Source organism: Bacillus rossius (assembly GCF_032445375.1).
Source record: "Bacillus rossius redtenbacheri isolate Brsri chromosome 4 unlocalized genomic scaffold, Brsri_v3 Brsri_v3_scf4_2, whole genome shotgun sequence".
NCBI lineage: Eukaryota > Metazoa > Arthropoda > Insecta > Phasmatodea > Bacillidae > Bacillus > Bacillus rossius.
Genome location: NW_026962011.1, coordinates 27,840,012 through 27,949,164, shown reverse-complemented (window position 1 = coordinate 27,949,164; position 109,153 = coordinate 27,840,012). Strand labels below are relative to the sequence as shown.

At 40.7% G+C, this 109,153-nt stretch overlaps 6 protein-coding genes across 6 annotated transcripts; 4 read left to right on the top strand and 2 right to left on the bottom strand.

Annotated features, from left to right (window-relative positions):
* Nucleotides 1-4,080: 4,080 nt before the first annotated feature.
* Nucleotides 4,081-12,823, top strand: LOC134542416 (chitinase-like protein Idgf4). The gene is made up of 6 exons (XM_063386630.1): nt 4,081-4,194; nt 7,283-7,533; nt 8,568-8,700; nt 9,148-9,320; nt 10,531-10,720; nt 12,248-12,823. The coding sequence occupies exons 1-6, from the start codon at nt 4,089-4,091 to the stop codon at nt 12,679-12,681; spliced, it is 1,287 nt and encodes a 428-aa protein (XP_063242700.1). The 5' UTR covers nt 4,081-4,088; the 3' UTR covers nt 12,682-12,823.
* A 3,546-nt stretch (nt 12,824-16,369) lies between these two features.
* On the bottom strand, nt 16,370-20,208 carry LOC134542417 (uncharacterized). The gene is made up of 2 exons (XM_063386631.1): nt 19,910-20,208; nt 16,370-18,231 (listed from the first exon to the last, which is right to left on the bottom strand). The coding sequence occupies exons 1-2, from the start codon at nt 20,206-20,208 to the stop codon at nt 17,316-17,318; spliced, it is 1,215 nt and encodes a 404-aa protein (XP_063242701.1). The 3' UTR covers nt 16,370-17,315.
* Nucleotides 20,209-22,448: 2,240 nt separating this feature from the next.
* LOC134541808 (uncharacterized) lies at nt 22,449-65,794 on the top strand. The gene is made up of 11 exons (XM_063385500.1): nt 22,449-22,534; nt 26,413-26,535; nt 27,718-27,841; nt 29,393-29,530; nt 30,152-30,227; nt 31,231-31,355; nt 54,939-55,048; nt 57,539-57,662; nt 60,011-60,148; nt 60,683-60,758; nt 65,548-65,794. The coding sequence occupies exons 2-11, from the start codon at nt 26,476-26,478 to the stop codon at nt 65,687-65,689; spliced, it is 1,113 nt and encodes a 370-aa protein (XP_063241570.1). The 5' UTR covers nt 22,449-22,534; nt 26,413-26,475; the 3' UTR covers nt 65,690-65,794.
* Nucleotides 65,795-66,466: 672 nt separating this feature from the next.
* On the bottom strand, nt 66,467-68,392 carry LOC134541807 (tigger transposable element-derived protein 6-like). The gene is made up of 2 exons (XM_063385499.1): nt 67,189-68,392; nt 66,467-66,525 (listed from the first exon to the last, which is right to left on the bottom strand). Exons 1-2 carry the CDS (start codon nt 68,390-68,392, stop codon nt 66,467-66,469), a joined length of 1,263 nt encoding a protein of 420 aa, XP_063241569.1.
* Nucleotides 68,393-82,326: 13,934 nt separating this feature from the next.
* Nucleotides 82,327-90,159, top strand: LOC134541946 (lysosomal acid phosphatase-like). The gene is made up of 7 exons (XM_063385701.1): nt 82,327-82,630; nt 85,711-85,812; nt 86,684-86,923; nt 87,324-87,506; nt 89,044-89,167; nt 89,544-89,749; nt 89,844-90,159. The coding sequence occupies exons 1-7, from the start codon at nt 82,541-82,543 to the stop codon at nt 90,003-90,005; spliced, it is 1,107 nt and encodes a 368-aa protein (XP_063241771.1). The 5' UTR covers nt 82,327-82,540; the 3' UTR covers nt 90,006-90,159.
* An 8,810-nt stretch (nt 90,160-98,969) lies between these two features.
* LOC134542372 (procathepsin L-like) lies at nt 98,970-108,496 on the top strand. The gene is made up of 7 exons (XM_063386554.1): nt 98,970-99,051; nt 99,843-99,937; nt 100,911-101,063; nt 102,660-102,845; nt 105,375-105,560; nt 107,359-107,527; nt 108,227-108,496. The coding sequence occupies exons 1-7, from the start codon at nt 99,018-99,020 to the stop codon at nt 108,430-108,432; spliced, it is 1,029 nt and encodes a 342-aa protein (XP_063242624.1). The 5' UTR covers nt 98,970-99,017; the 3' UTR covers nt 108,433-108,496.
* Nucleotides 108,497-109,153: the final 657 nt, after the last annotated feature.

Sequence of the window (109,153 nt, the reverse complement as noted above, 5' to 3'; positions counted from 1 at the left end):
ATTGCAACTCACCTTGAAGGGAAGACACAAGGGAAGAGGACAGTGCAGCTGAAGGGTATTCGAAAACTGTACAGTTGCACGTCATTCGGCGATGTCGCTACATGGACCGCCCATCTCAGTTAATAGAAGACACCTTAAGAAGAAAATTATATTTTTTTTTACTAAACCTTATTAAGATATTTATGAACTACTATGTGTAATAGGCCAGTGATCGAAGACTATTGAACAAACCAATCTAACAGTATCACACTAACAGTTCAACTCGATGTTAATTCAGTTGTTACAACCAGGGGCGCAACAACAAGGGGGGGGGGGGGGGCAAGGGTATTTTGCCCCCCCTCTGAAACCTTGAAGTGGGGGCAAACGGGGGCAAAGAAAGTGCTGTGTAATCAATTTTTAGATAATAAAACTGCTTAAATAGCACCATTTTCCACCTTGAAATACAAATTTTCCCGGGGGAGGACCCCCGGCCCCCCGCTTCAATAGGGGGATCGATGATTCTTTATAAAAAGTTATATTGCCCACTCCCTTTGGAAATTTAGTTGTTGCGCCCCTGGTTACAACAAACCCATTCCTATAAGGTTTAATCAACTGTTTGGTATTAAAGTTGGGTGCCGTAAATAAATAAAGTATTGAAAAGAATATCCAGACAAACTCTTTAAACTGTACGTATACCTATTGTCTATAATATTTGGACACATGAACATCGTACCTTGGTATTAAAGTTTAGCTAGTATCTTCCAATGCAATTTGTAGAGTGTTTTAGTAGAATTTACATGTGATTCACTTCACAGGAATAGTTTTCGAATGAATTCGGTGATTACGGACAATGACTTCAAATATAATCAACTTATATCAGTTTAATAAAGTTTAAACATATTTTTTTTTTTTAAATACGGAGCTGGTGTCGTGCTGCGATCCACCCTGATGAATCCAGGAACTCCGTCTCCGAGTTATTCAAAGCTAAGCTGCGCACTCATTTACGAGGTATAAAAATAAGGAACAAAAAAAATTCGAAAAAAGCTTATCTTGGCTGTCTTTATTACTGCGCTTTGGTGAATAGTAGATCCCAGGGTCGGTGCAAGGTAAATTGGCGCCCTAGGCGAAAAACCTTAATGCCCCCTCCCCCGCCGGACACCCCAAAAAAAAATTTCCTTGCCTCAAAATACATCACGTAAGCCTAAGATTTTGTCAATAAACAAATGTAAGCAGGCTTGTGTTTTTTTTTTTTTACTTTTTTACTTATTACAAATCATAAACAGGTCACCGTGGACTTTAAATAATTACTTATATCAATATAAACATTCCAAACTGTTACAAAAATCCATTTTCATCTAGTTTTAATAATCGTTAAACATATTATATGAGCTGTTATGTGTCGTGCTGCGCCGCCCCCAGCTACTTGGCGCCCTAGGCGGTTGCCTAGTTCGCCTATATGGACGCGCCGGCCCTGGTAGATTCTGACAGCGCAGTTGTGGACCGACCGTAGGCAGCTCGCCCCCCCTGCGTGGTGGCTGGGGCGAGGGCAGAGTTGCCGCGGGCCGACGCTAGGCGCCAGCGGCCAGTCAGCAGTCGAGTCAGCTGCGCGCTGACCCGCCGCCCTGGCAGAGCAGAGCTGACGGCGCAGCGACCCGCTGACCCAACACCAGCGCAGCTCGTGTCCCTCGCAAACACGTGTTCGGCCTGGAGGCGTCTCGGCTGCCACGTTCGCATGAGCGCCCCGTCAAGTTACAACTTTACATCCGATAATCTCACCAAGAGCATGGCTTTCCGTTGTAAAACTGAACACAAACATATCAGTGTCCCGTTTTTTACATCACATGATAACGACTTTATTGGCTGGAGGTAAGCCAAGTATGTGGGCGGAAACCAGTAGTACCTAGGTCACGTGTCGACTCCTCTCCCGTGTCGCCGTGGTCTCGCTCGGCTCTTATGCGGATAAGAAATAAAACATTTACAGCACTGAATTATTTTATTATTGAGAAAATAATTACGATTTCTTACCCAGCCTTTTGGCCCACTGAAATGGGCACAGGTCACATACTTGCGCGCTTACAACTGTGGCGGACAGGGCTTCGAGTCTCGGCGAGGGAGAATGAACCCACACAGTTCCAGGTGGAACCTGAATACGCAATACCCCCTAATAAATGGAGAGTTCAACATTAAAAAAAAAAATAAACATCCTTTAAGCGGCTATTTTAATCGCATTTCTGACACTTTGAAAATATATCAAAATTTGTTTTTATCTGTGTTGTAATAGTATAAAGTTTAAAATATATATATTTCCGAATTGTATAAATGAAAATGTCACAACATAGCATTCCACGAAGAAAAAAAAATTGAACCGACTTGAAAGGTCGAAAGTTTAGGTGTGGACTGTGTGAGCTCGGGGGACCTCGGGGGACCTCGGGAGAGTTTGGGGTAGCTCGGGACCCCCTTATTTCGTAACGAAATGCCTAGTTTGTAAGTCATTTATCTTTTTTCTGTTTTAGTTTCTTAGTTTTTTAGGTGCTGACTGGCGGCGGAGTGAGTGGTCAGTGCAACCACTCACCACCAGGGGCGCTTGCGTCCCTGGTCACTAAATCCAGTCCTGGATAAAAAGCAAAGCGGACCACGAGTTCAAGTGCCCAACCCCCGCATGGTAGACTCTTTTCTACTCTGTCCAACACTTCATCCAGACCATCCTCTGTCTCCTGTAAACTCCTACACGTAATGCATGCCAATTTGCATCCCGCATGAATGTGCCCAGGGTTTTCCCTGTGTCTATGCAGGTTTTACCTGGGCCCAACCTATCTCTAGTAATAGTCTAGATTTAAGAGTGAGGGGAGTTAGTCATGGCGCCAATCGCTGCCATGGCTGGCCAATCCCCTCCTAGCACATGATGCATGCGACCCTCTCCTTGCATGGCTAATCCCAGCATGACTAGGCGTATAGGCTTCGGCCTGAGACGCACCTAGGTCCCTCCCTAACCCGGACCCCTCCAAAATACACTTAGTTTTAGTTAGGTTAGGAAAAAAAAAAAAAAAAAAATCGGGACCCCTTCCCTGTGTCTATGCAGGTTTTACCTGGGCCCAACCTATCTCTAGTTATAGTCTAGATTTAAGAGTGAGGGGAGTTATTCATGGCGCCAATCGCTGCCATGGCTGGCCAATCCCCTCCTAGCACATGATGCATGCGACCCTCTCCTTGCATGGCTAATCCCAGCATGACTGGGCGTATAGGCTTCGGCCTGAGACGCACCTAGGTCCCTCCCTAACCCGGACCCCTCCAAAATACACTTAGTTTTAGTTAGGTTAGGGAAAAAAATAAATAAATCGGGACCCCTACCCCCACCCTGGCTTGAAAGGTCGTTGGCTGTTGACTGGAAGAAGGAAGATGAAGATGGTGCAATGTCAGGCTGCCTTTCGCTCCGAAAGCCAGCAGTTCGAGCCGGTTTACTGGCTCGTCTGCTCACTTCTGTTTTAACTGTGGCTGCCTGGGCAGCTGTGGCTGGGCTGACGCGTGAAGTCGCCCGCCCCTGGGGGCGCATGCGCCCCTGGTTAATAATAACCCAGGAGTTCCCAACCTTTAAATGCGGGCCGCAAGGCCCAAGCACCCAACTCCAGCATGGTTGATTTTTCAGCCCCTCCAACTGTTCTTACCTGTACCCTTCTTCCCTCTTGTCCAGTAGTTACCTGCTTGCTTAATGCATGATATTTGATCCCCGCATGAACCGGCCCAGGGTTTTCCCTGTGTCTATGCAGGTTTTACCTGGGTCACATTAGCTAGCTTTTAAGCGAGGCGACCAATGGGGCGTCAGTCATGGCGCAAATCGCAGCCATGGCTGGCCAGTAAACCGCAATAAGCACACGATGCACGCGCCCTTGTCCTGCATGGTTAAAAACCCGCATGGTAGAGTGTATAGGCTTCGGCCTGAGACACACTTAGGTCCTCCCCTAACCTGGAACCTCCCCTACACACTTAGAATTAACTTAGGCTAGGGGGAAAAAAATCGGGTCGCGCTCGGGGGAGCTCGGGTCGCGCTCGGGGGAGCTCGGGTCGCGCTCGGGGCCGCAGCGCGCAGCCGCCGCGGGCACACAGTCCCCGACATGGCGCCGTGGCTACTGCTCCTGGCTGCCGCATGCTGCCCGCTGGGCCTCGCCACCCAGCCACAGCTCTACTGCTACCACGACAGCCAGGCCTACTGGAGGAGAGGTCAGTGCCCGTCCCGCCTTAGCGGCTCGATGTTCTCCTCGGACACGGCTCAGCAGCAGGGCCGGCGCGTCCGTACAGGCGAACTAGGCAACCGCCTAGGGCGCCAAGTAGCTGGGGGCGGTGCAGCACGACACATAACAGCTCATATAATATGTTCAACGATTATTGAAACTAGATGAAAATGGAACTTTTGTAACAGTTTGGAAAGTTTATATTGATATTAGTAATTATTTAAAGTCCACGGTGACCTGTTTATGATTTGTAATAAGTAAAACAGTAAAAAAAAAAAAAAAAAAAAAAAACAAGCCTGCTTAAATTTGATTGTTGACAGAATCTTAGGCTTACGTGATGTATTTTGAGGCAAGGCAATTTTTTTTTGGGGTGTCCGGCGGGAGAGGGGGGGGGGGAGGGGGCATGAAGTTTTTTCGCCTAGGGCGCCAATTTACCTTGCACCGTCCATGCTCAGCAGAGCAGGTTCCCTGTTAATGTACGGACAATGAGAAGTGGTAATTTGAACAAGACTTTCTCCTTCGTGCTTGTGCGCCAGAGCACATCAGGGTGCGGTCATATACTTGACGTACATTATTCTTTGAAGTGTCCGTGGATTTTCAACAATACATACTTGCCACCAGGTCAATCCGCTCAATTTTCCAGCTAAACAAAAGAAAAAAGCTTCACTGCTGCGGGTCCGACATAGACAAGAGATCCACTTCACTGGCTGCACCTGTAAATTGTAAACATTCTGGAAAATCAGGGAAAGTCAGGTAATTTACTTTAAAAACTGGAAAAGCCATTGAAATTCCCCAGAGATAGTAATTTGAGGTGGTAACATCACGCCCCGTGGTTTGCCACCACCCAGATTTACTTACACATGCTTATTCCAGACGGAGTTTTAGTGCATAGTCACACATTCTGTACAGAGACATATGAAAGGTTCTGTTTAAACTACTGCAGCTATACAGATGGCGGAGGGTAGATTGTCTTTTTTCTTCCAGAAAATTGCAAAACAGGTGAATTATTTAAAAAAATAAATCGTTCAGGATATTTATAATTTTGGTCACGGATATTCACGTAAACGTATGGGATTTTTTCCCCCCATATTTGTGTAGGCACCCTGATTATGCACATTGAAAAAGAAAACTTATGTCGCCGTCGCCTATTTTGTTTATAAATGGATCCATCGGGAATTTAACTGAAAACCTCCACCTTGAAAGTGCTTTTTAGCACTTTTTAAAAATAATTTTTATGAAATATATGATTTTTTTTGTACTGGTAACTCTGAAGCTTATGACAAATTTGTGTTTTTACCTAAACATTTTTGATACTTTTACTATCTGTTTATACATTTTTAATAACATTTAATGCACTCCAAGATTGCGGTAGAGTCAAGGTGAAGTTTAAAGGGGAAAGTCAGAAAGTCAGCCAGCATTTCACAAACCGAAGATAAGATGGCCATGACGTCACAAGGACAAGGTCGCAGCTGGCTCCTAGCTCCCTCCTCGGTCCAGCACAAATCCAGGAGCCCCTTCCCCTTTCGATGTACTACAACAGTAAAATATGTCCTCGATAAATCACCACTTCTGTTGATTATCATTAAAAAAAGAAGACCCCCTTCAACAATTTAAGAGTTTTTCAAATAATATCAGACTACATTCAGTGGCGTAGCGTGCCATCTCGGCGCCTGGGGCGGGAAACCCATTTTGCCGCCCCCATTCTATAGGTGCTTAATTAAAATTAAATTTCACACGCAATGAGGTACCTTTTATTGAAGTTAAAATAGGATGAGCGGTTTTACAAGCGGATTCTACGGGCCTTATGAGCAGCGAAGTCAGAAATAACTTTGTCAAAATCAATATTAGCAGCCAATTCTTGTTCAATCGACAATATAGTCAAGTTTGATAGTCTATCGGAGTTATGTTCTTATATATTTTTAACGCCTTTTTGGTAATTATATTTAATTTTCGGAGCTCCGAAGTATATGATCAAATTATAATTTTTCGGGGGAATTGTTAAAGTATTTTTTTAGTATTATTATATAGCTATTTTTTATAAGTAGTAATAGGGTATGTATTTTATGATGGATGCACCGATTTGTGATGAAACGATTTTATGATATATATATATATATTAAATGTTGTCATATAAATTTTGTGTCTTTTTAACTTGCTGCCTCCTCTCACTGTTCGCAACCTTATTAGTATTTTTTAAGCCTGCTATTAGTTTGGGTTTTAATATTTTTTTGGGTTTACCTGCGCTCGCGGTACGGGGCAATATATGAGTTTTACTGTGTCCCGGTTTGCGGAAGTTGTTTGGTTTGCCCTGGGTTAAGGTCAAACTTTACAGTACAATGCGTAGTACTAAATTCAATGAGTGCGAAAGAGAGGCATCGACACGGGCCGACGCGTGAAACATAAGATTTTGTATGAGTAATGAACATAATAAGGAGTGCCGCTCAACTCGGCTCGCGCGCGCCGGGCGGCGCGGCGCGATGCGATGTTACCGTTCCTATGTAAACAAACAAACGTTATAAAGAGCTCTGTCAGTGATTTCGCAGTTTTTCTTTTAAATAAATATTAAAAAATAGTTGGTGCGCAAAATTTTAGATAAAAATGGAACATTATAGTGTGTCTGACACATGTAATGAATGAATCATAGATCAGATCTCAACCCGCTTCACCGGCGACCCGCCCCCGCGGGCTGCCGCCCGGGGCGGGCCGCCCCCTCCGCCCCACCCACGCTACGCCACTGACTACATTACTTTTCTTAATATTAGATCCAAAAATTCTACGAATTCACTAAAAATGTCAAAGTCCAAACACATGTTATTGGTTATGTAACTTATGCAGTTACTTCAAGATTTATTGCTAAGCTAGCAGCAATTCAATAACAACAGCATTAGTAAATAAGTCTATATTGGAAAAGGTTTTTCACGAATGCTGTTACTAATGCCCAAGACTCGAGTCACTCACTTGGCCTGTGCAGTGAGTGCATGCAACTGTACCAGAATGTGAGCGAGTACCTCTCGAGGAATAGTGGGATATCCACCAGAAGGTCCACTGGTTAGACCTCTGGGAGCGCATTGTTCCAGGGAGCGCGCAGTTCAGGATCCGTGACCTGGAGGAGAGCCTGGAGTACTGCGACAAGCTGGTGTATGGCTTCGCTGTCGTCGATCCCACCAGCTTCCAGGTGAAGCCCCTGGACAGCTTCCTGGACTCTGACGAGGGTCGGCAACACTATCGCCACGTGACCAACCTCAAGAGGCCCTTCCCGGAGCTACAGGTGCTGCTGTCTATCGGCGGGAGGGCGGACACGCAGCAGAGCAGCAAGTACCTCACCCTGGTCAGTAGTACCTCCACCCAGACATCACAGTCCGTCAGCAGATAGTTCTCTTACTAGACACTGTCCTTACCTCCACCCAGACATCGCAGTCCATTGGTCACTAGTTTTCTTACTAGCCACTGATCATATCGAACTGGTAGAGTTCATGGGTCCGATGGCCTGTTATATCAATTAAGGATGATTCCGCTTGGTGACTAGCCACTGCCTTCATTATAAACCTACTAGCTACTAGCTGGGAAGGTCACTAATTGTTCATTTTATGTCTGATTGATGGCTGACAGTATGAGCATGATAATGTATGGTATTTAAGTCTTTGTTGTTACAATTAGTTCCATTACTATGCTGACTTTATCACAATTATGATATACTATGCTGAATTTACCACATTAATTGTGTTACTCAATCGTAAATATTTATCACTGGTTCCAACGTATCACATCATCAACATCATTAGAGAGAGAGAGAGAGAGAGAGAGAGAGAGAGAGAGACCTAGACCGAGACCGAGACCGAGACCGAGACCGAGACCGAGATCGAGATTAATCGCCAGAAAATTTTAATAACCTTTGCTCATTTATAATGCATTTATTTGGTTTCTGGCTATGATTGGTGGAAGGGGCTGGTCACATAATCTACCAGGTTTTTTTTCAAACACACCTATTGTGTTACCTGTAACAGAAATGTACAGGAAAAGTAAGCAAAATCATTTCTCGATAGCCTAAAATACAAGTCCTTGTACATTTCTGCTGTTTTTGTCGGTTCATGGATTATTATCTATAAAACCTCAACCAAAGCTACCCAGTTAAACATCTCAAGTCAGCAGCCAATGATCAGTTGGAATTGGTCCAAGTATGCAGAGGATTGTAGAGTTTATTCAATGTCACTTAATATACACAAATTATTCAGGCCCTAGTTGCAGAATATGCTACATATACTTGCTAGCTATCTTGTCACAATGAAGGCTCACAATGAAGCACTATCTGACATGACGGTGACCAGGCGCGGCATTACACTGACCTTGACCTTGTTGCTGCAGCTGGAGAGCGCCGAGAACAGGACAGCGTTCATCAGCTCGGCGCGTGCCATGGTCAGAAGGTACGGCTTCGATGGCGTGGAGCTGGCCTGGCCGTTCCCTGAGCTGCCGCCCTCACGTCGGGCGGGCTTCCTGGGTGCGTGTCCCTGCAGCTCCCACCGCACACGCCAGGACTGACGGCAACTGCTCAGTGTTTGTGGTTCGCTCCTGTTAAACCTAATCCACCAACTGAATGAGTACGAGAGCTTCATTGCATTCAGACTTACCTTGGTGCAGCACGAAGAAATCTTTGGATTAATTACACAATCGGCTGAAGTCAAAATACTCGTACATTTGTGTAGCTTCTTCGCTTGGCTCACTGTTTATCTAGATGACTGCCGGCTAGTGAGAGACTCCTCAATCAAAAAGTACAAAATCACTAGTTTCTTAGCTGAAATGTCTCCCAGACAGCAGCCAGTTTAAAGGAGACACTAGCTCGAACACTGAGTCCAACCAATAAGTCACCGAACATGTAAATTCTTTGTCACTATATGTAAGTACACAAAGAGCATGGACTCAGCTATGGGGTGATGCATGAGCGCAGGTCGCTTCTGGGAGTCGCTGAAGGACTACCTGAGCGGGCGCTCCAAGGCTCGCCGCCAGAAGGAACTCCAGCACAGGAATGGCTTCTCTGCGCTCGTCAGAGACTTGAAGGCGGTGTTGCAGCAAGACGACATGCTCCTCACCGCCGTCGCCTATCCTCTCGTCAACAACACCGTGAGTCGCTCCTCCACCTTTGCGGCTCCTCGATGGCGTAATCTCCGGTAGCGCTCATGTGTCGAGGGTCACGTGACCGACCCAAACAACTCAGCAGCACCTGAACCCATTAGAGGTTTAATCATCTAAGTCTCCGTGTAAATACATACCATCCCCCCACATGCTCTCCGACATTTTGAAGACATTAACACCACTGCCTTATGTCAGTAGGCTTAGTGGGACACAGTTTACAAACTGGTTCTAAACACATCCATGCTCGAAGTGAAACTCGAAATTCATGACTTGGGGGTTACAAGTCATATACTCTGATCCCTAGACCACTGAGCCTAGAATTTTTGTTGAAAAAAAAGTAAATTCTTCATTTTTTCTTGAAGAACTATTTCAGCAATGCTAGATTAACTTAATTAAGAATCCATTTAGTTCAGTCAGCCCAATAGAAAAACTGTTAAAGATACATGAACAAAACTCTGATGATGTGATTGTATTTTACACATGCTAATGTGATGAGATGATGATAATAGGGTGATTGCCTCGAGTCTGGTCTGGATCACTACCAGCACCACAGGTAGATGGTCCTGATGTGACTGTGGCAGGTTGGGCAACATGGCTATACAAACGTTCCCCATTGTCTTCAGCAACATAGTGGTGATAGAGGAACAACAGCTAGTCCCAGGGGCGGTTCTAAAAAAAACTAAAACTACCAAATTAGAGTGATGACAAAACATATCTCCAGGCAGCACCTGACCTTGAAGTCGGGCCATTGTAAAACTGTATTATTTTATTTTTAATTACTACTGGTTTATTTAATTGAAATTAACCTGACATCAGAAATACTTGGAAACATCATATTAAGGGACTAATTTTTTTAAATTGTAACTTTCCATTTATCAGAGAGGTGTTCATTGGCTTCTAAAACCCTCCGATCATCTGTCCCACCGAAAACTCTAAGCTGGGTCTAGTAATGCACCAGTCTTGAACCTGCAAAGATACTTCCCACAAGTGAAGATCCCCGACCTGCTGGGATTCAAATCCAGGCCCTTTGACACTCCAGCCAGAAGTCCGATACTAGACCATATAGCAGAATGTAAAACAAATGTATTGTCTCTCCAAACAACATGACTAGTGCAACTCTGCAGTGTTACCGTGACTGTGAGTGCTCGGAGATGTAGTGGAGGTGTCGTGAGAGAGATAGTGATGGTGCATGTCGCAGGCATACTTCGACATTGGCGAGGTGATGCGGCACCTGGACGCTGTGGTGCTCAGGGCCTTCGACTTCACGACGCCCGACAGGAACCATACGGCGGCCGACCTGACAGCGCCGCTGAACGCCACGGAGCACCCCGGCGTGCCGATGTCTGTCGTGGGCATGGTGCAGGAGTGGCTGAAGCACGGCGCCCCAGGTAGGCTCCATGGCCATCCTGAGCTGCAGAGCGAGCCTTTCTCTCTTTCATTAGCCGAGTGGTGATGCAAGTCAGTACGCTCACTCTCTGCTGTCTTGCAGAGCAAAGTTAGAGACAATGTGGCTAATACTTGCACCACAACCAGATTTTAACTTCTGTAGTAATGGATGGAATGTATGGAATGTATGGTATTAGAGGAAGCGTAAGCATTCTGACACTGTGCGAGGGTGAATTGAGAAAGATCAGAGAGGAAAATTTAGTGAGGAGACAAGAAAGGAAGAGTGCAGGTTGGGTGCAAAACTATCAGATATGAGTACTTGTTAGTGATGACATAATCGCCATATTAAATTATGTCACTGCAGCCATCTTATTTTCGTCTAATGGTGGTCGCAATCTTGTTTTCGTCTGTAGATGTTTAATTTTTGGTGTTTGTTTTTAGAGTTCACTTGTGTCGCTGTGGATGGTGTTATATTTCCTACACATGTTGTTATGTTTTATAAGCATATTGTATTTTTGGATTTATTACCAGATTGAGAAACTCTCAGAGGTTTTATTGGACTACGATACTATTTTGATGCAACATTTTTATTATGTAATAATTTACACATTAAAATTTTTTTTTATCTTGATGCTAAGATGATACCACACTTCCAACGAATTGAGCAGCCCCATTTGTCCTAAATGAACACATACAAGTTACAAATAAACCCTAAGACCACTTATACTTTTCTCGCAATATGTTACATCTCTAATTATGTGCAAAATTATTCTTTGGATGATTGACTAGGTGCCGAGAGCCAAGCACATCTCTCAGCCAAAAATTAATAATTATTCCTTATCCAGTCTTTATGCCACACCAACTGCACAGGCAGAGTAGCTGTTGTCTAATCTCCTTATTGGTCGTACTGGTTGACCGCCTATGTGTGAGCCACAGCTACGGACTCGCTGCCCATGGCTTGATCTGCTTCTGATCTTATCTGAAAACCGAACTCGCTGCTCCCTGGCAACTCGCTGCTCGGCTCCCGAATGATGGTGCTGGCGAGTGTGCACTCGCTCTGGTATCTTGTCGAATTGGCGTGGCATGCTCGCTACCCTCCCATGCAGGCATGTCCTCACCCGGACACGAGCTGATGCAAGGTTGATGTACCCAGATGGTCATCCGTTATTTCACTCGCTGGTGTGGTACAAGTCGAAACTCTCCCTTTGTCCCCCCATGTACCTCGTTCACAGCCAGGGGTGGCGAGTACCCGCTCTCTGGTGAAACTGCTGCTCCATGACTGAAAACCTTCCTGAGCTTAGTCCCATCGGTCAACGGTGCTCTTGCTTCCTGGATTGATGCGTCATGGGGTGGGCAGCCCTCCTGCTGAGCTGCTTTCCCACCCAATTAGAAGTTTTATTAAGGCAGAAAGTCATATGGTAAAAATACAGACAGCAACTAGAATTCTGGTGATCAAGCACCAGCTGTGTATAGCTGTAGACAACGCCAGTGCACCTCGCACTCGACACAGGTGCATGGTGGTGTTGCAGCCAGCAAGCTGGTGCTGGGAGTGCCGAGCTACGGCCGCACATGGCAGGTGCTGGAGGCACCCGGGAACAAGTCGTTGCCGCTGGCCGCAGACGGTCCGGGCGAGGCCGGGCCCCTCACCAGGACACCAGGGCTGCTCGCATTCACCGAGGTGTGCGGGAACCTGACCGACGGCTCGTGCCGCATGACGCCCGTAATGTCCCAGACGCAACGCGACACTCAGGTCGGCCTGCGTGCCTACTGCCGGGCCACCCGTACCTGGGTGGCGCTGGACGACCCCGAGATGGCCGCTGCCAAGGCGCGGTACGCGCGTGACGCGTGCTTGGGCGGGCTGCAGCTCGTCGACCTGTCACTGGACGACTTCGCGGGCCGCTGCGGCCTGGGCGCCTACCCGGTGCTGAGCGAGGCTCGCTGTGCCCTGCGTGGCGACTGCTGACCTCCTGACTTGGGGTGGTCAAGACTACAACAGCTGTCTGCCTTGTGCTGCAACCATGTGTTTATACTCTTCTCTTGTTATAGACTCTATATTACCTCATGTCTATTCCATTCATTGTTATTATAACATCCTTTTCACAAAACGATCTTCATTTAAGCCTGTCTCTGTGACCAAACATCGATTGTTCAGGCAATGCATTGCATTGGGCAAGAACCACAGCAGAATTATGTCAGAATGATTTACTCTGGTAACACTACGAAACACGCAGCTCCATGGTTTGCAAGAAGAGTGTCGTTCACTTTACAATAGAAAAAGAATTTTCATGTATTTGCAACTGGAACTTAAAATTAGATTGTAACAGGTCTGTTGTAGGTGGCATGTTTATTTCTACACTGAAACCATGACTATCTGAAACTATGAACAAAATTTTAAGGCTCGCAATAAGACATCAGTAATGTCGAAGGACAGGTTTAACACACACAAATACTAACAAACTTATAAAACTTAGACCCAACATTTTACTTCTACTATAAATATACAGTAAAAAGAAAAATACATTAAGTACATATGTACATACATACATTCTGGGCATATAATGGGACATAAAGTAATTTAATCAAAACAGGCTTTTGCATCATTCATGCAGTATAAACATATTGTCATTAAATATTGAGCAGTTTCACTAAAAACTATTCTCGATCTAAATGTGAAAAAGGCTTGAGAAAATATGAAACCCCCGGTTGCACCTCATTTTATACAAGTAAGTTTATAGCACTGCCCATCTTGTTAAAATTTATTGGACAGTTAATAGATACTGTAAATTTACATTTGCATTTGTGAACTTTGGTTTGCAACATCCACCACAAATGACAGCACCTTTCATGTTATTAATAACTTTATTATAACTGTTTTTGACGTGACAACGTCTAATAAATTGATGAAAAAGTGTCCCGTTACGCACATTGTTCCGTTACGCTGTGTCCCGTTACGCTCATTGTACGCTTGCGCCGCATCTATCTCTCTTCCACTCGACTGTTTATAAAGTGTGAAAAGTTAATGTGGTTTTCATTGCCTATTGAGGCGTTTGCCACGCCTCCTTTTAATTTGGTAATTAATTATATCATATGTTTGGCACTTGGTTCATTTTCGTCCTGAAGATTGATTAAAACATAAGCATTACGGACATTCACGGCGCTGCGCTTGTGTGTGTTTCCGCGAGCCAACACCGCGCGGCGCGCGAAGCCTTATGACGTCATGGTGACGCGTTAACCTGCGACGGTCTGCGGCTGGCGAGCGTGGAGACGGTGCTGGCGGCTGGTGGAGTCGACTTCGGCTCGTCGGGTGCAGGCGTGTTGCGCCGCTGCTAAAATGGAAAAGGCTGTTCAATTCACCTACGCATCGACCAGTGCCCAGCCCGGGTTATCGTCCACCATGCTGCGCAACTACAAGTAAGCCTCGACGCAACCGCTATTAACAGCCGGACACCGGGTTGGTTTTTCAAGGAAAAACTATGAGCAGAGAGACTTGACTGATCATAAACTCAAATTCATTATCTTGCTAGTTTCTTGAATCGTAATTGGGCGAAATAAACTCTACTTCTCTTTTTTACGCTACGTGAGAATTTACGTAAACTGCAAGCCAGACTTATCACGTTGCTGTGGTGCGGGATGTGAGACTCGCATAATTACGTCGAAACGAGAGTCCGGTTAGACCAGAATATTCGGAATTGTGCCTAAATAACATTTATAGACAATTACGTCATCCAGGAGTGTAATCAACGGACCTGTTAGGGAAAAACTTATCCTTTATAAATATTTGTAAAATTACCCGTAATATAGTGTTTATAATATGTGATTACATTAGATGTCCTTTTCTTTAATGCGAGATCTAGATCTTCGGTAGATTTGTGTAAATGGTTCTGTATTTTAATGTACCAAGCCGATGCCAAGCAGGAATATTAAATAGTAAACAGGCAGTGATGTTTTCAATTATTATCCAGGTCATTCTTTTTTGCCTAGGGACCGTACTTCTCACTGCATTTAGTTGGTACACCCTTCTGCGGCTCCCGACTTTAAACTCGAGCGCCTTAAGTAAGGCCTCAAAACTGCGCAACTCTGCTAGTCAGAGTCGCAGACGCGGTAGTTTTCGGTGTTTAAGATACTTATTGTTATTTTATATCACCAGTATGGCATTGGCTTGGATATATAAATTACATAAAGAGGAGATAATGACTAATTTAAAAGCTGCGTCAGTCGAGCACAGTGCGGACGAAAGCATAGATGTTTTAAGACAAAAGTTTGTGGCGCATTTGAAAGGAGAAAGAGTTTCGTGGCAAACGGAACAGGCAGAAGCGAGTGGGTGTGGCTCGCTTAGTACAAATTTTCTAAAAAATAAGTTTGCCTTGCGATCACTAGAAAACGTTCCGAAACTGCAGTCAGCAAATGTAGAGGATATATTAGAGTTTTGCATGGCCGTAGACAAGCTAGCTAACGCAAATTATTTTTCCAAGGAGAGCGATTTAATTTTAGCTGTTGCTTCGCGTTGCACAGGCTTAGCTTACGATATAGTCATTGCGGGTTATAAGAGTCATATGTCATGGGTTGATTGTAAGGAGGCGCTGTGGAATAAGCTTTGTCCTCGGCGGGTTCGTGAGCAATTAATTATGAGTAAAGTTTATAGATTTCAGGAGCTAAATGAAACCGTCTTGCATTTTGTGCAGGAGATTTTGGATTATGCGAAGGCACTAGGAGTGAGTAAGACTGAGGAGGAATGGGTTAGTCTTGTTCTCGAAAATGTTTGTCCACAGGTGCGTCATGAGTCGTGTTACGTGAACAAGCCACATAAGTTGTCAGATTTATTAGAGTGGGCAGTGGCGGTGGAAAACGTTTGTTTTACCAGTTTCCAGTTCAGAAAGCAATTAATGCAAGGCGCGGTGGGCAAAAGTAGTGAAAGTTCGCGAGGGCCAAATAAAGTTAAGAAGGGAGGTACGTGTTTTAGGTGTGGGCGTTTAGGGCATTTCGCTCGTGACTGTGGGGTTTGACTTGAGGTCTAAAAGTTTTTTTTATCGTCGTATTGGTTAGTTTTTTTTGGGGTTTTAAATTTTTTGTTTTCTTTTTGGGTGGCTGCTCGACTTAAGTATAGGGCTAATGCTGCTGAGTAGGTTTCTTATTGCGCCTTACGTGTCTCAGAGGTGGATTACGGTTACTACCCCCTAGTAAGGAATTATGTTGCTGTTTGTTAACGAGTAAACGGGAAAGTGGCACAAAGCATTGTTTGGTCTTAATCATAGTTTTTTTTTGTCTCTCTCATGTGTTTTTCTTCGCGTGTTTTTTCTCACTGTGTGCTTTTTTCTTCTTGCTTTTCTTTGAGGTCGTTTGTTTGAATGGCGTGTTTTGAGTGCTTCCCCGTTTTCTCGCCTTATAGTGGCTCGAAGCTACCTAAATTTCTTTGGTTTTTGGCGTTAATTTAGTTTTTTTTTAAGGGGGGGATATTGAGGCGTTTGCCACGCCTCCTTTTAATTTGGTAATTAATTATATCATATGTTTGGCACTTGGTTCATTTTCGTCCTGAAGATTGATTAAAACATAAGCATTACGGACATTCACGGCGCTGCGCTTGTGTGTGTTTCCGCGAGCCAACACCGCGCGGCGCGCGAAGCCTTATGACGTCATGGTGACGCGTTAAGCTACGTTTTCCAAGGACCACGCATGCGCGATGCGCGATGCGTGATGCGTCACTGCGTGACCACGCAGCACTTGAACCTGTGTGTTGAAACGGGGATGATTTCCAAGGCCGCGCAAGCGGGGGTTTCCCGCTCGCCGCGGCTGCGTGTCGCGGATGGGCATCGCGCAGCAGTTGCCTGGCCCCCGACTTCAGCGTGATCACGCATGCGATTTATCTGGAGTCAAAGAGTTTTACTGCAGAACAGGACGAGAAATTGATTGATTTAGTAAGGGAGCATCGTGTGTTATATGATTTGCATCACTGCAAGTACAAAGACAGTATTGTTCGAGAAAATGTGTGGAAGGAAATTGCAGCTTCTTTAAACAAAGGTGGTAAGTAGAGAGTTTAATATCTGTGTTAATAATAAAATAAATACTATGGCTCATAAAACGTGGTCTTAAAAAATGTTCTTACTGCATTAAAAAAACATCTTACGGTTCTATATAGTTGTTACTTATTTAAAAATAGGCCAAGTTTAAAAAATATTTTATGCAGTGTTTAAACTAAACCAAAAATAATTTACGTCGGTGTGCACCAGGAAATGTGGAAATAAAATATGTTCCATTTTGAAGTAGTAGGTGAGCCTAGGGCAAGTTATCACAATAAATTGTTTTCTATCTTTTTTTAAGTTTGATAATATTATGTCTTATTCTTCTAAATGCACAACAAAAATTATGTTTTTTGAAGTTTATAATCATATGTTTTCCTATTTATAGTTACTTAATTTTATGTCAATACTAAGGATAATGGCACATTTGCTAATAAATTATCTATTTTGACATATTATATTTACAAATTTTACACTCAAATACAAAAATACACAGCATTACTATAGCACAAAGAGAATATATTTTTTTTTAAAGAAAAGAATAACATTTGCATTTACCCTTTCTTCACGTGAAAAATACTTTTTAACTTGTTTTCCTCACATGATATAATTGCCAGCTTACTTGTCCTTCTTGGCTGCAAAAGTAATTTTTAAATTTGTCTCGTATGCTATACGCAAGATGAGTAGAATTACGTCCTTGTCTTGCCATGGGTATCATATTTTCAGTAGGGAGACACACATTTCGGTCCTCTTCTTCACCCGGGCATGGAATTCTTGCAGATCTTAGATGATTATGTATTATGCATGATGCGATGACCAGAAGATCCACTGTGTCAGGCTTGATGGCGATGGCAGTGAAAAATACTCTAAAATATTGGCAAAGTATTCCAAAAGCGTTTTCACACGTACGTCTAGCTCTACAATGGCGATAATTATATATTGCTTTTTCTTCATCACATTTAGATTGTGCCCTTGGGTAAGGACGCATTACTGAGGAAGTCAGCTGAAAAGCTTCATCACCCAAAATAACGTGTGGCATTAGAGTGTCAGTTCCAGGAAGTATAGCTGGTTCAGGAAATCTGAATGTTCCTTCTGAAAGTCTTTGTCCTAAGACAGATTTAGCAAATATGCCTGCATCACCTTCTTTTCCATAGGAACCAACATCTATTGCTAAAAACTTGTAGTTGTCGTCTACAAGCGCAAGTAACACAACTGAGAAATAGTCTTTGTAATTATAAAACAGAGATCCAGAATGTTCAGGTTTGATTATTCGGATATGTTTTCCATCTATCGACCCACAGCAGTTGGGATAGTTCCATTTGCGATGAAAACCAATGGAAGAACGTTTTAAAACATCTTGGTCAGGTGATGGTATTGAAGAATTCAACATTTTTGAACAAATAGATTGCAATGTCTCTTTTATAATAATACTTACCCAGCTAGGGCATATTCTGAATTGAAACGCCAGTGAACGAAAACTCTCTCCCGTGGCCATAAACCTAAAAGAGAAAAAAATATATGTAGTTATTTATTTTAACTGCTTCAGGCTATCTTGGCACCGAGTCGGTACCCAGAAAGTTCGAGGCCACTATTAACTTAGTGATCCCGTCACCTTAGACTAGAAGAGTAAATCTGTGAGATGTATATCTGTGTGTAAAAACATTAGCTATTTAAACATATTTTATTTTATTTTGGAGGCCTTTTTGGGGAATCGTAAAAACCCAATAAACCTAAGGACGTGAACAATACCAGTACCCTAACTCACGACTCTTATAGCACTTAGGTTGACGTTTTTTAATTTTTTGCTGCTCATAAAAACCTCACGAAATATGTTTAAGAAAAAGTTTGATCATTTATTTACACAGATTTTTGAATTTTACAGCAGAAGACTGCAAAACGAGATGGAGAACCATTCGCGACTCCTACAGAAAAAGCAACAAGAAACTGAAAACTGGGTCGAAGACAGGTTCACCGGCATTTTCAAAATCGAAATACAACACAGAAAGCCTGAAATTCCTTGATGAAACCTACAAAGAAAGAGCGTAAGTACTCTTTACCTTATGTATTAAATAAAATTTGTATAAACAATATAATAATTGTTGAATGTTTATTAAAAATTATATATTCTTTATTGAAATTATTGGAGCTGTTGCAATTTTTTTGGTAGGTTTCAAATGAAATATATATTTATTAGTTGAAAGAACTTCTTATGAATTTATCAAAAAAAAGTTTGTGTAAACCCAAATACACCAGATCAAACTACTCACGCACGCGTGTGTGTCAACATAGCATAGCTGATGGCACTGTTGATTTAATTTTTTTTTTTCAGATCAAAATCAAGCATCAACATAAATGAAATAATTGAAAATAATCAAGAAACACAAGAAATGGTGGATGACTGTCCCTCTGAAGAGTGCAACCAATTTCAAGAAGAAGAAAGCGCTCAAGAATCTACAAATTGGCCTAGCGAGCAAACAAGTTCTTCAGAATTGTTAAACAGCTCCATTAAAAAAAGAAAAATTACAGTAAAAGAAAAAATGTTAGATGAAATAAGAAAAGGTCGTGAAGAAAGAGGGAAAATATTAAAAGATCTACTTGAAAACCGCGGCCAAGATCGTTCGCAACATCCGATAGACATATTCTTCCAGAGCATGTCTGAAACTGTTAAGCAATTCCCCCCACACCTCATTGCGGAAACTAGATTAAAAGTGTGCCAAGTTGTGTCTCAGATGGAACTGAGATCGTTGATGGAGCATCAGAACCAGACTAATCCTAATCACCAACAATGTTATCAACATGTGGATATTGGCAGCGGTTTTCCTGTCTCTGTCATAGATCCCACCCAAATTTGTGAATCTACTGGCAGTAATAGCTTGATTCATTCAACAGATAGCTGTAATTCTAGTGGTAACGATGCTAATGTGGAAGAAAGTGACTTCGTGAGACTAATTTAGAAAATAACCAGTATTAGTTCTGTGAGTAGATGAATGCATAGTCAGAGACATTTTAGGAAATTCATCAGTACATGGACATTTAAATTTTTATTAAACCTATAATTTCAATATAATTAAGTAAATATTTTTATATTTTGTTTTCGTTTAAGTACTTTGTGTATATAAATATGAAACATTAAAAAGAAAAACATTACATTAAAGAGGATTAGTTAAATTTGTTTACCTGAGAGTAAGACATAACTTCTGTTCAGCAGATATTGGCCTTTTGACTCTGTTGCACTGCGATCTCGTGATGTCTTCTTTAACAAAGCCTAATATTGTATCAAATATCTCAGTCGACACTCTGAAATATTCTCTAAATTTAGTTTCGTTATCAATTAAGTGACGTAATATCAACACACTATAACATCCCTCGTCTTCTCTCCTTCTAAATATATCGCTGTCATCTTCTAGGAAGCATGAGAGCAATAAATCATCATCAGCATCTTCCTCCAACAAGACGGCAGAGATCGCTGCTTCCATCGCGCAGACTTGTTTCCCGCGTTCTAACAAAACAGACCCAGGTCAGTGATCACGCATGCGGCGATCACGCATCACGCATGACGCATCGCGCATCGCGCATGCGTGGTCCTTGGAAAACGTAGCTTTAACCTGCGACGGTCTGCGGCTGGCGAGCGTGGAGACGGTGCTGGCGGCTGGTGGAGTCGACTTCGGCTCGTCGGGTGCAGGCGTGTTGCGCCGCTGCTAAAATGGAAAAGGCTGTTCCATTCACCTACGCATCGACCAGTGCCCAGCCCGGGTTATCGTCCACCATGCTGCGCAACTACAAGTAAGCCTCGACGCAACCGCTATTAACAACCGGGCACCGGGTTGGTTTTTTAAGGAAAAACTATGAGCAGAGAGACTTGACTGATCATAAACTCAAATTCATTATCTTGCTAGTTTCTTGAATCGTAATTGGGCGAAATAAACTCTACCTCTCTTTTTTACGCTACGTGAGAATTTACGTAAACTGCAAGCCAGACTTATCACGTTGCTGTGGTGTGGGATGTGAGACTCGCATAATTACGTCGAAACGAGAGTCCGGTTAGACCAGAATATTCGGAATTGTGCCTAAATAACATTTATAGACAATTACGTCATCCAGGAGTGTAATCAACGGACCTGTTAGGGAAAAACTTATCCTTTATAAATATTTGTAAAATTACCCGTAATATAGTGTTTATAATATGTGATTACATTAGATGTCCTTTTCTTTAATGCGAGATCTAGATCTTCGGTAGATTTGTGTAAATGGTTCTGTATTTTAATGTACCAAGCCGATGCCAAGCAGGAATATTAAATAGTAAACAGGCAGTGATGTTTTCAATTATTATCCAGGTCATTCTTTTTTGCCTAGGGACCGTACTTCTCACTGCATTTAGTTGGTACACCCTTCTGCGGCTCCCGACTTTAAACTCGAGCGCCTTAAGTAAGGCCTCACTATTACAACAATTGCGGCAATAAAGGTTAATTATTCTTGCATTTTAAAAATCTGATTACTAGTAAAATTTCAAGTATTTATTCTTTTATTAATAAAATTAAAGTGATTCAATTTTATTCATAAAGTATGCAATCATTTTATCAATGTTTTGTTATGACGTTGTCACGTTAAACTATCGTCCGTAAACCGACTTTACAGACAACCAATTTTTTTACTTGTTTGTACGATATCTTCCTACAATTAACTTAAAACAAAAGATTAAAACAATTTCCCACGAACCTGACTACAAAATGTACATATTCAATTTATCAAGCGAAATAAATACTTAAATTTCTATGTGTGAACATTCTCATTATAAAAACCTAGTATTCCGTTAGAATTACGGATGAAAAACAAACTTTATTTAAAATCAAGTCATAAAAACTTAAGTACTAATTAAAATTTTTATAAAAGGTTATACTACGCACTTCCTTCACAAATTCCTGACTACGGCCCTGCAAGTGCTGCTTCCAGTCGCCATTAAGTGTCACCACAGAGAGCCAAGCATCACATGAAGAAATGTACCGCATAGATGAAGTATCACACTGAGAAAATCTAGTGCTCCCCGGACATCTCAGCATTCCTGGGGGGACTAGGTGAGGGCTAGAAAATTACGAGAGATCCTAGCCTCAACGCTGATCACCACAGCCTGCTTGGGGGGACTAGGTGAGGGCTAGAGCATTAGTAGGGAACCTAGCCTCAACACTGCTCACAGCCTGCCTGGCGGGACTTGGTGAGGGCTGAAGAACTAGAAGGGAACCTAGCCCCAACACTGCTCACCTCAGCCTGCCTGGGGGTACTAGGTAAGGGCTAAAGCACTAGGAGGGAACCTAGCCCCAACACTGCTCACCTCAGTCTGCCTGGGGAGACTAAGTGACCGCTGGAGCACTCGGAGGGAACCCTGCACTATGGTACTCACTTAGAACGTGTGCGTGCCTGACCCATCGTATCGGAATCTTCATGCACCAATCATCGTTTTTTCCAATCTTTTTCTGTTAGAACATTTTTGACTGGTGGTAAATTTTATGAAAGTTAAAACTAAATATTAATCAGACTAGATTTATTTATAAAATTTTCGCGGTGCCAACAGAATGGGATGATAAATTTTACGTTCCCATGACTTCGTTACGTTTTTTGTTCTATAGCTAATGACAAACCTTAGATGTTGGCAGCACTGGCTGGATAAAAAACGAGCGGTGACGTAACGGCCATGTGAAAGTCGTGGCTTGATTATCTGCCGCGCGCAGCTGGTGCTCCACCTAGCATCAAGACTTGTGTTGGAGCCACAGAACAGTAATAAGTTGGAGCAGTGGTCTTCCTGCTGAGGTATGTGGTTGCATGTATACTGCAGGCAGTCAGCTCACGTGACTGGAGCACACACACGGCATGGGGTAACATCATGTTAGTCTTGCAACCAGAACCCCTTCACGCCTGATAAACTACAATATAACGTACCTGTCAACATCACTTACAATGATGCATGAGTTTGTTTCAGTTCAGCACACTAATAGTGAGGCACTTTTTTTAAATCTCTATTTCCAAACTTTAACATCATTGTGCGATTTGAAGGACTGTTTATTTTACATGTTAGATTTATTAAATGCAAATAGCGACTCAAATTTTTATCAATTTGATGGCTACAATTATTAGCATATAAAAAAATTCGCATCAAATATCGTACGGAGTGGCGGAGGCAAATGATTCCCCCCCCCCCCCCCATTTATGAAAATATTTGTAAGATACCAGTGACGACAGTCAGGGGCGCAACAACTAAATTTCCAAAAAGGGGGGGGGGGGGGGGGGGCAATATTCCTTTTTATAAAGAATCATCGATCCGCCCTATTGAAGCGGGGGGTCCAGGGGTCCTCCCCCGGGAAAATTTGTATTTCAAGGTGGAAAATGGTGCTATTTAAGCAGTTTTATTATATAAAAATTGATTACACAGCACTTTCTTTGCCCCCGTTTGCCCCCACTTCAAGGTTTCAGGGGGGGGGGGATACCCTTCCCCCCTTGTTGTTGCGCCCCTGACGACAGTAAGTTACTGTGTGAGAAGCCTGTACTACTGTAGTCCGATGTTATTTTTTTTTAATGAGGCACCTACTGCTCGAAGCCCAAGGCCATAGGTAATTTTTTGTCGTATTTAATCTCAATATTTTGTTAGCAATCAAATATTCGCATATAAATTATGCACACATGCCTTACCCTGGACTCGAACCCAGTACTCCTCGCAAGTAAGCCAGTGTGCACCCAACTACGCTATGGAGGTCTGCGCTCACATGTCAGGGTGATAGTGTCGACAATAATGTTAGTTATTTTTTATACAAGTGTTCAATTTTTCTTTTCCAATTTTTGTTAACCCCCCGCCGCCTTTCCCCCGAAAGAATTCCTGTTTCCGTTACGGATCGCACATACGAAGCACAGTACTACTGCAATAATGCTCTGTATCATATATAACTGTCAATATTGTGTTATATATACCATGTTTTTTTTAACTGTTCTGTTGAAACAACATTGTTTTCGGTTGATATCAAAAACTTTCCCGCAGTTACTATTCACACTCTCTCTACCATATACACAACAGAAACTCCTCACTGTACGATGCAGGTTTATGTGTTCAAGAACTACAGTTGGCGGCCCTGAAATTGACTCTCTCCCCACCCCCCTCTCTAGCTCTGATGCACACGGCGGAGCCACACTCAGTAGCGCGTGTGGACAGTCTTGGGAAGGGTTGGTTGAATGCAGGGGCGCAACAACTAAATTTCCAAAAAGGGGGGGGGGGGCAATATACCTATTTATAAAGAAACATCAATCCCCCTTATTGAAGCGGGGGTCCGAAAATTTGTATTTCAAGGTGGAACATGGTGTTATTTAAGCAGTTTTATTATCTAAAAATTGATTACACAGCACTTTATTTGCCCCCGTTTGCCCCCACTTCTAGGTTTCAGAGGGGGGGCAAAATACCCTTGCCCCCCCCTTGTTGCGCCCCTGGTTGAATATGTAATGTTTCACCTTTCATTGTCGTTCTTGTAGCGACCTGATTCCGTCGCAGAGCAGACTTGAGAGGTCACAGAGGTCACCCTGCCCAGAGGCCAGACATTCGCTTCTCCCCGGCGCGGCGGGCGTATCTGCGTGTTCCCTCGCGGTGCTCCCGTTTCCCGCCCGTTCATTCGTCCAGTGCTCCTGCCCAATATCACCCCGTCTCAACTGACCTAGAGTCCGCCTACCTGGACTCACACACGGTGTGCAGAGCTTCAGGAAAAACAAAGCGATTTGAAAACTTCTCAACATGAATTCTGTTTACGAAAATAGTGCGTGGAGTCCCTCCGGGCGGAAGAAGTGAAACTTCGTAATGTGGAAATGAAAATATGAAGGGGTAGAAATTGATTTTTAGTGAAATCATATTGTATCAAATCAAACTAAAATAAATCATTTAATCATTCAACTATAAAAGTTGTTTATTTAATCAAGCGGACGGGTTCGCCCCAAGGAAAAAATTGACGCGGCGAGACCTCGTGGACACAGAGAAATGACACACACTCGCTCTGTCTCTTTCTATTCCTCCTTCCCAGGAGCGTTAAACGTTTAACGCAACCTTGTTGGAAGTCGCATTAGAAGTTTCACTTCATAAAGCATTTAAGAATTCTCTGAGGGCTGATAAAGTAGAATTGTTTCCTGATTAAGGTTTTTAAGCTGTATTTTTAGAAAAGTTAAAATGGCTAACGGTGTGTTTTCAGAGTAATTTTTAGGCTTAAAACTACCGGTACAGATTCTTGAAAAGTATTTAAGGGACTTGCATTACATATTACACCTTTATCTTCATTTCCCCGCCATATAATGCCACGGCCACCGCTCAGATTACAACGACCAGAAGACTGCGCACCAGTTCAGAGCCTTTGCTCAGAGGCTATTCCGCGCTAGCAGCATCAGTGAGCGCCGCACTTATCATCTCGCCTCACGGACACACATAACCCCTCTGAAGAGGCGGGCCCCTAAACGCAATTAATTAATTCAGGGCTACCCACAAGCAGGGGCGCAACAACTAAATTTCCAAAGGGGGGGGGGGGGGCAATATACCTTTTTATAAAGAATCATTGAAGCGGGGGGTCCGGGGGTCCTCCCCCGGGAAAATTTTGAATTTCAAGGTGGAAAATGGTGCTATTGAAGCAGTTTTATTATCTAAAAATTTATTACACAGCACTTTCTTTGCCCCCGTTTGCCCCCACTTCAAGGTTTTAGAGGGGGGGCAAAATACCTTTGCCCCCCCCTGTTGTTGCACCCCTGCCCACAAGTAAACCCACCAGTATAAAAACAAATAAGGGCATAGTGCGCTCCAAAGGATAAATTAACCTGTAGGAATGTTCTCCTCATTAAACAATGAACTCATGATATCTAATCACGGCAACTGATAAAAGACGAGAGTAAATTTGCAGACTTGTCAAGGAAAGGGTAAGATAAAATTCTGAGGCCATGTTAGTGTTTTATCTTGTGTGACCAGAGCAACAAACTTGCGCAAAATTCATTTTCGACATAAAAATAAATTACTAAATGAACATCCAAAATATGCACACAATAGCTGTACGAGTAAAAAACATACAAGTTATGTTTAAGAAGTGTGTGTCAGTTACCTGCACGCTGCTGCACTGCACTCACTGCACTTCAGCACTTCGTTGAGTGTTGAGCTCCGTAGAGAATATACGAGGCACGAACGTCTCTGACCCGTGGGGGGGGGGGGGGGGAGGGACAAACCCCCCCCCCCTCCAATATTTTTAAGTACATCAAGTAGTTTTATTTATACTATTTTCATGTTTATAAAATACATGTATTTACAGTGATAGCATATAGTAATAGATCAGGTGTCAAATAAAATTACATACAACGCATAGTTTGAAAATAAACATACTAGATGTTATACTTAACACGACGGAAGTACTAGCATTTAAATAAAAAATATTTCTTTTTATTTCTTTTATGTTCCCCCCCCCCCCGGCAACTTTATGTTCCAGAGACGCCCATGACACAAGGACACGGACTTTGCAGATCTGTATTATTATTTTCATATAATATTTAGCTATATAAGTGTCATTTATTTGTGCATTCAAATAAGGATACGTACTTGATGCAAGGAAAATGGGTTGTAGCCCGGGGCAGACATGCCTGCCTGAGGCAGCATATACCCAGTGCTTCTCGACTGTCTCTGTTCTTAGGGCTGTGACGCAACATTCAGCTGTGTAGCGGCAACACAGAGGCGACTCCCTGGCTGTGTCGGCATGGAGACACACGCGGTGGCTCCAGACATACTGGACTCGGCTCCAACAGGACTTCTCCAGGTGGGCTAAACCTCCGCCTGTGGCATGCTCAACTGCCGGCTCGTTCTTGCAGCTCTCTCCCCGCAAGAGGCCGTCACTCGAGCCCTCCGCTGCTGTGGCTGGCTATGGGTTTTGAATATATCGTATATACTGTATAGAAGTCGCGAGTGGATAGGATGTACTCTACGTTTTTTCAGGAGCGTATGATGAGCAGCCTTGGGAACTTCACCGCTGCAGGGCGCTGCCGTAACGACCTGTATCGTCTTAGGTTGTTATTTACACGTTAGAGCTCAGCACTGTCGCCCGCTGTCATTCCCCGCACCACCCAACCCAACATTCACTGCAGCTCAAGGTCGTTCAACGGGAGTTTGTGCGTCACAAAACTGTAGGGTTGAGAGGTGGGGTAGAGGGTGGGTGGAGGACAACGCATGTTTTTAGGGAGGGTGGGGAAGGGGTGTTGAAGAGTTCGACACTTGTCCGCTAGGGACCACCGCAAGTCGATGCCGTAGAGATGGTGGCGATTGCGGCGGTGTATTAACCAACTATCTCAAACCGTATTAGAAATTTTAACCTGGGCTGGCGACTTCTATACAGTATATATATTCAAAGCTATGGGTCACCGGCTTCATTCGGAAATTCACGCCGCTGCTCGTGAGTGTGACAGTGCATGAACGACACAACAACCACAACAATTTTTTGTGCGCTCACACTTTCAGTTACCGTTATCAAATAAACTGCCTTTAACTTATAAGATGTCATTCTTAAAATTAGCAAGAAGTAATTTAAATAATTATTCAGTAGGTTAGCTACATTATAAATACTTTAAAACATTGTGGATGGTGGGTTATATTAGGCAAGTATAGCTGCATTAAAAATACTGTAAAATCATTTTATGGTTGCTTAGCAAATAACTTTTTAATGTGTAGCTATCCAGCGCTAGGAAACCGTTTACATGATTTCACAGTACCTTTAATGTAGGTAGCTATCCTAACCAAATCAACCGTCCACAATGTTTCAAAGTATTTATAATGTAGCTAACCTATAACCTAACCTAATTGACCATTGGTTATCATGAGTTGTCCATCCTTCCGCGCCGTCTTTTTTCGTCAGGAGTGTCGGGTGTGCCGAGCATACCCGAGGCTAGCCGAAGATGCGGCACAGTTGTCAGCGGCCAGACACAAGTGTGGTGTGGTGGTGCTGCAGGTGGCGTACCCGTCGGGCGTGGAGGTGCAGATGGGCAACGAGCTGACGCCCACGCAGGTGAAGGACCAGCCCTCCGTGACCTGGGCGGCGGACCCGGCCGCCTTCTACACGCTCTGCATGACGGGTGAGCCGTCCTGCCAGGCGGGCGGCGGCAGCATGGGCCTAGCCAAGGATCCCTTCCAAGATTTAAATGAAAAAAATAAATAAATATACTTATATGTAGTGTTTACAACAACTTAGCTACATAAAGTTAGAGATAGCTTTATTGGGAGCAGTGGCGTAGCCAGGATTAGTGTATGGGGGGTGTTAAGAAGCATGCTCCCCCCCCCCTTCCCCCGTATTAAAGCGGGGGGTCCTCCCCCGGGAAAATTTACATTTTAAGGTGTAAAATAGTGCTATTTTAGCAGTCTTCGGTACTTAAATTTAAATATTGTAATGGTAAAAATTTTATTAATTTTAATATGAAATGTGTTTGAGTGATGATGAATAAGAAATTTATTAAAGATTTGGTGATAGGGGGGTGGGGTTGAACCTCTAAAACCTTCCCCCCCCCCCCCTGGCTACGCCCCTGATTGGGAGGATTTCTGTAAACGTTATAGGTGGCTACAATAAACACATTTCCTCCGACATCTATTCCAACATGCCTCATATGCAGAAGCGACACAGGAATTCTGTTTCAAGTGGTCCACCAGTTTCCACACGTGTTAGTTGTAAGATGTACGTCATACAAATTTGAGAAGTATTTTTTCATGTATTAAATAATATTAATATGTGTGTTTTTTTGATTTTTTTTAAAATGAAAACGTCAAGCAATTGGCTTAAGAAATAGTATTAAAAAAATTTAAAACAAACCAAATTAGAATATGTTAAGTTTTCTTTTCTTAACAAAATATGTACTGATATTTCTACGTGTAAACGTCGTACTTAGAAAGTCTACAGTTCGCTGAGATTTTAGTGTGAAAATTTTCTTTTTAAATCTCAATTAAAAAATAAACTTACTTAAGACCACGTTTTAATGGTTACACTGGCCCTCCTCCACACAGTCCTGGCACGGTTGTGCTGGCAGGCCCGAAAAGTCCAGAAAGGCGGTGTTTGTTCACGCCACTCTGCGCGGTGGCCTCAGGAAACCCGCAGAATTCCCAGGCCGCTAAAAGGGTTATTGACAATGGCCCGAAGCGTGATGGATCGGTGGGATTGGAAGGGGGGAGGGGGTAGTGAGAACCCTCGAAATCCGGCCAGGCAGGCGTGGCATGCTCTACATCAGTGGACGGCGTGTGACGTCAGTGGTCGTGAGGGGCCTCCAGCCAGCTCCAAACCTGGCATGTGACGCAGGCCTGTCTGTGTTCTTAACAACATTCTCTCTGAAGTATGCAGTGTTACTGAACCTTTAATACATGTAGCTTGACTCGAAATGTCATTGTATGTGTGTGATTAAGAACCTACTGAAGTTTTATGGCAGAGATTGTCTTATCCGAAACCAGAATTAGGGTTACATGTTATATTTTTGTATGCTTGCAACCATTAGAAAGGATGCACTTAAGAAATTTGCCAACATGCTTCATTGTTTTTTTTTGTTAAATTTTCTGGCATGCTGAAACACCGTGGTGCCACAAGAGTGCTTGCCCCGCTGTCCTGCAACCCTCCCTCTGAGTGTCTCCACCACGCCACTGCGCAGATCCTGATGCACCCAGCCGCGTGCAGCCGCAGTTCAGGGAGATCTTGCACTGGCTGGTGGTGAACATCCCCGGAGCCCGCCTGGACCAGGGAGACTGCGTGGCGGCCTACCGCGGCTCTGGTCCGCCCAGAGGATCAGGTGTGTTCAGTCCCAAACATCGGCGACCATGACGCAGTCTCGTGTTTCCCCCACCCATCACCACCTCTCAACATCTTTGTCCACCCCGATGTAGACGATACATGGTGCCACATTTCAGTCAGCAACACACTGGGAAACACCTGCCTGTAGCTTGCGGCATTCAGTCTTACCCAAATTTTGATGAGGTAGTAAAAGTCCTGCAGCCATGAAATAGCATTAAAAAATAGCTACAATGAAAATAAAACAGCAATAAAAATAAAATATTTCTGTAACATTTTATGGATTTTGATGTCATCCAAAAATATTTTGACGGTTGTATTCAGACAAAATAGTTTTTGTTGGAGCAAACAGGTTTTAAGTGTATATTTAATTTTTAGTGTTACTAAAATATAAAAGTATTTTACTTACAAACATAACTAGTCATAACTCTGAAACCCTTTAAAAATCACCAAAGCTAATATAATTTTTAATAATTTCTTTTTCGTGAGTTCTTTTGTGCATTTAGTACGGTAGAGGATGGACGAGCTCAGTGCTGGTCTATTTTACTTAGAGTCGCTGATCACATGTTCATGAAGAAGCTTGTAGCAGCACTGCCTGTGAGAGTTGTCTCTCTTGTCGCAGGGCTGCACCGCTACGTGTTCCTGCTGTACAAGCAGAAGGACCGACTGAAGTTCGACGAACCTCGCCTCGGCCAGAGGTAATGCAGTTCCATTTTACATGCTAACTCTGTCTCAACCAACACAACTCTTCAATTTACATTCATGGTGGTGACAAAGTATCGATTGTAAACAATAAGTTATTTTATTTTAATACATTTGACAAGGGGGTTGTAGTCGGATGGCCAAATTATTGTATACCCAATGAAAGTTTAAAAAATAAACGGCTGAGACAAATAAAATTTAAGACAAAATAAGTTTGAACCTAAGTGATAAAAAACCAAACCGCCTTCAAGTTTTTATTCAATTGTGGTAAAGCCCAGGCCAGAAAGAGCAGTTCCTACTGTTACCGCTTAATGAACAAGGAGAAAGTTCGCAGGAGACAATTGAAGCTGTGGGAATCATTCATTTACAAATGCACATCTTAAAAAAACAGTACTCTCAATGTAAGCCACAAGTCTCTAGGTGAGGAATATCTAAACTGTTTGAGTGATGCTGGTTGGAGAAGATGCTAGGAGATCCTGATGAAGTACTGCAGGGGTGCCCACAAGGGGGGGGGGGGGGGGTAACGACGCAGACTGCGTCATTAAAATTTCAGGGGGGGGGGGGTCGTTAAAAGACGAGAAAAATGTATATATTATTTACATAATTATAGCTTCTAATGTGAAAATACGATTCTGGTAAATCAAATTGGCAACCCCGCACTTTCCTCAACAAAAGCAGTTTGGCATCTGTCGGTTCAGGATGGAAATATTACCTGATATGACCAAAATTATTATTAGAAATTCAGTTTTAATTAATGCAAAATGTGATAAAATATAATACTAAAAAAGTATAATATTATAAAATAATTGAGTAAAACATTGAGAAAATGGCATAAAAAATTTCGGGAGGGGGGGTGGCGCATCATTAGGTTGGGGGGGGGGGGTGGGGGGGGGGGGGCACCTCTGGTACTGTGAGAGAATGTCGGGATGTCTGGATGTCAAGCTCCCTGACAGTCAGTCAGCTCCTCCGTGGCTCACGCCGGCTGACCCCGTGTTGCAGTGACAGGGAGGGTCGCCGCAACTTCTCCAGCAGGAAGCTGGTGGCAAAGTACGGGCTGGAGCCGGTGGCTGGTAACCTGTACCAGGCGCAGTGGGACGAGTATGCCGACATCGCGCGGGGCCAATAGGCCCTGCACCTTCGAGCCGTCTTGCTTGCTCTTAGTGGGTGTCGCACATGTCTGCGCTGGCCGCTGCAGCACATATTCCCAGCTCAACTCTAGCGCAAACAATTGTGTTTTTTTTACATCTCTTGTTTATTGAGAACCATGGGAGAGATTATAAAAAAAAAAAACTTTAAAAAGACACTACAACACAGATTTCATGTATTTGCACATAACTTATGGTAATTGCTACTGAATAAAAAGTATTAAAAGTAAATTTTGTTATTTTTTATTAATTATATATCTACTATAAGAAACAAAACTAACTACCCAGTGAGAGCGCCTTTGAACCCATGGTCTTATTCTTATGTGACCACCACACTCGAAAGCACGTCGGATGTGTGTGGAGACTGATAAGCTGACTGATAAGCCTAGTTATATTTGGAACTTAGGTGTTGGCATCATTAATGTATAAGAAATTGGACTAGGGAGTTTTTGTTCTTCAAAAAATCCAATTATTTCTTATGATTTGCTTTTTAATAGTGCTTAAACCAGATGATGTAAAGCATCTACAACTTACAAATCACATTTTGCTTACATTTGATATCCTATCTGACTCTGCTTTTGTTAAAACATAGAATTTCAATTTGATGCAGATCAGTTTTTATTTTAATTTGTGGACGATGAACTACAGAAAATATATTCTGCACTGAAATAGAAAAATATAAAATGCTATGAGAATTTATCATCGGGAATATGTCAATAGCACTGACAGGAATGTGTTGAAACAATATAAATGTACAATATTACAATAATTATCGGGTAGTTTTAAAATTGGTACCCTACGAAAGTGAGCTCTATTTGTCTAGTATTTTTTTTAGTATTTAAAATTTACCTTTAACATTTAAAAAGCCCTTTCGGTGCAAAAAATGGCAATTAAATTAGATATGTACATATGAAATAAAATTTTTTGTTACCTGCTATGAAATGTTCACTCCGAAATGTTCACTATGTTTATGCTTTCCATAATTGCTGCACAAGATACGTAATTTTACAATGCATATAAAGTCGAAATCGAGAAATACATTTCTTAAGGCACCCTCCTAGCCAGGGATGTATTTGTGCTAGTTAAGGCGAGATAATAAATGTGATACTAGCTGGTGCTTCTATTGCGATGTCACCTCTTAGAAGTTAGGTGAAATGACACCATGAGTATCTGAGAATGAATACATCAGCTAATGTTGGCACGCAGGTGAAGTGACTCAGTTGAAATGCCTCCGTGATCTGCGAGCTTCGCTCAAGCCACAGTTCTCACCAGTGATTGCCAACTGCTCAAAGAGAAATGTTTGGTTTCTATCAGAAGGCCGAGAAGAAAGTGATTAAATTAACTTTATAACTTAGATTTCTGCAAGGGGAACCTACGATGTACAAGAGTGGTGGACAGTACTGTGCCGGAAATTAGGAATTTCAACACTTTTTTTATTTTATTATAATTTTAAACTATTTTTGGAATATATTTTTATTTTAAAATTGGGTTACTTTAGGTGATTTACTCTTTGTTAGGCTGGTGTACTCTCCTTAGTTAAACTTTGTGCCAGTAGACCGAAACACCTTTCCCAGAGACCGATCTGAGCTTTTGCAAATCTAAAACTTCGTCGGCAGCCCGTTTAACATTTCCCTCGCTTGCAGGCACGTCCCAGGTTTGTAATATTACTTGACTTCATGATTAAAATTGCACACAACAGCTCTGGACGAGCTGTTACCATTTCTCAGAGGCGAGCTGACCGTAGCCTTTACCGTCACGCATCCGTCTTAGGTTCACTCCCCGAGAGTCACGTCATGGACGCTCGTTCCCAGCGTCGTTGCGCTTTTGTCCACCCCCTCCCCTCTCGGTTCTAAGAATTCGCCTAAGACCAATGACCGGTCATAAACCCCAGCAGGCAGTGACAGTCTCCAAGGACGACTGGCATAAAAAAAAATGTGTATGCAAAGATGGACAACACACGACATCTAGCGGCGGACTTAGTAACTTATTCTCTTGGCGCCATCTCGTGGAGCTGACGCTTGCGACACCTGTGGGCGAGCTTGCTAACTCCCCCCTCTTTTCCCCTGTAGGCCGCCAGAGGGCTGCACCTGACTGCCCCTTCATTCCCTTGTTATAGCAGACGTATTGGCGAGTCGATTCTTTTTTATTTCAGACACCCCTCAACAGGTAGCGTTAAGGTCGGCCAGTGCTACCAACTTCGAGACATCTAAGTCAGAGTTTTTTATGATGCCCACTCGGGGAACTTCGGAACCTTTCGGTCCGGACGTCCCAGTCTCCTTCCCCCCCCCCCCCCCCCTCCAAAACTTTTGAATTGAACCTTTACTTTTAATTAAGAGACGCGGTTCTTCGCGAGACACTTCGCGTCGCGACTGCAGACGGATAGTTTGTGATTATCGGCGGATCAACGCACTGCAAGACTTCCATCCGGCCGCAACCGACTATGTAGTCATTTAATTAAGGGATGCTATCCCTGTAATCTGCTTTAAGTAGTTTAGTCCGTCTGCTTAGTACAAAGAGTAATAGTTAGTATTTCTTTTAAATATTTTTTTTGAAATGGTAGAAACATCCGCGCACAGCCGCGTATTCGCGGGCTCCAGTTCCTGGCGGGCGACGCATAGGGAAAACAGAAGCCAACTTCCCTGTCTGGTGAGTGACGATCCGCGACATCCCCAACCTTCCCCTTAACTTTTGCGGGCATGCTCTGCCCAGCTTATACTGTCTGTGTTCTAGTTCTGATCAGTTTTGATTCGGACTGTTCGCAGACAGGGTCCGAGATCCGGACGCCGAATTGGTATTTTCACCACCCTTCCTCAACAACACTCAGGCGCCCTCGCAACATGTTCCCGAGTGAACTCCAGGAATCGAAACCCTAATGTATCTTTTAACCTTTTTCTGAACATTCTTAAGTTACGTCATCAGACGAAGTTCTTCAGACAAACATCATTTCTGGACTTTAATAATCTATACTGGGAATGTTTTTAAACATATTTGTATTTTAATGGGTTTATGTATTTATTTTTTATTAAACCTTTTTATAATTTAAATTCGGGTCGACCGATATTTTTTTCTCTATCAACCTGAGATCTGTTTAAGTACGTAACTGATATTGTATGTTTTTAATTTTTTAATGTCTGTTATAAATTTTCCTTTAATAAATGTGACGTAATTATATTCAGACGGAATCACACCTTGTTTCTGTTCATTTATAATAACATTGTGAAACCTTAAAGGTCCTCAGCTCAGTACCCGAACACACCTGAACACACCCGAAGAATTCACTTCTGCCATCGTCCGCTATCTTGGCAGTTATTAAATACTAAGAAAAATACTCATAACAAAAATTTTTAAGGCAAGTAATTTGCTATAAATTTTGTCAGATGTTTAATGATTGTCATTAGGATTCCATTTCTGTGTTTGAAAATATTTGGTTATTAAGTTAGGCACTGGAAGATACGTACTTCCTTACATGCAGTTGTTGTTGTTACATTTTTGTGTCGTATTTACTTTTAAAATACGTTATGCTTATCAGAAAGTGAATGCGTCATTGATAAGTAATGGAATGACGCATGGCTCCAGCATATGATTTGAGGATTTTCAGGGTTGTTGATACAATTATTATTATTATTTTAGATGACTTGGTTTTAGCTCTAATATATAGGATTTTTCTATCTATTGTACCAGCTGTACGCTGTGGTTGCTATTTACTTCATTCTCTAAAGAATATTTAAACTTCAGAGATCTCAGAGCTGAATTATTAAAGTATGTAATCAGGGATGGCTCCAGGGCAAAGCAAGCTGGTCAACCCCCGAGGGCCCTGCTCCAGCCCTTGTATTATTGAAGCAAATTTTGTCATATATCTGTAGACTCCTATTCATTTTATAACGTGAACATAATTTATTCAAAATTTGATAAGAATATCAAAATTTCAGAAAAGAAATTAGCAAATACTTTCTTTAAAGTGATGTACCAGACCGGCTTAAAAACATTTGTTATAGAGTTTAGTTTTATTTTCATTATTTTGTGCTTTGAATTATTATAAAAAAATTTTTTTTAAGTTTTTGTCATTCACTTTGTTTCTACAGAGTGCCATTTGTTAAGACTTATTAACTACATACCTAATAAGTACTTGTAAATTGCTTCTGTTTGTTGCAGGTATGTGAAGAAATTAGAACATTACCTTACATTTAATTACTGGGATGCCCCATGAATATAAAGAATTATTTTATCAGTCCTAATTGATACTGTGGTTTTATTGAGAAAGTTATTTCAATGGCATTTAAATGACTGCTAGAAATTAATAAAGGTTTAATAAAAATGATTTCTGAAGGAAAAAATAAGAGTATGTTTTTAGAGCCTCATATTTCAACAACATGAAATGTCAATATCATCTCTGATGCTATCAATAAGAAGATCTTATGATTTTACAATTTTATAACAAAGGTATCTTCTGAATGCATTGAGAGTTTGTTGTAAAAGAAAGTGTAAGACTTATGCTGTGAAAAATTAGCGTTTATACGTTCAGTGTGCATATTTTCCTTCATGCCACATCACGTAATTGAATATATTTATAAACTATAAACATATATTTTAATCTAATATGTTTCTTATGTGGTGCTGCCGCAATGAGGGTTGAAGTGTTCGTCGAATCTTAGGGCGCCACCACATGTATAACGGGCATGTGGACCCGGCTACTCTGTTCTCAGGGCCGTGACGTGGCCCGTGTGTGGCGAGGCCTGTTTCCCCCTGTATCACTCAAAACCTCCGAGGACGACGACAGGTGCATGAAGCTCCCTCTAGCAGCGCTCGCGACTCACTGCCCGTTCGTCCTCGCTCGGCAACTTTCGGGAGCGGAGCACTGACATTCTAGAACTCGCAGCAGACAGATTGCAAACCGCGTTAAATTCAATAGAACAGTGGTGCACAAAATGGCAAATTAAGGTAAACCCTACTAAATCAGAAGCTATAGTTTTTACGCGTAAACATCTCCCGCCACCCGAAGATAGACCACGACTAACACTTTTCAATGAGCAAATTCCTCACAAAAATGTTGTTAAATATTTAGGCGTGCACATGGATAGGAAACTACTATGGCGCGATCACATAGAGGCGAAAAGAAAAACAGCTTTCACTAGGCTCATGGCCCTCTACCCCGTCATGAGCAAACGTTTAGGTAGCTCTGTTAAAAACGGAATAATAATTTATAACGCACTAATAAAACCAATAATCACGTATGCAGCGCCGGTGTGGGCAACAGCAGCGGAATCTCACTTAATCAAGCTACAGAGAATTCAGAATAAGAGTATTCGTATTGCGACAGATGCGCCTGTGTATTGCCCCGTAAGGGCTATGCACAGAGAGCTCAAACTCGAACTTTTAAAACATTATTATTTCCGAACTGCGCAAAAATTCTATGATAAATGTGCCATAAGCAGAAACCCATATATTTCATCACTGGGCGAACAAGATCCAGAGTTGCATGGAAAATATAAAATGCCAAATTCAATCTTGGCTCACAGACCTCCGTAGTGTGCTGTGGCTGGCTGAGCGATCGGCCAATCAGTCTCCCGCGAGTTGAAACTTAAATTATAGACATTAATGAATAATTAGCTAATTCAAAATGGTCCGAAGCACGCAGGAGTAGGTTTGGCTCCCGGGAGCTCACTGCCTGTTGTGTTAGGGCTGACTCCCTATGTCCGATGGGCATGGCCCGCCTGGCAGGCTTCACCTCCAGTGCCGGTTGTGTTTCTGAAATACATGGGATTTTGAATTACAAGCTTGCAACAAATGCCAGAATGCGAATAGGTCTTGACTTAATTCACCTGTAACTTTATACACCGACAGTTCCTCTATATTTAACTAGTAGTATAGTAGTAGATATTAGAGATTTGTAAATTAGTAATAAGTCCTACATACTAAGTAATAGTCATCAAAAATATATATTTCTAAAATAATAATAAAAAATCTAAAAAAATAAAAAAAATAAAAAAAATAATTAAAAAAAAATATATTTTTAGTTCTTATTTTAGTTTTATCTTAAGCACTGCACGTCCATCCCTGAGTTGGGTGTTTGCATATTTCGTAACGAAATGCCTAGTTTGTAAGTCATTTATCTTTTTTCTGTTTTAGTTTCTTAGTTTTTTAGGTGCTGACTGGCGGCGGAGTGAGTGGTCAGTGCAACCACTCACCACCAGGGGCGCTTGCGTCCCTGGTCACTAAATCCAGTACTGGAGAACTGGAAAAGCGGACCACGAGTCCAAGTGCCCAACCCCCGCATGGTAGACTCTTTTCTACTCTGTCCAACACTTCATCCAGACCATCCTCTGTCTCCTGTAAATTCCTACATGTAATGCATGCCAATTTGCATCCCGCATGAATGTGCCCAGGGTTTTCCCTGTGTCTATGCAGGTTTTACCTGGGCCCAACCTATCTCTAGTTATAGTCTAGATTTAAGAGTGAGGGGAGTTAGTCATGGCGCCAATCGTTGCCATGGCTGGCCAATCCCCTCCTAGCACATGATGCATGCGACCCTCTCCTTGCATGGCTAATCCCAGCATGACTAAGCGTATAGGCTTCGGCCTGAGACGCACCTAGGTCCCTCTCTAACCCGGACCCCTCCAAAATACACTTAGTTTTAGTTAGGTTAGAAAAAAAAAAGAAAGAAAAAAAATCACATCGGTGGGCGCGGCCCGACACACGCACACACGCACACACACACACACACACTTCGGCGGGCGGTTGTACAGGGTGGTGGTGGAAGTAGGGGGCTCGCAGCGTGTAAGGGGAGAGGTGGTGGCACATCGGGCTCAAAAGGGCGCAGCACGAAACTATGTCAGTGGCATAAGGTAGAATAGAAAAATGTTACTTGAGATACATTCACCCACTTTACTACAGATAAACTAAACTGGAAAAAAAAGTTAGGAAAGGAACATGGATAGCTCTTGAAAATATTTTGGGAAGGGCCATTGCATACTGTTTAAATAACTTAATGGTTGTTTAAGATAAAATAACACAATGGCCAAACAATATGTCAACCTTTAAAAATTACTTGACAGTAGTATAGGAAAGGGGCTACTGGCACAGGGTTCAGGGTGTGGAGCTGGAGCCGGGGTCAGTGACCGACCTATCTGACGTCACGGTGACCATCTTGGATGGTTGTGACCTTTGACCTTGACCTTGAATTTGACCTTCAAAACTTGTCAAAATTTGTCAAAATTGCCCAAAATTCCTCAAAAATCGACAAAATTACCATTTTTGTGGGAAAAATCCCGCCAAAAATTCTAAAAAATTCCTCAATTCAAAAATTAGGATTTAGAAAATCCTCAAAAGACGTTTTGCCTTAGAAACCACGAAAATTCCTAAAAGCGGCTTAAATGTCCTAAGAGCTAGCTGCCGTTAAGCCGCTATCAGGCCATGACCTTGAAAATTAGGATGCCATGGCAGCCATTTTTGAATAATTACGTCACCGATGCAATTATCGTTACGTCCGCCATCTTGAAAATCCGTAATTTTTATGTTATAAAAACGGGAAAATTTTTAAAAATCATTAAAAAAATTATTTAATCGAACTGAATAATAAAAATTAAATAAAATTTTACTTAAAAAGCACAGTTGCACTTATCGTTACGGTCACCATCTTGGATTATATAAATGTTGCATGTTTCGTTATGCCCGCCATCTTGGTTAAGTACGATGTCATCGTTACACTTTACGTTAAGACCGCCATATTGGATCCTATTAATGTTGCCATTATCTTTACGATCGCCATCTTGAAAATCCGTAATTTTAATGCTACAGATTCGAGAAAAATTCCAAATTCATAAAAAAAAAATACTTATTAGAATACTGATTGATTAGTTCGATTCATGTCCTTGGTTCGATGAAATTTGACCTTCACCTTGAAATTCGACCTTGACCTTGAAATTTGACCTTGACCTTGATCTTTGACTTTTACCTAAAATACATAAAAATCTGGCTTGTACTAGAACTATATCTTTGTTCAACAATGAGAAGTTCACAAGCTAGCAGAATCTGTTTATGTATTTTTTATTTTATTTTTTAAAAATTTTTATTAATTTATTTTTATTTATTATTATTTTTTCCTGAAATTTTATGATATCAAAGAAAACTTGTGGTGGTTTTCTCCGTGTGCTTCCGATTATTCTTGTCAATATTATGGCGGTTTTCTCCGTGTGCTCCAGTTTATTCTTGACAGTATTATGGTGGATTTCTCCGTGTGCTCCTGATTATTCTTGACAATATTTTGATGGTTTTCTCTGGGTGCTTCTGATTATTCCTGACTAGACATCTGATGGTTTTCTTCGAGTGCTTCTGGTTACTGATGAGTAATTTATCTCTGCATGAAGGATTTTTTTACTTAATGAAGCATGTTATTTTTTATTGAAGGTTGCATATAATTAGTGAACTTCTGCTACTTAATCATCACTTGTAATATTTTTATCAGGTGGAAATTTAAAAAAATATATATATATCATTACTCAGTCAAATTATCTCTGAGAAATCTAAGAAGCACTAACAGGATGGACGAACTTCCTTTTCCTTGGAGTCTAGCGAAGCCATCGTTCTATTGTGATCGTTAGTGAGCATCCCGCATCCCGCATAAAAGAACTAAATATTATTTACCTGCAAGTAACATGTAGCGACATCTGTTGTTGAAAAGCAGAACTACTTGCAACAAGTACCTTTGAATGAGATAAATTAATTCTCGCTGATGAAATAATTAAAAAAATCTATTTAAGTAATATATCTAATTTAAAACTCTTAGTTTGCATCTGGCATTAGTCTCAGTAACTAATATGAATCCTGATTTGGGATTTGTTGCTGTATCGAAACGTCATCACTGTAGATACTGTAGCAAGGTGTTTACCTTGAGAAAGAATGCTAAACGACATGAGAGAAGCGAGTGTAATTTGGGTCCTTGTCAAAAACCATTTCATTGCAGTCAGTGTCAGAAATCCTTTGGTAGAAGATATTACTTGGATAGACATTACAAGACCTGTACAATTAAGATGAATAAAGATAACGAAGACTGGGCTACAACATCGCGGAAGAGGAACGAAGGCGAAAAAGCTAATGCTAAAATTACTGATCTAGATCAAGATAATAATTTAAAATTTAAAACAAACGAAGGAAGTTGTAACCACATTAGAAATGAAAATATATTTACTCCAATATATAGTCGTCTCCATGAAAATGAGAAAGATGGAGAACCATCTGAAGCTTACAAGGTCGAAGACTTTGATGAATCATCTGAAGCGGGCATGATTGAAGATTGTGGTGACACATCTGAGGCTGAAATGATTGAGTACTGTACTGAAGCACCTAAAGCAGGCAAGATCGAAGACTGTGATGGCGGTCTGATACCAAAACGATGGAAACGACGTAATAAAATAAATTATCCTGATCAAGTTTGTGGTGCTGACATCAGAAGCTGGCATGAACGAAGACTGTGCTGACACATCTAAGGTTGACATGATTGAGTACTGTGCTGAAGCACCAAAAGCAGGCAAGATCGAAGACTGTGATGGTGGTTTGAGACCAAAACGATGGAAACGTCGTAATAAAATAAATTATCCTGATCAAGCTTGTGATAATCACTGGCACGATGACGAAAGTGACCTTGAGGATGGTGTTAAATCGAAAGACACCAGAGATAATAATATTTATTATAAACATGCAAGGATGAACGCAGCAGAAGAGATTGATTATACCTCATGGGAAGATCCTAACATATTGGTTTACAGGCTATGACTACTACATGGATCGCTTTGTACAGGAAACTATTCGAACATTAAAGAAATATCCTTCATACTCAAAGAACTGAGGGAAGCTGGCTACATACAATAATGGCTTAAATTAAATGTATATGTATAAACTTGAAGATAAATTAATATATTTTCTTTCCAAATGGTATCTACCATTTATCGAAATCTGATTTCTAAATAAAACTTATAAATTAAAGGTGCAAAATACGTTACCACTGCCAGTCAAAATGTATACTAATAAAGACATGTTAATAATCATGCCAAGTTCGATAAGAAAAGTAATTGGAATCAGTTGGAACCAATTGAAGATGGAACTCTTGGAACAATTGGAGCCTTTTGAAGCATTTGGAGCCATTTTGAGCCTTTTGGAGACATTTGGAGCATTTGGAGCCGTTTGGAGCATTTGGAGCCATCAGGAGCTGTCAAGCATTTGGAGCCTTTTTTTGGAGCTGTTGGAGCATTTGGAGCCATTTGGAGCCGTTTGGAGCATTTGGAGCCATTTGGAGCTGTCAAGCATTTGGAGACTATCAAGCATTTGGAGCCTTTTTTGGAGCTGTTGGAGCATTTGGAGCCTTTTGAAGCATTTGGAGCCATTTGGAGCTGTCAAGCATTTGGAGGTTGTTGGAGCTGTTGGAGCCATTTGAAGACCGTTTGGAAGATTTGGAGCCATTTGGAGCTAAGAAGTAGTCGTTGCACGTCTATGCAGGGCTAAATGTTTATAAGATTGCTGGCTTTCGCAAGTGATTCTGTAGTACGATAGAAATTGTGTAATAAATATTATGTTTGTAAAAGACTTTGAGGTGTTTTATTTCTCGAACCTTACACTTTTCTGGTACTTTTTTAAAATTAAAGTAGATTTGTATCGGCCAGGGATCGAACCAAGGACCTTAGTCGATCTAATCAATCAGTATATAGATTACAAATTTATTTAATGAATTTTGAACTTTTTCCCGAATCTCTAGCATTACAATTACGAATTTCCAGTATGGTGGTCTTGATGTCTGATAGGATAATGGTAGTAGAGGATTTAAAGTCTCTTTAAGAATTTTGAACATGGTTTATTGAAATTATTATTTTTTATATAAAATTAAATGTTTTACATCATTCAGGGATCAAACCAAGGACTGGAGCGGATCGAATCAATATGTAAGTTAATGAGTGATTTATTTAATGCATTTTGGATTTTTTCCCGCTTTTCTAGCTACATTATTACATGATTTCAAGATGTCGGTCGAATTTCAAGATGGCGGGGGCACCTCGGTAATAAATGATTACTGCACTGTAGCGGGTTAGAATAAAATTAACCAGATGGAAATGTACTCCATAATACAAGTACACACACAAGATGGTGTACTCCAGCAGGTGGTAGCTCCTGGTAGCATGTACTGAACATAAAATGTCGGATCCATGATGGTCGACAAGGACAAAGTCAAATTTCAAGGACAAAGTCAAATTTCAATGCCAAGGTCAAATTTCAAGGTCAAGGTCAAATTTCAAGGTCAAGGTCAAATTTCAAGGTCAAAGTTCAAGGTCAAGGTCAAATTTCAAGGTCAATGTCAAATTTCAAGGTCAAGGTCAAAGTTCAAGGTCAAGGTCAAAGTTCAAGGTCAAGGACAAAGGTGTGGTGACTAGATACTTATACTAACATGGTATCAGCACACTCTAGCGGACGAAAACAAGATGATGATCTCCAGCGGGTGATTTCAAGATGGCGGTCGTCACGAAAAGTGCAACGGTGGTTTTAAGGATTTTTTTATTATTTAATTAGGTTGATTAATTTTTTTTAATGATTTTTAAATTTTTTCCCGAATCTCTAGCATTAAAATTACGGATTTTCAAGATGGCGTCTAAATTTTAAGATGGCGACCATAACGATAATTGCAACATTAATAGGATCCAATATGGTTGGTCGTAACATAAAGTGTAACGATGGTATAGTACTCAACCAAGATGGCGGGTGTAATGAAATATGCAACATTTACATAATCCAATATGGCGACCGTAACGAAAACTGCAACAGTGGTTTTTAAGATTTTTATTATTTATTCGATTAAATAATTTTTTTAATGATTTTTAAAAATTTTCCCGATTTTCTAACATAAAAATTGCGGATTTTCAAGATGGCGGACGTAACGAAAATTGCAACGGTGACGTCATCATCCTATAAATGGCTTAACATTGGCTTGAGTTAAGGATGCTTAAGCCAGTTTTAGTAATTTTCAGCCGCTGGGATTTTTAAGGAATAAAACGGGAAATTTTCCCTCGAAACGGGAATTTTTCCCTCGAAAACGGGAAATTTTTTCTTAAAACGGGAAATTTTGAGTCATTTTGAGTCATTTTTGAGGAATTTTGAGGAATTTTGAGGAATTTTGAGGAATTTTTGAGTCCAAGATGGCCGCCGTGACGTCACAAATCCAAGATGGTGGATCGGACACACACACCACCGCCTGACGCCTGCCGCAGTATGCCCTATTATATACTACTCCTATTATATACTACTACCTACCGATTATTAGCACGAGATGTCGCCACGTGTTGTATTTAGTCATAATTTATTTAGTTATTTTATGTGGGATGCGGGATGCTCACTAACGATCGCAAAAAAAGGGTGGCTTCGCTAGACACCAAGGAGAAGGAAGTTCGTCTTGTACGTTAGTGCTTCACAGATGTCTCATGGTATATTATTTGACTGAGTAATGTTATTTTTTTTAATTCCACCGGTTAAAAAAAAATATTGCAAGTGTTGATTTAGTAGCAGAAATTCACTAATTAAATGTAACCTTAAATAAAATGACATGTCTCATTAAGAATAAAACTATTTCATGGAGAGAGATCGGTTCCTCAGAAATAACCAGAAGCACTTGGAGAAACCACAGGAATGATCGCAAGCACACGAAAAAAAAAAAACATCAAAATATTGACAAGAATAGTCAGGAGCACACGGAGAAAACCATCATAATATTGACATGGATAATCGGGAACACACGGAGAAAACCACCACACATTTTCTTTGATAACATAAATTTACAACAAAAAATTAAAAAAATAAAATAAATAAATTACAAAAAATAAAGAACTGATTCTGGCTTGGACTATAACTCTATTATTGCTCAAAAATGAGAAGTTCACAAGCTAGTAGGGTCGGATTTAGAGGTCTGGAGGCCTCGGGGCAACAGAGGAGCGGAGGCCCCCTTGCCCCAGATTATATTCCAAATAAAATGAACAATTTTTTTCAGTCGAGTTTTCCAATAAATAATTTATTGTGAAATCAAGTAGATTCTGTTAGTATTTAAAAAACATACATAAATATAATCGGAGACAAGAATTATATGAAATTATATTTTAGTGTTAATGAATATTTCTGTTAATATTTAACAATAATATAATCATGTATGTACAAAGTACTGTAAGTAAAGGTAAAACAGCGAAAAAAGAATATCAAAGGAAAATATGTTTACTAGTGTTTACTTGTAGGGATTTGAAAGATTTTTTTTCCGTTTGTGGAGGCCCCGGGGCTTTCGCCCCGGTTGCCCTCCCCTAAATCCGGCCCTGCTTAGATGATATGAGGCAGGGCTTTCCTTGTGCTTTTTTTGATTTCTAAGTCAGATGAACACATACTCTATCTTTTTGCAATGTGTTCGTCAACGTGCGGAAAAAATTACCCCAAGTGTTTTTATGACTGAGATGGCAGAGTCCTTTTTCAATGTTTGGGTTTCAGTTATGTGGGCGCCAAATAAGCGGTTATTTTGTACCTGGCATGTAGATAGGGCATGGAGAAAAAACACAATCAAAATAAAAACTAAAGCCAAGCAAGTAGAAATTTACAAATTGATAAGAACTATTCTGGAAGAAAGGGATCTCGAAACATTTTCTTTTTTATTGGAGTCTGGTGTCAAAATTATGTGTGAGGATAAGGAAACCGCTGAATTTGGAACATATTTTTAGCACACCCTACGTACCATGTAAAGAAATGTGGGCATATTGCTTTCGACTCGACTATGTGGATTAAACACAAACATGCATCTTGAAAGGACGCACAAAACTTTAAAATATATTTATTTGCACGGAAAAAATGTAAAACGTTTCTACAAAACGATTTATGCTATAATGAGTTTTCTTAGAGACAAACTCTTGGACAGATTACTTGTTATACAAAAGAGCAAAATCACATTAAAGATTGCAAATTTGCGAAAAAGACATAAGGCTAGCTTATCGTTGGGTACAGATGTTACAGGGCACGATGGCTGCTGGCAAGTTAGCAGTAAAGGAAATTTACGAGGTACGTAAAGAGAAGGAATCATGTGACTACAAAATGAACTGTGTGGAATGTAACGCACGCATTCATCTCTACGCATGTAGCTGCATGGAGTCTGCCATCAAGTGGAACATGTGCAAGCACATTCACCTAGTTTGCCGTACAAACAAGTCTGCTTTGCCAATTATTTGCAAACAAGACGCAAATAATGTACTTGTTATTGGCACCAACGGAAATTCAGACGGGGAGGCGGAAATGATTTCTGAAGAATTGTGTGGAAAGAAAACAAAATTTAATATCAGTCTGGAGGACAAGAAAAATATCTTGATTGCAAAGACCTCGGAAACAATACAATCAGCCCGCAGTGAAGATGAGCTTCAGGCTCTAGTAAAAAAGCTCGCGCCTTTGCGCGCAATAATGTTGGCTGTTCGAGAAAACAGAGCACTTAAACTGCCCTGTGTATGACAGCCCAGCCAATAAAAAAATTTCTCCGCTACGACTGTTTTCAACTAAAAAAGTTAAAAAAAGAAACCAAAACTCTTTAACGAAGCCGAGTCAGCTTGAAGTTCAGAACATAGCTGCAGGTGTAATTCTGCATAGCAAGTCAAAATAAGGTATTTTATTAATTTAATTATCTGAAGAGAAATGGCATATTTGAGTGATGATTTTAATTGCATTGTGCTTAAAGCAGTATAGGCCCTACTGTATGTTTTACAATAATGTTAATGTTTAGTTCAACTAGGACATTCGGCAAAATTGAACCCCTATGTATAATATGTAAACAATAAATTCTTGAAAAATTCGTATCGCGTATAAAGGCGAAACTCCACAAACTATTTTGCGACTCGAATAACCCGGTGTGTAAGGGGCCGTTCGTTCAAGTATTACGTAAGCACTATAGGGGGGCGAGGGGGTTCTTTGATTCGCTTATTTTTGATGACATTGTGGCCGGGGGGGGGGGGGGGGGGGCGAAGGGGGGTCGAGATGGTGATTACGTCAGCAGTAGTTATTAAATTCTTTACACATATGGCAACCCACATATTGTCTATGTTTGAAAACGAAACGCATTTTTGTGGATTCCCACAAATTATGTATATGTTTAGGTACTCGCTTAGAACCTAGTAGGGGAATTACCGCGCGTTTCACTTGTCTTAATTTCTTCCGTCAATCTATTGTTTCGTTTCGGTACGATTGACGATTTGACGTATTGTAAGAAAAGCAAAGCAAGTTAATGTTTGCGTTACCGTTGATCCACTGTCGCCAAAGTTGAATTGTTTAATTAAGTTGTTTTAAATAGACAAATCCAAATTATAACAAAAATTGTTCGAAAGTTTTAAAAAATCTCATACAAATACGAAAGTACAAAATGTACAGAAGTTAGTTAACGAAGTGTGGGTGTAATTATAAGTTACAAGCAAATTCCAACAAGAAACTTTATATTAATGTCTCTAAGAGAACTGAAGAAGAATTGCAAGCAGCGACTAAGAATAAATCCGATCTACTACGTTTTTTTTTTCCCGAGGTGAGTGATGAAATCATTTTAGGTATGAGTACTAGAAATATTACACTACACTAGGAATATTAGAAATCGCCAAAAACTTTATCTTTACATTTTGTAAAGAAAACAATAATTTAGACGTTTAATGATTAGCAGATGTTATGACCTACCGTACCTCAAATTTTAGAGGTAATGTTCATTAGATAGATTTATTCCTTATGATTGACTCCGTCGATTGGTCACAAAAATACAGGATGTTAATTTTCTGTATTCGACGGTTTCTATTCCCGGCTGTGGCTTTTGAATAATCTTTGAATGCTTTTTTTATGTGGCCTAAAAGAGTATTTCGATCACAATAAGAAATAGGATTGATAAGAAAAAAATGTATTTTGAGTTGATTAATCGTTTTTCTCTTACAAAATGTGTAGAATTGTTTTCAGAAATTTAGGGAAGGTCTCTTTAGGCACGCTTTCTTGTAACTATACCTAACGGTATCATACCCTTACTGACGCGTCTCAATAATCGACCCTGTATTTGATCGGATAAATGTATGAAACTGCGGATTCATTTTAGCCATGTTAAAGTAAATTAAACATATTAAATGTACTCACTATAGTGTGTATGTAACGACCCTTTCTGGTTACACCTTTATATTTTTGTAGCTTAATGAGAATCATTAGCAGTACCTAATAAAGAATATTTTAATTTTTAGGCAACGAATACCTGTAAGCCTACAGAAAAAACAAATTATACAGCCAGCTTCAAATACTAAAGAACAGGAAGAAGATGACATAAAACCCGGAGTGGAATCACAACAGCAATGCGAAAACACAGAAAATACAGATAAACAGCCGAGAGCAAAACCTTCTCAGGAAGCAATAAAAAATTAGAATTCTCTACTCGAAAAAAAAATCTGAATGCTTTGTATTCTGCCAGCCGTGTTGAAGTTGATAAACAGATCATTAAGTTGCGCGAAGAATTAAAAACAGCGAAACAGTCTTTAAACAGGAAGATTCAAAACGCAGTTGCCCAGAAGAAACACAGAGATGGTATGAAAAGAAAGTTAGAATATATTTGTCATGAAAATCCAGAAATAATAATAAAAAAACTATCCCTGAGGGATTCGGTGGGACGTCCTAGCCTAGAAAACGATCAACCATTACTATTGAAAACAATTGCGGATATTGCTTTATTTGGGAGTGCAGCAGATGACAGAAGACGAACGGAATCTATTCGCAGTGTAAAAACTCTTGATGAACTCACACAAGAATTACGTAAAATAGGATTTGACATTAGTCGAAGTGGGACATAACTTCGTTTGATTCCCAGAAAATCTAATTCTGCTTAGGGACGAAGACATGTATCGACAGTCCCTGTCAAGCTCACTCGGGCTCAGACTGATCTCCACAAAAGCCACTTAGATAGCAATTTCGCTGAAACATCAATCCATTATTTGGAGAACATAGGATCCATACTTGGACCAGATCAAGTATTTTTCATATCTCAAGATGATAAAGCTCGGATCCCTATTGGTGTAACTGCGGCATGTAAGCAAGCACTTCTTCTAATGCACATGGAATATAGAAACAAATTGCCTGATCATGACCGGGTAATCGCTGAGCGGCATAAATTAATACCATAAGTTTATGTTGGTATCAAAATCACTTCCAGTATGCTAGGACAACTGCAAGCCGTTGGATATTCTGGACCAACATATATCGCTATCTGAAGTGAAAAGCATAGTTCATCTACTGCTAATACTCAAGCTCAGGATTTCGAACTTGAAGAGTTTCAAGCATTAGCTAAAACCAGGAGCGTAGGAACCGGTGGGGGGGGGGACAGGGGGGACGTGCCCCCCTGAACGTTTTGGGTGGAGGGGACTGTCCCCCCCAACTTTCTAGACCGTGATGTTTTTATTTTATAATATTATTCCGCATTACTGTTATGCTATTTTAATAAATCAATAATCTAAGCAATTTTAAGCGAATCGGGTACCATGTATCAAAGGTTCATGTGCAAGAAATATGTCCAGCATCGAAATTAATATAACATTCAAAAACAAATAGTAAAGTGACTTTATTTTAAACTGTCAAAATGTACCGATGTTATTTGAAATAGAGTATACCTGCAGGACTACGCCCCTTCCACTTTGCAACCAGACCTAATGTCTGCTGGAAAAAAAAATCATTAGGCAGCTTAGCTCCCTCCCTCCACGTGTATCATACACCTATACATATCGTCTGTGAGTGTACTTGCACATTCCTTGAATAACCTTAAGTATTTCTCTATTTTGTTGTCGTGTTGGGTGTTAGGAGTAGTGGTGTAGAAACATGTGTTTAGCAGTAGACCAGAGAGTTGTAGATGTAGAGTCAAACTACTTACGTGTGCATTAGCATTTCATTTTATCGACAGTGAAAAGACAAAAAACTGTTTGAGCATATTTTTCAATAGCGAAAAGACAGTGTGAAGATGCTCATGCTGAAACTTCATCGAACGGAAGTGAACCAGTAATAAGTGGAACTGAGGTGAGTAACAATCTATCATGAGAAAAATTCTGGCGTTACAACACATTATAAAATTGATTATTAATTATTCTCTTTGTAATAAAGTGGCAAAAACAAGTGTTTGTTTGGGGGGGGGGGGGGGTAGGAGGCGGGTTTGAATTACCATTAAACTATTACATTTAACACTTAACTCTTAACTGTAATTTTATTGAACTCTGTACTAGAAGTTAGGCAGCTGTTTTCAAATATGGAAGTGGTTTTGAGATTGCTGCTTGTTGTACCCAGCTCTTCTTGTTCAGCTGAAAGAAGTTTCAGCTCTCTACGAAGGCTTAAAACTTATCTCAGGTAGGTATGTTTGATTTTTAGTGATACCTTAAAAAAATTATTTGGCTTTAATAAATATTGTTTTTGTACTTTCATGTGTCGGGAAGTAATTACCATTAAATTTAATGTTTCAGATCAACTATGACACAGGTAGCTGTACTACATGCTCATCAACATGAGCTGGACGTACTTGATTTAAACGTCATCGCGTCTCAATTTATAAGTAAGAATGAGAGACGGGGCATGTGTTTGGTAAACGATAACGAGCTACTGGCAGTCGAGCACTAGTAGGTACAGCAGAAAGACTTTAATACAAAAAAATGTGCAGTGTTATTTAAGGTATCAAATTTTGACGTGTGCTGGAGATTTTAAATGTGTAGGGCTAATCAGTCAAAGTAGTCGTGACATTAAGACGTAGCCTATTATGTGGACAAGAAGGCAAAGTTTATGAATTTTAAACAATTTTTTTAATGTTTCCAAGTGTAAATATTTTAAAATTTAGATTGAAAATATCGTAAATGAATTAGTTGTAGAAAATAATTTATAAAAATATCATAATGATTGTAAAATAATACTATTTAATTCCATTCGAGTGAAAAAAAAAGAGAGCTTGTGCCCTCCCTGCCTTCTGCCCAACTTTATTTGTATATTCTTCACTCATCAAATAAAAGGAAACAATAACAATTTTAACATCGATGTATCCAATGCTTAGATACAAAAACTGCTTAAAAAGCGCTATTTTGCGCTTTTTAAAATCAAAATTTTCCGGTGGAGGGGAATCGGTTTACATGACATCAAAATCATTATTTGTCCCCCCCAACTTTATGAACACAGCTACGCCAATGGCTAAAACTGACACGTTGAATGGCTCGATGAGAACGACGTAGACATTCCAAAATCGGATGAAAGTGAGCAGACACATAACATTGAGCAGCAAACATCCAATATCATCGAAAACTTGGAATTATGGATTCGGGTGTCATGGACTGAAGACTGTTAATTGGAATTAATATGTATACCAAAAATTTAAAAGAAGTTTGTTTTGTTCGCAATATTACTTAAGATTATAATATTTGTACCTTACTCTATGTTCAATACCATGTCAATAAACTTAGTTTAAATGCATATTATGTGCGTTAAAGTCCTCTATCCTAGTATATTTTCTTATTTCTAGAATTATAACTGCTGCTCATGAATCATAAAAAAACAAAACAGAATACATTACAAGAAAAATGCATAGGTATATAATGTTTACGTAAGCATGTGAAAAAAAAAAAGGGGGGGGGGTTAAGAGCTTTGCTTACGTTTGTTGACAAGGGTGATTGGGAAGGGGGGGGGGGTAAATTATTGTAATAAATCTGCTTACGTAATACTTGAACAGCCCCTAACTTGTAATATGATTTCGTTAGCATTATCAAAGTTTATATTATATATATTGTATAAGTTTGATTATAATTTATGTCATTAATAGTTTTCTCAAATCGAGCAAGGTGGCGCATTTGTAAAAAAAAAAAATGGACCTATATTCTGGAGGATAGAGGTTTGAATTCTGGTCAATCAATCCTTTTTTGTTATTTCAATGTTTACCGAAACTACTCTAAGCTAATACTGTGATTGTTTCTATAATAGGATGTGGCCACAAATTTCCCTGATATATGTAGTGCGTTTATTCATCTTTAATGACTTTGTTTACGAAACGTAAAACCAAACACCCACTTAATGATGTGGTGCCAAAACTTTTTAAATTGCGATTTTTTTCATGTCCCTCATATTTAATTTTTAAACTTAATATTGGTTATTTTGTATTAGCACACACCGTAAATTAGTCTGATACCACCTACATTTAAATATTTCTTAACCTGAACAAAATATATTGTTTCCAGACATAATGCAGGCACTACTTAAAAGATTTTTATGCAAAAGCCGACTAAAATTTTAATTTTAATGTGCTAATTAGTATCACAATCATTACATAGTTTTTCTTTAATTGAAATTTTATTGGTCGTGAACAACAAAATGATTTGCTCTAAAATATTTATTGTTTAATTTATTTCTACCTAACAGTCATATCCAGGTAGGTGTACTGACCTCTTAAAAATAAATTTTTTACACACATTGTAAATTAATAATAAGCATCTGACAGCAGTTCTCTGTTTTTTTTTTGTTAATTTCTTTTTAAAATTTATTCTACATTAACGCAACTGAAAAAAAAAAGTGTTTTGTTGAGTGGGTAATAATATATATATTAAAACTCTGACATTAGAGAATGTCCCGGTGTGCCGGCCGTGAGTGGTTGGAGAGGGGAGCCGAGCGCGCGCATGCGCAGGAGATCTTTCCACCCCTCAAAGGCTCAAAGACCAGAGTGCCGCAAGGCCAAATTCTGACTGAGACCGAGCCAAGGTTAGTAATATTTCAAGGTACATGGCGATGTAAAAGTTATGTGCATCGGATTATTATTTAAGCCACTGTCAGGTATATTTTAATGTGTAATATGACGTTTTACAAAATGCATGATGCTTAATATTTCGTTATGCTTAAGAACTTTCCATTACATGCAAATAAACATGATCTTATCTTAATGTTTGGTCTAGAAAGTTCCATACAGCATTTCTAATAGTTAAATGTTATTTAATTTTCGCAGCACAGCACTAGTGTGTAGTATGTCGAGATAATTTTTTTTTGTAGACTTCACAAGTTTCTGAGGACAGAATGATTGGAATAACTCCTTGTAAAGATGAATGGATGTAGAAAACAGCTATTTATCAGAAAATCAGGGGGAAAAAAATGCTATAAGTGTGAAAGTAATAGCAAATATTCAATATTTGGTAATAGGCGTTACATTTTTAATCAAACTTAAGTTAATTTTTTGGCGATGCCAAATAAATGTAACTTTATCTTAAATAAAAAATTTCCCGAAAGTAGTGGTTTTTAGCACTACAGATGTTTTCTTGGATTTTGCCAAAGAGGTCTTTGGGAAATTCTTACAGGATACTGAAAGACTTGGTGTGAATGGTGAAGTTGGCAAAATGTGCATAATTTTTTGTAACTAATTACTGGCTTTTAACTTGCTATACCACCAATTTTGTATACTTAAACAGCATTTATGATTACTAGTTTTCTAGAATCATTGTCAATATGGTAAATACGTAGTTGAGCGGTATTTGCGAAAGAAAATTTTAAAAGTCCGAAAATACCCTTATTAGATGCTCTTCAACTTCCTCTTTTCATTAAAAGCGGCGGAGATAAGAAATTCCAAATACTTTAGGAGATATCGCCGTTCTTATTTTGCATACAAGACCTGTGTTTATCTTTCGACCGTCGCCATTTTTTTATTTTGCCGTGTGTTTGTGAATGCCTAATTAATGAAAATGGTTGATTAGGTCAGGTCAGTTACATTATAAATACTTTGAAACTAAGCGTACATTAGAAATAATATGAAATTATTTCAATGGTTCTTTAGTTTTAAAGTATTTATAATGTAACTGACCTGACCTAACAAACCGGGACAAAGGATGAACAGAAACAACTCACGTAAAATTTTTTTGTTATTACTTGCGCAACAATAAAAAATAAGACTTTAAAATTAGAAACGTTAAATACTCGCCAAGTTGGAGGCGGTAATTAAATACCGTTTTAAACAATAAATGAAGTAAATAATCACGTATTGGTTAATTTGAATTCTGGCCTATCACGAACAATCACGTGACATCATTATCCAATAAAAAAATAGTTGCTCGTAAACAAGAAACAACGGTGAAAGCCACATGAAGGCACTCCTATAATTGTGATGAAATTTAAAAATTCGATATCTCCGCCGCTTTTAATGAAAAGAGGAAGTTGAAGAGCATCTAATAAAGGTATTTTCGGATTTTTAACATTTTTTCCGCAAATACCGCTCAACTACATATGATGATATTTAAAAATTCGATATCTCCTAAAGTATTTGGAATTTATTACCTCCGCCGCTTTTATTGAAAAGAGGAAGTTAAAGAGCATAGAATTAAAGTATTTTCGGATTTTTAACATTTTTTTTCGCAAATACCGCCCAACTACATATTTACTTTTAAATATATAATGTAAATATAACCTTAAAAATTTCCCCTCTAAATTATTACCTTACTTTAGGATTTTAATGGGAATGCTGCAATCACAGAATGGTGAATGCCCTTCGCGAAAATTTTTCACATTTCATGTCAGTTAAAATAATAATAAAAAACACACAAACAATCAAATTACTCAATTTTATCATATTAATTATCAGCAATCATTACTATTCTAAAAAAAAACCATTAATATAATGTAAAAAAAAATTATCATTACACCATAAAATACATGAGAAAATTCCGATCAGCGCATTATTGAGTTACAGAGACTCTCTCAAACTTTTAAAGGTGCAGAAAATTATAGAAAGGCTGCTAAAACTGCAATTGCATATTTGAGCTATAGTTAAACAATTTAAATCTATTTTTATAAATGTAAAAAACATAAGAATTTAGAATATTAATTATTAAAACATATACACCGTAAAACAATAAAAAAAATTGCTCTTTAATATATTTACCTGTGAACTTTTTTTATAAATTTCATCACTTTAGCTATATAATTATATAACTTTAATGCAAAACATACATTACTGCATTATTTTTCCACGCAATTTTGAATTGGTTGCAATTAGAAAAAGCAGTCAAACAGTTATTTAATATGGTGCAAATTAACGAGGTTAACGAGAAAACAATGTCAGTTAATAAACTACGAATATTGCAATGCCTTTCCACTAAATCATTTGGTGTAATGATGGAAGTAAACACTTAATACCTACCCTTTTCAGATTTATTTAAGCATGAAACTGCACTTATTCAGTACAACCAAATAAAGACAATATGCTGCAGGTAGGTGGGTGAATGGCTCGCTTCTCTCACACGGTGAGCAGAACAGTTCAGTGAAAACAGGAAACAGTCGTACTTTGAAAAACCGACAACATAAAAGATTAAAAACAGCAAGTACCCAAAACTATTATATTTTCAACTTTTTTTAGGAATATCCAAAATACTGAAATTACTTCCAGTGAAAAATTAATTTTAGCATCTGCTGTAAGTTTGGAAATGAGTATGTTGGTGTACTCCTGGAAGTTGTGGACAGCGGGATGTGGGAAGATTGCTCTACAGTGTCTTGAAGCCTGTCCTGGCTGGTGTCTGGCAGGTGGCCGTCCCGTGAAAACTTGCAGTCGCCTCTTGTCGCAGCTCCCGAGAATGGAGAAAGCCGGGGTGGTTCCGGACGTCATTGCGAAGGCTCCCGGAGAAGTCCTGAAGGTGTGTTGTAGCATCACCGGCTCTTCTGGGACCATAAGAAGGTACTCTCCTGGTGCCTTGCAAACGGTGAGGTAGCGGAGGGAAGCCTGCTACCAGCGGCCGGGCTCTGCACTCCTGGACCTGCACCTGCAGTGATATCTTGCAGTCCCATTGCAGTGTGTCATCTTGGTTAAGGACGCATACACATTGCTTCTCACATTAGATCAGACTTAAGCAAAACGAGAATCAAGGTGGTGAAACTATTTAAATTGTGCTTGGATGTACAGTAGAAGCAAAATTAGTATATTGATACATATCTAAATAATGTAATTTTTTTTTAAAGATATTTTAAATGTTACGCTTTGAAAAATGGATGTAGGCTAAAGGTAATTCTTGTGAAGTGATTTTTATGGTATGGAAAAAAAATTGAGTGCTAACAATGTTGCTTTGTTAACCAGCATTGAAAACCTGATGTCTCAGAAATAACAAACTGTGCAGCAGAAGGAAAAATGAAATAGTTTTAAAAAAACTTTTGTAAGACTTTACACATTACAAATAAATTTAGTTATTTATTAATTATTTATTAAGGTACTTGACTAAAATTGAAATACAAGGTTTATTATATAATAATTGAATGAAGTGTGTGTGTATTAAAAAGAATACATTTATATTGTCACTAACAGAAATAGCCATAGCTTCTCACACAGTTGAAATTGCAGGTATGTACTATAGCAGTGCATTTTGCTTTATCCTAAATAACACTGCCTTCACTGGAATTTTGCAATTTTTCCCAACTTCAGTGTGGTGATATAGCCCTCTTATCCCTGAGGAGTACACCATTGAATTTGTTTTTTTTTTATTTTTTCTCTTTTTTATCCTTACCATGTATCCAAGTTTATTCTTTATCCTGATGGCATAATCCTCTGTTGTACATGATGCTTGCTGTTTTAATTTAGTACATAGAAAGATCAGTAAATATGTAGAGTAGCGGTATATGCGAAAAAAAAATACTAAAAATCCGAAAATACTTTTATTCTATGCTCTTTCACTTCCTCTTTCCAAATCAACCGGCGGAGGTAAGAAATTCCAAATACTTTAGGAGATATCGAATTTTTTAATTTTGCAATACAACACCTGTACAACCATTCGACCGTCGCCATTTTTGTTATTTTGCCGTGTGTTCGTGAATACATAATAAATAAAATGGTTGATTAGGTCAGGACAGTTACATTATTAATACTTTCAAACTAAGCGGACATAAAAAATGTGTATTTTAATGGATGTTTAGTTTCAAAATATTTATAATGTAACTGACCTGACCAAACAAACAAACCGGGACAAAGGATGAACAGTAGGAACTAAATTGGTCGATTAGGTCAGGTCAGTTACATTATGAATACTTTCAAACTAAGCTTACATTAAAAATAATATGAATTAATTTCAATGGTTCTTTAGTTTTAAAGTATTTATAATGTAACTGACCTGACCTAACAAACCCGGACAAATGATGATCATTAACAACTCACGTAAAATTTTTTTGTTACTTATTACTTGCGCAACAATATCCAAATAAAAAATAAGACTTTCAGAACGACTACAACATCTAATGATCAAATGGCAGAAGTTGACCGTTGTAATTAAACATCGTATTGAACAATAAATGAATAAATAATCACTTATTGGTTCATTTGAATACTGGCCAATCACGGAACTGTCACGTGACAAAATTGTCAAATAAGAAACATAATAGATACGTACTCGTAAACAAGAAACAATGTTGATCGCCCCATGAATACACAGGTATTGTGATGGAAATTAAAAAATTCGATATCTCTTAAAGTATTTAGAATTTCTTATCTCCGCCGGTTCATTTGAAAAGAGGAAGTGAAAGAGCACATAACAAAAGTATTTTCGGATTTTTAGCATTTTTTTTCCGCATATACCGCGACTCTACATATTTACCGAAAGATCCTGGAAATTAGAAAACGCTTGTGATAAAACTCTGAATTATGATTTTAGAATGTATCTGATTAAAAAAAATAATATATATTTGTTTGTGTTGTGATATTCAAGTTTTTGTTAGTCCAAGATCTTTTTATGTATTAAATTTAAACTTAAAGTATCATGTACAGAAAAAATCATATACAAGATCATGCCATCAGATTCAAGGCATAAACTTGGATACGTGATGCACAACTATACTGTAGATATTGTTGATTTTAGTGATATAATAGGCCCTTGCTTTAGCCGAACAGCAACTTAAAGTGTACAGGCAGGAGAAATATGTCAATAATGTGAATACATCTTGATACCTGAAAGCTAGATGAATTCGGGTTTTTTTTATACCTCAAGCTTGAGAAAAAAACCTCTTCTAGAAAGTGGGTGTACGCGTGTGTGTGTGTAGTTGCGAGTGTGCTCCTGGTGAGTGTTAGGAGTTTGACCCGGTGTGATGTTCAGGAATGAAACGTGGGTGATGGACACCTGCCGACCGGTGACGGGCGTGTGCTGCAGGTGGCGTACCCGTCGGGCGTGGAGGTGCAGATGGGCAACGAGCTGACGCCCACGCAGGTGAAGGACCAGCCCTCTGTGACCTGGGCGGCGGACCCGGCCGCCTTCTACACGCTCTGCATGACGGGTGAGCCGTCCTGCCAGGCGGGCGGCGGCAGCACGGGCCTAGCCAAGGATCCCTTCCAAGAGTTAAATGGAAAAAAAAAATCTAGTGTTTACAACAACTTAGCTACATAAAGTTAGAGATAGCTTTATTGGGAGGATTTCTGTAATCGTTATAGGTGGCTACAATAAATACATTTCCTCCGACATCTATTCCAACATGCCTCATATACAGAAGGGACAGGAATTCTTGTTTCAAGTAGTCCACCAAGTTTCCACACGTGTTAGTTGTAAGATGTACGTCATACAAAATTGAGAAGTGTTTTTCATGTCGAGGGAGACAGTCAGTCACATGGATGAATGTGGAAGAAGTAGGGGAGAATGGAGACGGAGATCCGTTATGAGGATGGAAGATGCTGACAGCACTCTTGTTTGAGTTAGACCTCTCATTGATCACTTGGGGCTGTACCAACTCTTGTTTTACTCTGTTTTACGTACTCCGTCAGAGGCTCTAGGTGGGAGGAAGATATCTTCAAGTCAGTAGAGACAGGTAATTTCCCTATCGAACGGAGGTGGGCATGAAGCTAGTGATGGGAGTACTCCACCTGCCCCCCTGGCAGGTTTTTAGAGGTACATCGCATGGTGCCAACTGCCTTAACTCTTGACCCTAGCCGCACAGTCCTCTGGAAATGTGAAGGCCGCACAAGGCGTCTGGAGGCGGCTACTGGCGGGCCGGGCCTCGGGCAGCGAGGGTTCAGAAGGTGCAGTTAGGCTCGGTGTATGGCATCTTGTAACAGTCATTTCGTGTGTGTAAATACTGGAGAGGTTTTTGATGTTTCGTAGTTGGTAAGGAAGCGTTCTCTCATTGTCCCGAGTATTCTGATGGTGAAGTTAATGGCTTACTCAGACTATGAAACACAGCAGTGGGTGTGCTGCGGACTGCTGAACACTAGTGGCTGGACTAGTGAAAGAATGCCACAGTGAAAAATTTTCCCTATTTTTAAAAACATTGTACTGTATTCAACTTATTGGCGTAGTTATTGACAAGTTAGATTTTAACAAATATGTATATACTTAAAATGCACTGGGCTATGGTAAATGTAAATTTACTGTATCTGTTACAAATAACTTCCACAGTTAACTTTTGTTTTGCACTAAATGTTTGTACCCATTTTATAAACATATACATACTGCACACAGTACTTTAAACTATAATGTTGTAGGCAACATTCACTTATTTTTCTGATGGCAGTTTTCAAACCATTATTGCACTAATAAAATTGCCACAAAAGTGTGTTGTGCTGAACTGTACTAATTAATTTACTGAAACCCAACCAAAATATTTGCAACTGTTTAAAACAATGACAAAAACAGAAAATTTTTTTCCCCACTCTTGAAGACTTGAGGGCTTTGTGATAAACCATGCCATCTGTAATTTTTGTATTTGAAGATCATGGTGATGTATAGATTAGTGATAGTTGTAAATATTATAAGTAATTTACTTTGTTTATGCATTTTCAGAAATTTTTGCATATTTAGTAAGAGTTAGATAAAAAAAAAAATTGTAAAAAGCTGTTGCTGTTAAAAATACAAATTTTGGTATTGCAAATTTGGAACCAGCATTTTTGCACTTGACCAATCGCTACTGCTTTTGACTGATTTTACAATCCCTCATATTAAAACATATTTGTTGGTGAAAGAAGTGTTCTGTATTCTACAATAAAAACTATGTTCAAAGTATAACATTGGTATTTGAATTTGATACAAGCAACACTAAAATGGACTGTATTTTTATATTTTATGGAACGTGCATTGAATCTTTGCAATACTCACTAACCGAGGATGGAAGACATGACGACGTTGCTTATCAGTACAGCTGTGCATTGCAGTGACTGGGGCTGACTTACTAGTTCCACAGCACACCACTCAACTGCATTGCTTGCAGAGAACGATTTCTTGTTTGTCTGATGTACTGTCATTTGAAAGATTAGTGTACAAAGAGTTTAAAGAGAAAAATAGGAACACACTAGCTTGTTCGCCACACACAGTGACGAACACTGCACGCAGAAGCTGGCAGGTCCGCTGGCGTGTGCAGTAGGACTGCCTACAAGAACCAGCCCGTGTACGTAACCGGTAACTGGCTGTGGTGAGATAGGCAGTGGAAACTCAATTTTTTTTTGTTATTTCTTAGATGACCAAGATTATGACATTTACTGTGCCATATGTACTACGGTTTTTGTGGTTAATGATAAAAAATTTCCGCAGTTGGTTCCAGTTATACAAAATAGATTTTGTAAGGTTTGTTGTTTTGATTGTTACATATTCTTTACCGTGGACTGTGTAAATGTTTAGCTTGAACTGGTGGTGTCTCAGATCCAGACGCTCCGAGCCGAGAGAAGCCCAAGTTCCGAGAGTGGCACCACTGGCTGGTGGGCAACATCCCGGGCCACGACGTGGCCCAGGGAGACACGTTGTCAGAGTACGTGGGCTCTGGCCCACCCAAGGGCACAGGTGTGTCCGGCCTTCTCTCTCTTTACTTGGTGCTTGGCTCACTTCAAAAACACTTTTAGAACTGTTCCTTGAGGGACTTGTGTCTGATTACTTACCAGTAGCAAAGTGTACACACAGGTTGATAATGCAGCATGGTCCAAGCTTAGGCAAATTATCTGCACCCCTTACAGGCTTCAGTGAGCTTTTCATCTTGCTGGGGGCATGCATTTATTTTACATGAAATTGACCTTAACTTTCTACATAATGTATGTGCACTTTATTTTAACAAACAGTTTTGTCTGTATTCAGAGGCAAAGATAAGAGCAAGAGCATAAGGGAAGGGGTGTATGTCTCTGTGCAAGGAAAAAGGGCATAGGACCTCTTTCACTGTTCCAATCGCATCCTTCATTGCATAAAATCAGGTTCTCTGAGGACACTGAACACTAGCTTCTGTTTGCACCGTTTGTTTGAGTTTAGGTGCTTCAAGTGAAAAGTGATCTCTGAAATGGTTTTTTCCCAATGAGGACTCTGCGACCTGGTCGGTGTCTGTCGCAGGTCTGCACAGGTACGTGTTCCTGGTGTACAAGCAGCCGGGCAAGCTGCAGTTCGAAGAAGCACGCCTCACCAACAGGTTTGCCAACCTTCTTCTCCAGTAACTACAGTGCAGACTTCTGGGAGCAGAGGAAGTTTTTGTTAAATATGTAATTGTGTATCTGAAGCTAAACCGTAGTGCGTGGTTTAGCGTTTGAGGGGTGAATTAGAAATGAGAAGGTAGTTGTACGTGTAAAACTAAGTAAGTTGTTATGTTAGTACCATATTTTCTGTCATGTGAAACTATGTACAAATTTTAAAACAATCAAAGATTCTAACTCTAGTAGTAGTCATGTTTAAGGCTACAAGTTCTACTATGTCTTGCCTCATGTTTTAATATCATGTATTAACTATCTCCCAATTTCCATTAATAAAAAGCTTGCCTCATCTCATGTGCCAGAAACTGCACTATATTACGCTTAATCTTGTATTCATTACAATCGGACAACATAGTCAGGGCATTGTTAATCATCTGTTAGCAAAATCGTTATTATCAAAGAGAAACCCCAGGAAAACCATGGAAACTAGTGAAAATAAATGTTATTAATTCTGAAACAACGCCAAATACAGTAAAAGATCTGTATTCAAACTGTTCAAAATATAAAAGTGATGTGATGTTTCAAAAGAAATAATATGGATTGCCTAGAAGTGTGGTCTGGCCTGCCACATTGCGAGCTGTCTTGTCGGTAGGTCCTGGCTGAAGCCAACTCTGTAGCTCAGGATATGGCCAATCAGTAGGGATTATACGGTGAATTGCGATAAAACCAAAATAACACAGAAAACCACGTCAATACACAAACAGCTAAATAAGAGTAAAATCATGTTTTGGCATCATTTTTAATCAAAACTGAAGTAAAATCACATAGTGTTATCTTTTAGTGTAGTAAATTCAATTAATGTAACTGTTTAGCATGCAGTCTGTACCAAAATCCATTTCTTCCAGATACAATTTTTTTTCCTTTGATCTTTCAACTGTATTAAGTAATTTATTTTTATATTGCAGCATTGGTACATTTTTCAGACATACAAATACGTACTTGAAAATTAATTTTTATTCTTCAGATGTGGGACCTCCTCTCTGGTAGAGCCAGCTGCTCTGTAAATTACCAGAAGTTAAAAAATTACAATTTAAAATGTGTGTCTACACCTAGGTGTTAAGGCAAAAAATCAAAGTTAGCAGAAAAATTCCAAAATTGCTGTTTCAGATTGGGCATTCTTTTTTTAAAAATTTATTTTTCTTGCTGTAATAAAATAATAAACTGAAATAAAAATTACACAACTGCCTATAAGCAGACTCACAGGAGGAGTTAACACAGTTTCAAAAATACTCTAATACCCTCTTATCGCATAATCGTTGCACTCGCATAATCATAGCACCTATATTTTAGGCTGTCAAAATTGGGATAAAAAAACTCGCGTAAATGTCGCATGATGTTTTTGGTCCTGCTATTAGATGCAGAGCGCTTTGTGTAGGTATCATTTACGTATAAAAGATGTATTTTAAAGTAGAAATCTAATATTTATTCTAACATTACCAATTATTTATTTAATTAAAGGAAATACGAAGTTGTCTGACGTGTAAATTTTCTATTAAACACGTTTTAAAACGTTATTTCCTTTATCTGATTGTCTGCGTCCCTGCGGTGTACCGATGTAGGTATCTTTTCCGTATAAAACAATGTATTTTAAAGTATAAATCTAATTATTCGGATATTACCACTTACTTATTTAATTAACGGAAATGCGAAGTTGTCTGAAGTGTAAATTTTCTTTTAAAGACATTTTTAAACGTTATTTCCTTTATCTGATTGTCTGTGTCGCCGCGGTGTACCGGTGTAGGTATCTTTTCCGTATAAAACAATGTATTTTAAAGTATAAATCTATAGGGATGTGCGAAAGTGACTTCATCCACACAAAATGAAAGTGAAAGAAAATTTATCAAGTTTCGCGAAAGTGAAACGAAAATGAATTTTTCTATGAGATAAATATATTCTTAACGAAAGTTAAGCTAAATTTTTTAATTAAAGAAAAAAAGTTCCCCAAAATTTGCTCTTCAGTAATAAATTCTATAACATAAATTATTTTGGTGCCTTTTGATGTATATATAAATATTACTTTTTTTTTTAATATAATCATCGTCCGCCCTAGACCACACAACACAGCCCCATGTCACTCGTAAATTTCAAGAATCAATCCAGATCTTTCAGCGCACAGACTATTTCCTTTACAGTCGTAATGTCGCAGTCTATGATAATATATTTATCACGTGCATGATACTGATGAAAAAACACGTGACTACTGCGGAACGGCCGCCATCTTGCACCACTGTCGCACATGGCTAGCTCAGGAAGCTGTAGACCAGGCAAAGGGACATCGTCAAAACAAAACATAACAAATGGTTGCTGCCAAGTGGTCATTACACGCAGTGACTTGTTGACCTTTTTGTCTAATTGGCTGTATATTATGAGGATTTTATATGCCAGACAGAGTATGTAAAATTTAAAGCAACAACAATGTTTTTGTTTGGCCGTGCGCAAATAAAAGTAGGTACGTTCTTTGTTTATGTGTATACGGTAAATACTAAATAGTGTACTAACAGTTCTGGAATATATGTTTTATGAATAAAGTACCTACACTACTGTTTGAAAGCAAATGAATCGGGTAATTTTTCAAATATTTCATGATTTTGTTTTGATACCTAGGCCTACTGTAATCATGTTTGAATTTTGTTTACTTTATTGGTCATGTTTGTTCACATTATGATTTTACAGTATTGGCGTATTATCATTAACGTGAGTTTTTTTCCATCACCACGTAAATTAATCTTAATGGAAATCTTTTTTATAATTAATGTCTTTATATAATTTGCATATGTTATTACGTTATTAGTAATAACATATGAAAATCCTATAAAGACAATACAGTAGAATCTCAGTACTAAGTACTTACAGGGACCACAAGTTTTTGTACTTAATACTGAAACATACATACATATCATCTTTACAAAGAGAAAAAAATATATAAAAAAATAGCTACAGGAGAACCGCAATGCCATATGTATTCGCAACTGCGACTTGCTTTTTCCCCTTGTCTAGTTCTCTGAGTATTTCCACTTTTTCCTTAAGCGTGAATTGCTTTCGTTTCTTTTTATCTCCAGGATCATTCATATTGTAGCACAAATACAATGCGGTGTCTAAATAACGTAATCTGAAAATAAACTCAACCATAACAATAAACAATCCCGGCACGGACATCAAACAGTATTTTTAGCGTAGCGTAACACTTTTGTCTAATAATTGATACTTCTCTCAAACTTCCGTGTTTCGATGTATCGAATGGTGTTGTGATGGTCACGTCGCATACTACGTACGGTATACTCTATGGTAGTGCGCGCAACTGTTTGTTAACTTTGTTTTGACGGTTTAGAGGTTAGAAAATACGTTGCGGTGGTATTTGTGTATGTTTGTTCTACAACATTAATCATTTAGCTGGAAATTTATTTACCAGTTTAAGTAAATTTTGGTGTAATAATACCACGCTACTAGTAGAATTTATACGTTATAGTGAAAATATGATACTTTAAACTGAAACCGTTTTGCATGGTGAAGATACGATATTTGGCGGGGACTTAAAAATACGTTAAAGTGAATTATACGTTATAATGAGGTACGTTGTACTAGTATTCTACTGTACATTTTTATTAAATTACGAGTTCTTTTTCAAATAGAACAAACGAACTTCAGTAAGCTATTGAACTTTCGTTTGGCTCGAAATATTTCGCTAAAAACGAACTTCGACAGATGAAATTCTTACCGAAATCGAAAATGAAATGAGCAAAATTTCGGTTTCGGTATACCGAACATTCGCACGCACAACCCTATAAATCTAATATTTATTCGGAAATTACCGCTTACTTATTTAAATAACGGAAATACGAAGTTGTCTGATGTGTAAATTTTCGTTTAAAGACTTTTTAAAGGTTATTTTTATTTCCTTTATCAGATCGTATACGTCGACGCGGTGTACCGCTTATAAACATGTAGCCAGCGCTAATTGGCATCATTCATGTTTGGTTATGTTGCTTCCCGTATAGAGCACGCGCATGTAGTCGAATATCGATATCCCGCCGATTGCATGCAACGCGCGCTCTCTATCAGGTGCTGAGTTAACTACAGTTGATAGCCCGCACTCTTTCGTGGTAAGTATGTACTACGACTATAGTTACGCATTAGTTCACGTCACAGATTCAAGTGCCTTGCGTTTTCGTCACAGTTTTTGTTTTTCTATTTAAAGTTGAAGAAATGTTTTTGTTTAATGAGTTAATAATATAAAAAAATTTTGGTGTGCTCTTGTATACTCCACCTTTTTCTAAATAAACATATTTTCCATGAACGGGTTTTGTTATTATGAATAACTTTACCTAACAAAAAATTTATTTTCCGCATAATCACCGCACCCCTACTTTTCAAACTGGATTTTAGAATAAAATGTACAACGATTATGCGAGAAAACACGGTAATAAAATCCTTGAAAAAGCAATTAACTTCTAATTTTGCTAGTTGTTTGGTGCCAGAGTAGTGCCAGAAATTCTTAATACAAATTATTATATTGTGAAAGTGCATCTTGTATCAGTCAAAATGAAACTGAGTAAAATAAGTATAATAAAATATTTAAGTATTATATTTGTTAAATAACTACTATCATGAACAAACAAAATTTAAAAAATAAAACCATAAAATGTTGTGTGTACTGATTGGTATTGCGTGAACTGTGGAAGTGTGGAACCTACTGGAGCCACAGCCCCGGTCAGAAGATGTGTGGCTGTGTAGGTCGGGGGACCACAGAGGACAGTTCTCCATCAAGAAGTTTGCGGCCAAGTACAAGCTGGGTGACCCGGTGGCGGGCAACTTCTACCAGGCACAGTGGGACGAGTACGTGCCCAAGCTGTACGAGCAGCTGAGCGGCAAGTAGGCCCGACTGCCGCCGTCTTCCTCTGCCCTTCGTCCTGCGACGTTGTGTGCTTGTGTTCTTCCAGCGCAGTTACGACAATAAAGTACAAGTGGTGTCATCTTTGTAGTTGTTTTGTTTACTTTTGTACTGGTCGGTTACAGTTGCAGCTACCGGATGAAATGTTCCATAGGAGTGGGTTGCCTGCTAATCCAAGACTCATATCTTTATTTACACAAATGTCAATAGCAAAACTTGTTGATAACAAAAGGTATTCACAAAGATGTTAAGTTTATTCGATTGGCATGAGAAAACATACGTATTGCATTCTTCAGATCTTGTGTTAATATATCTCGGTACCAAATTTTATTAATTAGCATCAGTCTTAAAAAGTAATGCATAACAATGTTATTGGTACATATTACTTTAACACAGGCTTACAGTTTTTACTGTTTTCATCCATTTTCATCCATTTTCATGGATATTTTAAGAGTAAAACGGATTGGAAGAAAAACGACAACTTTTGCAGGTATTTCCAATGACTGGGTCAATATTTTCCCATTAAAATTACGTTCTTGTAAATATTTTTATTTTACTCTGCTATTAAAACTTTGAGTACCATGGTAATATACAGTAGAATCCCGCTCGAACGACCCCTCACGGTTCCCGGTTCACGGAAAGAACCGTCCTTTATTTGGGCAGCTTTAAAATAACATCGTGCTAACGTTATGTAACGTGGGTAGTTTATTTTTTATCCATTTATTGCCGCCCCCCCCCCCCCCACTTCCCTCTCTTTCGGCGTCACCATTCGTCCCCCTGCGCCGGATGCCTGCCAGACACGTCTCTCGGCGCCAGGTGAGCTAACGGGCGGCGGACATAATAACCAACTGACGTGAGAAGGGAAGCGGACGTCAGAGTATTTTCCCTGGGTTTTAAAAGTGTGACCGCTGAGGTTGTTATAAATAAGGGTCGGGCCAAAAAGTTATTTTACATGGTACGTAACTGGGTGGTTTGAAATATAGAGCGGCTGAAACACAAAAATGGGCCGAAGCAATGGCAACGTTTTTATTTACAGCTTCAGATAATGATAAACAAAAAATATATTTAAGCTATATTCAAGATAACCCGAAAAATTTAATTCCAAATACACTTTTAGTTCAATAAACTATGCTTGTAAGCAGTGGAGCAGTGTATACATATATGTAACAATAACAACAAAGAACAAGTGGAAAAAAAAAACACCAGATTACAGTATTATCCAACATGATATATGCGGCAGCTGTTAATTAATTTTTTTTAAGCATTTTTGTTCTTCAAAGTCACACATGTTAGACACGTCGATGAGACGTAAAAACAAAAAAAAAACATTAACGAACATAAAAAGAATAAATACACAACACCTAACACTTTATTTATCGCCTTTTTAAAAAAGTCCTTTATCGTTGCCTGCTTTTTTTTCAAGATGGCATTTTCCGCAAACTCTATCAACTGCGTTAAGCAGGACCACACAGCATCACTCGCACCATGCCGCCTCAGAAGATATTCATAGACATCCCCAGCTTTGAGGACGTCTCTCGTCGTCGGCACAACTTCTGGCTCTTCTGCTTCTCCCTCCCCCTCCCCCTCCTCCTCCTCCTCCTCTTCATCGCTCGGCTCCTGCCCCTTGACGTCATCGGAATCATCATCTTGTGTACCCCAAACTGCAACGTTGTCATCCGCTGTCACGAACTCTGCAAACGTGCAGTCTGGGGCCAATTGCTGCCACAATTCGTCGTCGCATGGCAGAGTGAAAATCTGATGCTGCGGCTTCGTCGAGGGGCCCGGCTGGGGCTCGGCGTCCACTGTGGGTGGGTCGTCAGTGTCGTCAGGGTTTTCAGGGTTGGTGACAGCGAGAGGCACATCGTCGACTGGTGTGACGAAGTTGGCGTGTCGGAAACAGTTGGCAATTACTTCTGGTTTCAATGCCCTCCAGCTGGTAACAATTGCTTCCGTTGCCCTATACATGTCCCACTTCTTTATCTCTTTCCCGATGTTATGCTGCAACACCATGCTCCGCACAAGCATTTCCCGGTACTTCAGTTTCACCTGTTGGATTATCCCCTGGTCCAGAGGCTGAAGCACGCTGGTGGTGTTCTTAGGCAAGAACACCAGCTCAATATTTCTGAGATTATCGAGCGGAGGATGTGCAGGGCAATTGTCGACGAACAGGACAACTTTCCTATTCATCACATCCATTTTCGCATCAAAGCTGCGAAGCCACTTCGTGAAAACTGCTGCATTCATCCACGCTTTTTTGTTGAAGTCGTAGTCGCAATGAAGAATGTTCCCCTTGAAACCTCTCGGTTTTTTTGACTTTCCTATTACTAGGGGCTTCATTTTGTCGCTGCCGTCCATGTTGCAGCAAAGGAGGGCTGTGAGGCGCTCCTTGCTCCTCTTCGCACCCTTGCATACGTCCCCTTTCACCGCAAGAGTACGGTCTGGCAAGAGGTTATAAAACATCCCGAGCTCGTCTGCGTTGTAAACGTCTCGAGGCTGGTATCGGCTGAGGATGTTCTGAAGCAAGGGCAACCACTCACTTACAGACTTCGGATCAACCGACGCACTTTCGCCGACTATCTTGTGGCTGGATATTCCATGCCGAGCCTTGAAACGATTCAGCCACCCGACTGAACGCTTGAAGTCTGTCAAACCTAACTTCAAAGCAAGTTCGTCCGCCTTTGCCAACATCATTGGCCCACTCACAGGCAAATTTTGAGCTCTCAGCTCACCAAACCACTCCAACATAGCTTCGTCAAAGTTTTCGTACGTCGCGCCCCTCAAATTTTTCAGTTGCACATTGCAGCCTTGCTTCTGTACTGCATTCACAATTTCTTTTCTCTGTTTGAGAATCGTGAAGAGAGTAGACTTCGGAATGTTGTATTGCTGCGCTATCTTAGTCTTGGAAATTGTTTTCTTATCCACTTGCTGGATGATCTCATATTTTTTCATTAGCGAAAGTGTATTTCGCTTGGCACTCATTTTCACAAATGCGAAACGAAAATCCCAAAAAAAAAATCAAAATCCGTGTAAAACTGCGTGTGTCGTCAACGATCGTTCATAGAATCAAGCCAATAATTTTACCAAATCAAAATCCAAAAACAAATGCGTGTGTCATCAACAATATACAAAATTCACAAAATCAAATCAGCGTCCAAGAAACAAAGCGTAATAAGTCGTCAACAATAATAAAAACCAAGAAATATCCGAATCAACAAGCAAAAGAAGCGTATCCACCAGAGAGCAAGATCACACTAACAAGCCACAAGACAAAGACACGGGATCGAGACGGCAACAGAAATGCGCATGCGCACCACTGTTTAGCGTCATCGCTAGGGTGGCCAGTCTGGACTCTGGAGGGGTGGTATCTATTTTTAGCCATGCGTGCCTGCCAACAGTACAGCGCTCGCCAAGAAAAACGTGACGCGCAGCGCCGTACATAGTGTGTAGCGCACTTGTTTTTCATCCGATTTTACTAATTTTTTTTCGAATTTTTTCACGGTTCCTCGAAAACTGGTCGTTCTTACGGAATGGTCGTTCGGGAGGGATTCTACTGCATGCATTTATATGTGATCAGACCAGCCTATTTTAGTATTTTTTTAAAAATTTGGCATCTTCAAATAAAAAATTTAGCCATATATAAAATTTATTAATAAATTTTTATGCTTTAACATTTCAGGGAAAAAATATCTAAAACACTTATAAAAATTATTATTTTTATTTCAATAAGTCATGTTTTTGCTATTTGAAAAAAGTCAGATGGCCCTTATATTATTTTTAGAATCATGCAAATATTCATGAATTACATTTAATTTTTTCCTAAAATTACATTTTATTATATTCTAAAATGTTTTAAATAAATAATTATATAATACATATTTATATGCATGCAAGCATAGACATTTTACACACTCTTTTTTATTTATCAAATAACATATATTTTTGAAAACCATCTTTTTGATTACCTACACCCATTTTGGTTTGGTCATTACAATTCAATTTTTTTTTAATTATGTTCTGAAAATTATGTCCATACAAAAATAAATTTTACTTATAAATAAACAAATTTACAACCTACCGGAATCACACAATAAATTTCAACTTTCCATTAGAAAATATGGGTATAAATATTACCCAACATGCTATGTTCAACCAAGATTCATGAAGATTCATATAAATAACCAGTAGGTCTATATGCATACCTATATAATTGTATGTTTATCTACAAAGTTATATTTAACCGATACTGATACTGTCTATCGGCCTTTACAAAAATATTTCATTTCTTCACAACAAAAATTGTTTTAGGTAAAATAAAACATGTTCTTCAAATGTGAACATTGACGTTTTCTTATAGTTAGAGATAAATTATGCATAATTTGCTTTGGTGTGATAGTCGCAAAGGCATTCAGGCAAACACCAGAGGCATTTTACATGTGGGACACCACCAAGTTGTTTCCTTTCTTCCTGTTTTGCCAGTGGATGCTTTAGTTTTTTCGGAACACACCTTGCAAACTCGTGTTGGGTTCATCTTTTCTGTGGCCAGAATCTTTTCCAGGAAATGTCTTCCTGTCAGTCTGTCGCAACATTTTGAACAGTTTCACTGTGCGACATAATGCTACCTTTGGCAGCAAAAGCTTCTCCAACTTCTCTAATAAAGTTGGAAAGATGGCAGATTTTTTTCTATTCGCCATTTCTCGTTTCCTTGTACAGGATAAACACATTTGTAACTGCCATTAGAAGCATGTGGAAAAAATAGCTTCTTCCACCATTTCAACTGTTTTCAGTTGAAGGGATAGTAAGCAATCATCTGATCACTTCGATCAACACCTGTCTTGTGAATGTTATAATCTAAAATAGCTTGAGGTTTTGTTTTCGTCACTTTTCCTTTTAATGACTTGGACATCAACTTTGGATGTTGTAGCCTTATGCAAAGTAGTGAGTGCCAAAACATCTCTGGTGTCTTTCCACTTCAAACATAATAAATGCTCACGCCGCATGAAAACCATTTCATTTTTCTGAATTCTTGCTTTTACTATTTCTTTTGGTAGCTGTTTTCTTTGGGTTATTCATGTCCCTACAGCTAAAGTTTTCTTGCTCCACAAAAAATCAGAGTGCTGGAGAACTGTAAAATCTGTCCATGTAGACCACATTACCTTTGTCAAAATTATCCGATAAAAGTCTTTGGACAATAGACATAACGCTGTTATCCACATTTGTTTTCCTGCAGTAAACTTTTATTTTTAGTACATAACCAGTAGATGAATCAGATACAATACAAAGTTTCATGCCATATTTTTGTGGCTTATTTTTCATTTAAACACGAAACTGAATACGGCCATGAAAGTCACACATGCCTTCATATTTTGAACTAGATGATCAAAAAATGGCCGAATTTTGTGCAAAAGATCATGATTTGGCTGTCACCTTTGTATGTAAGTATATTATTATCATTTAAGTGAAAATTTGACAGAATAGAAAAACGATTTCTACTCATTATAGATGCTGGTAAAGGAGTAGACAAAAAATCGTTAGTTGACCAGTACTGCTTGAAATCACTCTTCTTCACCAGACACACATGAAAAACAACTGCAAAAAAGTGATAAATTGTTTCAGTTTTCATGTGCTTGATCATTGAATCAGGAAGAAAAATTGAAAAACAATCAAATGCAGTAGAAGATCTGTCAATATTAGCAGTCACTCCTGTATGTTCTTTAAACCCTGGGAGCTGTGGTTGTGTGTGTTCATGTGTCCAACCATGACAGTCACATGAATTTTTGGATATTTTGGTTGGCGGGCCAGAAGCAGACTTGCTTAAGGGGGTGACTCCCATTTCAGGTCATAATTTTATATTTTTATTAATCACTGATACTCTTTTGACTTTTTCAATTTTTTAATTTTCACGAAATGAAAAAAATATATAGCGCATACTTTTTGCATCATTAGCTGCCAAAGTTACATTTTTAACATTTTTAGGTTGTACAAATAAGGAGAATTTAAGTTATTGCAGAACTGAAACTTTTTAGGTTTAACTGCAATGCCATTGGCTACGTCATGATATGGTTTGCATTTGTGTCACAAAAACTCTTTACATGTTTCTTGGCTGTCAAAATCGTAACAAATTTGAGAATTTTGAAATGCAAGGTAAAATTGATTAATATTTTTTGAAAGAAATTCAAACCATTTCTTGAAGTGGCCATTGGAATTGCAGTGAAACATAAAAAGTTTCAGTTCTGCAATAAATTAAATTCTCCTTATTTGTACAACCCAAAAACGTTAAAAATGTAATTTTGGCAGCTAATGATGCAAAAATTATGCGCTGTATATATTTTTCATTTCGTGAAAGTTAAACAATTGGATAAGTCTAAAAGTTTATCAGTGATTAATATAAAAATAAAATTATGACCTGAAATGGAAGGTAGGTACCCCCTTAAGAAAAATTGTGTTGTTCAGTTTCTGACTCACTGTCGTCCGAGTCCTCGCATTCTACATCTACATATAACAAAATAAAAAAATATTAGGTACATTTTCAAAGTTACAAAAATACAATGAAGGAAAATAGTAACGATTTATTTTTATATCTTGTAGTAAATATTTAGAAACGTAAACTAACTTGTAAATATAATTTACAAACCTGTTCTTGGCGGTAAAAAAATCCGGGTCTAAATCCGAGTCGTCTGCATCACCTTCAGAACCAGAGTCGATAAGTTTTCATTTAGTAAGGTAAGATGCCCGAAGTTCGTCCCCTGACCTAATATCGTCCCCCATGGTTTCCGGACTAGTAAGAGCCGCATTCTAGCGGCAGTCGATGGAACTAGGAGAGAACAGCGCAGTAGACATCTAGTAAGGCGCGCAAGCGGGTCACTTTCTGCGCTGTGTAGTAATTTAAGATTATATTTTATAGCAAAGAGAAAAACCTGTTAATTGTACTTTGTTCAAGGACATTTTCCATTGAAAGGTAAGTTATTTTTTTCGCTTCAACATAGCAAGGTATCACTTATAACATCTATTTTCATATCCATGTGCCATTTCGTTCTGTTCGTGTTTGTGTTGGGAGAGACAGACGGCCATTTTGAAAGACTCGACCTGTCCAATTTCCGTCCCCATGGACAGTGCCTAATTTCGTCCTGGGGACGAAATTTAGACCAGTGTTTCAAAGGCTGTTAAAAAATAAATCCAGTGCCATACATATCACACAGACATATGCTCCAGCATAATTTTTATAAATAATTATTAATTACACATTATTTAATGGGCTTTTGAAGAAATATTAATTTCCAACCTTTTTTTAAATGTTATTAAACAGCACATATCTGCATTTGTTATATATAACAATATGAATTTCTCTACAAGCTATAAGGTTTTTACATACATAATTATAATTTGTCTTCTGTAATCTGTTAATAGACAGCAGCATTGTATTATTAAGGGGAAAATGTCTCTTATATTAACGGTTGTTTATTTGCTGTTCACTGTATGTCCTTACACAGCTTGAATTGCGATTTGTGGCCTATTTCATACATTTCAGATGGGAAAACTGAAAACATGGAATAAAGACTCTATGATCGCTGCAGTGAAAGCTGTAAAAGAGAAGACTATGGGCTATAAATAAGCATCTAAGTTTTTTAATGTTCCAAGAGCGACGCTGAAAGATTATGTCAAATCAGAGCTGTCTGCTGAGAAATGTGTACAAAAGAAAGTTGGAAGACACCCAGTGCTACCAGAGGCAATGGAAAATTGTTAGTCCAATACTGCTTGGAGATGGATTGACGATCAGTGATCTGAGGAGAATGGCTTATCAGTTCTCACTAAAGAATAATCTACCACATCCATTTTCAAATGAGACAAAGAGCGCAGGGTTGAAATGGAAGAGACTTTTCTTTAAAAGGAACCCATGCCTTACAATAAGGCGATCTCAGAATTTATCAATCGCAAGAATCCAAGGTTTCAAAAAAGAAAACGTAGACACTTTCTTCTGTATTTTGAAAAAAGAGCTGGAAAAAATAGATTTTGATGGAACAAGAATTTTTAATGTAGACGAGACAGGTAATTCCATCGTCCAGCACAAGGCAAGTAGAATTGTAACAGTAAAAGGAAAGAAGCAAGTGCATAATCTTTCTTCAGCTGAACGAGGAGCGACAATAACTGCTGTGACATGCATTTCTGCTGCAGGGCAGTATGTTCCACCACTGCTTATATTCCCCCAAAAGAACTGGCAAATTGAACTACTTGATAGAGCTCCTGCAGGGACGATTGGTGGGTGTAGTGAGTCGGGCTGGATCACTGCAGCCCTATTTTCTAAATGGTTTGACCATTTCATTTCAATTTTTAGGCCATCGAAGGAGAAACCAGTGGTACTAGTTCTCGACGGGCATTTTACCCACACACGGAACATAGACGTCATTGATGAAGCTCGTGAAAATTATGTCTCAATCGTGTGTCTCCCTCCTCACTCGACAGATAAGTTGCAGCCACTCGATGTTGCATTCATGCTTCCCTTAAAGTCGTACTACGCCAAAGCCATTGAAAATTGGTTAGCCAACAACCCAAACAGGGTTGTGTGCTGCAGGTCGCGAAAATATTTGCAGAGGGTTACCAACGTGCTGCAACCTTGCAAACCGCAGTAAATGGTTTCAAGAAAACAGGAATCTTTCCGTTCAATCAAGAAATATTTACCGAGGATCAGTTTCCAACCCTAAACCCAGAAGTCGTAACTGAAGATAGGAGAGCAGAAGAAACTCCAATACAACCAGTGGTCAGTCCGAAAGATATGCGAGATGTGCCAATAATACAGCTATCTACATCCAACCGACGTGGGACAGCAATTCTGGTGACAGGAACTCCACATAAGGGTAACGTACAAGAAGCTCAGCAAAAGAAACGAAATGCAAGTAAGACATCTCAACACAATGAACCAAACAAATCGCGAAAGAGACTTGCTTTGGATATTTCTTCATGTGATCCATCATCTCAACAGGGTAAGCTTACATCAAAATCTTCAGTTGAAGTAGTACAGGCATCTACATCCCCTCTCAAAGAGAAGACTAAGAAAACAGCGAAAGCAGCTAAACTATCAAAGAAGAAACAAGTTGTCTCTGACTCTTCTAGTTGTGATAGTGATTGTGTTTCACTTGTTTCAACTTATGACGAAGACAGTGAGAACGATGTTAATTGTCATTTTTGTTGCAAACCTTTTTCTGCTGACCGTCATGGAGAGAAGTGGGTAAAATGTACAAAATGTTTTCAGTGGTGCCATGAACTTTGTACATCCCATTGTGAATATGCAAAATTCATTTGTAATCTTTGCCTGGACAGTTAAATGAAATTCTAATAATTTTTTGAAGTAAGTTAAAACTTGCAAATTTTTATTCAATTTTACCACTTGTCTCGAATTTTCATGGTTTTTGTTATCTTTTTACAGATTTTAGTATTTTGAATATTAATTAAAAATATTACTTTTCTATTTTATACAAATATACAATAACGTGTGTTGCTTTTATATATTTCTTAACATTGTTTTGTTATTTCCTTCATTTTTAAATGTTAAGCTACGGCATTTTGCAAATTATTGTAAAATAGATAATTTGTATTTCAATTCCAATGTTTTGTTTGCAAGTTATATTGATGGCACAAAATTTATAAATGCATGTATTGTATCATTTATGTGTAAAAAAACATTTATAAGTTTTTGATGACTTCCGAATGTATTTTAAGTTTTTACCATTTAAAAATAGGGGGACGAAATCAGGACCCCATTTTCGAAAATGGAAATTTTATTTTTTTTCTATTTTTGTTTATTTTTTATTATACTTTCACTTAAAATGCTTTTTGCCTACATATGTAAGAGTCAGGTAACCAAGCTACCAGTTCATAATTTTTCTACAATTTTCTAGCCAATTTTTTGGATTTTATAACAAAAAAACAAATGGGGGACGATATATGGGCATCTTACCTTATTTCGCTTTTACCACTCATCGATTTTTCCGTTTCTTACAGAAAAAAACTTATCATTACATCACTTGCGTACTGAAACCCCGCACGTAAAAACTGCAAGTATTTTACACAAAAGTAAATAGATAGTGCATGCCGCGTGCACTGCAAAGTGAATGCTGGCGCAACCTTCTGACAGCGCAATAAACGAATGTCCAGTTCTCAAAACAGCCACAAGATAGTAGCACCAGTCTGTAACAAGCCAGCAAGAGTTTAACGGCAATTACCCAGCTACCAAACCCGAGATATTCTCGTTGGTTGACTAGCAAAAATCATGTAAATGGCAGCCCGAGTTACGCTCGGGCTTGGTCTAACAGTTATTCACGTGATGCCCGAGCTATACTCAGGCATGGTACTCAAAGTGTTAACACGGACACATCAGACAGCGTACAAACTACAGTAGTATGTAAATGTACGTCCGGGGACAAGCTTTAAGGCTGAGGTGCCGACCGCCATCTTGGATGAGTGTGACTTTGACCTTGACCCCGGCGGCCATTTTGGATCTGTCATCTTTAAATCGAGCGCCCCACTCACTATTGATGAAATTTTCGTCATGGCTGCCATATTGTTTTTTTTCTGTTCTTCTGGAGGCTGCCATATTGGATGCCGTCGACTTAGTTTCTGTTGTTTGTTTCTAGAGAGTGCCAGCATCGCTCTTGATTTTTTTCTGTTCCGCTGGAGGCCGCTATCTTGGATACCGTCGACTTTTGTTTCTGTTGTTTGTTCCTAGAGAGCGCCAGTGTCGCTCTTGATTTGTTTTGTTCTGCTGGAGGCCGCCATCTTGGATACCGTCGACTTTGTTTCTAATGTTTGTTCCTAGAGAGCACCAGCGTAGCTCTGTCTCATCACATAAGGTCGATGTTCCATTACCTATCATAGCTATTATGGTCCTTATCGACATATTAAATTAAATTTTTTATGCAAAATACATTGGAAGTGCTGTGATTCGAACCATCGCAGCTTGATCTCTAGGTTGGACAACATACGCTGTTAACCGCACGGCCATCGAGACATGTACCAGACAGAATTAAATAAGGTACATATATATAAAAATAACATACCTACCTACATATACGGACTTGTAATTTTTTTTTAATTTGAAGTAATAATATCATCACCTGTTCGACACAGAACCACCATCTTGTATTAAGACGTAACTGTTGCAATTATCGTTACGGTCGCCATCTTGAAAATCTGTAATTTTTATTTTATTAATTCTGAAAAAATTCCAAAAAATAATTTAAAAATTGCCTAACTTTAAATGTTTAGTTACGTAATTGTTTTCGGTCCTCTGTTCGAGAGTGAACCAGTAATTTATTATTATATTAAAAAATTCTCAATAATAAAAAGTAAGAAAAATGTCTTATAGCACACCCATCGTTTTTTAATTATGTCACCACTGTATCAATTATCTTTACAGATGCCATCTTGAAAATCTTTATTTATTATACGATTTTAATGAAAAATATTCCAGAATTCATCAAAAAAATAACTTATTAGAATACTGATTTAGATCAATTCCCGTTCTTGGTTCGAAACCGGTAAGAGCAAAAAATAAAAAATGTCAGATCCTTGCTCCACAGAAGCCACCTACAGACTGATCTATGGCTCCACATCATAGTATGGAGATTAATAAAGTCAGTGGTGTAGTTCCAAATTTTACAGTGCCGGAGCTCTTTGTATTTAAGACTCTTTGGTTCACCCATCCTGCTAATAAAAGCGGGTGGTCCGGGGATCCTCCCCCGGGAAATTTTGAATTTCCAGGTGTTAATGGAAGCTATATTAGCAATTTTAATGACAGAAATAACAAAAAGATTTTGTTAACATAAACTTATATGGAGGTATTAATTTAACAAATATCGGCGAGTTTCATGACTATTAATTTCACTTTTTGGAAAATACAAATAATACCCTTACATGTTTTTACAATACATAGACACAAAAAGGACACAATTGGTACATTAAGAGACATTGTCATACATTATATTACAAAACTGTAACCTTGCTACATGGCATTGTACAAAATGTCTGCAATTCAAGTTAAGTATTCAACACTGTTTACAATAAATCAGCAAAAACATTTTTTCCAGTATCTTGGTGTTGCCCTTTTGCTACGCGGGTTCTCGTATCATCTGCTGAACGGTGCGATCTCAGCCACGTTGAAATGTAAGGCTCAGGGTTCCAGTCTTTGAGGGAGGGTCCATGCAGTTTAATGAACATTAGTGATGATACATGTGGTATTAAAAGTCTGTTTCTGGTAGGAGATACAATGGTGTTCATCAAACTGAACCCCCTTTCGCACTCAGCTGAACTACACGCAATCAGTTTTTTGCAGTTCATTAACACATTTAGTTCTCTGTGAATACAGCGACTATTGTCAAGATAATCCCGGTAAGCATTTTTTATCTTGGCTGAAAATTGGAATCGTGTACAAAGATTCTGTATATCCTCTTCGCCATACCCTACAGGCAAATCGGCTGACCATTGATCACAGTCAAGAACTTTTATTTGATTCAACAGAATTTCATATTGAACGTTCTTTGTAACAGTCTCGGATGATGCTGAAGTTGACTCATGGCTAGACATGGTTGTAAACAGCCTCTTTTTCAGGTTATTTGCTACACTAGACAATAGTTGTTGCTGGTTAATGGATGTCATTTTCGTGTTATCGGTTAATGGTATGGAACAAAACTGTCCTTTCTTGATCGCAATTTGGGCCTCAAAAATTCGAGTGCCAGGCTTCTCTTTGAGAGATTCATTGAAGCGAATGCATCGCTTAATTAGTTTGCATAGACAATAGAAGCATTTCTATTATGTAGATTCTCAGAAAGAATGGCTAGTTCTGCTAAAATGTCATACATTATGGCCAAATCAAATAAAAACTGCTTGGATGAAAATCGCTTCAATAAGCCATTGTACATGCTTCTTTCAGTGGAAGATTTACTCATATCTACTTTGGCTTTTGAAAAATGGCTGAATAAAGAGCTGTATCCAAACCATGCCGCTGAAACTGTTTGGAACGAACTGGCCACCCACCTGGTTGACAAAATACGGCCGATTTTATTAATTACTTGGCCGAGCTCTGCAGCGAATTGGCGTTGATTCATTGGGGACCTACTGTACAAAGTATATAATTTGTGCATAAATCTGTGAAAATGATTCACACCTGCTACTTCATCAACAGAATCGGCATATGTTAACTCAAGTCGGTGATTCATACAATGCCAAATTATAATATTTGGATACTGGGATAGAAATTTCTGAGCTACTCCAGAGTGTTTCCCAAGCATAACACTAGCACCGTCACTTGTAAATCCAACCAAATGTTGTTTGAGGTATTCACTATTAAACCCGTGTTTATCAAGACAGCATAATAAACTTTGAAAAATTGTCTCAGACTTTTGATTAGAAAGTTCTACTAGATCTAAAAATAAACAAGAGGGTGGTTGTTCTTTGCTTATTTCACATCTCAAATAAACTATTAACACAGATTTTGAACTTAGGCTGGTCGACTCATCAATTATAATTGATATTTTCCCAGACACACCCTTAATTTGTCTAATAATCCGTTCCTTCATTTCTTTTGAATTATGCTCTATAATTTCAACAGCACTATATCGAGACTGTAAACCAACACCAACATTTACCCCATTTAGCTTCTGAAGTTCAATTAAACCGAAATGGTCACTGTAAGGTCGGTCATTTTGCGCAATGTAATAAGCTGATCTAAATGTTGCTTTTGTTGAATCATGCTGAGCTTTGCTCATAGATTCACAAACATTTTCAATTGATTGTTTGTGAGATGTTTCAACAATTGTCTGTGCTATACGGTGAGCATTAGATTGCTTGTGTTCGGTTATTTTTTTACGTAGTGATTTAAGCTGATCTGATCTGTTAGATCCGTAATAATTAACTGAATATGAACGCCATTCATTAGCAATAGAAATTCGATCTTTTTTGAATGCGCCTAATTGAGTTACCTCGGAACATACTTTGCAGCCTAGCTTACCTTGCCTGCAATCAATCCATGGGAAAGCTTCTTTTTTCCTTGACCACATTTCTTCATTCCAAACATCTGGCCAGTGTAGCAGTTCCACACTTTCAACACTACTTACAGTTGCAGCCGCACAAGAACTATCTTCATCTTTCTTTACGAATTCATTATCGTCTCTAGGCGAGTCATTGAGTTGATTATACTGAACCGAGGTGCCTGAGATACACGTATCAACACCAGCAGTGGAGATATTTGAAGCACCAACACAACTAGTAACAGGGGCGGCCCGGAGAAAAGAAAGAGGTCAACGTTTTTTGTTTCTGTTTTTGTTCCATTATTACTGTAAATAATTTGCTAATAATGTTCAATTTTCAAAACAATTGTCTTCCTCATGCTGTGTAGATAGTTCACTGACTAAAAACAATAAATTATTTGCTAGTAACATGGCCATAAAAAACTATAACGCACAGCACTTAACCACAGTCTACAAATACGCGCAAATTAACGGAATAGAAAACAAAACTGAACCAGGAATGTAGCCAGTTTCGGTGTCGCACAGATGCGGTGTTTAGTTTTGCAGCTGCCTTGTAACTGAATAACACAGAGCTACGTCAACTCATTTCACTGCGCAGTGCGCACGCGCATTATGTGCCTGCCAACCTCCTGCCTCCTTAAAAATATCCTTAAAAATGGAGGGGAAAAAAGTCACGCACAAAATAAAAGATCGTGGTATCTTTTGCTTGCAGTTTTGTTTTTCTCTTTTAAAACCACGACCAGCTGCACGTTGCAAGCGAAGCCTCGGTATATAATGCAGTAAAATAATAGGAAGTTTAAACTCGATGTTTTAGTGCAACCGCGCACGCACAATGCCAGCTTTACATATTCGTAAGTTACGAATCGTAACACAGCAATCAACAAATCTATAGAGATATTCAGTAAAGAGCACAGTAAATTACGGGACAAGAGATAAAAAAAAGGACACGCGCGCACATCAACAATCATTTGTTTAGAACGTTTATCGCATATATATATATATATATAATTATATATAATTATTTCCCCCCCACCAAAACAGTGGCGGAGCTTCCGCTCCTGCCTCAAGAGCAGTGGCGGAGCGTCGCTCCGCTCCGCTCCGCCACCACTACAACCCTGAATAAAGTCCCGCCCAAATATGCAGTAAAAAACGACATTATGATGTGGCTGAAGAACAACGGAGTTGAATACAGCGAGAGCATGCGCAAAGTAGATTTGTACAAGCTTGTAGAACTGCATAAACCCAAAGAAAAAGCATACAGAATAGACTGTAAAATCAACCAGTTTGGTCACACAGTAGGGCCTACTCAGACTGCGACCTTACATGTGTGATCTAAATTCAATCGAGTTAGCATGGGGAAAAATCAAGAGACTAGTTAGAGAGAAGAGTGTCACTGGCGATTTATCACTTACGAAACTTAAAGACTTGACAGAATCTTCAATTTCATCAATGGCAAAAGAAAACTGGGCGGGATTTTGTAGACACGTGTAGCACATAGAGGAAGAATATTAGAAGAAGGATGGAATAATTCCGGACATGATAGACGGTATTATTGTTAACTTGGATAGTGACGACAGTGACTATGAAAATGATAGTGACCAGTCATGTGCTGCAGTGCCGAGTGATAATACTGATTCGGAGTCAGAACTGGCGCGGCCGTTGGAAAAATGTTAAGAAAAGAGTGGAAGTGATATGTTTTATTTATGTCTGAAAAACCATAGTTATGTAAACACCGGTATACAATTACAAATATTACAATATAGACGTTTAGTCAACTGCATATCTTATATTCATACTTGCGGCCCTCGACACAAGACTTCTACATATGTACTTCTGTCAGTGAAACTGGAATCGAGTATTAATGGTGAGTTCATGTCTCACTATAACTTTCGTAGCTGTACTTTGAAGCATGTGAAAAGTATCGAAGAATGCCTTTTTTGTGTTATCGCTTTGTAGAAGTGATTAGGAATTCTTTGTTAAGCAAACACACGTAGTGAATACCTGTTCGGATGCTTCTATAGGCTACATCTATTTCGTGGTGCTAAGAAACAACATTGTGTTGTGACGAGTTAATGTTTTCACTTTGCACAGTATCACACACTCCCTCGTGACCGCATTCCTGGCAGGGATCTTCCAAAAGTCAGTAGGCGGTATCGTTGGCTGAGCGAGATAGAGGGTTGTCCGCTCCCTGCGAGCGTGCTGGCTGATTGGTTGACTGTGCTGTGTGGTCAGTTGAGAGGCGAGTGGCTCCGCTAGCCTGCTGCAGGTGCAGAGGAAACTTGACCTAATGGCCGTGCGACAACGTGCAGTGATCTGTGGTCCGACCCAGACCATGTGTTGAGCGGAAATAGCTCCAAGTCAGAATGTTAGTTACGTGAATCAGTGATGACTGTGATGATTAGTTAGATGCATTACAAACCACGGCCCGTGCAGAGAAGCACCACTGGTGACGCATCCAGTGTCGTACAAGGATATATTTGCTCGGTATCGTGGTGAGGTGGCTAAGGGCAGTGTCGTGTTAAACAAATACACCTACGTAGAAATACCTCCTCTCCTGCCATATTGTTGTCCGTGTGTTCTTTTCAACTGCTGTGCCGTCTTGCTAGTACAGTCCCGTCTCGCACTTTGCCCGTCTGCGGCACGTCAGGGTCTGCTGCCCGTGTGGAGTCCGCCAGCTCCAGTCTGGCCCGCGGCTGGCGGGGTGGCGACCTTGGAGGCGCGCCAGAGGGTCAGGGGTCACGCCGGGAAGAGTGGCGACTGGTAGTGGAGGGGGGGGGGGGGGAGTGCTGTGCGGCCTCTTGCCTCGCCAGTGTGCTGCGAGATGGCGGCGGGTGTGCTGCTGGTGGCAGCCCTGCTGAGCGCGCATGCGCGGGCCGACCACCAGGCGACCAGCCTGCAGATGGCCGGCGTGGTAAGTCCAGGAGCTTCCTCTGCAGGCCTGCCAGCCGTGGCTCCTGCTACTGCTGCGCGTACAGGAGGGGAGCTGCCAGAGCATACTACCGCCGCCCCCCTGGCTGTAGTCGGCCCCTGAGCGCGGGGTGCAGCCTGAGGGGTCGTTACCGCAACGCCGAAATACCACAACGCCGAACGTACAATAACGCCGAATACCAAAACGCCGAATGCCAAATTGACCGTAACGCCGACAGCTAGAAAACTGCTGTGTACCACAACGCCGAAATACAGTAACGCCGAAAAATGTTGCTGCGGGGAAGGGGGGCCATAGGAGCAAAATGAAAAACAACTGAATGAATTTGTGTTTTCTTAAATGTATCTTGACGCCGAATTACCACAACACCTAACCTAACCTAGGCTAGCCTAACCTAGCCTAACCTTACCTAACCTTTGTGGCAGTCCTGCAATGACATTTTTCGGCGTTAATGTATTTCGGCGTTGTGGTACACAGCTGTTTTCTAGCTGTCAGCGTTGTAGTCAATTTGGCATCAGGCGTTATGGTTTTCGGCGTTATTGTACGTTCGGCGTTGTGGTGCGTCCCCCAGCCTGAGTACTGCAAGCACGAGTATCAGCGGCGTCAGTTTATTTATTCTGGTTATTGAATTGTTGTGAGTTGTTTTAGCTTTATTCCTTTGCTAGCTGGCCCAAGGCCTCTGGACACGCCCAGACCAGCCATGACCAGTCCACTTCAAACGTTGGACCTTGATATCGGCCAATGGGGACGCTGAGTGGCTTCAGTGTCGGGGCCGTCGAGAAAAATTAAGGCCTGGAAGCGAATCATTTTGTCGATCGCCTCCCCCTTGCTAAATGTACACATTTTCCAACATACAGTTAGAAATATATACATATGTAAAGACTAAAACTTACTGTGACCATAACTGAAAGGGGAAAAAAACCGATAGTAATTATTATAAACTTACATTGATATTGACTTTAAATTTATCTTGCCAATACTGATTTAGTGGATTCCGTTACTTTTTATAAATTTTTAAATAGTATTAACCCCTGTTACTACTTAAAAGTGTGGTATGTCGGAGATCGTTAAATAAGAGGAAGTAGTTTAATGTTTGTTATTTAATAATTTCCAAAATATAAACTTTATGTGAAGATATTATTTTTCAATGTTAAACCATATTTACAATATTTTACCCCTTAAGAAGTATAACTTCCGCATGCAGTAAAAAATTTGATAGATTTTGCATTTTTATAAATCATACGGCATAACACCCCCCCCCCCCCTCCCCCTTGAGTTTCAGAGATACGACTTTTTTAATAAAATAAAACTGACCGCCATTTTACCCCTTTTGCGGGTGAATATATACAAATGGTAAAGGTAAACAACATGCTATTAAATCATAATAATGTACGTTATTCTCGATCAGTTTCTTACATCCATCTTAATTCGTTTGGATGTATGATTTATTACTATAAAACCAACGTAGTACCCCCGTTTCATTGCATTTGGGGTCGAATATCGAAAAATGGTAATAGTAATTAATTATTTACGTTATTTATGCTAAGATTCTTACATCCAGCTTTGTTTGCTATGGAGATACACGTATTTTATGATAAAACAAAATTTACACTCTTTTCACACTGTTGTGTCAGATATTCGATGTATTAATTTGTAATTGTTTTGTTTTAGAGGTAACATAATTATTGATAAGGAGTAGTTTGTAGTATTCATTTGGGATGACGCACACGCAGTTGGTATTGTGTGTACAGACATTGTGGACAAATGTGTTGACGTCCTAGTACTGATGTATCAGCGACCGCGCACATAAACAAGTTTGCCTCACTCAACGAGCAGGCTGTAGTTCCTACTTTGGAACAACTTTCCCCTTAAATTCGGCTAGCAAGCAGTATTCCTCTCAGTTATAGAACCCACGGCTCTGCCGTTAAAAAAAAAAAAAAAAAAAAAAATCCTAACTATTGGCTTTTTGTTCGTTCTTAATTTCTTACCCTTAGGTATAGTGGATTCTGAAATATACATTTTTTTCCCCATTTAAATCAAAAGTAACCCTTTAACACCCCTAAGGGGCGGAATAATAGCATTTAGATTATTAGTTTTATTATTCCTACTAAATAATTTACGTATTAATTAGTTTCGGAAATACGATTTTTTAAAATAAATAAAACTTTTTTTTTCCTAACCTAAATTAAATCTAAGTGTGTTGGGGAGGGTTCCGGGTTAGGGAGGGAGACTAAGTGCGTCTCAGGCCGAAGCCCATACGCTCTAATCATGCAGGGTATTAGCCATGCAGGAGGGGTAGCATGCATCGTGTGCTAGGAGGGGATTGGCCAGCCATGGCAGCGATTGGCGCCATGGCTAACTCCCCTCACTGACTATACTAGACTAAAACTAGATAAGTTGGGCCCAGGTAAAACCTGCATAGACACAGGGAAAACCCTGGGCTCTGACATGCGGGATGCAAAATTTCATGCATTAATATCAAGCAGGAGGCTTACGGGAAAACAGAAGGATGAATCTGGAAGAAGAGTTGGACAGAGTAGAAAAGAGTCTACCATGCGGGGGGGATGGGGGCTTGGACATTGGCGCCCGAGCTGTTAGTCCAACTCACTGACAACTCAACCACGGGCAGGACGATATCTCAGTTTCCTAATCATTGTCCAGCCACCTGTACCAAACCTAACATTACATAATCAACATTTATTTTTACAAATTAAGTGAGTGTGGGGCAGAGGGCACTAGTCCCCCCCCATTCCCCCCCTCAAACACGCATACACACACCTAGACTTAGTTGTACCAATGGTAAAGTAACTGCAGGTAAATAGAACACTAAATAAGAGTCTGAAGGCTGCTTTTGTCCTCAAACTGTGATGGAAATGGCTGTGTGTTTCTACAATAAGAATTTAAATGGGCATTTGTAATTTGCCTAACTTTAGTCAATGTATTAATATGGTAGAATAAGACAACTCATTTATATTGTCCTATCAAACGTTATGTTTTTTGCTCATTTTAAGCAATGAAAAACGTAGAAATTAATTGCTGTAGTTGTGAGTCTGCCTTTGCCGCAGGTATTCCGACATGGACACAGGAACATCATGCGGCAGTACGACTTCGACCCCTACAGCAACAATGTCTCCTATTGGCCGGGAGGCATCGGCCAGATCACGAGCGTGAGTTGCACTTCTCTGGGTGAGACGTGGTCACGGGTGCGAGAGGTCAGAGACCTCGGAATAACGGCTAAGACTCCTGGTGGGGTAAAACCAGTAAGTTTCACAAGAAGAAACATGGCGAGCACTGTTATCGGCTGCAGACGGTATGGAGCTTTTAACTTAGAGCGTCATAACTATGATGCCTTATTGCACGATGGTATGAATATAATAAACTGTGAAAAATCGATTACAATTTTACTGGTCATAAGACTAATGCTTTATATACGAGAGTCATTCAGAAAATAAAGACTGTTTAGTTATACAAATAAAATACATAATATTTATTTAAAATAAATAATTCGGTAACATACATACAGTAATCACCTCTTACCTTTAAACATTTTTCGTATGTCCACGTGCTTCAGAATTCCTATGTCATACTCGTCTGCTGCCAGTTCATAGTCAGTTGGTCACTACATTATTCAACTCTTCATCACTTCCAAAATATTTACCGCCCAGAAACTATTTCAGCTTAAGGAAACAATGGTAATCGCTAGGAGCATTGTTGGGACTTAGGGTGGATTATCAAACCTTCCCCTTCCGAATCGATCCATCAATTCTTGAGTTGAAGCAGCAATATGAGGGCGGGCATTGTCGCGATGAAGCACGATTCCTCAAGAAAACATTTCTCGCCTCCTGTTTTTGATGGCTTGCCGTAGTTTTCTTAGAGACTCATAATAACGATTTGCATTGATTGTAGTGCCTTTTGGCATGAAATCCATCAAAAGAACACCTTTAAGACTCTAAAGATGGTTGCCACGACCTTTCGTCTTAAATTTACTCGTTTTTGTGTGTGACGAAAGCAGTAAGTATGAACACTGTCGTTCCACAGAGGGGCAAGATGCAGATGTACAAGTTCGGACAGCTCCTGAGGGAGCGATACAGCGGACTGCTAAGTGACGCGTACACTCCTGAGGAGACTCTAGTGAGGAGCAGCTCTAGTCCCAGGTGTGTGAGCAGTGCACTGTGCGTGTTGGCTGGCCTCTTCCCACCGACAGACCAGGAAGTGTGGAACCCGGATCTCCTATGGCAGCCTGTTCCATTGTATGCTCCGGAAGAAGGACACGACAAGGCGAGTCTCACTGCTCGACTCTGTATTTGAATAATCTTGCACGTTTAGTTAGTACATGCTATTATATATGATCCCCAGTATTTTCAGTATACTGTGACATTTGTTGAAGAAATTGTTGTCACGAATGCTGGTTTTTATTCACAATTATTATCTTCGGAAGAAGAAAAACTCATAACTATGTTGCCCCTGGTAGTGTGATTATTAAAGTTATTATTTTATAATCTGGAGTTGAAAGAATTGCCCAACATTCTGTCTTTGATTCAGAAAGCTAATTTCTACAAACCGTAAAATAATGTAACTTTTGACAATTGCATACCAACCAGGACTCTTGATTGCTATTCTAAACAGAAGAAGGTTTAAAGCAACTAGGAGCTTACAGCCGGGTGTTGTGGTGGGACAGTTGATCAGGATGGACGCGGACTGCCCCGCTTACCGGGAGGAGTTCAACCGGCAGATGTCCTCGCCTGAGATGCGTGCATTCAACAGCAACTACAGCGACGTGTACCGTGTCATCAGCGAGCATTGGAAGCCCGTCAGCGACTTCGAGGAACCCAACAATTTGCACGACCACTTCAGGATAGAGGCGAGTCCTCGCAGACCAAACCTTTCTTTCTAGTTGCCTTATATGTGGTGTCCATTATAGTTGACCTATATTTTGGTCCTTTATATTTGTCCTATATGTGGTGTCCATTATATTTGCACAACTTGTGTGTCTATCATAGTGGCCTCATAAGTGTGTCCATTATTGATACCTCAAGTTGATGTTTGAATCCCAGACTAACTAATCGTAATTACTGACCAAATTATTTCTGCCTGTTTTTCTAAAAATATGTATACGAATTTACTTAAATAACTTTTCATAAAGTATAAATTTGATCATTTTAATGGATTTATTTTTACAGACGATTGACTCATAGATGTGCTTAGGAAGACTATTTAGCTGTAAATAGATATTATGGGATTTAAATATAGGTATCGCATCAAGTGCATCATTTTGTTTCTGATTTGTGTTGATCGCTGGTCTGACGTGTTGCAGAAGTTAACGTAGTTGTGGTGGTGCGCTAGTCGGCCGCTAGGAGCGTGCCTAACGCCAGAAATGTGGCGAGACCGTGCTGTCGTGAACTAGCTTTGTGATATTGAAACATACTGCGACGGTACATTTGTCAGAGGAGGTTGCAAACCTGCTGACGACTATACAGTGACAAGATACTTTATCAAAGGGTTTCCTTCTGGCGGGGAAGTCTGTCAGCACCAGGGTGCGTGAAGCGACCAGGAGGAGCACGCGCGGGACACAGAAATACGTACTTAACAAAAAATTGTCTGAGACTCAAAACAAGGGAGTGAAACTCCATGTCTAAAAACATAGCCTAGTACAAAAATTTTTTCATAATTCCATAATGAATTACATACAAAAATATATGTGAAAAATGGTTACATAATTCGTGCGTGCGGGTCTAGTAAAACTTAAAAAAAACTTTAGCCGAAGGATCAGAACATAGCCAGACGAAAGATTTCATTAACATGAAAAAATGCAAAGCGTAATTCTCCTGAGAATATATTTTTAGATAAAAAAAAATAGGGGAAAAATTCCGTTTTAACGCAAAAGATTACAAGGGATTGCATAGTTAGGTACCAGAATAATAAGTTAGCAGTATGTTCCTCTGTCTCAGGCTGATTATCTACGGAGTTACATCCCAAACATTATAATACCCGTGCTAAGACTCGCCTGAAAAGGATGATCTTGAATCTGCACGTATAATTGCTCTTAAATAATATCGAAAAAGAGAAGGTGTGTTGACATTTAAAGTTGCAAGAGTTGTTTAGCAGTCATCCTAGGGTTCGATGTATGTCCTCAGATTGATTTATGTTTCGTAGTAATTTCTCTGGTGTACATTTTTGGGCACAATGATAATAGGTTCATAACATTCTATAATTAACTAACATGCTCCAGCTTGTAATCTTCATGTTGAAAGATCTTGATTATTCGTAATCACATCCAGGATTATCTTAATGGTTACGCTACATCTCTAAGTTGCCTTCCACTTGAGTCCAGTTTAAGTTCCTGTACCTAGCCCCACACTGGGTACTGAGGGGCCTGCAGAGAAGAGAGGTGTGTGCAGGAGGAGAGAGGGATTCCTCTGCCGGACTGGACGAGAGGCCTGTACCCGGACAAGCTGCTGCAGATATCCAACCAGTACCATATCTTCCGCACATACACGCCGCTCATGGCACGGCTCAAGATGGGTGAGTGGCCGTCGTCGAGACTAGGTGGTGTTTTGGTTTCTACTGAGTGCCACGCTCCACTAGCTTCAGTTATGCACGTGATTATGACACAGACTTACCATAAGGGTTACAAAATAACTTTCACTAATGCAAGCTTGACTCTAGCCTGGTTCAAAACTGCTTGCTTGTATCGCTTTTCATGCATGTCACAGGAAGCTTGCAGGGAAATGGTAGTGTGGAGGCTAGATGGCTTTATTAAGAGCTTGGGGCTTGTCACGACACTCCGAGGAGATGATATAATATGGCACTTGCACTCGGAACAAGGGTTCTACTCGCGGGGTTTGCATGGTTCCCATGTCACTGAAGGAGAACTCCAGGAGGACATGGTGCTGCGCAGGACCGCTGGTGAAGGACGTGGTGGGCCGCATGATCGCCAGCACGGGCGGGGCCTCGGGAGCCAGGCTGCTGCTGTACTCGGGCCACGATGACATGGTGACAGGACTGCTGGGCGTGCTGGGACTGCCCAACCGCTTCAAGGTGCGCTACGGCGCGGCAGTCTTCCTGGAGCTGCACTCCGACCCCACGGGCAATCACCATGTCCAGGTGGGTCTCCTTTCTTAGTCCCTGTCCTCCCAGCCTGCATCACGTGCTTCCTCCTCTACATGGCGTCGGTTCCTGGCCTTGGGGCTGGTTGCAGGTGTTCTTCATGGCCGACACGGACGAGCAGCAGATACAGCGCATCCATCCGGTGGGCTGCGACACTCACTGCGACCTGGACATGTTCGCCAACCTCACGGCAACCGTCACACCGGTGGACTGGGACCAGGAGTGCCAACTGCGCGGTGCTGAGGCTCCCTAGTCACGCTTCTGCTACACTCACCTACAGACCTGGTCACCGTCTACATGGTATTTCGCAAAACCTATCCCACCACCCTTATCCATCCCACAAAACAAAGTTTTGGTACTTTGTATGACATTTTACCCAACTGAAGATTAAAGTAAAATTAAAATTACTGTCTAAATCTGTTTCGAAAAAAGAGGAAGATACTTTATACATAAGATTTAAAAAAACTCCATCCTACATTCCCTCCCATTAAAAAAAATCTTTGGTACTTCTTAAAGACGTTTTGCATAATTGAGAATCTACTATCCACATATAATATAGAAACAAACTGTAAGGGACATTTGTGTCTACTTAAGATTTAGAAAAACCACCTGATCCTGTGTTCTTACTCCTTAAAAAATAATTTTTACTTTTTGATGAAATTTTGCACACTTTTCATTCAAAATAAGACGAAAATACTGTAAAAGTCAGCAGGGAAGCTCTTAAGTTCTGGATCACACAGAGGATATGTAAGGTAATTAATCACTGTCACCCCCTCCCCTTCTCACAAATCAAACCCAACACAACACATATTCAACCTGAATGATAATTTCTATTTGAATATAATGGTCAAGTTCAAGGTCATATATAGAATAATATGACACTCACACACTTATATATACACACACTCTCACATTCTCACACTCACACGCTCACATTTTCAAACGCTCAAACTCTCACATTATCACACTCTCACACTCTCCCATACTCTCCTCTTAATCTTTCTCCCCTCCACTTCGTCCTCGCCTCTCTCTCCTAGAATCTCAACAGTCACGCTCTAGCTGCCAGCCTGGTCGGTCGAGCTCTCTCTCCGATACATCCAAGATGCCGAACCCGTGCCGAAGGAAGAGGGGGAAATACCGCGTCCACAAGCACCTCGAGCAGCGCGACCCAAGTCTAGAGGCAGAACCATATGCGGTGCAGCTCGCCTGTCGACTTCCTTGCGAGGAGGTACGAGGGCGACATGCCATAGTACTTCGGTTCTCTGGTATTCTGTATCGGGCTCTCGTGGGACGACGACCTGGAGCCGAAGCAACTGAGCCAGCTGATCGACGAGTACCTGGATTATCCTGACGAAGAATATCAGCATGAAGTAGTAGTAGTCCCGATACCCACTTCCCCAGGCCACACCGAAGCACTGATATACCTAAGAGAGTCTGGATACTTGAAGAAGCTGTACGAGGTACGTGACACCAGGTACCGCATGGGGACACTCCTCCCGGCCGTCCGCATCCCGGTGGAGCCGGAAGACGAGTACATCCCCTGGGAGACGTACAGCACTGTGGTAGCATGCGAAGAGAGAGTCCGGCTGAAGTGCAACCACAGCACTGCCCAGTAGAGTCTCTCCAGCGAGACTACGCAGGCCAGCCAGTCCATTCCAGAGCTGCAGGATTGCAGCACACAGACAGACCAGCAAACGAGGCTACGACACATCGCGTGTCAGACGCCCGCCCCAGCCGAGTGGAAACACTCTGGCACCCAAACAGCCATTCTCACGGCAGTGAAAGGTACCAGCACTGTTCGAAAGGATATCGCAGCACCACAACAACAGCTGCAGACACCAAGAGCCCGCCCAGCGACGGAGGCCGCTCCTGCTAAGAAGAAGGAGGCGACCACAGTTGCGCGGAAACCAAGAGAACAGCCAGCTGAGGAGTGAAGCCAGCAGCCTCCGCAACCGAAGAGAGTGCCCTGGCACTTTGTCGTCCTCCGGGGTGGCGGAGGGGCCTGGGAGCCGACTGAAGAAGTGGAGTCTGCACTGCGCGAGGCCGGCCACAAGCCGACCAAGTGTTGGCGCATCCGCAGCAAGGCAACAGAGTGCCCCACCGGCCTCCACCGAGTGGCTTTTGCCACCTCAGAAGAGGCCACTCGACTCCTGGAGGCCACACTCGTCATCCAGGGCGCCCACCTAGCAGCTGAACCAGCCCACTCCAGACCGCAGCTCCCCAGGGCCTGGGGCCGCACCGAGCTGCAGTCTACTCCGCGCGGCGTGGTGCTGCAGTTGGCAGAAATGCTAACTGCAGTTCTGAGCCGCCATAGGTATACCGCGAGCCAGCCGGGGGCAGAGGGGACTCGTCCCCTCCGCCGGCCAAGCCCTTCCTCCCGTTAAAGGGAGGGGGACAGCAGCCCACGGTCTCAGGAACCTCGCCTGACACACAACACACCTAGCTCAACACAGTAAACATGTCCAGCCATTTCCCACACGCAATCTAAACTCAAATCAACTAGTAAACAACATAAATAACATCATCAAAACTACTTGAGCAGCTAAGGCCAGCTGCTCAGCTAAGACTAAGTTCACCCCCCCCCTTTTTTTTCCCTTCACATTTAAAGGGAAGGCTGGATAACACCACGAAATTAAAGAAAACTCACCCCACGAAAATTAATTAATTATATCGACCATTTGCATTCATCACATGCCTCGCAGCATCTTTGAGCAACATTACATAAACACGTGAAAACATAAGAATTCAGTAGCCAAAACAGGAGGTTAGAGGTCGCATGAGATGACCCGGGACTCTGAACGGGCCTCGGGGTCGATACCAAGTTCCGGCACTCGGGCCCCTAAAGCCCACACTGGCGATGATGAAATCCCTGTCAGTCGGACGTGAGTCTGCTTGGGGTTGCTTCATTAAGCAAATAATCTGAGCCTAGAATCTCAACTAGAAGAGAAAATAATTGAAAATTATGTACAATATATTTTCTGGAAATGATAAATAATTAATTTATGTTTTTCATATAGTTGTCATTAGGTGTGCAAAAATCATTTATGCAGATTGCCTTCGGTTAACAGAACTTATTTCTGCAATCAACTCTTATGTTTCAATGAAAAATTATTCGACATTTAAATTATGTGCAGAAAAACTTATTTAATAAAAAAAAAGTGCATTGAAGCAGATGCAGAATTAAATGTTGAAAGCAATATGTATGTATAGTTCTAATCAACAAACATTAATATATATATATATATATATATATCTGTAGGCTTACATATTTCTCCCAAATTCTTTCTAGAGGATATAAAATTGAACACTTAAACAAGTATTTAATGAAAAAGCCATTATGTAAAACTATTAAAAATTTAGTATTAAAAAAATTACGTAAAATATCTTGCCTCGGAAAAGAATTGAAATGTGCTCTCGAGATGCAAGTCTCCCTGAGTGTCCACGACTAGACAACACTCAAACCAGTCATGTGTGGTGTTGCTTTATCCGTGGTTTGCAGGCTCAATGCATGTTATAACCCTCTGAAAACATCAATATAAAATAAATTATCTTTACCTAAAGAAGTTTACTGTACTCCAGCACGATACTTGCACTGGTAAATATGTCCAGGACATATATTCGATAATAAAAATGTATACAGTAGAAACCATTAGTAAAATGCACCTTAAACACTAAGTGTTTTGCAATAACTTGCACACCAAATGAAAAAAAAAAGAAAAATAATAAACAGTTGAAAACAATCTGCTAAGAAGCTAAAATACTACTAAAATTATTTGACAAAAATAATTTTAAAACTTAACAGAACTGATAAAAATCCTCAAAACACCTGTTTCCTCTTCTATAAAATTCATTCAAAACATCGGATATCCCAAACCCATAAAAATTAATCCATAACCCCCTCTAGAAGAGTCGATCCTATTACAACTCTATACCAGATTCCAAACAACCGACCAATCCCCAGGGACACCAGGTCGCCCACTGCCAGCTTATGTGCGACACACTGCAAGCAAATGAGGAATCCATCGAAGGCGGTCCCCTACACAGCAATCAGCTCCCTCCATCACTACACAATATTACCTCACGAAACTCTCACCACTTCCGCTGCAAAACGAAGCTGACAGAAGCTCGCAGAAGGACAGATGCCTTCAAACTCATTATGCACCCCAGCAGTAGTTTTCTATCGCCTAAATTCTCAACAAAGTGGCATCCATTTATGTATCTTACACATAGTATATCCCACTTCCTCCCTTTCAGAGGTGTGGCTGCTCTTAAAGCATTCCTGCCCCCCCCCCTCCTCCACAATGTTTTTCAGCCAATATGGCGTGGTCACCCTGCAACACCCGTCTCCGCGTAGCAAGCCAGCTACCAGTCCTCAAACATACTTCTATTAGAATAATCTTACACAGGACCAATATGTACAACCCCCTTATTCGCAAACATATCCGTACTCTATTGCCATGATTCCTTCATTCCATTCGCAAAAGAAAAAAAAATCTTAAAGTTATTAAAATGTATGTATAACCTTCTTATTCTTAGAACCATGCATTTCATGCGAACATATTTCCAGACTAGCCGTGTGTTAAGACTTTGTAGCATTGTCTGTGTGTCGTGGTTGGCTGGGTTCATTTCAGGTACGTATCTACTCTCAGCACATCAATTACAACCATTCAGTGAGGAAGCAAACACGTCTTGAATGGCCTGGACAAATAAGGACTCTTGCAGACGTCCACCAATCACAAGGAAACAATTGCTAGCCCGGCCATACCTTATTGAAATCCAATGAGCGAAGTGTGTGAATGCATATGACCCACTTGGGATGCCAGATCTATGAGGAATTCCGACTATTGCAGCTTACAGTATTTTGGAATTTAGTTATATTTATGGTACTCATGTGGGGATAATGATCTAGAGTGCTGAATTGAATAATAATTTGTGTGCCGTGAAACTAAATAAGAGGTATATTTAATATTTATCAATATGCAGGGGCGCAGCCAGGGGGGGGGGGTTAGGGGTTACCCCCCCCCCCCCTTAGCACCAAATCTTTAATTAATTTTTTATTCATCACTCAAACAAATTTCATATTAAAATTAATAAAAAATTTACCATTACAATATTTAAATTTAAGAACCGAAAACTGCTAAAATAGCACTATTTTACACCTTAAATCCAAATTTTCCCGGGGGAGGACCCCCGGACCCCCCGCTTTAATACGGGCAGGGGACATTCTTCTTCACACCCCCCATACACAAATCCTGGCTACGCCAATGGCAATATGAATTCACTTGTGGCCGGTACGAATGCTTAAAGGTTAATAGCACCATAGACCATTAACACACACACACACACACACACACACACATTACACAGATTGTTTTACCATTCGTTGTCGCGGGCAGCGCATAATCAGAGAACAGAGTGTGGGAATCGATCGTTCAGGAGGCTGCCAAAGGCGCAGCTCAGGAACTGTGGACTGGAAGACTGCAATACCGCCTGGCAGCTGGAGTCCAAGACCCGCGAGCTGGCGCAGGGACAGGCGCACCTCTGCCCCCGCCCCGATGTGCAGGCGAGGAAGTTAGACTAGAGGCGCTGTACTCCCTGGTTCTACGACGGTGCAGACATGGCGGAACAGCCTAGAGAGAACACGTGCACCTCGCCAAGACGGTACCTGCGACCCTGAGCGGCCCCTGGCCCCGATTACAGCTAGGGCCACAACCACTACTTGGGAAATACTCCTAATTTCATCCCAAGGCCGCTCATCGATAGACAACAGCACCGTGGAAGGTGAGGAGGGGGGAGAGGTTAGCGATGACCCTTGTAATCCGGTCAGGCATGCGTGGTATGCCTTACGTGAGTGCACGTGACACGGCGCGTGACTCCAGTGGCCATGCAGGAGCAGGACTACCAGCCAGGTCCGAACCTGGCATCTCGCGTTCGTAACAATGTTCATATTGTTACAATTAGGACATTTCGAGAGCATATGAATTTTAGTGAAACAAGAATGAAATATAATGCTAAAATATGTTCATAATTGTTAGAGTTTATCTTTAAAAAGCTATTAAATGCCCTCGACTGTTATACCAAAAGCCCTGGGTGGTGTTTATAACATGTTTGTGATGTCATATATTTACTAAAAGCTGCTCAGGCATTAACAATTCTCACACGAGCACGAGCTTTTGAAGCCTGGTCTGTCTTCAAGTAAACTGACAATTTCTTTCGACTTTTTTTTTTTTTTAGAAATTGCAGACTTTTTTCAAATAAACCTGTAGCTTGTAAATTAAACTAAAACAAGTGCTTGGATAACGAATAAATACGGTGAGCTATCGCAGACGAGTTTTACGACTAAAAAGTTGCAAAAAGTTGCAAACACTTTTTGTTGCTTATATGTCATGCAGTTGAAGTGTCTGCTCATTATCTTGGACCGCTCAAGAGCGCGATAGCTTTGTTATTATTTATTTCAGCCAGTAATGATGTGTATCTGATCCTAACAAACAGTCAAGATTGTCTGCCATTAAATAAAATTTGTGTTTATGAGGTTACGAAAGTCGGTAACAGCTGATAAAAAATGACAACTTTGTGTCATATGCCAAACTTCGAGGTCCAATGTCACTGAAAGGTCAGCGAACACTCGTGGTCCGAGAATATTGTTATCATTCACAGATAAATGTTTCGAAGAATGCTGGTGATTGTTGATGTAATGCAAGAATCACGCCAAGAGGAACATAATTTATATGAATTACAACGAGACGGTGGTTTATGTGGGGAGAAAGTGTCTGGTGAAGTATAGATGAACCTCAAACTGTATACAACAGCATCTACGATGTCATTGGGCCATACAAGACACCAATAAAATTAGATGTGGACGCATGGATAGTTAGCAGAAGTCTGTGAAGGATTCAGGTGTCCATACAAGTAGTCCTGAGAACAAGGCCACTTGAGGCAGGTCTGGGACATTGGGTCGTGCCTGGGCGCTGCGCCTCCAGGGGAGCTGGGGACGTGAGTGGTACCAGCTTGTGGCTCCTAGGTTGTGGCTATACTCTTAGTGGCACGGCCCATGCAGCGGTACACATGCTCTGCCACAATCACCATCGTGGAGTGTACCGTGCAAGCGCCTACAAACCAAAAGTGAAACGTTGTATATAACAGCCGGTCCGGCTACTGGAGTTGGAGTGTGGTTTTGATGACGGTGTCTGCTGCCTTGGAACCTGCATCTCCGATGACGTCACGACGGCCATCTTGGCTGACCTTGACCTTTGACTTTTACCTTCAAATTTGTTAAAATTAACAAATATGACTCAAAAATTGCCCAAAATTTGCCAAAATTTTCGGAAACAAATTCCGCCAAAAAATCTAAACATTTTGATTTTGTGAAGTAAAAAAGTTTTAAAAAATTTCAAAAATTCTAAATGCTTCAAAATAGTTTTTCCAACACCACACTCCAACTCCAGCGGCCGGACGGGCTGTTATATGCTACTGTGAAATAAACTCCTCTATAGGTGTGGCAGTTTTTGAAGCTATCCGTTTGGTGAGAAATCAATCTGAAGTCTTGAATAACTTTCAGACGCAAGTTTTATCAAATAAACCACAATCGCGCTCACAGCCAGCAGACCTAGCTCCGCCCCCGGGCAGGCTGGCTGTTGTGTCTGCTGTGTCTGCTGTGTCTGCTGGGAGTCACACTGATCGGCGCGGAGTTTCAAATGAACTTGCGAATTGTTTTGTCAACCTCATTGGCCGTATTTCCAGATGTCACCAGCTGCCGTTTATTCGTATTCTCAATACTGCTTTTCTGTCGCAGAATCAAACAAACTGACTCATGATTAGACTGGAAGCCAAATGAAACATGAAGTTTACAGCTTCCCACAAGTTAATTATTAAGCAATGACATTGAAAAAAAAAAAAAAAGTTTAGCTGATTATTTATTTCAAGAGCTTTGTTTAAACAGATTTAGTTCTTTCACAATCAAAGATGGTTGCGATAAAATCTTTGCAAAGCGACAAATTGTTTTAAGATAAATCGAACTGTTGCTTTATTATGCAAGATGACCTTGTGTTACTTTAAAACCTATCTACGTTACTAATATAACGTGCAGTGCTATAATATTTCGTTATTTTTATAATTAAATTTCTGAGTAGTTAGTTTTCAAAAGAAAAACGTCTTTTTATCATATAATAAATGCATAGCAAAACGACATTCACCTTGATTGAGCTAAACACTCTTATCTGGAAAGACCTCGGATTGAAGATCTGTCGGATACCTCGGAATGAAGATCTGACAAAAGACCTCGGGGTGAGGACCTGTTGGAGACCTCGGAGTGAAGATCTGTCGGAGATTTCGGAGTGAAGAACTAGGGAAGAGACAGACGACCGGTGCTCCTCGGAGGAGTGAACCAGAGAACGAAGAAACGTAAATACAAAGAACTGTAACCACAAGCCAGCTATGCGTGTGTTGTCTCGTCCCGAGTTGTTTACAGATTGCTGTAGGTGTGCAAGTACTGGGTGTTCCTTCATTTTAACTGAACTCTTTTGTAAGAACTACTTATCCAAGTGTCCTTCCGTCGAGCCAACTCCAGCCTTGCCACGTTAGCAGACGTGGACGTGTTTGCATGCGTCAATAGCGCGCAAGTGTTCCGCAGTTGGACACAAGTGAGACAAATATCACTTTAATGTACTTACATTATTGATATAAGCTAATAATGTTGAATTAAGGACTCCGCCTACCTGGGTACACGTATGTTTTGCAAATCTTCAGAAAAAAATACACGTGATTTAAAAACAGCTCAAGATATCCATGAAGTGTCTGTTTATGAATATCAGTTTACATTACGCTGAGGACGGAATAGTAGTTCTGTGTCCCTACTGCGCTTTTTAAATTTTCTTAGCAAAAGAGAGTAAACGGGTAAAACCCGTGTTTTCAGGGTAGATTTTAGGCTTGAAACAGCCGGTACATTTTCTTGAAAGCACTAGGGGGCTTTGAATTACACCTTTTCATGGTTACAGCTGAAAGCTGGTAGCTGCTCTATGCGCGCCAGTCCACAGCCTAGCGCTTGTAGGCATGTCCTGACACAGACTCCCCTGACAGAGCGGGCGGGCGACTATGTTACACGATGTGGACCAGACCTGGGGAGTCCCGGGCGGTTCCTCAAGTGCTCCACCACCGAGGTCACGGGAGACCTCACTACTCACGCATTGGCCAGTATCTTATCACACTCACTGCGAGTCCAGTATATGCCACGTTAGAGCAAACCACTTATAAAAGCCGCGACACACGCATGTCTGGCACTGCAGAGTCGGTGTTAGCGAGAGGTGAGTGCTGAGACAGCTCTGGCTGTCGCGATACTGAAGAACGCTGCACGTCCGGGCAAGAACTTCACTGCAGTGTTATAAACATATTTTTTGTTAACTGTTTGAGATATTATTCTAAAGCTCAAAATATTTCAGTGAAACTATTCTAAAAAAAATTATATAATGTTCCAAAACATATTTATTTATATTTAATAAAAATTTCTGACCTATTTTAATACTTTTAATAACAGTTTAACTTACTAAGATATCTCAGGATGTACCTAATTTATAAGCCCAGTTCGCCGGTAAGTCAATAGCGCTATGGTAGTTTCAGCTGCAAAGTGGCGAGGCTCTTGGTTGCTAACAGAATGTTACATTGAAGCAGTTGTTGTTGCAACAATAACTGTTTTCAGGAAATTTGCAAACAAAGTGCCACATGTCTTGCAGCCCAAACGTTTTATCGCTATCTCTAGGAGTTATTTTTTTCATTTCAAAACACGATTATTTCATACTGACGTGAACAGTTTAAAATACTGTGAGAGATGCTGTATTTAATAAATTAGAGATTGATAATTTTCGATACAACAAAAATATAAAACAAAATAGGTTAGGGCAACTATTATGGAATTAAAAAAATAATCTCGCAAAATAAACGCTGCCCGGCTGAATTTCAAGCTAATGTACATTAGCGTACACGTAATTGAGAAGGAATTATTGTTCCGCAATCTACAGGTAGTTATTTTCTTGATGAATAATTTGACTGGTGTAAGTGAAAAACAAGTATTATAGCCGTAACTGGGTGATCTTTACAGGATTCAAGATGCGGTGCTTGGTGGTAGCTTCTCTGCTCGTGGCGCTGACGTCAGCTGCGTCCGAGGCAGACCTAGATGCGTGGGCCCGGTTCAAGGTCACTATGCTTCGAATGAACGATTTACACATTAAAAATGCACAAAACAAACTTACCTACGCATGGTTACAGTAATTTACACTTGAGGTTTCCTCAACTTGGTTGTGATGTACAGACACCTTGGGAGGTATGCTAACAGGGTTCTCCCTCCCATGCACAGGCGCCCTGGGAGGTATGCTAACAGGGGTCTCCCTGCCATGCACAGGCGCCATGGGAGGTATGCTAACAGGGTTCTCCCTGCCATGCACAGGCGCCCTGGGAGGTATGCTAACAGGGTTCTCCCTCCCATGCACAGGCGACCTGGGAGGTATGCTAACAGGGTTCTCCCTGCCATGCACAGGCGCCCTGAGAGGTATGCTAACAGGGTTCTCCCTGCCATGTACAGGCGCCCTGGGAGGTATGCTAACAGGGTTCTCCCTGCCATGCACAGGCGCCCTGGGAGGTATGCTAACAGGGTTCTCCCTCCCATGCACAGATGCCATGGGAGGTATGCTAACAGGGGTCTCCCTGCCATGCACAGGTTCCCTGGGAGGTGTGCTAACAGGTTTCTCCCTGCCATGCACAGGCGCCCTGGGTGGTATGATAACAGGGTTCTCCCTGCCATGCACAGGTGCCCTGGGAGGTGTGCTAACAGGTTTCTCCCTGCCATGCACAGGTGCTCTGGGAGGTGTGCTAACAGGTTTCTCCCTGCCATGCACAGGTGCCCTGGGAGGTATGATAACAGGGTTCTCCCTGCCATGCACAGGTGCCCTGGGAGGTTTGCTAACAGGGTTCTCCCTGCCATGCACAGGTGCCCTGGGAGGTATGCTAACAGGTTTCTCCCTGCCATGCACAGGTGCTCTGGGAGGTGTGCTAACAGGTTTCTCCCTGCCATGCACAGGTGCCCTGGGAGGTATGCTAACAGGGTTCTCCCTGCCATGCACAGGTTCCCTGGGAGGTATGCTAACAGGGTTCTGCCTGCCTGATGCCCCAGGCCGAGCACGGCAAGCAGTACGCCACTGCAGAGGACGAGGCGGCCCGACTGCAGACGTTCCTGGAGCGGAAGGAAGAGGTCGAGAGCCACAACCGCCTGTACGAGCAGGGCCTCACCACCTACTGGATGGGCCTCAACCACCTGTCCGACCTGGTAACGTGGCGTTCAATGTCCATCCGAGTCAGAAGTGGCAGTAGCACTTGCCAAAACCAAAATATGCGTGGAATTATATTAAAGTAATCCTTGTGGCATCTGAAAGAAAAGTCTTGTAATATGATAGTCCAACATTCAATAATTACTGTGATGCAAATTGGTTCTCAAATAACATCACCAGCATGTATTCAAATTGGGCCACTAAAGCTAAAAATCACAAATTGCTACAGCACGTATATACCATTAAAATTATAGAAAAAAGCCTGGTATGCTAGGTTGAATGAAGCCGCGCATTATATGATGTAAAACTTTAGGCGCATGGTAGCAAATACATAAGTTTAAATTTACAATCAACGCTAGAAGGCCCAAAAAAAGATAAATACAAAAATATTTTCGATAAAAGGCAAAGAAAGCCAATGTAATTAATGTCATTGAAGTCCACATTACACGTGCAACTGTCCTTGTGTGTATAAATTTAATCTACACATATTAGCAACAAAGCCTAAGATTACTAAAATTTATAAAAAAATTAAAAAGGTTTTCTTCGGAGCTGAAAGACTCGTGAACAACGCATAAGGTCGTGATGACGGGCGTCGATAATAATGACTGTGTTTTAAGTACTTCTTAAGCCACAAGACTATTTCTCTCAAAAGTAAGTCTATAATAATTCACTTTTAAAGTGTATCAACAAGAGACTAACATTCATTGCATTCGTTGCCTATGCGCGTGCATCATCAAAATTCACTTCTTCATGTTATCATAATGCGCCTAGAGGAGTATAACTTCAATAATTATTTTGGGTTTACATGAGATCGACAATGAGGTATGTTATTGGGTCGTGCTATGACTATCACGACTCGGTCAAGTTGGCTAATACCCTTGCCTGGTTGGCGAGAGGGACGGGGTTCGAGTCCCTGGAAGGACGGGGTTCGAGTCCCTGGAAGGACGAGCTTTTGTTGCCGTAAACACGTGGACGGAAGGCAGCGGAAATCCATGGCGGTAGAGTTGTGAGGAGGTGCGGACAGCGGTGTCGGGAACAGCTCGTAACAGTGTCTGGTCACAGAGTGCATCATGACACTGTTTCATAGCGATAGAAACATTTTATAAAAATCTAACTTTTTATCCAAAAATAAATATCAATCAGTTTTGTGTTCTCGTGGAAATGTGTTACCGATGCGAAATATCTGTTTGGCGATGTGTGAGTTCACCGCGAGAATTCTCATAAAACATTCCTTCTGTGCGGGTACATTGCGTGAGCAAACAATACCTCCGAAGAGCTCCCTGATTGGACTATATGTTGTACAAGTATGTCGTAATTGGTCACGACGTGTATGTACGGTTAAACCATGGATTGTTGCGGTAAGGCCTCCCGAGGGACGCCTCGATAAGCTGGGGCAGTATGGCAGCAGAGAAGCGGCGCAGTGTTCTGCTTGTTGTCTGCGACCACCGCAGCAGGTCTGCTCACGGGTCACATGACCGGGCGAGTGAGGCCAAACAAGTGTGACGTCTCGTCGACTCGGGAGCCGTCACAGACGCCGGGGACACCAGTGGCGGGAGTGTGGTGCAGTGTGGTGCAGTGTGGCGCTGTGTCGGCAGACGCACGAGGAGATCAAGAGGCGGCACAGCGGCGGCGCGCGCAAGACGGTGGTGGCGGCTGCGGCGGCGGCAGGAGGCGGCTCCAAGGCCGGCAGCCTGCCTGCTCACGTGGACTGGCGCCAGCACAACCTGGTCACGCCTCCCAAGACCCAGGGCTTGTGCGGCGGCTGCTGGGCCTTCTCCACGGTGAGTGCCCTCCGCTCTCCCTGCACACTGGCACACTGGCACACTGGCACACTGGCACACTGGCACACCGGCACGCTGCTGGACCCACACAAGCCCTGCGCGCACTGCATGCATCCCTGGCTGCTTCGCGGTGATACGTCATCGCTCGTGTAACTTCAAGGTGCTGGCAAAATTAATTTTTAAATAATTAAAAAAATATATATCTGTACTGTAAAATGTTTCATCTCATCTATGTAACACATCTATAAATCACAAAAGTGTCGATTCGGTTCTCATAATTTCCGAGTCACTCATGGTCATAATGTCAGGAAGGCCGCAGACGACTGCAGCACCTACAGGCTAGGCAGCTGTACTCACGCCAGTGTACGACAGGCTGCATAACTCCAGGCGGCATACTTGCAGGTTGCGCAGCCCGGATAGTGAATGATATACTAATTCCTGCACTTAGAGATTTGAATAAACAGGATGTAAATTTTTAACAATTTTTGCTACGATTATAGTTTAAAGCAGCTACAGTTAGGAATATAAAACCTATGGTCATACAGGACATGTTCATTATATGTAATGAAATCAAACAAATGCCACTACAACGTCCCTCGGAAGCAGTTTGCTAGTGACAACAAAACCTGCCACTCTCGGCGCGTGAGTTCTCCTCGTGTGCTCTCACGTAGCAACACTTTCCTAGCCGTGAGCGAGGCGGGGCGGGAACTCAGAGACTGTTGTCATTGGAGGGAAACTTGTTCAACGATGTTAAGGAAGTCGAGGCAAGCGTAACAAAAAAGCGAAGACAGACAGAAAGACTCTTCGCAGGTGTTTTTGTCACCATGTTTGTTACAATATATTTTCAACCTCCATTGTGCACTTTTTTGTTTATATTTATCCTTCAAGTGGATTATTGGAGTGTGTAACGTGCGTGGCGGACAGGTACCCACGATTCAACTGCTGTGTACATAAAAGTGAAGAAAAAGGTGGTTTTGGCTGTCAACTCTACGAAACTGATTGTTTTCTGCGGCGGGACTTGGTTGCTGACTCTCCACGACACTCGGCTAACAGACAGCGGATAAGGCTTGTGAACATTTCGCCCCTCATTGCCTGCTAGGGAGCATGTCTTATTCAACAGTAATGTTCCGGAACAAGCGCTCCGTGTTATAGAATATATTAACTTATATTAGTTGATTGCCCTAAACTATTTTCCTCAAAAAATCATTCTTACCCTACATTATTAACATACATTTACTATAAAAGTCATTTACACTAAAAGTGTCCATCTCAAGAAAAATTAATATATGTGGTTATGTTCAAGATGATGTTCAACAATTAATCCCAGTTAGAGATTATCGTTTAGGCACTGGAAACTTTAACATTAATGGTACAGATGAAGAGACTCCCATTCCAGTGGACCTGGATGACCAGTTAACTGAAACTGTGTTATCGAGTTCAGTCTCTATGAACCTCTCTGGGAACAAAAGTTTGGACTAAAAACATTCATACTTTTTTTTCTTGTTTGGAAAATAGTTATCAACTTTATCTTTGATCAAATCAATCAGTAAACAATGAATTCCCATAGCACGTTCTGTTCAGTCGACTATCCTTATGGTTTCTCCTATAGTGTGTTTGATTCTCTGAAGATGACTTGTTCCTTGGTCTTGCAAATTTTCTCTGAAACCCCCCCATGTATTGCAACTCTTCAGGCACGAGTAGCCAGCTACACCATCTCGCCTGCAGCCGAGGTCTCTGGCGGGTGTTGCTGTAATGTCTCCAGAGATGCCCCATGTATGGCAACTCTTCAGGCACGAGTAGCCAGCTACACCATCTCGCCTGCAGCCGAGGTCTCTGGCGGGTGTTGCTGTAATGTCTCCAGAGATGCCCCATGTATGGCAACTCTTCAGGCACGAGTAGCCAGCTACACCATCTCGCCTGCAGCCGAGATCTCTGGCGGGTGTTGCTGTAATGTCTCCAGAGATGCCCCATGTATGGCAACTCTTCAGGCACGAGTAGCCAGCTACACCATCTCGCCTGCAGCCGAGGTCTCTGGCGGGTGTTGCTGTAATGTCTCCAGAGATGCCCCATGTATGGCAACTCTTCAGGCACGAGTAGCCAGCTACACCATCTCGCCTGCAGCCGAGATCTCTGGCGGGTGTTGCTGTAATGTCTCCAGAGATGCCCCATGTATGGCAACTCTTCAGGCACGAGTAGCCAGCTACACCATCTCGCCTGCAGCCGAGATCTCTGGCGGGTGTTGCTGTAATGTCTCCAGAGATGCCCCATGTATGGCAACTCTTCAGGCACATGTAGCCAGCTACACCATCTCGCCTGCAGCCGAGATCTCTGGCGGGTGTTGCTGTAATGTCTCCAGAGATGCCCCATGTATGGCAACTCTTCAGGCACATGTAGCCAGCTACACTATCTCGCCTGCAGCCGAGGTCTCTGGCGGGTGTTGCTGTAATGTCTCCAGAGATGCCCCATGTATGGCAACTCTTCAGGCACGAGTAGCCAACCTGCAGCCGAGGTTTTGGGCGGGTGTTGCAGACGGGAGCCGTGGAGGGACAGATCGCCAAGAAGACCGGCAAACTGTACTCGTTCAGCGAGCAGCAGCTCATCGACTGCACGGGAACCATGAACTGCGCTAACGGCGGCTGGATGACCGTCGCCTACGAGTACATCAGGAAGGCAGGCGGCATTGAGACCGAGCAGGAGTACCCCTTCACCGGCAAGGTGAGTGCATCTGTCGCCTGGAGGATGATACCAGGTTCAGGTCTGGCTGAGTGCATACAAACCTGAGGATGGACCTGCTCATTTCGACTCACTGGCAGGTCCGGGTCAGACCTATACCCGCACCACGTGAGCTACCATCACCGGTAGCACAGTGGCTCCACGTAGTAGGTTCATTAATTTATGAATATGCTTTGACTACTTGTACTCTCCTGTTTCTGGTACGCCCCACACAAGATCGAAGAGTGTGTTTTCAATCTATATGTACCTATTTATGTTCATTTGCTCCCATATTATTTCTTAATATATTTCTCTTCTCCAGGGCTATAGCTGTGGTCATCATCAATAAATGATATTGGCTTCTGTGTTTTTATTGGCTATTTATTGTATTCATCTTCGTCTTCATCGTCTACGCCTACTCTGCTGCCATATATTCACCTAATTCACTTTTAATTTGCTTCGTCGTTGATCTACTTATTCTTGTCTTAAATTGTTTTATCATTTATTTCTTCTTCCTGTCTTTTCTTCTTATATGTCAACACCTAGTTTCTAACTTGCTTAAGTTATATTAACCCAATATCAGTCACCAAAAAGTCTTTCTTCTCAAGCATAACCATCTATATATATATTTATTTATTTACCACTTATTCATATTACTTCTTGAGTTTTGTATCTTCTCCATATTTATTTCATTATATTCTTCGTTTTTCGTCCATAATTTTCTTCCTCTCCTGTGTTTAGGGTGGGGTCTTGATTAGCGCACCATGATTCAAACTCTTCCGGTCTCTTCCCCATTGCTGTTGTTAGTTGCTTCCACGTATTTTTAGTTTCCTTAGCTTCAATGATGGTTTGTAAATCTTCATATCTGTACTTGTGATTTACAAGCAGTTCTTCGCTCTATTTATACCTGATATTAACGGTTTTCGCACATTAAATTATAAAATGGGATACTTTATCATCCTCTTGGCATATAATGCAGCTTGGAGACTCAACGAGGTTCATCTGATGCAACTTATATTTAAAATTTCCATGTCCAGTAAGATACTAGGACGAGTAGAGATCCACAGGAATCTATGTGTTCTTCATTCTTGTCTTAACATCAGGAAAGATTACATATGTATATCTTCCTTTTTCTGCCTTGTCCCATCTTCTTTGCCATATTCTCAATTACTCTTCTCTGGCGTCTATATTGTCTTTCTTAGTGACATTTGTGTCTGTGACAGTCTTGTTTATGCTGTTTTCTCTATTATAACGAGGTCAATGGAAAACTCCTGCTATTAACTGTAGTGCTTCTGTTGACATGGTTTTATATGCTTTCGTAATCGTGTTAAGTACTGTACTCTGTGAAGAAAGTATTGCTCATTTCATATGGTTATGTTCAACTGCCTTAGCCAATACTGCGGCTGTCTAAGTCAGAACACTTATCTAGACTCAGTTATATATAGTGGATAGTGTTTTTAAAACAAGCTTCAAATTTGCAAGTGCAATGCTTCTTCTAGCATACTTGTATGGTAGTAGTAGACATGGTAGTAGAAAACATCACAAAAAAACAGAATTACAATTACTCCCAAAATATTAAATTAGTTAAAACAATTTTGATATTGCAGCAGTCAATGTGATGTGTAAATGCATAAACATGTGAAATTTATCTTCGTTGAAAAATAAAACAGAAAAATGATCTTTTTAAAGATTACATGCAGTAGTTATTCGCAAGAAAACTCGACAGCTAGTTTTGGTTGTGACACTGTGCTGCCAAAGACGGGGCTCTCTCGTGGAGCTAGACTGAGTGATGGGTGCGCAGGACGGGCAGAAGTGCAAGTTCAAGAAGAGCCTCGCCAAGGGCTGGGTGAAGGGTATCGTGGACCTGCCCTCCGGAGATGAGCACCGCCTGGCGCTGGCCGTCAGCGAGGTGGGGCCTATCGCCGCCGGCATGGACGCCAGCGCCTCCTCCTTCGACAACTACGCCGGAGGTGAGTGCCCCTTGCGGCGACCTCCAAGTGACGCCGGGGCCAATGCAGCCCGACACTGCCCCGCTACCTGGCATGACCCTCGCCTGTCTCTACTAAGACGCTAAACTAACTCACAGATGCATTTGTTTAATTACTAACAGACTTATAAGATGAGCGTTACACATTCGGTGCCAACCATCCAGTCGCTGGCAGCAGCCATCAATAACCACAGACTGACTTGCTAAACTGTTAGTAGACATGAGATTAAATTACTAAACGTACGATCTGCAAGTCTTAGGCACATAGTATCTAGTTACTCCATTGATAGTCTTAAGAGGGACAGTTTGACGCGTCTTGTGGGGCTAGACGGGTCATGGAGCTAGACCGGGCCTGCATCGCAACAAGCGCCCGGGCCCAGACTGTGTGGCTGTGTTGCAGGCATGGGCCCCGACTGTGTGGCTTGTTGCAGGCATGGACCCAGACTGTGTTGCTTGTTGCAGGCATGGGCCCAGACTGTGTGGCTTGTTGCAGGCATGGACCCAGACTGCATAGCTGTGTTGCAGGCATGGGCCCAGACTGTGTGGCTTGTTGCAGGCATGGGCCCAGACTGTGTGACTGTGCTGCCGGCATGGGCCCAGACTGCGTAGCTGTGTTGAAGGCATGGACCCACACTGTGTGGCTTGTTGCAGGCATAGGCCCAGACTGTGTGGCTTGTTGCAGGCATCTACAACGAGCCCAAGTGCAGCAACACCACCATGGACCACGGCGTGCTAATCGTGGGCTACGGCAGTGAGAACGGCCACGACTACTGGATCGTGAAGAACTCTTGGGGGCCCAAGTACGGCGAGAAGGGCTACATCCGCATAGCGCGCAACAAACACAACAAGTGCGCTCTGGCCACGGCTGCCAACTACCCCACCGCCTAGAGCGCTATGTACTCGCCTCAGTGTACCCTCCGTGGCAGCAATAAATCCCGAGGTGCTTTCTGGAGCTCTGGCTTGTCATTGTACACCTGCGCGTCCTGCGGAAGTTGCTGAGTTGCATCTCCTATGCACAGCCAGGGTGCCTTCCAAGGCACTTGGATGGTTCATGTAACGCCAACCAAGTATAAATGTAGATAACAATCTGACTTACTGAATAAAAATTGTCTTTATTGTGCCAAACATTACAAAATGTTTAGTTGATGAAATATACTTGTTGGACCAACAAAATTTGCACTAGAACTAATTATCTAGTTGAAACAACTAACGGTAATCTGACCGGCAGTTTTTTATGAATACATGTTATGTTACGTATTTTTAACACTCGGTTTTGAAGTAAGTTAATTGACTGCTGTTGCTGTGACAAACTAAGGTGTACAATAATCCATGGTTCGAAAGTTAAAACCCAACCCGACTGTAAGTGCAAGTTTTTTTTATTCTGAATCCAGAAAATATCCAGCTTTCTGTGTAACAGCAGAGACCAAGAAAAGTCACGAATTACCTGACTGTAGTAATTACTCCAAAAACAAATATTTCTGCCATACTTATATGATTATAAAATAGTTTTATTAAAACACCTTCTAATGTGAAATTATATTTCAGCCTTACGTGGGCGAATATTGGCAATGTTTGATAGAATAAATAATTATTATCTCTGAAGCCAATG

Coding starts and splice junctions, on each gene's coding strand:
- LOC134542416 (XM_063386630.1), top strand. CDS start 4,089: ATGGCGCCGTGGCTACTGCTCCTGGCTGCCGCATGCTGCCCGCTGGGC. Junction 7,534..8,567: donor GCAGCAAGTACCTCACCCTG/GTCAGTAGTACC, acceptor TTGTTGCTGCAG/CTGGAGAGCGCCGAGAACAG. Junction 8,701..9,147: donor ACGTCGGGCGGGCTTCCTGG/GTGCGTGTCCCT, acceptor GCATGAGCGCAG/GTCGCTTCTGGGAGTCGCTG.
- LOC134542417 (XM_063386631.1), bottom strand. CDS start 20,208: ATGGAAGCAGCGATCTCTGCCGTCTTGTTGGAGGAAGATGCTGATGAT. Junction 18,232..19,909: donor AAGTTATGTCTTACTCTCAG/GTAAACAAATTT, acceptor TTTCTCTTTTAG/GTTTATGGCCACGGGAGAGA.
- LOC134541808 (XM_063385500.1), top strand. CDS start 26,476: ATGGAGACACACGCGGTGGCTCCAGACATACTGGACTCGGCTCCAACA. Junction 26,536..27,717: donor CTCCAACAGGACTTCTCCAG/GTGGGCTAAACC, acceptor GTGGTGCTGCAG/GTGGCGTACCCGTCGGGCGT. Junction 60,759..65,547: donor GAAGCACGCCTCACCAACAG/GTTTGCCAACCT, acceptor GTGGCTGTGTAG/GTCGGGGGACCACAGAGGAC.
- LOC134541807 (XM_063385499.1), bottom strand. CDS start 68,392: ATGTTGGCAAAGGCGGACGAACTTGCTTTGAAGTTAGGTTTGACAGAC. Junction 66,526..67,188: donor ATATCTTCTGAGGCGGCATG/GTGCGAGTGATG, acceptor GCCGCCCGTTAG/CTCACCTGGCGCCGAGAGAC.
- LOC134541946 (XM_063385701.1), top strand. CDS start 82,541: ATGGCGGCGGGTGTGCTGCTGGTGGCAGCCCTGCTGAGCGCGCATGCG. Junction 82,631..85,710: donor GCCTGCAGATGGCCGGCGTG/GTAAGTCCAGGA, acceptor CCTTTGCCGCAG/GTATTCCGACATGGACACAG. Junction 86,924..87,323: donor CGGAAGAAGGACACGACAAG/GCGAGTCTCACT, acceptor GTGGTGGGACAG/TTGATCAGGATGGACGCGGA.
- LOC134542372 (XM_063386554.1), top strand. CDS start 99,018: ATGTCTGGCACTGCAGAGTCGGTGTTAGCGAGAG. Junction 101,064..102,659: donor TCAACCACCTGTCCGACCTG/GTAACGTGGCGT, acceptor CTGTGTCGGCAG/ACGCACGAGGAGATCAAGAG. Junction 102,846..105,374: donor GCTGCTGGGCCTTCTCCACG/GTGAGTGCCCTC, acceptor CGGGTGTTGCAG/ACGGGAGCCGTGGAGGGACA.